This window comes from Salvia splendens, chromosome 5 (assembly GCF_004379255.2).
Source record: "Salvia splendens isolate huo1 chromosome 5, SspV2, whole genome shotgun sequence".
In the NCBI taxonomy this organism is placed as follows: Eukaryota; Viridiplantae; Streptophyta; class Magnoliopsida; order Lamiales; family Lamiaceae; genus Salvia; species Salvia splendens.
The window spans coordinates 30,552,558-30,696,736 of NC_056036.1; the positions used below are offsets into that span (position 1 = coordinate 30,552,558).

At 39.2% G+C, this 144,179-nt stretch overlaps 5 protein-coding genes, 2 long non-coding RNA genes and 1 pseudogene across 12 annotated transcripts; 1 reads left to right on the plus strand and 7 right to left on the minus strand.

Annotated features, from left to right (window-relative positions):
• Nucleotides 1-23,333: 23,333 nt before the first annotated feature.
• LOC121804086 lies at nucleotides 23,334-23,786 on the minus strand. The gene has a single exon (XM_042203631.1). The coding sequence runs from the start codon at nucleotides 23,784-23,786 to the stop codon at nucleotides 23,334-23,336; it is 453 nt and encodes a 150-aa protein (XP_042059565.1).
• Nucleotides 23,787-24,272: 486 nt separating this feature from the next.
• On the minus strand, nucleotides 24,273-25,945 carry LOC121804088. The gene is made up of 3 exons (XM_042203632.1): nucleotides 25,868-25,945; nucleotides 25,518-25,695; nucleotides 24,273-24,700 (listed from the first exon to the last, which is right to left on the minus strand). The coding sequence occupies exons 1-3, from the start codon at nucleotides 25,943-25,945 to the stop codon at nucleotides 24,273-24,275; spliced, it is 684 nt and encodes a 227-aa protein (XP_042059566.1).
• A 13,942-nt stretch (nucleotides 25,946-39,887) lies between these two features.
• LOC121803144 lies at nucleotides 39,888-40,977 on the minus strand. Its single transcript, XR_006050924.1, has 2 exons — nucleotides 40,353-40,977; nucleotides 39,888-40,274 (listed from the first exon to the last, which is right to left on the minus strand). It is a non-coding gene; the product is annotated as an uncharacterized LOC121803144 (long non-coding RNA).
• A 7,794-nt stretch (nucleotides 40,978-48,771) lies between these two features.
• On the minus strand, nucleotides 48,772-49,856 carry LOC121803184. The gene is made up of 2 exons (XR_006050931.1): nucleotides 49,237-49,856; nucleotides 48,772-49,158 (listed from the first exon to the last, which is right to left on the minus strand). It is a non-coding gene; the product is annotated as an uncharacterized LOC121803184 (long non-coding RNA).
• Nucleotides 49,857-52,002: 2,146 nt separating this feature from the next.
• Nucleotides 52,003-53,154, minus strand: LOC121804089. Its single transcript, XM_042203633.1, has one exon. The coding sequence runs from the start codon at nucleotides 53,152-53,154 to the stop codon at nucleotides 52,003-52,005; it is 1,152 nt and encodes a 383-aa protein (XP_042059567.1).
• Nucleotides 53,155-65,255: 12,101 nt separating this feature from the next.
• On the minus strand, nucleotides 65,256-72,309 carry LOC121805343 (upstream activation factor subunit UAF30-like). 5 transcript variants are annotated; one of them, XR_006051457.1, is made up of 9 exons: nucleotides 71,738-72,309; nucleotides 69,391-69,508; nucleotides 69,146-69,320; nucleotides 68,102-68,167; nucleotides 67,635-67,810; nucleotides 67,122-67,243; nucleotides 66,637-66,815; nucleotides 66,408-66,541; nucleotides 65,256-65,688 (listed from the first exon to the last, which is right to left on the minus strand). XR_006051457.1 is itself a non-coding variant. In XM_042205150.1 (7 exons), the coding sequence occupies exons 1-7, from the start codon at nucleotides 72,043-72,045 to the stop codon at nucleotides 66,740-66,742; spliced, it is 1,041 nt and encodes a 346-aa protein (XP_042061084.1). In that variant the 5' UTR covers nucleotides 72,046-72,309; the 3' UTR covers nucleotides 65,256-66,739. The 5 variants fall into 5 exon arrangements, 1 of the variants encoding a protein (XP_042061084.1); XR_006051458.1 differs by having other exon boundaries at nucleotides 65,256-66,019; XR_006051455.1 differs by having other exon boundaries at nucleotides 65,256-66,541.
• A 2,362-nt stretch (nucleotides 72,310-74,671) lies between these two features.
• LOC121805344 (probable inactive ATP-dependent zinc metalloprotease FTSHI 4, chloroplastic) lies at nucleotides 74,672-85,867 on the plus strand. 2 transcript variants are annotated; one of them, XM_042205151.1, is made up of 17 exons: nucleotides 74,672-75,027; nucleotides 75,609-75,930; nucleotides 76,384-76,762; nucleotides 79,131-79,389; nucleotides 79,643-79,774; nucleotides 80,993-81,067; nucleotides 81,147-81,272; nucleotides 81,356-81,465; nucleotides 81,540-81,618; nucleotides 81,711-81,848; nucleotides 81,965-82,076; nucleotides 82,825-82,988; nucleotides 83,071-83,176; nucleotides 83,293-83,369; nucleotides 83,967-84,110; nucleotides 84,208-84,373; nucleotides 85,318-85,867. In XM_042205151.1, exons 1-16 carry the CDS (start codon nucleotides 74,782-74,784, stop codon nucleotides 84,349-84,351), a joined length of 2,613 nt encoding a protein of 870 aa, XP_042061085.1. In that variant the 5' UTR covers nucleotides 74,672-74,781; the 3' UTR covers nucleotides 84,352-84,373; nucleotides 85,318-85,867. The 2 variants fall into 2 exon arrangements, with proteins under 2 accessions (XP_042061085.1, XP_042061086.1); XM_042205152.1 differs by having other exon boundaries at nucleotides 75,609-75,864.
• LOC121804090 lies at nucleotides 85,257-115,643 on the minus strand (annotated as a pseudogene).
• Between the last annotated feature and the right edge of the window lie 28,536 nt (nucleotides 115,644-144,179).

The following is a 144,179-nucleotide window of genomic DNA, read 5'->3' on the forward strand; positions in this document are numbered from 1 at the left end:
GAAGTATCATGGGAAGAATATCAAATGCCTACGATCTGATCGTGGAGGTGAATACCTCAGTGCCGAATTTTTGGACTACTTATCGGAAGTGGGACTTGAATCCCAACTGACTGCGCCGGGCACGCCCCAGCAGAACGGCGTGGCTGAAAGAAGGAACAAGACCTTATTAAACATGGTTCGATCGATGATGAGTTATGCACGTCTGCCTATTTCATTTTAGGGACATGCCTTGCTTTCTGCAAGTCACATTTTAGACAATTTAACATCAAAATCTGTACCTAAAACTCCATATGAGTTGTGGACCGGGCGTAAGCCCAATCTAGCACATCTCAAGGTTTGGGGTTGCCCGGCTCATGTGTTGGAAAAGGATCCAACTAAGCTAGGATCTAGGACGGAGGTATGTTTGTTTATAGGATACCCCAAAAGGACGAAAGGTTATGAATTCTTTAGTCTCCGAGATAAGAAAGTCATTGTGAGCACTCACGCGACATTCTTAGAGGAAGACTATGTAATGAATCATAAACCCAGCTGTGAAGTGGCTCTTGATGAGCTAACTTCTGTCACAAGTTCCATTAACCAAGAACAAGTACCAAGTGTACAAATAATTCCTGAAACTTCAACTTCTACTCAAAATATTGTAGTGCCGCGCCGCAGTGGGAGGGTCTCACATGAGCCCGACAGATACATTGGTTTGGGGGAATCTATGGATCACTCCTCGGACAGCAATGTATTAGATCCCTGGAACTTTGCGGAAGTGCTGGCAGATGTCGATCATTGCGAATGGGTGAAAGCAATGGATTCGAAACTACAATCTATGATAGACAAAGACGTCTACGATTTGTCCGTCCTACCCGAAGGCTGTACTGCAACAGATTATTTTTATCATAATGTTGTTATGTTTTACATTTAATGGTTGTTTATTGCATATTTAAATGTATAAGCAAACTTAACAAAGTCTAAGTCTTTGTTTTAGTAGACCGGTTGTGGGCGTCGTCCAATTTAAGGTAACACGGTCAGTTCTAAACAAAAGAAAAATAAGAATTTCACAACCTAGATAGGGCTAGACTACCTATCGCGAAAGGTTGCAATGTCAGTCCTATTATTTCTAAGCCTTATTGAAATAAGATGACGTTGGTGTGGTATAGCACTGAATGGATCTAACAGCAAGACGAGTCTTTATGTTATCTACTGAAAGACGAGGTCTTGATAATTAATTTCTTAATCAATGTACGTTAGCATTGAGCACACGACATTGAGTATCCACTACTTTGACTTACCAAAGGTGCGGGTTTTTCGTAACCCAACGATCCAGGTATATTGGGTAGTGGTGATCATTATCTAGCGATGCTAGGATTGCTATTATGTTGAAACGTGCGCGAGGAGAGTCTCGTTTGATAACATCCACAAGAGGAGCTCGAAACGAGGTTTAATTATTCGGAACCTAGCTAGTTGGAGTTTGATTACTCTATGAATAATAAATAAGAGTTTCTTGCTAAGTCCACTCTTGGAATTCGAAATATGTTAATTAATTAAGTCTATAGCAGACATTAATTAATTAATGGATGTTTCTATCTTAAGCGCGGGAAATAAAACAAATGCAATTAAAGGAAACTTGGAATACTTGTAATTTCGGATTTGGAAGGCAGTGCAATATTACTTCTGTAGTGGCTGCTCGTAATATTCCAATATATGCAATTAAATACAACATACTGTAGGAATTCAAGAGTTGAATTCAATCACCTTTTTCAATTTATCTCAACCACGGATCTTCTGATCTGGTCCCTTTTAACTCGAATTTGACCGTTGTGTGGGCAAAACTTGTTAAATCCTCAAAAGCTGGAGAAGAATTGAAGACATAAATCTCTACGGAAGAAGAACCCTAAAATCGATATTTTTCTCTGTACAGATTGTAGAGATTGAATTTTTACGGTAGAATTAATAAATCTGTCTTCTCTTTTTCTCCCTTTTATATTAAGTTAATTATTTTGGGCCAGACCAAGGATCTGTGGAGGATTGGATTGGGCCACAGTTCAGGCTTTCACTAATTAAATTAAAAGCAATTTAATTCAAGCCCAAACTTAAATATTATTATCATCCACTATAGATATAATATTGACTGACCGTCCAAACCGAAATTACGAGTATTCCGGGAATTCCTCTTTAATTAAATCATTTCCCGTGTTAAAGATATAAATATCCATTAATTAATATCAAGTCTGCTATCTGATTATTATTAATTAGTTTCTTTTTCCAAGAGTGGTCTAGTTTAGAAACATTATATATTATTCATGGAATAAATTCCAACTGGCCAGTTTTCTGAATAATAAAACATTTTCTAAACACCTCTTGAGGATATTATCGTACTGGCCTCTCCCATCACACAATTCATTGTAATAACAATACTAGCACCACTTAGACATTAATGATCATTACCCAATCTATAAGGATTCTTGGGCAACGAAATTCCCTCACCATTTGATAAGTCAAAGTAGTTTTCAATTAATATCGTATGCTCAATGTTATGTCAACAATGATTAAGAAACGACAATCACTGAAACCCTATCTTTCAGTAAATAGCCAAGAAAGACTTATCTCACTGTTTGATCCTTTCAGTGCTATACCACACTGACGTCGTTCATTTCCTTAGGTAAGGAAACTTTCGGACTAACGTCGCAACCTTTCACGATAGGTGGTCAAAGCCTATCTAGGTTCTGAAACAATTTTCCTTCTGCAAGAACCGACAAGTTACCTACTGTGAACGCTGCTCACAACTCGTCTACTATTCAGAAGACTTAGACTCATTTTGCTTAAACTATGTATTTAAATGGTAAACGCATTTCAACATCTCATAAATACATAAGCAATACATAAGCAAAATACATTGTAACAAAACATTCTTTCTCATAAAATGGTAACAAACTGCTCACACTTAAACCATACTTGCCCTTAAGTATGAAAGACAAAATAAAGAAATAAGGCATATTTCGTGCATGGTTATCACTTGACTGATTCTAAAAAAACAAACACAAACTTCTAGACCTAGACACAAAAAGACTTAGACAACAGACGCAAAAACACATAAGAGAAAATAATCAAAAACACATAAAATAAGCACAGGTGTATAAACCGGTTCATGTTCTAGTAATCGTCCCCACAAGCTTAAGGTCAATACAATCGTCTACAGTCTCAGATTCCTCCCCCTCCCTTCGTCTATCTAGTCAGTTTGTCAGTTCGTCATGAAAGCCTCTATTTTCTCTAATTGTTGGATTCACTCGGTTCAAGCATTTCTTAAATATGTTTTGTAAGGTTCATACTAACATCTCTCTCATCGATTCGTTGCAGGAAATTCCTAGGTACGCTAAGCTACTAAGGGAGGCCGTGATGTAAAAGATGAAGCTTACCAAAGCCGACCTCAAATGGCCTAACCATTGCAGCGCAATCATTCAAAGGGAGAAGGCCGTAAAGTGAAGGGATCCTGACCAGTTCATCATTAGGTGCTCAATTGGGCAAAGGAAAGGTAGACAAGGCTCTCTGCGATCTAGGAGCAAGCATCAATATCATGCCATTGAAGTACTATGAAAAGCTCAACATCGGACCACTTAAAACATCAGATGTGACCATAAGGTTGGCCGATAACATCGTAATCAAAACAATGGGCATGATCGAAGATGTGTTGGTAAAGGTAGACAATTTTATTTTCCCTGTCGACTTCATTATTCTTTATATGAAAGTAGATAAAAATATACCTCTAATCTTAGGCAGTGATTTTCTAACTACAAGCAAAGCTCTAATTGATGTAGGTAGGGGGAGATCACAATTAGTGATAACTATAGCAGATCCACCTACAAGATTGAGAGCGCGATGCTTAAGTATGAAGATGCGCAACGAGCTAAGATGGAGTATGAATGCAGGGTGGTCGTGATGACCGACACGTCAAAGCCTTATAGGCCACTAGAAGGAGAATATCTTTCTAACCCTTCTATTTTCATTGTTAACACTTTACCTCAAGCTCCTAAAAAGGGCAAGCCTAAACCTACTAAGGCTCATTCGCAGGAAAAACCAAAGAAGAAGAAAAAGAAGACTCAACCGCAAGTCGACCCCAAAATCTGTGTAATTAAGACCTTGAAAGGGAAATACAAATGGTGGAAGAAGTTGGGCACTAAATTGGTCCAATTCGCGGTGCTCAGCACTAGGGTCGTCGATTCGCCCACATAGTTGGGTCACTTCATGTCGAGCCAGCGACTTAAAACAATGGCACTTGTTGGGAAGCAACCCAACTTATTTTTCCTTTATTTTCGTTATTTTCGTTTTACCATAATTTCGTGCACTTTGCACATAAAAATAAAAAATAAATAAAATTAGTTTGGAGCGGCCGCTGCATAATTCACAGCGGTCGCTACCCATTTTACACGTGTGCAAGTACAGGGCGGGCTGCAGCGGTCGCTGTGCGGGCCGCAGTGGCCCGGAGAAGAGGCGTTGTTTCTGAACGCACTGCGGTCGCTGCACGGGAGGCAGTGAAGCGAAAACTGCCTATAAAGGCAGCAGTCGCCGTTTCTTTTCTTCACCTTTTCTCTCCATTCTTCCTTGCACAAGACCCCAATTCAAACTCATCATCAAATTCGCACACCCACACTCATATTCTTCCATTGCAACTCAATTTTCAAGCTTTCATCATTCAATTCACTCCAACACAAGGTATGAATCCAAACTTTAATTTCTCAGTTTAGTTTCAATTCTTTCATGGATTTTGCTCTCTATTGTTGAATTGTTAGGATGAAAAGTATGTTTTAGCATGGGGCATGAGTCTGGTGAAGTTTTTACTTGAGTTTCATGGTTAGATTTTTGCTTAGATGGTGAATTGTTGATTTTTATTGGTGAATTCCCTTTTATTCCTCATTGTTTATACGTTGCAATCATGATCACAGTACTGTGAGGCTATTATTAGTTCCATGAATTGCGATACATGTGTAGATTATAGAGATTGTTGGTTTGTGATATTCATGTTAATATGTCTCTGCATGGGGGATTAATTCACGTTCGGGGATGGATTGTTGTTGTTCTTATGTGTTGGTGATGAGGCTCGTTTCATGCATGTGTTATATGGTAAAGCTACATCAAATTTTGTAAATTAACAAACGATTTTGAGCTAGGTGTGTGTGAAAATCACCATATTCAGAAGAAGGAACAAATCAGTTGGGCGGATGAATGAATTAAGAAAAGAAGGCAAAAAAACTACGGCATTGAGTTGATCAAGTCAAGAATCAAATGGAGCCAGCAGGAGTTTCGCATTGGGAGATAGAGCTAAAGACCCGACCAACAAATGTGAAGGGCAGGAACGACATTTTAGAGAGGATGATACCCTAGGGATAAGAGCCCTACACCTCTGTATATAAAGGAAGCCCAACACAAGAAGAAGAGAGTCCCAGCCAGTGGTAAAATGGGGGTCTTACAAGCTTTCTTAGTTAGAATATCTTTATGAATTCAGCTCTTTTCTAGGGCTGAAATCGGAGCTCTTTTACTTCATCTTCTTGATTTCGTCGCACACATACACTTGGTCGTAGCTTAGTTTAGTTTAGTTGGCGTTTGGTGGTTGTTTCTATGTTTTTAATCGTTCAGTCTGTTATTCTACTCCGAGAAGGGGCGATGAAACAATTTACTGCTTTCGTAGTTTATTTTCAATTTAGCTTTTGATGTCATCGACCTTTTATTGTTTCATGCATGACGTTTCTGATTTGCTTTCGGATTCCTTTTTATGTTGCATATCTTAGCTCAAAAATATCTTGTTTGTTTTGATTTGGTCAGATCTGAAGTTTTGTGTTTGAGAGTTCTTAGGATGTTTAGATCTAGTAGTTTATGTTTCATTTCTGCATGAGTATGGGTTAGTTTTGTGTTTACGTAGCCGTAGCTTAGATCTTATGATTAGATTTAATTTTATGTGTTGTTATGATGTTTCATCTTCCGTAGCTTTTCAGATCTGTTCTTTACTTTGTTTCCCATGTTTATTTTGTGAAGAAGATGAAGTTGTTAAAAAGTTCTTACTTTATCGTATACTTTGCAGGGGACTTACAGTCCCCCGTTTATTCTGTTTGTCCATTTATGGAAAGTCCAGTCGAGTTGATCAAGTAGATTAATTGAGCTTTTAAGAGTTGATCAGTTTAGTTAGTTTAAGTTTCTCAAGTCTAGTAGTTTAACTTAACCCACCCCCTAGAAAGCGTGGCAGCAGCCATCCCCAAGTCGTGTCGTGCAAACAAATGTCAAATGCCTCATCTCTGTTGGATCGATCCTTACTTCCCTATACTAGTTAAATAGTATTGTGGGTTAAGGTTTTGAGAACACGCACTTTTTAGTTCTTCCATTCTTCTCACTCATCTGTATTTTGCAGGTAGCAGGCATATATAAGCTGGCTGGATCAGTTTGACAATCTAACTTGAGCAATCCACAACGATTCAACAAAAAGAGAAGAAAAGAACAAAGAAAGATTATATGTTTCCTTAGTTGGTTTTGTTTTACATGTTCACATGATACACTTTAGAACACATGTTTGATACAAGCATGCACATCTTTGTTGATTGTTGATATATTTGTAGTTGAGTGCAAGTTTGGGGGAAACCCTTGTTTGTCTATTGTTTGGTGCTTTTTTAAGAGTGTGATTTTCTTTTATAGGAAAATGACAACAAGAGGCATGCCCGAAAACTCGAAGAGCTATGAAGTTAACCTTCCGACCGATGACCACAAAGCTATGTGGAAGAGGGTCTCGGCTAGAGAAACGGTGACCTCACGGTATCCGCAGGAGCTTCCCCTCACTACCTTGGGGATCCTCGAAGACTTTTGGGCGTTTTACAACGTCGGAGATGGGAACGGTCTAATCCACATGTTCCAAGGGATATGGCCATCATATAGGAGACTCACGCTCGAATTTCTTAGCACGCTCAAGGTGCACAAAAACCGCCGTTCTTGCATCCCCGAGACGATAGACTTTCACCTTGGAAACCACCACCATACCTTCTCCATGAAGGATCTCTGCGAGGTTTTCCATTGCTACAACCTCAACCCCGTAGAAGAAGTGGAGTTTGACTACTCCAACATTTTGGGAGCCATGACCGTAGAAAGAGAGGACTGTTAGAGTTTGTATACTAGAAATCACCTTTCGAGTGATTGAACACTGTAAAAACTCTTATTTTATTTTCCAAGGAATAAAACAAATTATTTTTGTCATAATATTGTTATATTTTACATTTAATAGATGTTCATTGCATGTTTAAATTTATAAGTAACTTAACAAATTCTAAGTCTTTGTTTTAGTAGACCGGTTGTGGGCGCTATCCACTTTGAGGTAACACGGTCAGTTCTGGACAAAGAAAATAAGAATTTCATAACCCAGATAGGCCTAGACTACTTATCGTGAAAGGTTGCAATGTCAGTACGCATGTTTCTAAGCCTTACTGAAATAAGATGACATTGGTGTGGTAAGGCACTGAATTGGATCTAACAGCTAGACAAGTCTTTATGCTATCTACTAAAAGATGAGGGCTTGATAATTATTTATTTCTTAATCAATGTTCGTTAGCATTGAGCATACGGTATTGATTATGCACTACTTTGACTTACCTAATGGTGCGGGTTTTTCGCAACCCAGTAATCCTGGTATATTGGGTAGTGGTGATTAATATCTAGCGGTGCTAGGATTGCTATTATGTTGAATTGTGCGCGAGGTGAGTCTCGTTTTATAACGTCCTCAAGAGGAACTCGAACCAAGGCTTTATTATTCGGAACCTAGCTAGTTGGAGTTTGATTACTCTATGAATAAAAAATAAGCGTTTCTTGCTAAGTTCACTCTTGGAATTAATAAGATGTTAATTAATTAAGTCTATAGCAGACACTCATTAATTAATGGATGTTTCTATCTTAAGCGCGGGAAATGAATGACAAACAATGGAAACCCGGATTACTTATAATTTCGGATTTGGATGGGCAGTGCAATATTACTTCTGTAGTGACTGCTCGTAATATTTCAATATAAGCATATATTAAATTGTGTGTTCAATTTAATTAGTAAAAAGCTAATTGGGGGAGGCCATATTCAAAACCTTCCATAGATCCCTGACTGGGCCCAATATGTGACTTAATATAAATAGGAGAATAAAGGAGACAGAAAAATACACTTTATTTTCTTCAAAATTTTCGTCCCCCTCCTCTTCCTCATAGGGGACAATTTTTCTCCTCTGTGAGATAGGTTTTATGTCTTCTTTATTTAAGTCCTAGTATGTCACGACCGCCCTTACTAAGGATAGTAAAGACGGGGAAATCGCGAGTAGGGGAGGGACTAAGAAGTGGGGAAGAAAAGGGGGAACAATAAAAGACGACATTTAACACAAGGCTCGACTAAACTTCAAGAGAAAATATTTTAATGTATAGCATGGTTAAGCAGCGGATTAATGTCTCAAGGTAATTAATGTCATAAAATAGTATGAAAAAAATGGATGACTTTTAGAAAGAAAGCAATTTCAAACAATGCAGCAGAAATCAAGTATCTAGAGAGAGTCATGGGATGACGCCCATGTATGAAGGGTCGACTCAACATCAGCCGCAACATCATCGCTCAACCTGCACATAGGGAAAACATATGCAGGGCTGAGTACTTAAAATACTCAATGGGCTCATGCCCAAAACATTTGATAAAAGTTATGTCATCCATACCATAGTGAACTCAAGTTTTATATTTAGAAGAGAAATATCATCGAGTATCACAAAAACAGTTTCATTGTCTGGCTAGAAAAAATAATCTCCCCACTTTCTCAACAATCAATCATTCACATCCTCATACCATAGTGCGACGAAAGTGTGGCCACACTATTCGCCCACGAGACCGGCCAACTAGCAAGGACGGCTCACGATCCCACAAGTGTACACAACATGATAGGGTTTGCGGCCCTACTCAGACCCGAATTCGTTTAACACAACCCTATAGCCTAACGGAGCAAGCTCAAACGAACTAGGCATCAGGCAACAATCTCAACATCAAAACAATCATGGCATGACATAACACTTTAAACCACCCTTATAACACCGTATCATACTTTTGAAAGCGTAAAAGAGTTTAGTAAAAGAAAGCTTACCTCGCTTGCTTATACAACACAATTCACAACTTTAATGCAACCCTTGCTCTTTGTACCCACGTACGCACAACAACCCTTGTCAACACCATAACACAATCAGTTTTTCCATCAGCACATTTATCATGCATGTCTTATCGTTCCTTTCATCGTTTTCTTATATTGCCCATCCTAAATGTTCACCAACATAAACGAAATGAACACTCTAGCATACATCAACGTGCAACACATAACCACATCATAGGATACGTTCCTTATTCACACATGTATCATGTAATGCATTCAAAGTTTGTCAACAAAGCTTATTTCAACAAAACCAGAATATGGCAGAACAATGCAGGATTTTTGTAAATATCATTACAATTCCATCCGATCTCATATGAAGCTAAAATTTGGTCACCACACATTAGACACATAAAGGTTTGTCCAGTTAAAATTCCACACCCAAATCATATCTTTTGATCGGTCAAAACAAAAACGAAACTCACTGGACGAAACACAATTTCTGGCAGGACTGCGCAGTTAAATTGAAAAATTCGTCCTAAATTCGTCCGTCATCAATTGAAGCTGAAAGTTCGACACAACACAGAAGTCGTCTGAAACTTCATGGAGATAAAAATTCATGTCGAAATAAGATCGTTTGAATGGTCAAAAACGCATCGGAACCTACTGTCCGAACACAACACATAGTCATGCTTCAAAAACGAGATTACAACCATGCTTTCCTATTCGCACATAACATTCACAACGTTTCATCCACACACTCACACACACGTACATACACGCACACACACACAACCATTCATGTGCGATCATCCTTTCCAACCAATAAATTCTTAGATTTACAATTCTCCACTCACTATATGCATGAGGGGTTCAAGAATCATGGATTCAATGATAAGAAGAGGAAAGGTGGATAAAAAATTATACCTTTCTCTTGAAAACAATCGGTAGAAAAGACAATTGGTGCGATTCCTCAACGGATCTTAAGTTTCCAACTCCAAATCGAAGCAACAATGAAGGATTGATTTGGAGCACTTGAGAGAGAGAGGAGGAGAGGGGAGGAGAAAAACGTGTGGGATATGAGAGGAAGAGAGGGAGGCGTGTGGAGTGAATATTAGGGTTAGGGTTTTTTAAATTTATATTCTATAATTATTCCGACACTTAATTAAATAATTAAAATTGTGGAAAAATAAAATAGATGTCAATGAATAAGCTCCACAATTAAAAGAAATAGGCGTGTAGTGTGGGGGGAATTTTTCGAAAATTATGGTATTACTTGGAGAGAAATATACTCACAAAAATGGGTAAAATGATATTGAGCATCCTATAAATAAGGTAACAAAATAATTCAAGAATTCTCCAAGTAAAATAGGGAGTAGTCAAAGGAAATATTTAAATCCCCAACTTAAATAGGAATAGGATTTAAATTTGGTAATTTCTTGTGGACAAGGCTCCCATAAAAAGGTAACAATTAAATTAATCACACAAGGTAATTGAAAGGCATAAGGGGCGAATATTTATGACGTCTTAAAGAAGGAAAGAGTCAAATCCTAATTAAAATAGGATATGGAGAGATTTAATTGGATTTTTAATTCAAGAAAGGGAATAAGTAAGGTACCAATTAAATCCACAACTTAAATAGGAATTGGATTTTTAATTGGATTTTTAATTCAAGGGGTCGGAAATTATGTAGAATAACATAGGGATAATTTGGTTTGGATTTAATTTGGATAATTATCCCAAAACAATGAATTACATCCAAGAAAGAAAATACTATTTCAAATAATTGGGAGGGCTGAAAAAATATCAAATAAAATGGCTAGAAAAAAATATGCATGATCCCATTTAATTTAATTCACACATTGGAACATAATTCGTATTATTCCACATAACTCACAACAACTAATTCCACATAATTAACTCAATCACATAGAAAATCAATTTCCATAAAAAGAAATTCACATTCAACATCCACATTAATAAAAATAAAAGTTGCAAAATTTTCGGGGTGTTACATAGTATTCTGGTGAGATCAGTCCACCTTGATATCAGCATACAGTCCGGAAACCAATCAGAAGATCTGTGGTCTAGTACTCAAGATCTTCACATGGAGAAGGCGCGAGCTATCTTCAATTCTATGGAGAATCATCACGGTAAAATGGCTAATCCGTAGAAAAGCATGTTTTAGGTTTCAATTAAACTTGAAGCATGATTTAATTTGAGTTATGAGCATGATACATGTGATAATTGCGCGAATAGAATTTGTCTAAATAATCTTCTAAATACATCGTTTTCTTTATCTTATTTATTTGCTGCACGCTTCCGCTGCCAACCCCTTCAATTGGTATCAGAGCTAGTCTTTGGCTCTGATTATTTGGATTTAAATTTCACGAAATTCATGTATGCATGCGTTATTTGATTTCGAAGCATGTTCTTGTTTTTAGTTGTTATTATTTTATGCATGATGAACCTAAGAACTACCGAATCAAAGAACTTGAATTATTTGAATATTTGAGACGTGCGATCCGTCGGCGCTTGAACCTAGACGGATCGCGCTACGTTTATTCAAGATAGAGTTGTCAACATTGTGGGAGCAAGGGAGGTGATCACGTGGCGACACGAGAACGAGCCGGGGCTCGTGCGCTCCGCCGGTGAGACCGCCGGTCCCGGAGTGCTCCGGCAACTACAACCAATCAGTGAGAGCCTGCGAAAGTGATACGCTCAGATTTTGCTCTATTTTAAGGCCTTTATTTGGTCCGTTTTCAATGTCAAAATCACAATTCATGTCCATATTTTGCATATTTTATCTATTTTGTTATTTTGACGTGTTTTGTGAGAAATGTGCATATTTGAGCCTAATAAGACAGCAAAAAGTCAAAGTTGGATATCTGGAGCTTTCGAGACGCCTAGCGGTCTGCTGCAACCTATACAACGGCTGTTGGGGCCCAACGACCGCTGAGACAGTAACAGTCCGTTCCGGAGAAAGTTGTGCTAAAACGAAGAACACGCCCAGCGACCGCTGGGGAGTGCGCAGCGACCGCTCCAAAAGTTTCCGAAGCTACAAGATTATTCACAGCGACCGCTGGAACACAGTGTAGCGACAGCTATCCAAGAGAAAGAGGCTATGAATCAACGTGCAGCGACTGCTGGCCAAGGTGCAGGGGCCCGCTGCAAAAATGCGGCTCACAGAATTGACCTACTTTCTCTCCAAGATTTACCAAATTTAGCAACTTTTTACCTTATTTACTGCTGCTCGAATTTTCCTCTATATATATCCCCTCAAACCTCTTCATTAAGGATCCTCTTTTTTTCATTTATTTCTTGATCATAAATTTGAGAGTTCTTCATTGTGCAAGAGGTTGAAGAAGGAATCAAGAGAAGATTAAGGCTAGAAGGATTCAACCTTTGGGTTTTATTGCTTTAGTTCATATATTCACTTTGTTTTCCCTACAATCTATGTTTTTAACTTATTCAATCATGTGTAACTAAATTCATATGATTCTAGGGATGTGTTAGTAATAACTTTGGTTATACAATTCCATTTTCTATTTAATATCTATTTTGTTTTACTTCGTTTCTTCCCTAAGTTGTTGGATAATGCTTCACGTTTGAGTGACACATTCGGTGATGAATTAATATAACTAGCTATATAATCGTGAGAGGAGGTTGGCGAGTTAGGTCCACTTAGTAGACACTATAATTAGCTTCCCTTAAAACGACATTGTTAATTGAGAGTGAGGACTTTATAAGGGTCTTAGGAGCTTTTGAGAGTTACGGATCTAAGATTGACAACCCTAGTGTGAGTAATCTACACTTGTGCCACATGGGCAAAACTTATGTGACTCGTTCTATCGAAGTATAAACTATGTTAGGGTGTTGTAGTTGGAATTTGTATAACCATAACTGTGAACGCACATCCCTGGAATTCTCTTATCTCTCATATTTTACCTCTTTAATTACTCGAAATTAGTTGTTTACTTGCTTTCAAACTGTTTTTCGTTTTCAAAATTCCAAAACTTTCGGTTTTCCAAATAGTGAAAAAAGCTTAGTAGAGTATAGCGAGTATGTGATTGTTTTTCCCGTGATCGGTATTCGGTACTGACCTTTAGCTATACTATTCTTACTCCGTATACTTGCAGGTATTTATAGTTCTAATAAAAAGTGCATCAATTTTTTGGCGTCGTTGTCGGGGACTATATTCACTTTTTTGATTGATATCTTCAAACGGACGAATTTGCTACTTTGGATTTTAATTGCTTTCTGTTTGTAATTTTTAGTTTATTTTTGTTTCTATCTTTTTCAGGTAGTATATGCGAAAGCGTTCTGGGAATAACATCTTAGAGTCGCTCGATCTCGAACTTGACACGTAGGAAAATAAGAAGTGATCGAAACACAATGGAGGACGAAACTAGAGTTGAGTTGGAAAAGTTGCAGGCCTTAGTAAAGCAGTTGATGGATGAAAAGACTGCCCAAGAGGAGCAAGAAAAGAAAAACAGGGAGATAGTTCATGTTATGCATAAGTTTAATCACGGGAACATGATTACTTTTCCCAAAGCCCCTCGTGTGGATGCTAATAATTTTGAACTGTGAATACCCCTTATACAAAGGGTTGAGCTGCTCCTTTTGCAGGTAGGGCTACAGAAGATTCAAACGGCCACCTCTCGAAGTTTGTGGAGATTGCTAACACTCTGAAATTGAATGGTGTCGACAACGCCATTAGGATAAGACTCTTCCCCTTTTCGTTAATTGATTCTGCTAAATAATGGTTTGAGTGTCTACCTACAGAGCAAGTCTCCACGTGGAAAGGTATAGAGGAGTAAGTATTATCCATCGGGCACCATTCTGAAGTTGAAGAGTAAGATCTTCTAGTTCATTCATGGCCACGACGATCCTATTTACGAGGCTGTTGCTCGTTTCAAAGGCCTCCTCCGCAAGTGCCCCAACCACGGTTTCACCGTGGACCATAAGGTAGGCATACGATATAATGGTTTTAATGAACAAATCTGTGCTATGTTGGATTCAGGGGCCAACAGAGGATTTCTGCAGAAGAGTGGACCGGAAGCCATGGCGGTGATAGAAGAGTTTGCCACAAATAGCCGAGGGTGGTCAAAGGAAAGACATAGCTCGCGAAGGGTAGCAGCCTTCAACGATGCCGAGGATAGTTCTTTTGCTAAAGAATTGGCCGAGCTTAGAGTGCGGGATGATCAAATGGACACATTAAGAAGAGAGGATCCAGTTCCACCGACCTCTGTCATCGCGGTCACCAAACCCGACACTTCTCCCACTCCCACCGAGGATGTCAACTATGTACAACAAGGAGGTGGTCCCAATAGGCCTTACAATAACAACAATTATCGCCCTGGCCAGGGGAGCGGTAATTTCAATAATTATAATGGGAACCGTCCTCACCCCAACCTTTCCTATTCTAACAACAATTTCTTACAACCCCCTGCAGAATTTAATGTGAGCAAAGTTGGGGTAGTTAAGCCCATAAAGGAGGAAAAGTATGACCAAGAGATCATGAAGATTTTGGAAGTGCTAGTGCAAGATAGAAAGACCAATGACACTAAGATTGGAGTCGTTGAAGCAAGGTAGAACAACCTCGAGGCTGGAATTAACACCATTGCCACCGTCGTCACCAATATCAAGAATCAAATGGACCAAGTCCAACAAAAGATAGAGGAGGACAAGGCAAAGGCGGTAGCACGAGTAGCCGATATCAACAAAAAGTGGGTTGCAAAGCAGAAAGCGGACGAAGTCAGCACCTTCGGGATGAATTCTGGGGTCTGCCCAACGCCCAGCGGACCGTTGCACACGCTGTAGCGGGCCGCTACCAAACAATCAGAAGCACCCGCCAGCGATGGCCTCGTGCGGCACAATGGGATTGTACTCCCTTTCCCGCCAAAGAGGAAGTTTAAGCTTGAAGAGCAGTTTAAGCATTTCTTAAACATGTTTTTTAAAGTTCATACTAACATTCCTCTTGTCGACTCATTGCAGGAAATTCCTAGGTACGCTAAGTTACTAAGGGAGGCTGTGATGAAGAAGAAGAAGCTTACCAAAGCCGACCTTAAGTTGCGTCATCACTGCAGCGAGATCATTCAAAGGGTGGTGAAGGTCGTGAACCGAAGTGATCCCGGTCAGTTCATCATTAGGTGCTCAATTGGGCAAGGAAAGGTGGACAAGGCTCTCTGCGATCTAGGAGCAAGCATAAACATCATACCACTGAAGTACTATGAAAACCTCAACATCGGACCACTCCAAACATCGGATGTGATCATAAGGTTGGCTGATAACACCGCAATCAAGACAGTGGGCATGATCGAGGATGTGTTGGTAAATGTTAACGATTTTATTTTCCCTGCCGACTTCATTATTCTTGATATAAAAGTAGATAAAAATCTACCTCTAATCTTAGACATAGATTCTCCTACCACATGCAAAGCTCTTATTGATGTAGGTAGGGGCAAGATCACGATTAGTGACAACGTTAGCAAGTCCACCTACAAGATAGAGAGCACAATGCTTAAATATGAAGAGGCACAACGAGCTAAGATGGAGCATGAATGCAGGGTGCTCATGATGACCGACACGTCAAAGCCTTATAGACCACTAGAAGGGGAAGATCTTTCTAACCCTTCTATTTTCACACTTTACCTCAAGCTCCTAAAAAGGGCAAGCTTAAGCTTCCTTAGGCTCCTTCGCAGGAAAAACCAAAGAAGAAGAAAAAGAAGACTCAACCGCAAGTCAACCCTGAAATCTATGTAATCAAGACCTCGAAAGGGAAATACAAATGGTGGAAGAAGTTGGGCACTAAATTGGTCCAATTTGAGGTTTTCAGCACTAGGGTCGTCGATTCTACAACCTAGTTGGGTCACTTCTTGTCGTAGCGGCCGTTGTACAATCCACAGCGGTCGCTACCCTTTTTACACGTGTGCAGGAACAGGTCGGGCCCTAGGGCGGGCTGTAGCGGTCGCTGTGTGGGCCGCAGTGATCCGGAGAGACCCTCCATTTTCAGAAGACACACAGCGGTCGCTGCATAACGCGCAGCGATTGCTTACGCGGGAGTCAGTGACGCGATCTGCCTCTATAAATGTATGTTTTCTCATTCTATTCTTCATCTTTTCTCTCCATTCTTCCTTGCACACGACACTAACTCAAATTCAGCCCCTACATCAATCGTATACTTGAAACAGAAAGAGGTGAAGAACTCTTGGGATAATTCTATTGGTATTCTTGGCATGCTCAGATCCAAAAGCCAATCAAATCCAATTATCCTACTCCTTGTAGCTTCTCCAAGGCGGGTTAGTGCAGCTTCCTTCCAGACCTTGCCTTCTTGCTTCACTCTATTCTTGCTGCAAATTCTCTCATTGTTTGGGGGTCGTCGAAGGTGATCATTCTTCCTAGCAAATCGTTGTCCAGACGGTCATGCATCTTCTCAAATTGTACTCCGGCTATCTCCGGCCTCTGCTCGAACGTACTCCTCGCTCCATCATTTCTTCGCTTAGACCGACGCTCCATCCTAAATGCCTCATCTTCCTCACAATCTCTTTCCTCGGCCCTCTGTATTCCTTCTTGAATTACCAAGGTTGTTGAGGCCTGCCTTGGCTTCTTTTTCAATGGGGTAGCGATGACTTTCCCTTTCCTTTTTCGCTCCCTCTTTTCTCCCTCACTATCTTCCATCTCAGGAGGTGGGTCCGGCTGCCCAGAACTAGGTTGTGCGTCTATGGGTGTGAAGAAAACATTTTCCTCCTCTTCGGGTTTTTCATCAATTAAGTGCCTCCTTCTGCAACGTGGAGCTCCAACCGCACCCCTTACTGGACTATCCACATTCTATCTTGTTCTCTGTCTAGGGGCTTCCCTCAGTTGTTCTTCTTTAGACCTCTTCCTTGAGGCCTCTTCTCTGGCTGGCCTCCGCTTATAAGTGCGGACGGCAGCAGCTCTTGCTTCAGCAGCCTCATCACCGGGAGGCACCTTTGCGGTCTCGTTCTCCTCATCAGTCACAATCACCACCTCTCTACGATCTGGTGCAGTTGTGCTTGTTGCAATTCCCTCAGTAGGGTTCTCCTCTTCATTCTCTCGTACAACAATATCCAACTCCATTCTCTCAGCGTCAGACGTCGTTGTAGCCAGATTCCTTTCAACCTCCTCCACGGTATGCAATTGTTGTTCCGCTTCTAGAGTAACAATCCTCTTAACTCCATGTTCCTCAATGTTCACATCAGCATCCTCCACCTCTCCACCAGTAAGAATCGCCATCTCCTCGGCCATTTCTTCAATTGGGCTGACATTATGCAACTCATGCTCGACTTCTTCTCCTTGTTCCACTAATTTAACCAATCTTATCACCCATGTCTGTCATCGTCATTTAACTGCAGTGTTCCCTCATTACGACGGTCCGGGATATCGACGTCGTTGGTCGGTGGTGGAGAAGGTATGATTCCGATTTGTGTCAGGAGCAGAGTAGGATTCACATCAGGTTTAAGTGACAAGATCAACCTCTCCAAATTTTCCACGGATAGTGTGACGGTGGATTGCCGGCTACCTCCGGCGACTTGGGGTGTTGTATTTGTGGGAACCGCTCCCGACCCTTCAACTTCTTGGTGAATAGGTCTCAAGCTACTGATGCACTATTTTTTAGCACTACAACTACTTGCAAGTATACAAGGCAGAAATAGTATACCTAAAGGTCAATACCGGGATATTGAACTCACGGAATATAATTGCAACTGACTATCATATACTAAGCGTCATATACTATCTAGAGAAACAAGAGTTTTGGGTTTGAAACTAAACAAAAATATATAAATTAAAAGCATAAAACAAATAAAATAGAATCAAGCAAACAGAGGAATTTCAAGGATAATGATTTCACTAACTCTTTAGTTATTCTAATTAGTTATACGTTCAGGAAGGGTGAATATTATGAATTAAGTTATAGGGTATATATAGGCTTGAAAATAATGTAAACTTAGTAAGAAGTTTCTGCCAAGCAATAGGAAATATGGAATTATCGTGCCCCATAGGTTAAGGAAAAGATTTGGCTTCACAAGGTAATGTCTTATTTCTTTCTTTGAATTTCTGCCTAAAATTTTGCTCTTGACAGCTTTGCATGACTTTGGTATAATGGCCATAACTTTCTCCACAAAACTCCAATTGAGATTATAATGGTACCAACGCAAATCCCTTTCGAAGACGAAGAGAATGACATGTAGAATGCTCTAATAGAACTTTAGGATCGCCGTAAAATTGAGTTTAAATAGTGGTTGTCGTGCGCGAACATGCCCAGCTGGCGCTAGAGAGAGTCAGAACGTTTTGGAGTGATTTTCAGCGAAGCGTGCGCCAGCCGTCCGCTGGGTTGCCTTCTACTCCAGCTTCCAAACTTTGACGTTTTTATGCCCTTTTTAGTATTTTGCACAGTTCTCACAAAAAACATCAATATACCAAAATGGATAAAATATGCAAATAATGGATATGTAATGCAACGTTGACACTCAAAACGGACCACGAAATGACCTTAAAATAGTGCAAAATCTGAGTGTATCATACCCCCAAACTTGAATATTTGTTTGTCTTCAAACAAAGCAAGAAAGAAACATAAATAGACGCACGGATTGCATAAAGACTAGACGTCATAATTGCCTCAAATTATGGAAAAGATAGAATAAGCATGAATTAACGCAATCAAATCAAGCAAGTCTTATTAGTGCACTTTCATTACTAACTCGTGGAACACCTTGAATTCATGCACTCACATGTGGCAAACTTCCAAAGATGGGAAGTGTATTTATCTCTCACTCTCGAAGTGTGTGGCAATGTGTATAAGCACTCGAATCATGTATTATGCAAAGTTTACCATAGGTTTGCTCAAAGTCTAATCCCTTCTCTACTAGATGTGATTAAGCATCAAAAGTTTGAAATGTCTTTATTTTTGTTGTAATGTAGGCTCTTTGGTAGGTGAGGAATATTTAACTAAAAAGCGACTCGAAAAGTAAAAATATCCCAAGTAGAGTTAAAATGACTCTACTTTTCTAAAAACCTAAGACACTTCTAACAATTTATTTTTCTCTTCAACTCACTTTCCCATCCTTTCATTTTTCTTTCTTTTCTTCACAACCTTTCTTTCTTTTTCTTTTCTTTTCTTTTCTTTTTCATAAGCATCCTTTCTAAATCAAGGAATTGTCCCCATTTATTTAGCTTCCAAAGAATAGGCTAGGCTTAAAGGCTCAAAATTGGCTCCAAAGGGATAAAATTTGAGAGGGTCGAAAATTTTGGGTATAAAAGTAGCTAAGAAAAGATGGCCTAACATCCTCCTAAATCAACTTAAACACTATGTAAACTTAGGCAGAGTAGGAGCAAGTTCTAGAAACATATACAATCATGCAGATAAATCACACTAGAAATAATTAAAGCTCAAATCTCACAAGGTATAAGCATGATTCAAGGCGAACAAGCAATTCACTAATTATGCACCTTTTCACCAAACCATCATATCAAAACGTCAAGCCATACTTAATCAAAGATGAAAAGAACTTAATATCATTGGAAATGCTGTCTAATGTGTCCCTAAACATACGTGTTTCTAAGTGCTTCATTTTATGCTCATGACACAATTTACCTCGGGTTTTCAAAACAAATATAAAAACTAAAAACAAAAACCTAAAACCTAAACTCACGGTCCAACACTTCATCCCCCCAAACTTATTTACAATAAAGTGTCAAATAAGTTTGTAGAGTTGGTAGGGACGTGAGTAAACTACTAAAAAGAAAACATACCTTGAAAATTTTCGCGTAGTGGCTGGACGGGGCGAAAACTCGAAAAAATTAAAAAAATCATGTTGGAAACTTCAATTGGGCAGTGGTCGTTGGGAGTCCTCCAGTGGTCGCTACAACGAGTCAGATCGTTTCCAGTGAGTGCCCAACGGGCCGCTGCGGACTCTGCAGCGGTCGCTATGGAGAGTCTAGAACTTGCGATAATTTTTAATTGACACAAAACGAAAATTAAACACAAAAGAAACTTTTTAAAACTGGAAATAAATGGTTGTGTTGCCTCCCAACAAGCGCTTATATTTCGTCCTTGGCTTGACGTTCTTTGAAGTTCATCAATTATCCCCCATCGTGGGAATTCCGTTGGGATGCCTTTGTACCTACAAATTCGCAATGTGAGCATATAATGAAGAAAATTGTAGTAGGATACAACATAATATTTGGCAATCCCCAAACTCGAACCAAATCAAGGCGTAAAAATAATCATATGCAAAGCCAATTAATCTACCTAGATTCAAAAAATCATCCCTCATCAGGATCTTTATCCCTCAATAATTTGCAAGAATTTTCAACAATAGACCAAGATCATGCAAAACAATTTGAGCTCAAAAATATACACAAGTCATGCAAGTAAAATAGTCTCACAATGCTATGAACATGAACTATGCGTATCAACAATCAAGTCAACGGGGTATTCAAATTTCATCCACAACAAGAAGCTAATTCAAGCACACCCAATAATAATTAATTCCAATAAATCCAACTGACAAATTCACCAACAAATTATTAAAAGTATATCATTCTCCATCAAACTCCAATCTAAACTACCAAAATATATACCAACAACAAAGTAAACCAATGAAAGGATTCAAGATCAAAGCTCAGAAATTACAAGAAGAACGTACCCTGCGTTGGTTGACCATTGAGCACAAGAACAATTTGGTAGAATCCAAAGAATTTAATTGAGTGATGTGAATTTGGAGTGTGGGTGTGTGAATAATGTGGATAAATAGGATTTAAAGAGAGGGGGGAAGTGGATGCTAGGTTTAGAAAGAAGGAAGAAAGAAACATACCTTATATAGAATGTCGCGTCTGACTCGCCACAACGGTCGCTGATGGTATTCCAGCGGACCGCTAAGAATGGTTTGTTCTCATTATTCTTCTTTCGCTGCTCCAATTTTTTTTTGGGAAAACGAAAATAAATTAAGCAGGGAAAATTTTAATTTAATTTTTTTTAAAATAAAAATGAAAATAAACTAAACAATAAAAAATTATTTTTTTAAGAAAATCGAAAACAAAAATTAAAACCTACAAAAATTAGTAATATTGGAACACCTCCGTTGTTGCGCTCCTTTCTCTCCTTATGTACCTAAAAAAATCAAAAGAAAAAAAACTAAAATTAAATAATATTACACTCTAAATTAGTATTATCAGCTTTTCTACAATATTAGCTTAAAGCAAGAATATTCCCCGTCAACGACGCCAAAAAGTTGATGCACTATTTTTTAGCACTATAACTACTTGCAAGTATACAAGGCAGATATAGTATTGGTAAAGGTCAGTACCGGGATATCGAACTCAGGGAATATAATTGCAACTGGTTATCATATACTAAGCGTGATATACTATCTAGAGAAACAAGAGTTTTGGATTTGAAACTAAATATAAATAAATAAAGTAAAAGCATAAAACAAATTAGATAGAATCAAGCAAACAGAGAAATTTCAAGGATAATGATTTCACTAGCTCTTTAGTTATTCTAATTAGTTCTACATTCATCCGACGCAAGTTTTACCACGATTTCTCCCTATCACGCATCAATACTCATGTCACAATTATTGTATGAACATATAAGATAAACCAATCAAAGCTATCACCGATCAAAGATTGACAATAATCAAGGTAACGGCCAATTAGTCTAACAAAAGTTCAAAAAAAATCAAGTGGAACGAGTTCTAAACATTAAACATAAAAAGAACTACATAAAAATTAATTACTATCAAACCTCAAAATTCTATTGTTTAGTAACTCACAGACAGATGAACTAAAATAATAATTAAAGTACGAGACATGAAATAAACAAACAAAACCCAAGGTTGAATCTTGAAGTCTTCATGCTCCTCTTGCCTTGATTAAATCTCCAATAATGATGAATGAATTAGGTTAAGAAGTGGAGAGGGAGGAGCCTTGAAGGCTCCCCTTTTGGGGGCTATGAAGGGTGAATATTATGAATTAGGTTATGGGTATATATAGGCTTGAAAAGGATTTAAACTTGGTAAAAAGTCTCCTCCAAGCAATAGCAAATATGGAATATTCGTGCCCATAGGTTAAGGAAAAGATTTGGCTTCACAAGGTAGTGTCTTCTTTCCATTGAATTTCCGCCTAAAATTCTGTACTTGACAGCTTTGCGCGACATTGGTAGAATGGCCATAACTTTGTCCACAGAACTCCGATTGAGATGATCAAGGTACCAACGTGAAGCTCTTTCGAAAACGAACAAATTGTCATGTAGAACACCCTGATAGAACTTTAAGATGTCCAGTAAATTGAGTATAAATGGGGGATGTTGTGCGCGAACATGCCCAGCGGGTGCTGGCATGGGCCCAGCGGGCGCTGGAGAGAGTCAGAACGTTCTGGAGTGATTCTCAGCGAGTCAGAACTGGTGGAGAGAGTCAGAACCTTCTACTCCAGCTTCCATTGATGTTTTAATGCCCTTTTTTAACTCTGTTTTTCACATTTCTCACAAAACACGTCACAATACCAAATTAGATAAAATATGCAAATAATGGACATGTAATGCAACTTTGACACTCAAAACGGACCACAAAATAACCTTAAAATAGTGCAAAATCCGAGCGTATCAGCTACCAGTGGATTTGGGTGCGGAGGCATTCCCAGAAGCATTTGGCAACCTTCCTTCCGTTTTCTTTGGTGGATTTTAGTGGATTTAGGAGCTAGGGTTTGCTTTCGCTGAAGTCTGTAGAGAAAAATATTGGTGAGAACTTTGGGGAGTAGTTGGGGGAGTGCAGTACGGAGGTTTCAAATAACACTATTCTATTCGCGACCTTTCGGTTTCCCTCCTAAAATCTCCATTTATCCCCCCTTTTTCCGGACACGTGCTGGTCAGCTCTCTTTTGACACTTAGCGAAAAATAAAAAACTTTATCTAAAACTTGGGAATCCAGACCACCTGGACCTAGTATGATTTGAACTTTTGCAAAGAGCCACATTATGTAGCTTGATCCACTCAATCTGAATTCCTGAAAATAATTTTTTTTTGGTTTTAGAAACATTTTACTTTGTTTGGATTTTCATTTAAAATTTGAAAAAGGCACTATCACAATTATTTACAAGTACGTAAATATCCTTGAGATTCACTTGTTCGATTCATGATGCTACGTGCTTAATTCCACTGATCAAGTGGATCACTTAGAACATTTACCAGCTGATCAACTTAGGCGAGAACATCGGTTGTGCGCAGTGGAATTTCTTCCACTATGCGCACCTCCGAGTTTTCCCTAAAAGGTTTAACACGGTGACCATTTACCAAAAAAGGGGCAGAGTTTGGGTCACTTCCCTGAAGCTCCATTGCTCTATTCGCTCTTACGGCGACGACGGTGTATGGTCCCGTCCACTTGGATTTCGACTTTCCAGGCATCAATTTGAGTCTTGAGTGGAACAACAGCTCTTTCTGCCCGATTTGCAGCTCCTTCACCCATAGGTTCTTGTCTTGCCACAACTTAGTTTTCTCCTTATACCACATGGCTGCATCGAAAGATTCCAGTCTGAGTTCTTCCAACTCTTGCAGTTGGAGCTTCCTTTCCTCAGCACAAACTTGGGGTTGCATGTTCACTTCTTTAACTGCCCAGTAAGCTTTATGTTCGATACCCACATGAAGATGGCACATTTTTCCGAAAACCAATGTGACATGCCGATCGGAGTTATGTAAGCGGTGCCCGATAAGCCCATAAGGGATCGTCCAACCTCTTGCTCCAGTCCTTCCTTGAAGGGCTCACCGTTTTCTCTAGAATACTCTTGATCTCTTTGTTGGAAATCTCTGCTTGACCATTGCTTTGCGGATGATATGGGGTGGACAAACGGTGGTTAACCCCGTACTTCTTCATGAGAACTTCAATTGTGCGATTGCAAAAATGAGTACCTTGGTCTGAGATTATGGCTCTGGGCCTCCACCCATTTAGACATATAATTTACTGCGACCAGAATGTAAGAATTCCCATAGGATGAAGGAAAAGGGCCCATAAAATCCATCCCCCATACATCAAATATCTCACAACCACGAAGGGTACCTACGGCATCTCATCTTTAGCCGAAATTCCTCTTGTCAACTGACATCGACTACACCTCCTGCAGAATTCATAGGCGTCCTAACCGGTCAATAGAAGTCGTTGTCTAGAACCTTCCTAACTGTCTTTTTTGGACCGAAATGACCACCGTAGGCGAGAGAGTGACAATGAACCAATATGTCTTCCTGGTCCCACTCAGAGATGCACTTCCTAATGACTTGATCAACTCCCATTTCCCACAAATAAGGGTCATCCCAAAAGTAGTACTTGGCTTCACTCTTGATCTTCAGCCTTTGAGCTCTAGTCACCTCTGGTGTAGAAGGCAATTCTCCAGTTACCAAATAATGCGCCAGATCAGCGAACCACGGCTCAGCTTGCCTCTTGCTTACTTCATTCAAAACTGCCTCTGGATCAATTGAGTCGAGCACTTCCTTCAGACTGATCAAGACTGTCGATCCCTTGGCATTATACAAATGTTCTTCCGGAAAAGCGTCAGGAGCATCTTCTTTATCTTCCCCTTGATTTATTCTAACAGATGATCGGCAACTCTATTTTATGTCCCTGCTTTATCTTTTGCTTCCCAATTAAATTCTTGCAGAAGTAACATCCAACGGATCAGTCTGTGTTTAGACTCCTTTTTCGCCAACAAGTATTTATTGCTGCATGATCAGTATACACAATAACCTTGGACCCAAGTAAGTAAGGACGAAATTTTTCAAAGGAGTACACGATGGCCAGCATCTCCTTCTCTGTTGTATCATAGTTCTTTTTTTGGCTTGATTCAAAGTTTTAGAGGCATAGAAGATGACATAACTCCCACTGCGAAGTCACTGGCGTCGCACATAACCTCGAAGGGATGATTCCAATCGGGGGCTCTGATGATTGGGGCTGAGACAAGTCGATCCTTCAGAAGTTGGAAAACTCTCTAGCATGCTTCGTTAAAAAACAAACTCCACATCATTCTTGAGGAGATGGGTTAACGATTGAGCAATTTTTGCAAAGCCTCTGATAAACATCCTATAAAACCCAGCATGTCCCAGAAACGCCCGTATCTCTTTTTATTAGTGGAAAACGGCAGTTTGTTAATCACCTCCACCTTGGCTTTGTCGACTTGTATACCCTTCTCTGAGACAACATGGCCCAAGACAATCCCTTTAGGAACCATAAAGTGGCATTTCTCCAAATTTAATACCAAATTCTTTTCCTGACATCGTTGCAATACCAAATCCAGATTACCAAGGCAAGATTCAAAAGAATTTCCGTAGACGGTGAAGTCGTCCATGAAAATTTCGATGCATTGTTCCAACAGATCAGAGAAAATACTCATCATACACCTTTGAAAGTTCCTGGTGCATTGCACAAGCCAAACGACATTCTTCTATAAGCATATGTTCCAAAAAGGCAGGTGAAAGTTGTCTTCTCCTGATCTTCCGGATCCACATATATCTGGAAATACCCGCTATAGCCATCTAGGAAGCAAAAGTACTGCTTTCCTGCTAGCCTCTCAAGCATCTGGTCAATGAAGGGCAATGGAAAATGATTCTTCCGAGTAGCTTCGTTCAACTTTCGATAATCAATACACCTCCTCCACCATGTGACCAACCTCGTGTGTACCAACTCATTCTTGTAATTCTTCACTACTTGTATTCTAGACTTTTTTGGGCACCATGTGCACTAGACTAACCCACTTGCTATCTGGGATAGAGGATATGATTCCCAAGGGTAGCAGTTTAAGAACCTCCTTCAGAACTTCCTCTCTCATATTAGGATTCAACTTCCTCTATTGCTCTCGATGGGCCTTGGCACCCTCTTCAAGATGGATGTGGTGCATGCAGAGATCAGGACTGATGCCTTCCAGGTCCGACAAAGTCCATCCTATAGCTTTCTGGTTTCTTCTTAACAATTCCAGCAATTCACTCTCTTGCTTCCCAGTCAATCGGTTGTTGATGATTACTGGAAAGGTCTCTTCGTCTCCCAGATAAGCGTACTTCAAATCTGGGGGCAGTGTCTTCAACTCCTTCTTAGGTGAGATCGCCTCTTGAAATAGTGGGTTCTTTTCCATGTTCTTTGCTGCAAGTTCTCCAAAATCGGGTAACTTTTCAAGACTGCTTAGTTGGGCGAGGTCACTTGATCCAGTCGAACCTAGCTTCTGACAAAATGTAGCACCCCGAAAAATTTGCGACTTTTGTTTTTATTAATGCGGATGTTGAATGGGAATTTCTTTTATGGAAATTGATTTTCTATGTGATTGAGTTGATTATGTGGAATTAGTTGTTGTGAGGTATGTGGAATAATACGAATTATGTTCCAATGTGTGAATTAAATTAAATGGGATCATGCATATTTTTCACTAGCAATTTACTTTGATATTTTTCGGCCCTCCTAATTATTTGAAATATTATTTTCTTTCTTGGATTTAATTAATTGTTTTGGGATAAATATTCAAATTAAATCCAAACCCAATTATCCCTACTTTATTCTACATAATTTCCGACCCCTTGCCCATTTCTTGGTCTTTCGAAATCTCGTATTAATTAGGAGAATAAATTATTTTGTAGATTTAACTGGTACCTTATTTCCTTCCTTGAATTAAAAATCCAATTAAATCTCTCCATATCCTATTTTATTTAGGATTTGACTATTTCCTTCTTTAATACCTCATAAATTTTCGCCCCTTAACCCTTTCAATTCCCTTGTGGGATTAATTTAATTGTTACCTATTTTATAAGAGCCTTTTCCACAAGAAATTACCAAATTTAAATCCTATTCCAATTTAAGTTGGGGATTTAATATTTCCATTGACTATTCCCTATTTTACACGCCCCCTCCCCCTTTTCCTACTTGGAGAATTCTTGAATTATTTTGTTACCTTATTTATGGGATGCTCAATATCTTTTTACCCATTTTTGTGAGTATATTTCTCTCCAAGTAATACCATAATTTTCAAAAAAATTCCCCCCGCACTACACGCCTATTTCTTTTAATTGTGGAGCTTATTCATTGACCTCTATTTTATTCTTCCACAATTTTAATTGTTTAATTAAGTGTGAGAATAATTATTGACTATAAATTAAGAAAACCCTAACCCTAATCTTCAATCCACACGCCTCCCTCTCTTCCTCTCCTCTCCCACACGTTTTTCTCCTCCCCTCCCCTCTCTCTCAAGTTCTCCAAATCAATCTTTCATTGTTTCTTTGATTTGGAGTTGGAAACTCAAGATCCGTTGAGGAATCGCACCTATTGTCTTTTCTACCGATTGTTTTCAAGAGAAAGGTATAATTTTTTATCCACCTTTCCCCTTCTTATCATTGAATCCATGATTCTTGAACCCCTCATGCATATAATGAGTGGAGAATCGTAAATCTAAGAATTTATTGGTTGGGAAAGGATGGTTGCACAAGAATGGTTGTGTGTGTGTGCGTGTATGTACGTGTGTGTGAGTGTGTGGATGAAACGTTGTGAATGTTATGTGCGAATAGGAAAGCATGGTTGTAATCTCGTTTTTGAAGCATGACTATGTGTTGGAAGCATGAATATGTATGTGTGAATGTATGATAGACAAACTAGGGTTTGTGAATGTTGAGCATGAAAACTGTTGTGTTCGGACAGCAGGTTCCGACGTGTTTTTGACCAATCAAACAATCTTATTTCGACATAAATTTTTAACTGGATAAAGTTTCAGATGTCTTCTGTGTTGTATCAATCTTTCAGCATCAATTGATGACAAACCAATTTATAACGAATTTTTCAATTTAACTGCGCAGTCCTGCCAGAAATTGTGTTTCGTCCAGTGAGTTTCGTTTTTGTTTTGACTGATCAAAAGATATAATTTTGGTGTGGAATTTTAACTGGACAAACCTTTATGTGTCAACTGTGTGGTGACCAAAGTTTAGCATCATATGAGATCGGATGGAATTTTAATGAATTTTACAAAAATACAGCGCTGTTTTGCCAGATTCTGGTTTTGTTGAAATAAGTTTTGTTGACAAGCTTTGAATGCATTACATGATACATGTGTGAATAAGGAACGTATCCTATGATGTGGTTATGTGTTTCACGTTGATGTATGCAAGAGTTTTCGTTTCGTTTATGTTGGCGAACGTTTGGGATGAGTAATATAAGAAAAAGATGAAAGGAACGATAGGGCATGCATGATAAATGTGTTGATGGAAAAACTAATTGTGTTATGGTGTTGACAAGGGTTGTTGTGCGTACGTGGGTACAAAGAGCAAGGGTTGCATTAAAGTTGTGAATTGTGTTGTATAAGCAAGCGAGGTGGACTTTCTTTTACTAAACTCTTTTACGCTTTCAAAAGTATAATACGGTGTTATAAGGGTGGTTTAAAGTATTATGTCATGCCATGATTGTTTTGATGTTGAGATTGTTGCCTGATGCCTAGTTCGTTTGAGCTTGCTCCGTTAGGCTATAGGGCTGTGTTAAATGAATTCGGGTCTAAGTAGGGCCGCAAACCCTATCAGGCTGTGTACACTGGTGGGATCGTGAGCCGTCCTTGCTAGTCGACCGGTCTCGTGGGCAAATAGTGTGGCCACACTTTCGCCGCAATATGGTATGAGGATGTGAATGATTGATTGTTGAGAAAGTGGGGAGATTGTTTTGTCTGGCCAGACTATGAAACTGTTTTAGTGATACTCGATGATATCTCTCTTTTAAATGTAAAACTCGAGTTCACTATGGTATGGATGACATAACTTTTATCAAATGTTTTCGGCATGAGCCCATTGAGTATATTAAGTACTCAGCCCTGCATATGTTTTCCCTATGTGCAGGTTGAGCGATGATGTTGCGGCGGATGTTGAGTCGAGCCTTAAGATTTCCCGGATGCGTCGTGTCTTCATACATGGGCGCCATCCTATGACTCTCTCTAGATACTTGATTTCCGCTGCCTTGTTTGAAATTGTTTTCTTTCTAAATGTCTTTCGTTTTTTCCCATACTATGTTATGATATTAATTACCTTGAGACATTAATCTGCTGCTAAACTATTCGATCGACTAAAATATTTCTTTTGGAAGTTATTAAATTTTCATATTAAATGTTGTCCTTTATTGCTTCCCCCATTTCTTCCCCGCTTCTTAGTTCCTCCCCTAGTCGCGAGTTCCCCGTGTTTACTATCCTTAGTATGGTCGGTCGTGACAGAGTGGTATCAGAGCTTCGTTCTTTCTCTCTGGTCCGGGAGTCTTCTTTCAGTGTAAGTCTAGATTAGTACCCCTAGACTAGAAGTGTCATGAAGACTCAACATCCGAAGCATCACGCTCAACCAATAGAAAGTGAAGTATGTTTTAAGTTGCGGAAAGATTATGAAATCAATGTTGAGATGATGAGAATGTATTTGCACGAGTATGCATGTGTATGAAAGTTATTTGTGAATATTATAATGTGATGGTATTATTATGTTGTAACGTGAGCATGAATTACGTGATGTTATATATATGTTTTATGCATGAAAGTACTACAACGTAAGCATGTGAACATAGGAAGCCTTAATATGACCTTAAACTTGGTGATACGTGGCGAACTTTAGATCTATCACAAACAACGAGATAAAAGATATTAGAGAAACCTTCGTCTTCTAAGGAACATCTTCATTTTCGCGTAGATGGTACGAACAAAACAAACCGCACGTAAGAGCGCACAATATAATGTCAGAACGCGACAAGCATGGGACGAGTACCGCCGCTACCAAAGAGAGGAAGGAAAAGCTCGGGGAGAGTTTGTCGCCCGTTTCGAAACCCTATGGAAAGAGATCCAGGGGTATTATGAGACGGAATATGGTGGCATACGAAAGCTAGTTGGGTTAATGCCCGAGAGTTGGAAGGAATGGATGAAAGCGACGACTATTTTTTTCACTTGGTACAAACAGCGAAGTAACGAGATGGACAGTGACATGAACGGCTTCCTGAAGGCCGTGAAGTGTGCTCTAGTCGATTCTCGTTTTGAGCTACCACCGTCGGGGAATGAGGAGGAAGACGAGATAGTATGGGAGGACAAACACATGGTCAAGGTTGGACCTGTGGCAGGAGGTGAAGCCGGAGCACGAGTAAGAATGGTTCCGGGCTTCGAGGATGATTATGTTTGGGATACCATGGATGATGACGAAGACCTCCGTTTGCTTGACGAATATCACGAAGAGGAGGAGCCGGAAAAAGAAGAGGACCCGAAAGAAGAAGAGGACCCAGAAGAGGAAGATAATAACGATAGATAGTTCGATGTTTGTTTCTGTCTTATGTTGTTAGAAATGAGTAGAAGTAGTACCTCCCTTGTTTTTGATCTTGAACGAATGTTTTGTTTCCCTTTCCGAGCTTCTATAAAAGTTCCACGTTTTGTTTGATCTTGCGTACTTGTGGCTTTATATATGTGTACAAGTGAATGAATGCAAGGAAGTTATGTTTTGATAACAACGAATACTGACAACGATGCTAACTTGTGTTTTAGATCATAATGCCACCGAGACGTAGACGTGGCCCACGAGTAGGGGGCAATGAAGAGGAACGGTCCGAGGGAAGTGTTGGAATCAACCCCCGTCTCCACCACCACCCCTACCTCAACCTAAGGAAAAAGATTACGTCAAGACCTTCCGAAAGGAAAACCCCCCAAAGTTTGATGGACTGGGAGAGCCACGAAAGGCAGAGGCCTGGATACGCGACCTCGAGCGTATTTTTGATTTTATGGAGTGCACCTATAGGGAACGTCTGGCCTGCGTAACTTATCAATTGATCAGGCCTGCCGATTTTTGGTGGGAAACCAAACAAAGGACAATGGACCCCGCCCGCCGTGAGGCGTTGACATGGGACGAATTCAAGGAGGAGGTGTACAACAAATACATGCCCATGAGCTACAGACGGGCCAAGGTAGTAGAGTTCCACACCCTGAAACAGGGCAACATGACGGTGACGGAGTATGACCGTGCTCTTTGCGAGATGACCCGATATGCGCTCGAGTAGGTGGACACGGATGAGAAGATGGCCTCAAAGTTTCGTTCTGGCCATAGAACTGAAATAAGAGTTGCGGTGGCTAGCCGCAGAGGAATTTCCTACTTCGAGATTTTGAGTTGCGCCTTAAATGTGGAAGAGGCACTGCCAAAGGATGAGAAGATAGCGAATCCTACACCACCCGCACCCCACCCGAATTATCAAGACAAGAGATAGTGGGAAGGCAACCGAGCCCCTTATGACAACAAACGACACCATTCCACTTCCCACCAGCCACAGAACTATGGCGGACAAGTCGTGCCACAGCAGAGAGGGAACCAACAGAGGGCACCTTACTGCAACCGGTGCTCCAAGTTTCACGTTAGGGAGTGCAGAGTCGGAGGCATTTGATGCTTCGCTTGTTGTGGAAATGGACACATGTTTCGAGAGTGTCCGAATAATAACAAAGGGGGAATGAGGAACGGGCAAGGACAGAGGCCACCGCAACAACCACAACCGATTCGATAAGTGGCCAAACAACAGCGGAGGGCGTACGCACTAAAAGAGAATCAAGGGCAGGAGCAGCAAGCCAACAAGGGCAAAGATAACTTGGCAGGTATGGGCAAGCTCCAGCAACTACCTATTATCGTGTTGTTTGATACGGGTGCTTTGCACTCTTTTATCTCGATGTCATGTGTGAATGCCTTAGAACTCTCCACTGCTAAACTTGATTTGGGTTTGAGGGTGTCTTCACATGTTGGAGGCTTGATTGATATTGTGCAAACTTGCTCGAACGTAGAGTTTGTTTTAGGAGAGTTAGGAATAGTAGCTCGTCTTTTGCACGTCATGCGTTTGGAGAACGTCGACATAATTTTGGGAAAGGATTAGCTTGCCGAGAACCACGCGACGATCTACTACAAGGAGAGACAAATTTCTTTTCGAGCCCCTGGCAAAGAGCCGACTATCTTGTATGGGATTTCCATGAACCGACGAACCTCCATAATCTCCGCATTGCAAGCCACCACGATGATCAGAAAAGGGCGTCCGGCGTATCCTGTGTACTTAAATGGAGAGGAGAAGAAGGACTTGAAGGTCGAAGATGTGGCCGTATTACGAAACTTTCCCGACGTGTTCCCTAAAACTTTGCCTGGACCGCCGCCTGACAGGCAAGTGGAGTTTACCATCAACTTGGAACCTGGATCTGCGCCAGTATCGAAAGCACCATACCGAATGGCCCCTAAGGGGTTGGCAGAATTGAAGATTCAGTTGCAAGAACTACTAGATTTGGGCTTCATTAGACCTAGTGTGTCACCGTGGGGAGCGCCTGTTTTATTCGTGAAGAAAAAGGATGGGACGATGAGGATGTGCATTGACTATCGTGAGCTCAACAAGTTGACCTTGAAGAATAAGTACCATCTGCCAAGGATTGGTGATTTATTTGACCAACTTCGAGGAGCTGGCGTGTTTTCAAAAATGGACTTGAGGTCGGGATATCATCAACTAAATGTCCGACGAGAGGATGTGCCTAAGACTGCTTTTCGCACTTGTTATGGCCATTATGAGTTTGTCGTGATGCCTTTTGGACTGACTAACACCCCGGCAGTTTTCATGGACTTGATGAACCAAGTTTTCCACGAGTATCTCGACATATTTGTGCTTGTCTTCATCGATGATGTGTTGGTATACTCAAAGAACGAGGAGGAACATGGATGGCACCTGCGAACCGTGTTGGAAACATTGCGGAAGGAGAAGCTTTATGCAGTGTGAGTTTTGGTTGACTAGAGTGAACTTTCTTAGTCATATAGTGACGGCTGATGGAATTCAAGTGGACCAAGCAAAGGTCGAGGCTGTGCAAAATTGGAAATCGCCGAAAACGCCGAGTGAAATTCGCAGTTTCTTGGGATTGGCAGGGTACTACCGACGTTTCATCGAGGGATTCACTAAAATTGCAAGACAGATGACGCAACTGTTGAAGAAGGGAATCAAAGTAGTTTGGACGCCAGAATGCGTGGCGAGTTTCCAACAGTTGAAAGAGAAATTGACTACAGCACCTGTCTTAGCGGTGCCAGAAACCGACAAGGACTTCGCCGTCTACACTGACGCATCGAAAGTAGGACTTGGATGCGTGTTGATGCAAGATGGGAAGGTGATAGCGTATGCTTCCCGGCAATTGAGACCAAATGAACTAAACTTTCCGACACATGACTTGGAACTAGCAGCAGTAGTGCACGCACTAAAGATTTGGAGACATCATCTCTATGGAGTGAGATGTGAGATTTATACGGATCACAAGAATCTCAAGTACTTCTTCGAGCAGAAGGAGCTGAACATGCGACAACGACGTTGGCTGGAGATCGTGAAGGATTATGACTGCGGTATTCACTACCATCAGGGCAAGGCGAATGTGGTAGCCGATGCTTTGAGTAGGAAGAACCAACCGCAACTGGCTTCTCTTCTAACTTAAGAGGAAACGTTGATCCGTGAGTTCGATAGGATGCATTTGGAAATAGTGAAAGCGCCCGAGATAGTAGGAGGAAGAATAGCGACGCTAGTAATTGAGCCAGACTTAAGAACCAAGATCATAGAAGCTCAACGACGTGATGATAAGTTGGAAGAGACATGTGCGAAGGTGAGAATCGAGAAACAAGACCACTTTCGTGAGGAGACGGACAATGCTTTGACGTTCGATAAACGTTTGTGTGTACCAAACGATGAGGCGCTAAAAGATGAGATTTTGAGTGAAGCACACGACACGCCTTACACTGCTCACCCTGGAAGCACGAAGATGTATCGAGACTTGAAGCAACGTTTTTGGTGGAATGGAATGAAAGGGGCTGTAGCATCGTTTGTGGAACGATGTCTAGCATGTCAACAAGTGAAGGCCTTACACCAACGACCATATGGGAAATTGCAACCGCTCGAAATTCCCGAATAGAAGTCTGAGCATTTAGCCATGGACTTCGTGACGGGATTACCAAAGTCACAAAAGGGGAATACTGCGATTTGGGTGATCATCGATCGACTCACTAAAAGCGCGCACTTCTTACCTATTAGGATTACCTATGGTTCGGACAAGTTAGCTAAGCTCTACGTGAGTGAGATTGTACATTTGCATGGAGTGCCAAAGACCATTGTATCTGATTGCGATACGAAGTTCACATCGAAATTTTGGATGAGTTTGCAACGGGAGCTAGGCATGAAATTAAACTTTAGCACTGCTTATCACCCTCAATCTGACGGACTATCGGAAAGGATGATTCAAACACTTGAAGATATGCTGTGAGCCGTTGTCCTAGACCGAGGAGAAAGTTGGGAAACTGTTCTGCCATTGGTTGAATTTGCCTACAACAATAGCTATCAAGCGACGATCGATATGGCACCGTATGAAGCACTGTATGGTAGGAAATGTCGATCCCCACTCTATTGGGATGAGGTTGGTGAAAGAAGGTTGTTAGGACCCGACGCTATCAAGGAGATGACCGAAATTGTGCATCAAATTCGTACAAGGATCAAAGAACTCAAGATAGGCAGAAGTCGTACGCTGACGTGGGCCGAACGGAAATCAAATTCGATGTTGGTGACAAAGTCTTCTTGAAAGTATCCCCGACGAGAGGAGTTGTGAGGTTTGGAGTGAAGGGCAAATTGAAACCGCGTTTTGTAGGGCCGTACGAGATTATTGATGAAGTAAGTCCTGTAGCGTATCGTCTGGCGTTACCTCCTAGTTTTGGGAATGTGCAGAACGTGTTCCATGTGTCGCAGTTGCGCAAGTACGTGTTTGATCCCAAGCATGTGATTCATCAAAAAGAGGTTGTCATGACCCCCGATATGAGCTACGAGGAGAGGCCCGAAGTAATCCTAGATCGAAAGGTGCAAGAGTTGCGAAACAAGTCAATAGCATCCGTGAAGGTGTTGTGGAAACACCATGGTCCCAAGGAAGCCACATGGGAGTTAGAAGATAGGATGACAGTAAAGTACCCTGAATTATTTTTGTGAGACAACTAAATTTCGGGACGAAATTTCTGTTAAGAGGGGAAGGATGTAGCACCCCGAAAAATTTGCGACTTTTGTTTTTATTAATGTGGATGTTGAATAGGAATTTCTTTTATGGAAATTGATTTTCTATGTGACTGAGTTAATTATGTGGAATTAGTGGTTGTGAGTTATGTGGAATAATATGAATTATGTTCCAATGTGTGAATTAAATTAAATGGGATCATGCATATTTTTCTCTAACCATTTTATTTGATATTTTTCGGCCCTCCTAATTATTTGAAATAGTATTTTCTTTCTTAGATTTAATTAATTGTTTTGGGATAATTATCCAAATTAAATCCAAACCAAATTATCAATATGTTATTCTACATAATTTCCGAACCCTTGCCCATTTCTTGGTCTTTCGAAATCTCCTATTAATTAGGAGAATAAATTATTTTGTAGATTTAATTGGCACCTTACTTATTTCCTTCCTTGAATTAAAAATCTAATTAAATCTCTCCATGTCCTATTTTAATTAGGATTTGACTCTTTCCTTCTTTAAGACCTCATAAATTTTCGCCCCTTATGCCTTTCAATTACCTTGTGGGATTAATTTAATTGTTACCTATTTTATGGGAGCCTTTTCCTTGAGAAATTACCAAATTTAATTCTTATTCCTATTTAATTTGGGGATTTAAACATTCCCTTTGACTACACCCTATTTTACACGCCCCCCTCCCCCCTTCCTACTTGGAGAATTCTTGAATTATTTTGTTACCATATTTATGGGATGCTTAATATCTTTTTACCCATTTTTGTGAGTATATTTCTCTCCAAGTAATACCATAATTTTTTAAAAATTCCCCCACACTACACGTTTATTTATTTTAATTGTGGAGCTTATTCATTGACCTCTATTTTATTCTTCCACAGTTTTAATTATTTAATTAAGTGTGGGAATAATTATTGAATATAAATTAAGAAAACCCTAACCATAATCTTCACTCCACACACCTCCCTCACTTCCTCTCCTCTAGTACATGTTTTTCTCCTCCCCTCCCCTCCCCTCTCTCTCAAGTGCTCCAAATCAATCCTTCATTGTTGCTTCGATTTGGAGTTGGAAACTCAAGATCCGTTGAGGAATCGCAACAATTGTCTTTTCTACCGATTGTTTTAAAGAGAAAGGTATAATTTTTTATCCACCTTTCCCCTTCTTATCATTGAATCCATGATTCTTGAACCCCTCATGCATATAGTGAGTGAAGACTCGTAAATCTAAGAATTTATTGGATGGGAAGGATGGTTGCACATGAATGGTTGTGTGTGCGCGTGTATGTACGTGTGTGTGAGTGTGTGGATGAAACATTGTGAATGTTATGTGCACATAGGAAAGCATGGTTGTAATCTCGTTTTTGAAGCATGACTATGTGTGGGAAGCATGAATATTTATGTGTGAATGTATGATAAACAAACTAGGGTTTACGAATGTTGAGCATGAAAACTGTTGTGTTCAGACAGTAGGTTCTGATGAGTTTTTGACCAATAAACGATCTTATTTCGACATGAATTTTTAACTGGATGAGTTTCAGATGTCTTCTGTGTTGTGTCAAACTTTCTGCTTCAATTGATGATGGACGAATTTATAACGTATATTTCAATTTTACTGCACAGTCCTACCAGAAATTGTGTTTAGTCCAGTGAGTTTCATTTTTGTTTTGACTGATCAAAAGATATGATTTTGGTGTGGTATTTTAAATGGACAAACCTTTATGTGTCTACTATGTGGTGACCAAAGTTTAGCGTCATATGAGATCGGATGGAATTTTAATAATTTTTACAAAAATATTGCGATGTTGTGCCAGATTCTGGTTTTGTTGAAATAAGCTTTGTTGACAAGCTTTGAATTAGGGCTGGCAATTTTCGACACGACACGATAATCTGACACGAATCCGCACGAAATTATTAGGTTGGGGTCAAGTCTTATTGGATCTGTGTCCTTATCGGGTTGACCCATTAAGAACCCGATAATTTCGGGTTGGGTTCGGGTCGGATGCGGGTCGGATACGGGTAACCCATTAAGAAATAATATTATTATTTTTATTATTATTTAAAAAATATATATATTACTTTAATGTTTTAATTTTTTATAAATTAGGTTTAAATAGTATAAAATGAATTTTAATTGTGTAAATTAGGTTAAAAATTAAGGTTTAATCGTGTAATATCAGGTTTTAATCGTGTAATATCAGGTTCGGGTTGTTATCGTGTCGTGTCAACCCATATTATATAGTGTCGATAACGGGTTCGTGTCGGGTGCGGGTCGTGTTCGGATTTGAAGGTAGCAGGTCGGGTTCGTGTTCGGATTTACAGTTTCCTTAACAGGTCGGGTTCAGGTTAGGCCTTATTGGGTTAGGTCATTATCAGGTTGACCCGATAACGACCCAATCCGCACGATTTGCCAGCCCTACTTTGAATGCATTACATGATACATGTGTGAATAAGGAACGTATCCTATGATGTGGTTATGTGTTGCACGTTGATGTATACTAGAGTTTTCGTTTCGTTTATGTTGGTGAACGTTTGGGATGGACAATATAAGAAAACGATGAAAGGAACGATAGGGCATGCATGATAAATGTGTTGATGGAAAAACTAATCGTGTTATGGTGTTGACAAGGGTTGTTGTGCGTACGTAGGTACAAAGAGAAAGGGTTGCATTAAAGTTGTGAATTGTGTTGTATAAGCAAGCGAGGTGGGCTTTCTTTTACTAAACTCTTTTACGCTTTCAAAAGTATGATACAGTGTTATAAGGGTGGTTTAAAGTGTTATGTCATGCCATGATTATTTTGATGTTGAGATTGTTGCCTGATGCCTAGTTCGTTTGAGCTTGCTCCGTTAGGCTATAGGCCTGTGTTAAACGAATTCGGGTCTGAGTAGGGCCGCAAACCCTATCAGGCTGTGTACACTGGTGGGATCGTGAGCCGTCCTTGCTAGTCGGCCGGTCTCGCGGGCTAATAGTGTGGCCACACTTTCGTCGCACTATGGTATGAGGATGTGAATGATTGATTGTTGAGAAAGTGGGGAGATTGTTTTGTCTGGCCAGACTATGAAACTGTTTTTGTGATACTCGATGATATTTCTCTTCTAAATGTAAAACTCGAGTTCACTATGATATGGATGACATAACTTTTATCAAATGTTTTCGACATGAGCCCATTGAGTATATTAAGTACTCAACCCTGCATATGTTTTCCCTATGTGCAGGTTGAGCGATGATGTTGCGGCGGATGTTGAGTCGAGCCTTATGATTTCCCGGATGCGTCGTGTCTTCATACATGGGAGTCATCCTATGACTCTCTCTAGATACTTGATTTCCGCTGCCTTGTTTGAAATTGTTTTCTTTCTAAAAGTCTTCCGGTTTTTTTTCCATACTATGCTATGACATTAATTACCTTGAGACATTAATCCGCTGCTTAACTTTTCGATAGACTAAAATATTTCTTTTGGAAGTTAATTGAATTTTCATATTAAATGTTGTCCTTTATTGCTTCGCTCATTTCTTCTCTGCTTCTTAGTTCCTCTCCTAGTCGCGAGTTCCCCGCCTTTACTATTATTGCATCATTTATCTCTTCATCAACCAAGTTCTGTGTCATTAGTGTCTCACACCACTCGGTGACATCCTAATCAATGGAGTCTCTCAGTTCAGCAACTGCAAGTTGTTCCTGCAAAAGTCCAGTCTCAAAAATTCTTGGACTAATGGGTAAATTACATCCAGAGAATGCATATTTTTCAGTATCCAATGGTTTCTTCATAGCTTCATCGATATTAAAAGTTAATTTCTCCATGTGATAGGTCAAGCAAATTGTACCATCGCTTACATCAATTATAATTTTTGCAGTCTGCAAGAATGGCCTTCCCAATAATACTACGCTTGACTCACTAGCTTCAGACTCATTCATATGAATCATATGAAAATCTGCAGGGTAGAGGAAATCATGTACCCTCACTATAACATTTTCCAGTACTCCTTCAGGACTAATGCATGATCTATCTGCGAGCTGGATGACCACCTTTGTATCCACTAGGCTGATTCCAGTCAATCTCTTGTAAACTGTGAAAGATAGCACATTAATAGAAGCCCCCGGATCATACATAGCATGCTCAATTTTAACATCTCTAGTAATGATGGGTAGAGTGAACATCCCGTGATCCGTCCTCTTTAAAGGAAGTCTATTCTTCTAGATTAATGCCGATACACTTTCTCCAATCACAATCTTCCCATCAGCCTTAGCTTTTCCAGCTGTGAAATCTTTGATAAACCTACTGAACGAGGGTAGTTTTAGTGCTTGTAGAAAAGGCAGGTTGATCTCAAGCTTGCCAAAAATGTAACACCCGTACCTTAAATAAGAAATTAATGTTATGTAACGAAATAATTGATAAAATTATTCTGAGATGCTGTGCTTCTCGATAAATGTGATATGGAAAAAAATTATGGTTTATGTGTTAAATGTTAAAAGGAGCGTGCTTAATTGTTTAATTTTGAACGTTGGGAGACATGTTGGAGGTCTCGTTGAAAGAATGACGATGAAATTGCTATTCTTGGCAAGACAAATGAATTTATGTGGAAAGGAATATACGTTTATGGAAGATGACGCATGAAAATCGAGGAACGGTCGAAGAAAATATATTTGGAACAACACCAAATATAAATGATGCCGTTAAACGTACTTTAATTTTTGGTTGTGAAGAACGAGATAACAAAATTAAATAAAGACCCGTGAATTTTAAGTATCGAAGGAAAATACGAAAATATAAAGTATGAATTTTATGTTGGGCTTTGCAAATTTAATTAGAGTCCAATTGTCTATCTACAAAATAGCTTGGACCCTAACTTTTCAAAAAGTTTAACTAAATAATAATATTTTCAATATGGGCTTACAATAACTTGAGCCCAACAACACATAAATTATGTTGAGCCCAATTTTTCCTCCAAACAAATGGGAACAAGCCCCACATTTTTTTCTTTCCTCCCCTTCTTCCCTCTCGGCCGACCACCCCAACCATGGAGACTTTCCACTTTTCATCTTCTCCAACTCTTTCACCTTCCCTCTTCCACCATCAATGCTTCCATCCAAGAGTCACCCCAAAGCCACTACTTTAGCCTTTCAAACTCTCCTCCTCACATTACACTACACAAGAGAAAAAGAGAGAGTGAGAGAGGGAGCCGAGAGGAAAACGAGAAAGGGAGCAAGAGGAGGATTTTTCACCATTCTTGTCCATTCACCACCAAGACCAACCAATTTGGAGGTATACTCCCTTCTCAATCCCAAAGCATGAGTAGATAGTTGCTATGCATATATGTTGTTCATATTTTCACTTCCATAACCAATTCAACAAGTTAACAATCAACAATCGAAACTAATCGAACATTCGCCGTATGTAATCAAAAGCCCGAAAGAACTTAACTTTGTTTTGAGAACGTAATTGCGGGTTGAATCGGGGTAGTTCGGAGTGTTGGCGGGGAAGGGAAGTCGCCGGCAGTGGAGGGAGGTTGCTGGACGAGTTGTGGCGGCAGCAGCGCCCCGGCGGCTGGCCCTCCCACTACGACGAGCCGCGGTGTCGCCCTTTTCCCGGTGACAGCAGCGTCCTTCCGTCGAGGAGGCAGCAGCGGCAACAGCGCGAACCAGCGGCGATGGCTGCTCGGAACAGCGATGACAGCGACGGTGATGGCTGCTCGGTGCAGCTGCTGTGTCGTGACAGAGGGCGGCTAACCAGCGGCGAATAGAGGACGGGGATGGCATGAGAAGGAATAGGCGACGGGTTAGGGATTTCTCCAAGTTTGAGGGATTTCTCTTTTGTGAAGAAAGGAGAGAGAGAAGAAGATAGAGAGATAATGAGAAAGAGGAGAGTGAGGCGTGGAGTAGGGGGAGTTAAGTTTTGGGCCTTTTGTTTTTTTTAGTCTTGGGCCTTGGGTTGTTTTAAAGAAATTGGACTTTTAAAGGATTTGGGCCTTATATTTTATTTGGAAGTATAAGGTGAGGAACATAATTAAGTCTTGGGCCGATAATTTAATCGTAAGGAATTATTTATTTTATTCCCGGAATAATTTTTACCCCAAGCCCGAAATAATAAAATTTCAAATAGGAATAGTTGCGATAAAATTTATTATGCGCTTAATTAATTCTTGAAATTTATTCCGACATCGTGGAGGAAAATTATGAGGAGTCAACGAAGGAGTTATAAGCGTAAATGGCCGACCGGCGCCGCAAGCGACACCTGGGGCGGCCGCCGAATAACCAAAAATGCACGAAAACAGAGAAAAAGAATTAAAAGATGTTAATTAAAGTGCATGCATTCTTAATATCGTCGTTACCGAGAATTTATATGAATTTTATGTATTTTCCGTAAAGGTGGTTCGCACGCACGCTAAAAGTCGGAACGAGGAATTTTACGGAAATCCAAAGCTTTTGAGGTGGGCTTTACTACCTAAATTCTTTTATTTTGAAATGATATGTTTATGGTGAAATAAGGGTGGTTTAAAATAGTATGTCATGCCGTTTTTATGTTTTGAATTGCCCATCTGATTGTCTACTGGGATAATATCCTACTAGACTTTGATAGTTAACGAATTCGGGTCTGACTAGAGAGTGAGTCCCTACTCGGACTAGTGCACTGATAGGGATCGTGAGCCGTCCCCTAGGTCGGCCGGTCCAGTGATCGAGATTGTGGCCACAGTCTCGTTTCACATGATGGTTCAGATATGGTATATGATGGAGGATGATGTTAGTCCGCGCGGACACTTTTTAAAGAAATGAATTTTAGTGTTTCTCGGCCTTTGAAAGAAAAACCCGGGATTTACTCGATGATGGCTTGACATATCTTAACGATGAATGTTTTCGGGCATGAGTTCACTGGGTGCATCAAGTACTCAGCCCCTGCATATGTTTTTTCTCTATGTGCAGGTTGAGCGAGGTCGGGAGGCGGAGGATGTTGAGTGATGATTCAAGAACTGGTCCGGTTACTATTATGTCTTCATACATAGTAGTAGCTAAACTCTCATTTTGCTTCCGCTACTCAACGTTTTAAGAATTTCTTTGATTTCCATTGGATTGTCAAACTATGTCGTTCATGTTATGTACTTTCGAGAATTTGAAACTTTGAATTGATAATGAAATTTCGCCTTTTGATCTACATGTTGTACCCCCTTGATTGTTTTCCCCCTTCTTCCCCGCTTCTTAATTCCCCCACTAGTCGCGATCCACCGTGCTTTCTATCCTTAGGAAGTGCGGCCGTGACAGAATGGTATCAGAGCAATCTTTCCTTCCGCTCTGGACCGAGAGTCATTTATTCAATCTAGTCTAGACTCGTTTCGCTAGACTAAAAGAGTATTCGCTTAACACTCAACACTCCGTCTCACCGCGCTCAACGCGAAAGAAGGCAAAAGTTTGAAACGAAGTATATTAGAAGTGATAGAACGAACGGGGCGCAGAAGGGCGCGATTTCCAAAGAATGATGAGGTGACGAGGCAAGGATAACCTTGTGAAACGCGATTGTGATAGATTGAAGGATAGACGAAGTTGCAAAAGTACCACGTTTATAAAAGACGAAACATCTATCCTTAGATGATAAAAAAAAAAAAGAATTGTTACAACTTTTCCTTTTGGAAATCGACAGGTATGCACGGTAGTACGTATGACGTTCTTTACGCGTTTTATCTTTTCTACCTTGCTTTGTTTCTTGTTCTGCGACTGGTTGCTAAGGGGACTCACTTTTATGTAGATGGCGATCATGATCCACGCACCGTTAAGGGGAAGGTACGTCGAGAATGGATTGAGGGCGGTGGAAATGTATCGCGGGTTCGAGAGGGACGAGAGGGCCCCTTTGATATCCTATGTCGCCGATTACTTGACATTATGGCGGGATGCTCATGGCTGTGGAGTGAGGCACTATGAGGGAATCAAGAGATTGATTGATGGACTACCGGCACCTTGGAATAGGTGGGCCGACGAGGCTTCACGGTCATACGTCTGGCATAAGCTTCCCGACTACAGCATGCAAGGGGACATGCATGGTTTTGTGAAGGTTCTCTTGGAAGCACTGGTTGATGCTCGTAATGGACCACCCCCTATGCTCCTCCTAGGAAGGAGGCGCCCTCATCGAGTCGCAGTCCCTACAGCGGGGGTCGGTATGAGAGTGAGACGCCGTAGCCAAACTTCCCCAAGAGGAGAAGGCTTGGGATGCGCACCTCCGCACCTCCCGCGATTGAAGTTCTTGTGGTCGATAAGCATATCGACGTCGCTACTTATGTGCGGGAGAATGATGAGGAAGAAGAGGAAGATCCTCTCAAGGATGAGGAAGACCCCGAAGAAGAGCCCTTGAAAGGGAGGTTGAGGTTGACAGCGAGGAAGGGGCGAATTACGAGAGAGCTCCCGAGGAGTAGTGTTTCTTTACCGTTTGTTAGCTTTTGAACGTTTTGTTTTGACGAACTATGTAATAGTTTCTTTTGACGTTTGTTTTCTTTCCTTGTTTCAAAGACCTTGTGGAAACACGCACTTGCTGGTTTAAAGTTAATAAAGTTTCCCGTTGTTTTATCGTTGTGTTCGTTTTACTTTGTTGTGTTCGTTTGGGAAAGTTGGTGTTATAGCCTTTGGAAAAGTTGTGTGGTGTGGTGTGGTGTGGTGATGGTAAAAGTTGGACTTTAGTACTAACGCATGTGTTGAACAGAATGCCTCCCCGACGTGCAGCCGTTCACCACAAGAATGAAGCAAGCAACGAGACCCAAAGCAGTGTGGGTCCTGAAGGACAACCACCACCACCAGCTTCACCACCGCCACAGCCGGAACGGAACATCGAGAAAGAGTTCCGAAAGGAACGTCCTCCCGTGTTTGACGGAATGGGAGATCCAACCAAGGCCGAGACCTGGATTCGGGCCATAGAACGCATCTTTAAGTTCTTAAGGTGCACCGACCAGGAGCGCCTCTCGTGCGTGACTTACTAGCTCACCGGGTCCGCAGAGTTTTGGTGGGAGACTAAGCAGCGGACAATGACACAAGAACGGTTAGACACCCTGACGTGGGAAGACTTTAAGGAGGAACTGTATGACAAGTACATTCCAAGGAGCTATCGCAAGGCTAAGGAGGCCAAGTTCTACAACTTGAAACAGGGGCGGATGACTGTGACAGAATATGACCGTGCCCTATGTGACATGTCCCGGTACGCACCGGAGCAGGTAAACACAGATGAGAAGATGGCGGAAAAGTTTTGTGCCGGTCTGAGGCACGAAATCAGGATGGCTTTGGCATGCCGTGGAAGACTCTCGTATGCCGAGTCATTATCCCGTGCACTAGATGTGGAGGAAGCGATGCCACGGGAAAAGACAGTTACACCCACTACTCCGACACCGCCGACCCCACAGCAAAATTTCTGGGACAAGAGGAAATGGGACGGGAACCGCGCACCCTTTGACAACAAGAGGTTCCAGAGTACCCCAAACTCTTCCCAGGGAAAAGGAAAGCAAGCTGCTCCATTCCAAGGTGGAGATTTCCGCCAGAGAGCACCGCTTTGTGCCAAATGTCAGAGGAACCACATGGGAGAATGTAGAGTCGGGACCAACGTGTGCTACAAGTGTGGTGGGGTTGGACACATAGCCAAAGAGTGCCCGAGCAACAACAATACTGGAGGTGGGGGAACGCCGAACGGACCTCGAGGGAATCCTACACCACCTCAGCAGCAGCAGCAGCGTCGCCAACCATACCCAACTCAAGCTAAGGCCTATGCCTTGGGACGCAAGCAAGCTAAAGCCCCACAGGGGGAGCCAAAACAAGAAAATCTGGCAGGTATGGGAACACTGCTTGACATGCCTGTTGTTGTTCTGTTTGATATGGGTGCGTCGCACTCCTTTATATCGCACTCTTGCGTGACTGCTTTAAGACTGCCTGTTGTTGAACTTGAACGTAAGATGAATGTGAACTCACCGGTAGGAGGCCTTGTAGAAATTTCACAATCTTGCTCGAACATAGAACTCATGGTGGGAGAACTTAGCTTAGTGGCTCACAACTTGCATGCTATGCCGATGGATAACGTCGACATTATTCTGGGGATGGACTGGCTAGCTGAAAACAATGCCATTATCCGATGCCAAGAGAGGCAAATTTCGTTACAAACCCCGGGGAAGGAGCCCTCTACCTTCCACGGAATTTCGATGAATCAGCGAACTTGTGTGATATCGGCACTACAAGCAACTACGATGATTAGAAAGGGGCGTCCTGCCTATCTTGTTTATCTACAAGGACATGACAACAAAGAGAGGAAAGTTGACGATGTGGCAGTGGTACATGAGTTTCCCGACGTATTTCCCGATGCGTTGCCAGGCCCTCCGCCTGATCGACAGTTGGAGTTTACTATCGATCTGGAACCAGGAGCCGCACCAGTGTCGAAAGCACCCTATAGGATGGCGCCGAAGGAGTTGGAAGAACTCAAAATCCAGATACAAGAATTACTGGACTTGGGTTTTATCCGACCGAGTGTGTCGCCATGGGGAGCACCAGTGCTGTTTGTGAAGAAGAAAGACGGGACACTGAGAATGTGCATAGACTACCGGGAATTGAACAAGTTGACTCTCAAGAACAAGTATCCTCTGCCGAGAATAGACGACCTGTTCGATCAACTCAGGGGAGCAGGAGTATTTTCGAAGATGGATTTAAGGTCGGGATATCATCAGTTGAGGGTACGAAGGGAGGACATACCCAAGACGACATTCCGAACAAGGTACGGGCATTATGAGTTTGTAGTAATGCCTTTTGGACTGACAAATGCGCCGGCAGTATTTATGGATTTAATGAATCGAGTATTCCATCCATACTTGGACAAGTTCGTCCTGGTGTTCATAGATGATGTACTGGTTTACTCGAAGAATGAAAAGGAACATGAGGAGCACCTAAGGATCACGTTGGAAACACTCAGAACGGAAAAGTTGTACGCCAAGTTCAGTAAGTGTGAATTCTGGCTAAAGGAAGTGAATTTTCTGGAGCATACTGTGACGGCCGAAGGGATTCGAGTTGACCCTGCAAAGGTGGAGGCCGTACAACAGTGGAAGGCACCGAAGACCCCAAACGAGATCCGGAGTTTCCTTGGACTGGCAGGATACTACCGGAGATTTATTGAAGGATTTTCTAAAATCGCAAGGCCAATGACTCAACAACTGAAGAAGGGGACCAAGGTCAATTGGACACTGGAGTGTGAAACTAGTTTCCAATTGTTGAAGGAGAAGTTGACCACTGCACCTATTCTAGCCGTGCCGGAACCGGGAGTAGACTATGTGGTTTACACCGATGCGTCGAAGGTTGGACTGGGTTGTGTTTTGATGCAGAATGGTAAGGTGATTGCCTATGCTTCGCGGCAGTTGAGGCCACACGAGTTGAACTACCCTACTCATGACTTAGAACTAGCGGCTGTTGTGCACGCATTGAAGATTTGGAGGCACCATCTCTATGGAGTTCGGTGTGAGATTTTTACAGATCACAAGAGTCTGAAATACTTCTTTGAACAGAAAGACCTGAACATGAGGCAACGCAGATGGCTCGAACTAGTCAAGGATTATGACTGTGGCATTAACTATCACCCGGGCAAAGCAAACGTAGTGGCGGATGCTTTGAGCCGGAAAGCTCAACCGCAGTTGGCTACTTTTCTCACTCAAGAAGCTGAGTTGATTCGCGATTTTAGCAAGATGCGGTTGGAGGTAGTGAGAGCTCCGGAGACAGTGAAGGGAAAGATTGCCACCTTGGTAATTGCATCCGATCTACGGACAAGGATAATAGAAGGGCAGCGAAATGATGAAAATCTAGAGAAAGTTCGACTGAAGGTGAGGAAGGGCGAACAAGAAAAGTTTAGAGAAGAAGCTGATAATGCTCTCACCTACGAGGGGAGACTGTGTGTGCCAAGTGACGAAGGACTCCGAAATGAAATCTTGAGCGAGGCACACGAGACTCCATACACCGCTCATCCTGGAAGTACAAAAATGTATCAGGACTTGAAGGGATCGTTCTGGTGGGATGCAATGAAGAGGGACATAGCTTCGTTTGTGGAAAGATGTTTGGCGTGTCAACAAGTAAAAGCTTTACATCAACGACCCTATAGAAAGTTGCAACCGCTGGAGATACCAGAATGGAAATGGGAACATATCGCCATGGACTTTGTGACGGGATTACCAAAGACCCGGCAAGGGAATACAGCCATTTGGGTAATCATAGACCGCCTCACCAAGAGTGCGCATTTTATACCCATCCCTATAACACATGGATCCGACAAGCTAGCTCGGATTTATGTGAAAGAAATCATTCGGCTACATGGAGTGCCAGTGACAATCACGTCGGACCGAGACACCAGATTCACTTCAAGATTTTGGATAAGTTTGCAACGATAGCTCGGTACACGACTAAATTTTAGTACTGCTTTCCATCCACAAACCGATGGACAGTCCGAGAGAACGATTCAAACTCTCGAGGACATGTTGAGAGCCGTGGTTCTTGACAGAGGAGAAAATTGGGAAGTTGTACTACCGTTGATCGAGTTCGCCTACAATAACAGTTTTCAGGCGACGATAAATATGGCCCCATATGAAGCATTGTATGGAAGGAAATGTAGATCACCACTCTACTGGGATGAGGTTGGTGAGAGAAGAATACTCGGGCCAGATTCAGTAGAAGAAATGATTGAAATTGTGCGACAAATTCGTCAGAGGATAAAAGAAGCTCAAGACCGACAGAAGTCGTATGCTGATGTCCGGCGTACAGATTTACAGTTCAATACGGAAGATAAGGTGTTCTTGAAAGTATTTTCGTCGAAGGGGATAACGAGGCTTGGTGTAAAGGGGAGTTGAAGCCACGATACGTAGGGCCTTATGAAATCCTTGAGAAGGTGGGACCCGTAGCGTAAAGGTTGGCACTACCACCAAGTTTTGGGACTGTGCACAATGTTTTCCATGTGTCTCAATTACGAAAGTATATGTTCGATTCCAAACACGTGGTGCATCAAGAGGAAATGATATTGAATCCCGACTTGAGTTATGAGGAAAAGCCCGAAGCTATTCTGGACAGGAAAGTGCAGGAATTGAGGAATAAATCGATCGCGTCCGTGAAAGTACTTTGGAAACATCATGGTCATGAGGAGACCACTTGGGAACTCGAGGATAAAATGAAAGAGAAATACCCGGAGCTTTTCGTTACGAATGAGTAAATTTCGGGACGAAATTTCTGTTAAGGTGGGTAGAATGTAACACCCGTACCTTAAATAAGAAATTAATGTTATGTAACGAAATAATTGATAAAATTATTCCGAGATGCTGTGCTTCTCGATAAATGTGATATGGAAAAAAATTATGGTTTATGTGTTAAATGTGAAAAGGAGCGTGCTTAATTGTTTAATTTTGAACGTTGGGAGACATGTTGGAGGTCTCGTTGAAAGAATGACGATGAAATTGCTATTCTTGGCAAGACAAATGAATTTATGTGGAAAGGAATATACGTTTATGGAAGATGACGCATGAAAATCGAGGAACGGTCGAAGAAAATATATTTGGAACAACACCAAATATAAATGATGCCGTTAAACGTACTTTAATTTTTGGTTGTGAAGAACGAGATAACAAAATTAAATAAAGACCCGTGAATTTTAAGTATAGAAGGAAAATACGAAAATATAAAGTATGAATTTTATGTTGGGCTTTGCAAATTTAATTAGAGTCCAATTGTCTATCTACAAAATAGCTTGGACCCTAACTTTTCAAAAAGTTTAACTAAATAATAATATTTTCAATATGGGCTTACAATAACTTGAGCCCAACAACACATAAATTATGTTGAGCCCAATTTTTCCTCCAAACAAATGGGAACAAGCCCCACATTTTTTTCTTTCCTCCCCTTTTTCCCTCTCGGCCGACCACCCCAACCATGGAGACTTTCCACTTTTCATCTTCTCCAACTCTTTCACCTTCCCTCTTCCACCATCAATGCTTCCATCCAAGAGTCACCCCAAAGCCACTACTTTAGCCTTTCAAACTCTCCTCCTCACATTACACTACACAAGAGAAAAAGAGAGAGTGAGAGAGGGAGCCGAGAGGAAACCGAGAAAGGGAGCAAGAGGAGGATTTTTCACCATTCTTGTCCATTCACCACCAAGACCAACCAATTTGGAGGTATACTCCCTTCTCAATCCCAAAGCATGAGTAGATAGTTGCTATGCATATATGTTGTTCATATTTTCACTTCCATAACCAATTCAACAAGTTAACAATCAACAATCGAAACTAATCGAACATTCGCCGTATGTAATCAAAAGCCCGAAAGAACTTAACTTTGTTTTGAGAACGTAATTACGGGTTGAATCGGGGTAGTTCGGAGTGTTGGCGGGGAAGGGAAGTCGCCGGCAGTGGAGGGAGGTTGCTGGACGAGTTGTGGCGGCAGCAGCGCCCCGGCGGCTGGCCCTCCCACTACGACGAGCCGCGGCATCGCCCTTTTCCCGGTGATAGCAGCGTCCTTCCGTCGAGGAGGCAGCAGCGGCAACAGCGCGAACCAGCGGTGATGGCTGCTCGGAACAGCGATGACAGCGACGGTGATGGCTGCTCGGTGCAGCTGCTGCGTCGTGACAGAGGGCGGCTAACCAGCGGCGAATAGAGGACGGGGATGGCATGAGAAGGAATAGGCGACGGGTTAGGGATTTCTCCAAGTTTGAGGGATTTCTCTTTTGTGAAGAAAGGAGAGAGAGAAGAAGATAGAGAGATAGTGAGAAAGAGGAGAGTGAGGCGTGGAGTAGGGGGAGTTAAGTTTTGGGCCTTTTGTTTTTTTTAGTCTTGGGCCTTGGGTTGTTTTAAAGAAATTGGACTTTTAAAGGATTTGGGCCTTATATTTTATTTGGAAGTATAAGGTGAGGAACATAATTAAGTCTTGGGCCGATAATTTAATCGTAAGGAATTATTTATTTTATTCCCGGAATAATTTTTACTCCAAGCCCGAAATAATAAAATTTCAAAGAGGAATAGTTGCGATAAAATTTATTATGCGCTTAATTAATTCTTGAAATTTATTCCGACATCGTGGAGGAAAATTATGAGGAGTCAACGAAGGAGTTATAAGCGTAAATGGCCGACCGGCGCCGCAAGCGACGCCTTGGGCGGCCGCTGAATAACCGAAAATGCACGAAAACCGAGAAAAAGAATTAAAAGATGTTAATTAAAGTGCATGCATTCTTAATATCGTCGTTACCGAGAATTTATATGAATTTTATGTATTTTCCGTAAAGGTGGTTCGCACGCAGGCTAAAAGTCGGAACGAGGAATTTTACGGAAATCCAAAGCTTTTGAGGTGGGCTTTACTACCTAAATTCTTTTATTTTGAAATGATATGTTTATGGTGAAATAAGGGTGGTTTAAAATAGTATGTCATGCCGTTTTTATGTTTTGAATTGCCCATCTGATTGTCTACTGGGATAATATCCCACTAGACTTTGATAGTTAACGAATTCGGGTCTGACTAGGGAGTGAGTCCCTACTTGGACTAGTGCACTGATAGGGATCGTGAGCCGTCCCCTAGGTCGGCCGGTCCAGTGATCGAGATTGTGGCCACAGTCTCGTTTCACATGATGGTTCAGATATGGTATATGATGGAGGATGATGTTAGTCCGCGCGGACACTTTTTAAAGAAATGAATTTTAGTGTTTCTCGGCCTTTGAAAGAAAAACTCGGGATTCACTCGATGATGGCTTGACATATCTTAACGATGAATGTTTTCTCGCATGAGTTCACTGGGTGCATCAAGTACTCAGCCCCTGCATATGTTTTCTCTATGTGCAGGTTGAGCGAGGTCGGGAGGCGGAGGATGTTGAGTGATGATTCAAGAACTGGTCCGGTTACTATTATGTCTTCATACATAGTAGTAGCTAAACTCTCATTTTGCTTCCGCTACTCAACGTTTTAAGAATTTCTTTTATTTCCATTGGATTGTCAAACTATGTCGTTCATGTTATGTACTTTCGAGAATTTGAAACTTTGAATTGATAATGGAATTTCGCCTTTTGATCTACATGTTGTACCCCCTTGATTGTTTTCCCCCTTTTTCCCCGCTTCTTAATTCCCCCACTAGTCGCGATCCACCGTGCTTTCTATCCTTAGGAAGTGCGGCCGTGACAAAAAATCTCCATGAAATCGGTTGGATCCTCCTTCTGCATCTTGACCTCCCCCCTGTACGGATAAGGTTTCATGCACTTCACTACATTGCTTGACCCTTCATCTTGGGTCTTCCCTCTCATGTTTCTTTACTTCCTCAATCAACTTTGGTTCTTGATCAAGAGGTAGTGGTTCAGCCAACTGAAGAAACGGCCTTCTCACCTCCATTAAAAGAGTACCCTCACTTTTCTCTCTTCCATTTTCCTCCTTTGTTCTGCCCAAGGGTTCGACATTCTCCTTTCCTGATCGCAGAGTAATTTTACTGATATTAGCTCTGTTAGGCATTTTGACAGTAGCAGGAATCCGACCAGCATGTCCACGTATATCATTCAACGTTGTGGCCATCTGTGAGAGTTGTTTAGTCAGCATATCCATAGCCTCTTTCTGTTGTTGTTAGGCTTCCTGTATCCTATGCACCAGATCATTATTGGCTTGCATATTTCCCTGGATGTGTTGCTGAGAATTCATCTAATCCCCTACTAAATCATCTATGTGCTTAGGTAGTTTGGAATTTGGCTGGCTGGGATTGCCTCCCGGTGGATTGTTGGACATTGACCTCTGTCCATGGTGGAAGTTACCATGTGGCCCTTGATTTCCATGTTGTTGTGGATGGGTGTTCTGATTGTTGTTTTGGTATCCTCTCTGATGTGGTGGAATGTAGGATACAATTTGATTATTTGATTATTTTGATTCCGGTTTGGCTAATTAGGTTGGTTCCCTTGTCCCCTGTTTTTATTCCAGTTGTTCTGTCCATCATGGTTACAGTTTTGCCACTGGGGCTGCCCTTCTGACTGTTGTGGATAATTGATGGCTGGTGGTTGCTGATAACTCACCGCTGGTGGTTGTTGGTAGGTGATCGCCGATGGTGGTTTTTGGGCTGTGTTCGGATCCGACCACCTGAAATTGGGGTGATCCCTCCATGGAGCATCCTTAATTTTCCAAGGATTCCAGTTACTGTTCTGATTCCAATTCCCAACCGCATTCACATGTGCTTGAAAATCTTGTTCCCTTGGAGGTCTATAACTCGAATACACCTTCTCCTGACTCGATACAGTCTTCACTTTCTCCGCATGAGCAGATGGGTTGTTTTTCTCCATGGCAGTCAGTATCGCCTTCTCCAACCTATCCATTCGAACATCCATCATGTCTTCAGTCATTCCTACAGTTGTATTTGTTGCTACTCGTCTCACTATTAGGGCCCTGGGCGAGTCATAAGCCTTCTTGGCGTTAACCAGCCTATCAAGCACCCTTTTCGCTTCACTCACCTTCAACTTTGAGAAATCACCACCACTCAAGGAATTCATCAGATCCTTGCTCTCGGGTGTCATTCCTTCATAAAAGTTATTAAAGATTTTTGCCTCCACCATGTGGTTGTTTGGGTAAGCATCCAACGTCCCCTTAAACCTACTCCAGTACTGATTCAGAGTTTCATCGCAATCCTGATGAGCTCCTTGTATCTTCTTCTTCAGAGCATTGGTCCTCGTGGAAGGAAAAAAGTAATCCAAAAACTGGGATCTGAAATCAGCCCACGTCCTGATGGAATTTGGAAGCAACCTCATAAACCAAGTATCTGCTTCTCCTTTTAACGTGAAAGGGATGACCCTGAGTCTGTAGTCGTCCTCATTTGATCCATTTGGACGTTTCTGAATTCCACAGATTTTGCAGAAATCATATAGGAAGTCATATGGGCTCTCGATTTTCCTTCCATAGTAGTGAGGCATAATGGCTAGTATGTTGTTCTTCACATCTATATTCTCTTGCCCTGGAGTCACCACTATGGCCTGAGCTGGCTCACCAGGCAAGTGAGCGTTGAGAGAACCGATCTCAGGATCGTCATCCACTAGTGCAACCATTCTGATTGGTCTTTCCTCTACAATAGTCTCCTCCTTTGGCTCAACAAACGGGGGATTGATCCTCCTCTCCTTCAGAACTTATATTTGATGGTCCGCTTGTATTCAACCCAGATCTGGTGGTAACAGGATTCGCTGCTTCTCTGATTCTCCAATTAGACTCTATATCCCTCCAGTTAGCTACGTTGTTCCAAAGTTCAAAATTTTGGCCACGGTACATAAACTGAAAATGAAAATAAAGGAAATGAAAATATGTACAGCAAGTATCTCAAACACATGCACATATAACGCCATCCATCCCCGGCAACGACGCCATTTGCAAAACTTGCCTAAATCTCAGAGTTCACATGCAAATTAAGAACATGTAGGATTTGCGCACTTGATCAAGTTAAATAGTCAATAGATCAAGAAGACTACCTATTGGTCGTTGGGTATGCAAACGGACAGACTCGGGATTTTCAAGACCTTAACCCACAATACTATAGGCTAGCAAAGGGAAGTAAGGATCGAATCCCTCAGGGACAGAGGCGAGTTAAGTTGTGTTTGAGACATTGAGAGGTTTTTGGCTGCGGTCACGCTTTCCAGTGGATTAAGTTTGAGACTAAATAACTAAACTGGTCAACTTACTAAACTAACAGATCAACTAGACTAGACAAACACAAAACCGAATCCAAAGTTGAGAAGCTGAGCTGTCCAGATTTTGGGGAAGAAGATGAATGAAAATGGGCCTTAACTTATTATATTTATTGGGCTGTTTTTATTGAATATTATTCCTTTTCACAATTTTGATCTCTTCGTTAAATTTACATTTTTTTTCCTTCTCATTTTATTTTATTTTTTAATAATGAGAAGGACACTTTTCACCGAATAGTTCAAATTTTAATTATTAAAGAATATAAAATTTGCACACCCTATAGTTTCAATCTCCATAACAATTTTGAAATTTCATATATAAAATATTTAAGTACAACATTATAATTAGTTTGCACTCAACCTACATCGATCTAATCATCAATTTCATAGATTTTGCAATTAGAATTATTTTGTTGGTATTTTAAAAAACATAAAATCAAATTAAAACATATATAAATAAATACATATCTTAACTTAACTTTTTATTCTAATATAGATATATTAATTTTTATTCCAATATTCCTTTTATAAATATAGTTTGATTGTAATACATATCTTAACTTAAACTTGTTTACTACGTGACCACTTATTTTCGGATTTCAAATAAAATATTAGTTCTTCTAAATTTGATCGCATATTTTTATTTTTTTAAAAAAATTGAACGAAACAACAAATCGAACTATATATAGTAGTACAATTTTTTTTATTATTATTAGTATTATTTTACATGTTTTAAATAATATTATTTTTTTATTGAATTTTAGTACTGGCTAATTTGTATTTCTTCTTTCCGTCCCTGTATATTAAAACATGAAAAAAAGAAAACTACCCTAAACTAGAATGGTTATCTTAAAATTTGCAAGCATCATTTTAAAGAGGCCAAAAAATTCAAACAAATGTAATTAAATGAAAAGACGTATAGCAGCATAAATCTGCTATGGATGAAGACGTAGGCCGCTCAAAGCAAAGCAATTAAGTGGGAAGATTATTGTGATTAATGCATTCATATTTTACCATATTTATTGTATTCTTTCTTAGTTATCCTTTTGTTTTAAAAATGGATCAACTGGCCCGACGGCAAACCGGAAGATTGTCGGGTCCGTTCACTCTTAGAAACCGCTTTAGATGAATAAAATATAAATACTCCCTCCATCCCATAAAAATATGGGCAATGAGATATGGCACGAGAATTAAGACAAAATTGGTAAGAGAGAAGAGGTGAATGGTATGGTAAAGTAAGAGATATAAGGAGAATGGTAGTTAAAGTGGTGTTAGTGGATAGTGGATCCTACATTATTAAATTGATACTCCCACTTAAAGCGTTTCCTTAGTGGATAGTGGAACCTACATTATTAAATTGATACTCCCACTTGAGGCGTTTCTTTTCGGCATGGGATTTAAGAAAGTTGTGTTTATTGAGTTAAATAAAGTAGAGGAGGGAATAAAGCAAGAGAAAGAAGAGAGAGTAAAGTAAAAGAAAGAATAAAGTAGGTGAGATTAGATGTTTTGTTTTTACAAAAATGAGCCCGATTTCAGGATTTACGGATATATGAACTGAACGTTTGTGAAAATTCTTGAAAAATCAACCGAATGATGGTGAAATTCATCGATTCAAAGTGTCTATTCACAAAAAATTGGAACTTTTAAAACCTACCTTCTTGTCGAATGGAAAAAGACCGTCGCGCGCGAAGGGATTGAGGCTTCAACTCCGAAACGACGGCGGAATGTTGATTTGACGGCGGAAATCGAAGCTAGGGTTTAGGAATGGTTGGGAATGAGGGGAGACGATTGAGGATTTTGGGTTGAAGAGGGATGCGATTGGAGAGAGAGAGAGAGAGAGAGAGTATTTGGAAGGTCACTCAAAATCCCGCTTAATTACGTGTGTGATTTATTGTATTTTTACATTTATAACCCTATAATGTACATACTACAACTAATAATGTAAAACGGTTCCCTATAATAAAGCCTCATCATAACCGTCGAATATCTTAATCCAATGGTTGATATTAAGTTAGAACTTAACACTAAGGGGGCAATAGGACCTTAATACTCCCCTATATATACCTTATGTGGGCTCCTTATGTGAGCACCACTCTCGTTTGCCACATATTTAGCATTGTTCGTTTCGATTTATCTATTTAGTTTGATTCTAATACATTCAAAAATGTTATTGCAATTTTTAATTTCACAAAATTCATAAAAATCAAAGCTCGATTTGCTCGTTTTCTCTATAATTTCAAATAAATTAATAAAATAATAAATCAAGCTTTGATTTTTATGAATTTTGTGAAATTAAAAATTGCAATAACATTTTTTAATGTTTTAGAATCAAACTAAATAGATAAAACGAAACGAACAACGCTAAATATGCGTCAAACGAGAGTGGTGCTCACATAAGGAGCCCACATAAGGTATGTAGCATATCATTCCTATATATATATATTGTGTTTCATTTGTGTACAATGGGTGTCTGTGTGCGTGTGTATAGTGTGTGTTTGTGCATGTGCAATGTGTATAGTGTGTGCGTGCTATATGTATGTGTATTGTGTGCAATGTATGTTTGTATATGTGTGTGTATAGTGTTCTTGTGCATGCAGTGTATGTATTGTGTGAGGGTGTGTGTGCAATGTGTTTCTGCAATGTGAGTGTTATGTGTGTATTGTGTATGTTGTGTATGTGTGCGCCCGTGCAAAGTGTGTCTGTGCAGATTAGTGCGTGTATTGTTTGTACGTGTGTGTGTGTGTGTTGCATGGGCGGAGCTACATGAGGCAATGGTGGGGCAAATGCCCTCCTAAAAAATTATATCTATGTTGTTTTTCTTTAAATTTATAAATATATTTAAAATTTCCTTTCAAATGCCCCTTCTCAATAATTCTAAAATTGTTGATAATATAATTTTGCCCCTCCTCACATCAATTCCTGGCTCCGCCTCTGGTGTGTTGTGTGTTTGAAATTGCTATTTTCAAACAAAAATCTAGAATTTTCATACTCCCTCCGTCCCTGAAAATTTGTCACCTATTTCCTTTTTCGTCTGTCCCTAAAAATTTGTCACCTTTCACTTTTACCATTTTTGGTAATGGACCCTACATTCACACTCACATTTTATTATAAAACTAATATATAAAAGTAGGACTCACATGCCACCAACTTTTTCAACTCACTTTCTATTACATTTATTAAAACCCGTGCCGGGTCACATGGTGACGAATTTTGGGGGACGGAGGGAGTATTTCTTTTGTTCCCATCACGACAAAAGAGAATACTTGTATAATATTTTACAAAGATAATTATGTGATTGCAAATATACAAAGTCTAAGATATGAAATTGACTTTGAATATTGATATTATTTAACATCTCATGAAGTCCTCAAAAAGCTTAGATTGGTAACACTATATTTACCATTTTATTGCCCAAACATGGTGGTTTGTTTTTTATGCAAAAATTCAAGCATTTCCACCACCTTATAGCATTCCATGGCTTATGATTTATGAACATCATCAGCCTCTATGCTACCGCGAGTAATTGGACCGGAGTGCGCAAGCATTACCGATGCATCATTGATCCCACTTGGGAGTTTTTTTAGATGGAGCCTATATTTCTGAAATTAAGAGAAAAAATATATGTCATGGAATCATATGACGTCCTTTAATAAGTCTAATTATCACTTTAAATCTCAAACTATATTCGTAGTATCAGTTGTATCTTGAATTATCAAAAATATTATTTTAACCATGAATTTTCGATTTTGTTTTGTTGTGCCCTTGACCAATTTTTAGCTTCGAAAAGTTGACACAGATCCTAGGATAGCCAAATAATGTCTTTTTAGCCTGACTATAACAGATCACCAAAACTAATCTGTGCAGAATTCGTGGTAAAATTTGATTCCTGAACATAATAGTTTTGGCGATTTGTTTTTGAAAGGGAAAAAACATTATCATTTTTGACATGTTTATTTAAAAAATGTTAAATACATGAGGCTTCCCTGCTATCCAAAAGAACTTTTTAGAGCCGAAAAATGGACTTAATTTGGGCATCAAAACAAAATCAATACATTATGGTTCAAAGTATGGTTAATTGCAACATAAGTACACGAACTATACACTAATTCTAGTTTTTAAAATCTATTTTCTTTTGATTAAAGAAGATATATGGACTCTTATTATACTCCATGCATTCCTAAAAAAATAGACAACATTTGAAATGACACGGATTTTAATGCATAATTGATTAAAAAAAGAGAGATAGAAAGAAAAAGTAATTGAAGAATTGTTAAAGGAGAATGGGATCCACTTTATTTGAGAGAAAAAGTTTCCTTACATAGAAGTGGCCAATTTTTAAAGGACATCTCAAAAAGACAAATGTGATCTATTTTTAAGGGATGGAGGGAGTATGTAATTTTGACATGAATATAATTTTCATTATTTTAAATAATTCAATTCTCCAAAATATGATAAAAAATTTGAATGTACTATTGAGAAGGTATCAATGATATCTTTCTAAGGGTACCTTCTATAGAATCAAAGTTTGGGCAAAAAAAAATAAAAATAAAGACAGTTTCTTAACAAGAATTTTGACTTTTTTTTTAACACTTTCTTGACATAACATATAGTTATAAAATATTACTACTAGAAACAAAAATTGAATGTAGTTCGTGTATTTATGGACTATTAACCCAATATTTTTGATAGTTCAAATATAACCAATAATACGAAAATAATTGAAATTTAAAATAATATTTACCCGTTAATAATAACAACAAATGACCTGCAGATGGCTCTTCACTTCATCGTTGGTGAGACCGTCAACTTTCAATAGTTCCCTTATCTGCTTGGGTGTGGCAACTGTAAGATTTTAATTGCACGAGTATTTTGCATTAAAACGCGTGCCGTTCTCAATTTTAGATGACAAGTAGGGCGAAATATTGACGACTGAAATCTGATTTTTGGTAATTATAACTAGGTGTAGCTTTACGGCTGAAATATAAGTACCATTGGGGCCTCCAAGGCGGCGGAGGGCATCGACGAATTCTCTATGCATGTGAGGAGACCAGCTACGCCTCTTCTTCTTTTGTTTGGAGAGAAGGAGACTTTTACCGCCCAAATCAACGGTTTCCACCGGAACCGGTAATGATACTTCTTCTACTCTCTTCCCTTCATTCATGCCCAATTCTCTCTTCAAAGAAAAACAATCAATCTAAATACACAAACGAAAATATAATGTTTATACTTTAAATAAGCCCAACTTGCAAAAAATGTGACTTCTGTTCTACTTAATTAATTGACATAATCCAACAATGAAATAATAAGTAATATTCGTCAGATTCTTATGTGAAAGGATTAATCATATTTACCCTTGAAAAAATAATTAAACTTTGGAAAGAGATGATTTATGTACGATTGTTGAAAATATTTTACAGCAAATTGGGGATTCAAAACATGATTAATTATTAAAAAAAAAGTCATTTTGATTCGAAAATGTTTCACTTAAAAATAAAGTCAGTGTACTAAGTTGAGAACATTTTAAATAAAAAAACATAAATGGAGATAGGATGTACTGATTCGAAGGAAAATGTTTGGTTTCCGTTATGAAACTGGACAGGAGCATTCCAAAGACGAACGCGGCTCATCCATGTTTTCTTGAGGTGTTGATCTGACGATTCTACCCTTCCTCCGTCACTTTCTACTGTTATCAATTCCTCCCTTCCTTCTTCTTTCTTCTTCCTCACTGTCTCGATCGCTGTCAAATTCTCAAGTAAATTTTTAAAACAAAAAGCCAGTCAAACGTTGTATATAGACTATAAAAATATATTTTATTTTCCAAATCAAAAAATTTATTATCCATTTTTATGTGTTAAAAGAACATTTTTCATAATTACATGATAAAAGATAAAAATTAACAAAAAGGAATTATCTCACTTAGGTGGAGAGAAAGTTGCAGGTACACGCACAGCGATGCATCATCAAGATTTAGTAGTGTTGTCTTTCAAAGCTACTAATACAAAACACAAAGACATACAAAGAGATATAGATTTTCAACTTAGTCATTTATTTGGAGGAATAAATTTTATCATGTGCAAAATGAATATTGGGTGAAAATTCATTTATTACATTTTTTTATGTGTTTAAAATAAATTTCTTAGTTACTTGAATAATTTTAAAAAAATCAATTATCTCAATTAGGTGGAGAGAAGAATTTGCAAATGCACACATAAAGATGCAACATTAAAATTTAAAAGCATTATTTACGACATCCTGAAATAGAAAAGATACGCAATAAAGAAAGACACACACATGTAGATACTCAAATTAGTCATTTATTTGGAGGTATAATTTTCATCAAATGCAAAGTGTAACTGAGTGGAAATTCATTTATTACCCCCTTTTTATATGTTAAAAGAAAATTTTCTTAAATACACAATAAAAATAATTCAACAAAAAAGAATTATCTCAATTAGGTGGAAAGAAAATGTTACAAGTGCACATACAAAGATGCAACATTAAGGTTTAATAGCGTTGTCTATGATAACTGCTAATAGAGAGAAGATACAAAACACAGATATATACATTCAACTTAGTCATTTATTTGGAGGTATAGATTTTATCATGTACGAAATGAATATTAGGTGAAATTTCATTTATTACACATTTTTTATATTTTCAAAAAGCAATTTCTTAGTTACATGAATAATTTAATAAAATGGTTAGGTGGAGAGAAAAATTTGTAAGTGCACACACAAAGATGCGGCATCAAAATTTAATAGCATTATTTATGACAAACCCTTGTCACAGAAAAGATACGCAACACAGAAAGACACACACAGAGATAGACATTCAAAATAGTCATTTGTTTGTAGGTATAATTTTATCAAGTGCCAAGTGAATAAAAATTAATTTATCACCCCCATTTTATATGTTAAAAGAACAATTTCTTAAACACACAATAAAAATAATTTGACAAAAAGGAATTATTTCAACTAGATGCAGAGAAAATTTTGCAAGAGCACACACAGAGATGCGATATCAAGATCTAATAGCGTTATCTGTGACAAACCCTTGACGCATAAAAGATACACAACACAGAGATGCAACATCAAGATTTAATTACGTTGTCGATGCAAAATCATTGACACGGAGATCGAACAGAGAGAAAATTACCATCTTGCAAGAGTTTCATGCAGTAAGGAAGCTCACGTTTGAAAGCATCAACCTTTCTTAGTTCTTCTTCCAACAATTGGATGTGGAAATCCAACTTGGACGATTTTATCGACCAATCATCAATCCTTGACACTTGACTCAGAACATCTGAAATTGATTTGGGGACAAAATCTAGATTCAGATGCTTAGAATTATCACCCATGTTTTTGTTCAAAGCCATAGGAAATTCTATATCAATTCAGCCAATTATTTGTTTTCCCTTTTTCACTTATCGGACAGATACAATTGCATCAAATAATCCCTTATATATTCACTTAGTGTATTAATTGCATTGGAATAAAAAGGTCATTTCTAGTTCACAAAAAGAAAAAAAGGAGAGAGAGAGAAAAAGAAAATGAGTTATATTTTGAAAATTCACACATTCATTTCGTCGCATAATTTAGTGCATAACTTTGTAATCTGGTAAAGTTCTTAGTACTAAGTAGTCCAATTCGAGTGGTTACTAATCTAGGAATATTTTTACTTTAATAATAATGAATATATTTCGCATTTTGTATTGTAAAATTTCGAGAAAATTAGTTGATACGGCCTGTAAATGTGGAGAAGACTATATTTTCGACTAAAAAAGGGTAAGCTTGATTTAATATTATCGGTTATTTGTATTAATGAAATTAGGTTTGATATTAAGGTTATCGGATTCTTTGTAATTTTATGCTAATTCTAAACTAAAACCGGTTTCATATGATGAGTACACAACCAAAGTAAAAAATAATAAAATTATCGTTCATGCTATTTTTTTTTATGTTGGGTTGACCAATATTTACAATTTAAAACCATTATAAGGACTAACTTTAAAACAGGACTAATTAATTAGTGAATTATATTTACCCTGTATTTTTAAAATTACAAAAGCAAATAGAGAATGATATTTACTAGACTAAAAGTTGCACTAATTGCAAGTTGTTGCTAAGGCATAAAGGTTTACCTAAAACACAAAAAAATAGCGACTTCGGAATTAATTATATTTAAAAAATAAGAAATAAATGAGTTGACTCTAATTTTACTAATGGCCGTGTGAGCTGTAAAATGACTTAAATTGTTTACCTTTGATATTTAATTGTAGTGATTCACTATATATGTGGTAAATCTCAAGGGATAGAATCAGATTTATTCATATTAAAAGTTTTCCTACCAAAATAAATGGTATGGTAAAATAAACAAATTGAGAAATAAATATGAGAGTTGCACCCTATACTCTTAACAGTTTCATAGTAAAAAATAAATGGTAGGAATCAATGATATTTTGTTGCTATACATCACAAGTATCTCTACAACACAATCACTTATTGAATTCAAGTTGCCTAGCATTGTTCATACGCAAAAAATTATTCATATTATATTAATATTTCTATCCGATGATCATAGTCGCACTCTTTAATATATATGCCTAGTTTAATTAATTCACACTTAGAAAAACTAGTGCAGTTGACTCAATTCAAATTGTGAAAATGTACTTTAAAATAGAACGGGCCACACAAAGATATATGGCATCATTTTTTTAGTTCAGTTTATCTATTTTATGATTCATATTATAGTCGGTTAAATATTGAATTTGATCTGTCTTTTATTAATAGGCTTGAATCCTTTATAGAGGATGAAAAACATGCTTATTGATTAATTGAAACCTAAGTAAGCATGCTATGCATTTATGCAGAGAATTGGATACTTTAATAATTTTTCAAAATATCAAAGATGGCTTACTCCTTCTCTATATGATAATCTTCAATACTAGAATACGGGTCTTCTAACTGTATCCCAAACTTGTATCTTGATCTTAGAATGAGCTAAGCTTATCAAAATGTATAGGACTCAAAAAGAGAATGAGATAGAATCCCACAAGGTGTGGGAGATGAAATTTTCAAAATCCCTACACGGGGACCAAAATTTGAGGCTGAGCTCTCGAGGACATTATTAAACCACTCACTGGGGCCTGATTCAACATAATATGAATCATAGCGCCGCTAGATACTGATCACCATTACCCAAAATATTAGGATTCATGGATTGCAAAAAATCCGCACATTTTGAGATATCAAAGTAATGCATAATCAATATCGTATGCTCAAAGATAAATATATTGATTAAGAAATGTTGATAATCGAGATCTTCGTTTTTCAGTAGAATAGCAATAAAGACACGTTTCTCTTAGATCCGTTCGGTGCTATACCACACTAGTGTCATCTTATTTTGTTAAGGCTTGGAAATATTCGGATTGTCACTTTAACCTTTCGCGATATGTAATCAAGGCCAATCTAGGTTGTGAAATACTCCCTCCGTCTCAACTAAATTGAGTCGTATTCCTTTTCGGGATATCTCAACTATGTTGAGTCATTTTTTTGACAAAAAATAAAATATTCAATCACTCTTACTTTATTCCATCATCACCTACTTTACTCTCTCTTTATATTTCCTATTTTATTCCTCTCACCTACTTTTCAACACAAATTTTTAATCTCAGTGCCCAAAAGTTTTGACTCAACTTAGTTGGAACGGAGAGTGTATGTTTTTTCATTTTTTAAGAGCTGTGTATGTTACCTTAACGTGAGTGTTGCCCACAACCAGTCTACTTAAACAGAAGAGTATGACTTATTTTGTTTCTTATACATTTAAATATGTAAAACAACCATTAAATGTAAAAACATAACACATGACAAAAATAATCTATTTTATTCCTTGTAAAATAAACGAAGAGTTTTTACAATATATAAGCACTCGAAAAATGTTTTACATTATAGTACTCCCTCCGACCAAAGGTAGTTGAGTCGTATTCCTTTTTGGGTTGTCCCAGGGTAGTTGAGTCATTTCTCTTTTTGGCAAAAACATTATCCACTCTCATACTTTACTCTCTCTTCATCTTTCTTACTTTATTCTCTCTCTTACTCTACTCTCTCCAATTTAATCTTTAACACATCAATTTCTTAAATCCCGTGCCCAAAATAAATGCCCCAACTACCTTGGGACGGAGGGAGTACAAAACTCTAACACTCGGCAGGTTACAAACCTTGTCTCGATGGGCCACTGGGTTTGTTCTCGAATCTGTCATGTTCCGAAGCGGGAGCTAAGATTGGCTTAGCGGACCGGTGATTGCTCTCAGTCTCTTTCAGCATGCGCTAGGCAGGTCACTAACCTTGTTTCAGCGGGCCATTTGGCTTGTTCCCGAATCTAGCATGTTTAGAAGCGGGTCGCTGAGATTGGCTCAGTGGACCGCTAACCTTGGTCAATCCCTCCAAATCGATACTTTGTCATTTCTCCACTTTTTTCTAATCTCTTAACTATCAAAAGTCAACAAACACATCAAAATACCAATGTAAACCATTTATGCAATATAAAACCATATTTCACAGTTATACATTCAAATAGAATATAGAATCCTTATATCAGGTCCAAAAATCGTACATTCCATCATCATAAGTTTCACCAATATTTTATCCTTTTTTAATTTTTTTATTTTATGATAATTTGTGTTAGAATAATAAAAACTCAAATCAATTGGAGATAGTCTAAATAGTGATTAAATGGTTTCGCAGTGCTTAAGTCTAGCACACTAGTCCTTGTGGATACGATAATATTCACTTGTTAGCTATTATTGCTTGTGCTAAATAATAAACTCGAGTCACTAGACAACCAATAATTTGGAGACTATACCATGACGTGCGGCGGTGATGGCCACTCGTGTGACGTGCTAGTGCTCGGGCATTGGCCTATTTCTCAAAAACTATAAAATAGTATATTTTTATTTATAAAAAAATAATCTTCAATTATAAAAATCAGTTTTCACGAATACAAATTAATACTAAAATTTCACATTAACCCATACTTAAAGTCGACTATATGAAATTATACTTTGTGGGATTTTTCTATGATCACACATTAGAAAGGTCGACTATATGAAATTCTATAATCACACATTAGAAAAGTTTTTATAAGATGTTTCCCCACGACTAACCCATACTTAAAGTCGACTATATGAAATTATACTTTGTGGGATTTTTCTATGATCACACATTAGAAAGGTCGACTATATGAAATTCTATAATCACACATTAGAAAAGTTTTTATAAGATGTTTCCCCACGACGTTTATGTGTTTATTCGATATATGACGAAACTTAGATAAATTTTGAAATGCATTCAGAAAGCTTTTTATAGCTAGTCTTCCCACTCCATTTGCTCGTGTATTTGTTGTGGAATGTGGCTTTGCACTTGAGGTAAAAAGAATCTTTAAAAAAAGACAACGCTGATACAGGCAAAATAATCTTACCAATTTTTCAATGCGTAAAAATGCTGCCATAAATATCATTTGATTGGAAATATAGTTCAAGTACATGTTTCTGTTATTGCACAATTGGACTGCCCCTTTTTTTGTTGTTTGTCCAATGCCAAACCACTTCACCATTTTGCTACAACTATATAAAAAATGCAACTGCTATATAATCTAGCTTGGCATGATAAACAAGTGATGCATATATTGCTCTGCAGTCCCTATACTTACACTTGCAACAGGAGGAGAAGAAGAAGAAGACACGTCGATTCTCAACAAAGAATATTCCCATCTTGGGGAAAGGAGAAACATAATTTCAAGCATAATAGAGATGGATAGTCCTCAAAATCTCATCTTAACGGCAGAGCATTTTGTGAAAGCCACCACCATTTTGTGTTTTCGTGGATTCTTTAACTTGGGAACCGTAACCTGTGATTATTCACGATCCAGAGTCCAGACAAGACGATAAGTTCGGAAACAAAAATTGAATCCCCAAAAAAACACAAAACAAACAGATTCCACAACACTTGTATTTTTCAAACAAAATCTGCACATAAATATCCCATGTTGATTCCCTGTGCATCTGTGGAAAAGCCACATCTTTTCCACTTTGCATCTGCTTCTTGTCAAGTTTAAACATCATAGAAAACAAGATTCCAGCTTATTCAAGGTAACAAAATCCTGTGACAATTTATTTTCTTCATGCAGAGAGCGAGGGGCCACAAGATGCTCACCAAGTTCAATGTTCTATTTTGCAGCTCTAAAAAAGGAGAAGGTCCATTAGTGAAGACCTAGAAAAGCACAGTTAAAATCCAAGACTATGAACTCTTATCTCAACTTCAAAATCAAGCAGATAATTTCTCATAAAAGTATGCAAATTATTTAGAGAACCTATGTGTGACGTACAACCTGACAAATAATTTAAAAAATCAAGAAGGTGACAAAACGGCAGTGGAGCAGAGAAGGCAAAGATTTTATTAACATAAATAAGGCAAAGTTTTGTAACTCCAAGATGTAAAATATGTTCATCTTCCATGGAAAGTAGGATTGCCGGCATATACAGCTGTTGGGCCGCAGATTCTATGAACTATTTAGGGGCTAGGTGCCATATGCTCTCAACAGGTGAAGTTAGGAGAGTGTGAACTTACTAACGTAGTAACGTGTAGATTACTAAACTTTGGAGGAAGGCACCGCAGGCCGATTCATAAGGAGATACCCAATGGTATACCTATGCTGAATAGGCTTGCACCAATACGTGGAAGCCCCATCAATAATCAAGTGACTGCAAAAACAATATTATTACCTATACAAAGCATAAGAAAATTTCATGTAATGAATATCCATATGAAACATCAAAATAAAACAAAAAACGCAAACCTTCCAATTTTTTTCTCATAGCAAAAGTGAAGAATACTCCTTTCATGCCTCAAAACTAGATAGTACACTTGATTAAAGTGATCTTTTTTTCACCATGTGTAACCTACAAAACACTGATCGATTCAGTGTCTTCAATCCCCCACCCCAGTCCTTTTGAGCCAGTTAATGGAGCCTTGACCCTTTCCAGAATCAGCAAAGAAAATGTTTGTATAAATATGATACCCAGTATGTATCATACACACCATGCTATAGCTTAATGAATTAGCATCATAGAATAAGCGACAGAAGTTGGAACTTGATTTGCAATTTAGATTTTTTTTTTCTTTTCCATGCATCCGCTGAAGCGGTTATAGCGTCTCCAAGCCATTCTCATATGGTAAAAATTACAAAAAGAAAAATTAGCCTCGAGAGTAGCTCCATTTGAACATATAAATACGTACTAATGCTACTTGAGGCTCATCAGAAACACTATATGAGCAACTCACTGTTCAGTCTTTATGAAATGAGCAGTTAGGTGTTTCGAAACTGTAAATCCACAGAAGGTATCAAGATTAAAAAGTTCTTTCAGCTTCTCATCGCATAGTATTTGTCTTTTGTCCGATGGATCCTTCAAGGAAAAAAAACAAAGAGCGGAGCGAGCAAAGTTAAGCTTTTGTATGATACTTTTAACAAACAATAAAATAAATACTAGAAATACAAAAAGATATTGCCCAATATTATCACTTTCAGGTACAGTAAAAATTAATTTATTTTCATTGCCCAATATTATCCCATTTTTGACCGGTGCGGTTTTAAGTAATTCTATGACTTTATAAATGGAAGTGGTAGAAAAAGCTAGTGGAATGTGGGTCCTACTTTTATATATTGATTTTATAATAAAATGTGAGGGAAGTGAGTTAGTGGAATGTGGGGTCCATTTGCCAAAAATAGTAAAAGTGAAATGAGACTTCTAATGGGGACAGGAGGGAATATTATGTTAGGTCGTAGTCATATTGTACCTGCAGGTTGTTGAGCTTGATGTAATCCCAGATCCTCTTAACAACATCAGAACGAGGAAGTGCACTTTCTCCAGTGCCAAGGAACTTCACTAATGCATCAGATAGTTTAATAGGAGCAAGAAAGGCCGAATTCCCACCTCTCTGCCGCTTCCCTTTTCTCTTTGGCTCATCTTCAACTGATACAAGCAGAACGACAAGGGGCTATTCATAGGGTTGCAGAAATTACAGATAGAAGTGTAGTTTTATTAGCCACTGCATTAGCTATTATGACCAAGAAGCATGCTTGGAACAAATACCCCACTGTTTCTTCCTTCATCTGTGATTCTATTTTTCTACTGCTTTTTCATATAATCTCATTCTAGCCATGATGTCAAGAATTTCATATAATCACTCATTCTAAAAGCCTTTTCAATTATTTTCCATTAACAGTATGTGGATTAAATAAGAACTCAATGAACAAAACACACCTTCATCTTTTGCTTTCTTCTTCTGCTTCACCTTGGGTGCAGAATCAACTGATGCTGCTACTGAGGCTGCAGAGTGTTTTTTTTAAGCAAATGCAAGAAAGCTAACAGTAGTTATGCAATTCAGAGCAATCAGCACACATCTGTCTTTAAAATGAATCATCGGCGGGAAGACAAAGGTTTCTATATTAAAGAACTAAAATGGAGCATTTGTTGCTGCCATATATAAAAGCCAACACAAACAGCAAATGACTAAAGCATTGTTTCAAAACATGACATTCTAAATAAAGTCAGAACCAGAATACAAAAGTCTGGTTGCAACCATTGATAAGCTCATATATTTTCACTCATTGCATTCTGTCTTTAGTTATAAATTACCTACTTTTATTAAGTTCTTAATAACAGATATGGACTCACTAGCCCAACTGCAGGTCCTTTCGCATCAGACGAATACATACAAATTCTTATTAACTAGTTTCATAACGAATGTCAGAGCAAGATTATAGAGAGGAATTTCATATCCCACAGGAAGATTAATGCCATCTCTTAATTAAAAGCCAAAGTGCCAAACTACTCATAAACCAGGAACTCTTTAATCTCTAATACTACCAACTATTCCAATCCCTTCCAATCTAATTTTACACAGAGATTGTAGCAACACTAATCCAAAAATACAAGCCATGAAAACAATCTTTGCTTGCAAAATCTTATGTCTATTAATACTCCACAATTATAAAATATAAGTATATACCTGAAGCAAACTATTAACATAATAAGAATTATTATCAATGTTGATTCTTATCTTTAAAGGTCTCCTTCTTCAATGCTTGTATAAGTGCATAGCAGTACCCTATCAGGATTCAGGAAAATACTTGGAACATCATCTAGGCTGTTATTATTAAATAAAATAAGATAATTTCTTTAGAGAAAATTCTACGACCAAGTACAACAAACTCTAGCAGTATTGGACATGAGGAAAGTGATCCAAACACAATCAATGTTCAAGACATGTACATGTTCAGCGTACTAAGATGCCAGATATCATACCACCATCAGAATCCAAGGGCCATATATGCTTTGTCAGGGCCTTGTTCATCTGAAACATATCTATGGTATCTACACCAAAAAGCTTGTTCAATGTATCATCGCAGATTATACTCTTCCTATTGGAAGGATCTTGCAAATTATTCTCTTTAATGTGCACCCAAAGTTGCTTGACAACCTGGATATCAGTATACGGGTGTATTATACCAGACAGTAAAGGAATATACACCAAATTAAATCCTACATACCTCAGTTCGAGCCAATTCTGGTACCCCGGTGAATTTCTGAAGCTCTGGGGAAAGGCTGCATAGCTTCGTAAACCCTCCACCTCTCTTTTTGACCTCCTCGTTGTCCTTTGTCCTAGATCTAATAAAATGGTATTATGTAAGCTTATTATAATTTATAAGGCAAAGTAAAATGCAAAATGAGACAAAATGGCTGTATCTGCTCCAATGTAATAAAAAATCTGCCTTGGTGCCAGTGGTTTTCTTGGTAAATGCCACTGCCCATGTAGCATGGCAGTTTTTGATGGTGGCAAATGGCGGCCACCATACACATGGTGTCATGGCGGATATGGCATCCATTTTTTCTCATCAACCCAATAACCCACAATCCGATCCATTTAATGACCCAGTTACCTGATACCCCAACCCATGTGCCCATAATTTATTTTAAATAGGGTTTTGCAATTTTTTCAGCCTCCACTTTCACCCTACCACTCTCTGAAACCCTTCCTCCATTGCCTGCTTCCACAGCGCCACCTCACTTTGCACCGACATATCTCTGCAATTATTTTCTTTTATTTTATATTTGTAGTATTTCATAAATATTTTGTGATACTCCCTCCATCCGTCATTTAAAGACTTGCTTTGACTCAGCACGAGTTTTAAGAAATTATTTGACTTTATAAAGGAAATGAGTAAAAAAGTTAGTGGAAGGCGGGTCTCATTTCTATATGCTCCCTCCGTCAGCAGAAAATAGTCTCATCTTTCCATTTTGGTGTGTCCACATAAAATAGTCCCATCCAAAAATGAAAAGTTTCTCTCAAGTTATTAACACTATTCTATCTACCTTTTCTCTTTCTCTCTCATACTTTACCCTCCTTTTTTCTTATTCTCTCTCTTACTTTTCAAATTCCTTATTAAAACCCGTGCCACCGTACCGTCCACTCATGGGACTATTTTTCGTGGACGGAGGGAATATTAATTTTATAGTTGAATGTGAGTCTAATGAGTTAATGGAATATTGGTTCCACTTACTAAAAATGGAGATAAAAGGTATACATGTCGTTAAATGGCGCTGAAATGACTAAACGTGCCAGTTTTGGCGGACGGAGGGAGTATCTTGTACTGTGTTATTCAGTAATTGTATATGCTATAGTTGCTATTTGATTTTATTTTTTTTTTGTAATAGTTTATGAAATACTTACTGATTTTAAAATTTGTATGCTATATTTTAAATTTGTAATACAAACGGTTAGCATTCAGTTTGTATCCAACATTCCAACGCCCATTCTCACCCTACAGTTTGTATGAAATATTTGATTTTCCATGTTTCTGTACATGTTTCTCATGCTATTTAAATCACATTTAATGTATAGCCATATAACTTTAAATTAATTATTATAAATTTCAATTATTAGACATATTATGAAATGATTTATACCTTTATGTTTTAACTGTTGTTATAAGATTTCAGAACACCACCAGTTTTGCGAGTTCATCAACTCAGTGAGCTTATTAGTGAAGGGCCAGGCTGCATCTCGGTGGCCAGCTCATCAGATTATGGGTATTTATTTTTTAGTCTTCAAGTTTATTGAGGTGATGAAAAACTGAGCACCATTAGGATTCGGAACAGTTTTCCTACTAGTTTGTTTCCATTCTTGTCTTTTGTTTAATGTAAGCATCCGTTACATGTGTTCTTAGCCCTGACTCTACAAGAACTTCAATGGGATACATTTGTCTCTGCTTAGGTTCATAATTTTCAGGACAGGCTAGGGACGGATAGAGTATCCTATCTATAAATAAGTTTTAATGAGCTTTATCATCGCATCATAAACCAATGGTATTGATAAAAGGAGCAATGGCAAATTAATAGAGGTTGCCCTGCTCCTTGCTTATTGTAAAAAGGAAATGGTTTACACCAAAAGTTTTATCATCAGAGAAAGACAAACGATGAGAACCTATCAAAGGAACATTTCTCTGATGACAGCTTTCGCTGCTGCGAAATGGGCTAGTATACTTGACTTGACAAAATAAAACTATAAATCCAAACTAAGATGAGTACTGGTTCAATAAAGAACACAGACAAATTAAACACAAATTCAGATTCAGTAAAATAATTTAACCTAAAAGGAGAAGGTGTGGTAAGTTATTGAAAAAGGAACACAGAAATTCACACACAGACTGCAGAGCATGCATCTTGAAATGGATGAACAATAATTATCCGCACAATAAACTAATTTTTAAATCAACTAAAAAAGTAGTTACAGATATTAACTCGAGAGCCCCAAAATGGATAAACAACAAAATACGCAGCAAGTCATTAATTACCAACAAGACAAAAAAACCAGAGCTCAGAAGTTGAAAAACCAACCCTTTCTTAACGGTGCCAGAATTTTTAGAGACTTTTTTAACGGTGCCAGAATTTGACGATTCTTCTACCTCATCCTCTTCCTCTTCCTCTGCTTCCGGCGATCCTTCATCACCAATTCTGTCATCATTTTGAAATGGTCCCTGCATGATTATATCGACCTGCTCCCTAATAAAAGCCTTCCTATCAGACAAATCGATGCCTAATTCCTCCTCAAGGCGGCGGCGGAGGGTGGTGTTAGTGGTGGTGGAGAGGTCGGACTTGCTGAGGGCATCGCGCAACCGCTCGATCAGCTCCGAATCCGATATCATCTCGTCGGAATTCGTGCGGTTGCCTTTTCGGTAATGTTTAGGTTTGAAATTGAATAGAAACAGATATAGGTTTCTTCAAACGCAGGTTTTGGATTTGGAAATGGGAGGGATAATTCAGTAATTTCGTCAGGTTAAACGTTTTCGAATCTAAAACCCAATTTAATTGAGCAATCCAAATTTTCACGACTCAGCCACCGCCGTCGACGAACCTCCACTACAACGCTCACTTTCAACTTTCACAACCAGTATTATTCGAATTGAAATACTGTATTTCCTAAAATGTCAAATATTTGCGGTTTGTTTTTAATATGCTATCAAGTTTTTTCTACTTTTGCCAGACAGTAATTTATACTCCCTCCGTCAGGAAGATGACCCCTTCCTTGGGCGGCATCAGTTTTTATGTGTTTTTATTTTATGTGTTAAGTGGAAAGAGAGTGAATAAAATAGAGATATTGCTTTCATTTTTAGTAATGGATTATTTTGATTGTGACAAATCAAAAAGAAAAGTGAGTCATTTTTAGTGGGACGAGTATCAGATCATCAAACAATTTGATAAAAGTATTTACTTTAGATTTTATTGTTTTCATTTTGATTTTATTTTTATTTATAGAAATAGTGGACGGGATCTATGTACATAAAACATATTTTCTCACACTTTTCATCGTATTTATTAAATCCATGCCAAACTCCAATAGATTCCTAAAAAATTCCTAATGACCGGACAAAGGAAATAACAGCAACTAAGAAAAAAGTGGGATAAGTATGAAATTAGGGATCAATTCAACATAATCTAATGAACTAACTTGATTAGCCACTAAAATTAGAGGGTTAGAAACCGGGCAAGTCCGTTGAGCTAGTGGGTTAAGCAGGTCAGCCCGTTGGACTCCACAAAAATAATATTTTTAGCTTATTTTTCATATTTTATGTGTCGACCTTTTCATTTGAATCATTCCTCTACATTTTTTTATTTTTATTTTTAAAAATACATGTCCTTATGTAAAAGATTAACAAAAATTTATACTTTTTCAAAAAACAAAAATACGAATTTTCTATATAAATAAATACATAAAAACTAATAATAATATATTGAATTATTACAAATTTGAAACTCCATCCGCCCCACAAAAAATGACTCACTTCCATTTTTAGTTTTTTCATTTTAAGATGATCTATTACTAAAAATAGAAACTCTCTTATCTCTACCTGTCTTTCTCTTACTTTATTATTTCCACCTAGCACACACAAAATAAAACTGCATAAAATCCAGTGCCAAGAAATAAGTCTTCTTCCGTAGGACGAAGGGAGTACTTTTTCTTATATCCACATTATATATTGATGTATACTTGGTTTTTGCATGTGTTTAGAGACCAGATAATTGCTCGATTTATGGCATATTTTGCCAAGAAATGGCATGATTATAACTGGTTCTCTACTCCCTCCGTTGATATTAGAATCTAACCAATGGGGTAGGGGCACTCGAGAAAGTGTTTATTCTATAGTAGCGGCTTCCTAATAATCCTAGAGATACATAAAGCTAAAGCTTTATACTCAATTCGTTTGTTATTATGAGTCCCATTTGAGTTTGACACGAGTGTTAAGAAATTTAGACAAAAGTGATGAGAAAAGATAGTGGAATGTGAGACCCATTTTTATATATTAGTATTATAATAGAATGTCAGTGGAATGAGTTAGTGTTAAGTGGAGTCTACCTACCATTTATAGTAAAAGTGAATCGGGACTCCTAATGGCGGACGGACTAAATTGATACTCCCTCCTCCATCCCAACTAAGTTGAGTCAAAACTTTTTGGCACGAAGATTAAGAAATTGTGTTGAAATGTACGAGAGATGAATAAAATAGAAGAGATGGAGATAGAGTAAAATAGGTGATAGAATAAAGTAAGACTGATTGAATATTTTGTTTTTAAAGAGTGATTGGATATTTTGTTTTTAGTTAAAAAATGAAATGACTCAACTTAGTTGGGACATCCCAAAAAAGAATATAGTTGGGACGGAGGGAACATAAAACCAGAACTCCTAATGATCGGGGGGAGTAAATCAATACTAAGTCATTGTAGTTGAATTATAAAACTCTACATTTTTCTCCATATTTTTTGAACATCAAATAGCAAAAAATTATAATACGAGGTACTCAAGTAACTAATTATTCTCAGTGGATACGATACTATTACTTGTCATTACTATAATAATCCCATAATTGCGGGATAATTCATTGCTAAAACAAAACTGAGTCATATACTGTAATTATTATAGTATATAAATTCATCATGAGCTCTCAAGTTTTTGTTTTGAGGTAGGCGAACCCTGAAATGCCAAGATCTGGAACAAAATCTTGAAATTTAAGACAAAGTGAACACGTCCTAATTATACTGTGTGTCTCATTATCCACTAATAGTACTTTAATTGTCATTTTAATCTTCTTTCTTATTTTATCAATTGTACATTAATTCGTGTATCATTTCAGATGCCCATTTTTTTAATAGGACGGATGGATAATTTCTCAAAAATATAAATAAATATAAAAATAAATTAATTGACACATGTGAATGACTTGTCTATATATTTATCGATTTTCAATTATTCTTCAATTCAGATATGAGAGGCGAGGCGAGGCCGTCAATAAACAAAAGTAGAAAACTTCGAAAAAGAGAAAAAAGAGAGAAAAAGGGTAAATGCGTTAGCTGTTGTTGTTTGCGTCGCGCATTTTCCACTGGAAAATGCAAAATATGAACCTTTGCGGCGCTTTGAACTCATCACTGGATAGTTCTGCGCCAAAACCCTCGTGTATTTCTCCTTCTTCAAATCGATTACTTATTCGAAATGATAGACGGCCGAATTTCCTGTTTCTTGGGCGGTTCCAATATGCTACAACACTCAGAATTAGTATTTGCAAAGCTTCTTCCTCAAACTCGAGCTCCAATCCGCCACAATTGGAAAACGACTCCTCCCAACAGCTATTCGAGGTGGGTGGGGGTGTTTCATCCTCGTTTTAGACCCAATTTTAATTTGTGCTTGTGATTAAAAGTAAATCACATTGGTAATTGTCTTTTTCCTGCTGTTATCCATTTTGAAATTGGCTACTCAAAATTGCATATATTGCTTCCGTTTAAGAATAGTTTTGCTTTTAGAGGTTATGCTTTAGTTTTATTGCTACATAAGCAAAGTAGCCTTTTGGAGATTGCTTAAATATTGAACTTTTGAGTTTGAAAGATATATTTGAGGGTTTACCGAGGATGAATTATGGTGTTGAGGTACTTCTATGAATGGATTAATATCTTTTGATATGTGTTGCTGTGTCTCTCGTTCATATTAGTTTGATTGTCTATGGCTTATGTAGTTGTATGGTGTTTCAGAGTTTACTTATCCTGAGTCTTAGTAAAACCGTTTATTTCCAAGTATAACAAGTGTATGGGGGCTACTGACTTCCTAGTTCAATTTTTTTTCTTCTTCGAACTATTGATGTGATAACGTGGTTGAAGAGCACTATGCACAATATTAGGCATGAATCGTGTTATTGGCTGATGACTTGTCTCATCATTCTCAGAGTTTGAAGGAAGTGGAGAAAGAACGTATGAACAAATTGGAAGAATTTGAAAGGAAGGCGAATGTCCAATTGGAGAGGCAGCTCATGATGACATCAGAGTGGAGCAGGGCACTTTTGACAATGAAGGGAAAACTGAAAGGGACGGAGTGGGACCCTGTGACTTCTCATTCCATAGACTTCAGTGACTTCAAGAGACTTCTTGATTCGAACAATGTTCGATTCATGGAGTACTCTAATTATGGGCAGACAGTCTCAGGTTTTCCTGCATCATGGATTTTGCTATGCCAACCCAATATTTTTTCATTTGCTGGAGTGGACAATGGTGCACTTTAAATTGTATTATGTCAGAATAGTACTACTAGGGTGTATCAAATTTTGGTGATGGTAAAACTGTATGAAGTCAGCCATAGTTTGAATTTTGTTGACAAGTTATTGCTATGCTTGGGTGATGCTATGCTACATGAATTGTAAATCTACAAAAAATTAGGATAAGTTCTTGCTCCAACATTTGGAATTAATGAAGGATTATTGGCTTTACCTTATATAACAAAACTTTTACTGTTAATTCATAATCTCTGTTTTGCTTGTAAATAATCTTAATTCACCTCCTCATCAAGATATTCTGCTTTTATAACCTATTATATCAAATATAGTTGCCTATTGTTCTGGTCTATGTTAGAAATTTCTAAATTATAGGATATTATAAGACAATAGGAGATTCAATAAAAGGTGATTGTCTTCTTATGATTTTTCTGTTTTCTATGTTTGAATGCAGTGATTCTACCTTACAAAAAGGAAGGGAAAACTGAAAGCTCAGTAGATGACATAAAAAAGGATATTGTTTTTCGGCGCCATGTTGTTGAACGTATGCCAATCGACTGCTGGAATGATGTTTGGAGAAAGTTGCATCAGCAGCTTGTTAATGTTGATGTCCTTGATGTGAACAATGTTCCTGCCGAAGTCTATTCTAGTGTTGCCACTGCAGTTGTGTGGGGAATGAGGCTAGCTCTTGCTGTTGGTCTGTATGTCTGGATTGATACTATGATGAGACCGATATATGCAAAGTTAATACCTTGTGATCTTGGCTCTCCTCCTAAAAAAACAACATTGCAGCCACTCAAGCGGGAGGCACTTGGCTCATTGGGGAAGAGTCGGTTAGTAGAGTTTCTGTTTTTTAACCATCTATTTCCCCAGTTTTTGTCGTCAAATTCTTCCTTAATATCAGAATGGATTAAATACTTTTTGGCTTCTAATTTTATGCTGGTGCCAATAATCTGAGAAGTGTGGCCAACTAAAATTTTTAGTTTGGACATTTTGGAAGTGGATAAGTTTGCAAATATTGTAACTGTTCAAGACTCCCAAAAGAGTTACCCTGAATCCCTAGAGGTGTCATACTTAAGATAAAGCAATGGCACTACCTTCTTGCCTCAAAGTGGCACCTCACCATGACGAACATCTCATGGTTATTATGCCTTGTTGTTCATTGGTTGTCCTTGTGATGTCATTAAAAGACTAGCATATATTCTTTACAAAACCTAGAACATAGATCCTGGATCCCATAAGTTTAACTCCTTGGACATCAACATGATCTCCATATTTGATGGCGTGTACATGATTTCATTCATTGACCATTTGATGTAGATTCTGCAAAATTCAAGGCTCATATAGTTTCATTTGTTCTCTTCATGTAAATGGGTGTGTTTTTCTAGGGGTTGAGGAGAACTTTGAATTTTCGAATTAAGAAGTTTGAGTTTAATAATTCTTCTTAAATAGTAAGACTTTGCTCCTTTTTCTACAATTGAGGAAAATGATTTCTGTTGTAGATGGCAAAGCATATCTGAACACTGTGTTACTCCCTCCGTCCCGGCTAAGATGACACATTTCTTAGTCAGCACGAGATTTTAGGTGGTGTTGGTTAATGTGGTTAATTGGAGAGAGAAAGAGTGGGTGTAAGTAACTAATAATTAAATGGAGTGGGAAAGAGGGTTGAATATTTAATTGAAGAGAGAAAAAAGTGGTTGAATGTATTCATTGGAGAGAAAAAGTTACCAAAAAATAGAAATGTGTCATCTTGGTTGGGACAAACTAAAAAGGAAAGTGTGTCATCATAGTTGAGACCGAGTGAGTATTATATTAAGTGTTTATGAAAATTATGAAATGATGATGGATAATTGGATTTGTAAAATATTTAATGTTCAAGTTTGTATTTAATTATTTAATACTCCCTCCGTCCCAACTAAGTTGAGTCGTATTCCTTTTTGGGATGTCTCAACTAAGTTGAGTCATTTCCTTTTTTGACAAAAAACAAAACATCCAATCACTCTTACTTTATTTCATCATCTACTTTACTCTCTCTTTATCTTTCCAACTTTATTTCTCTCTCATACTTTTCAACACAATTTCTTAATCTCTATGCCCAAAAGTTTTGACTCAACTTAGTTGTGACGGAGGGAGTATATTCTAGTATTTCCATATGTTAATTTACATCACATACTTTAATGTTTGCAACAAAAAATATACATATATATATCAATGTCAAATGTCACACTATTATATAAACTAGATTACAATATATGATATAATAAATATGTTGCATTGTCACATTATGTTTTGTGTTTATTTATATAAACTGCAATATATTAAGTGAATTTTTGATTCTGGGGGTGCACAGTTAAATTCTGATTAGAGGGAGAGGTAATACCACATGGGAGATAGGAGACAGATTCAATATAATTCATGATGAATCCACTACTGAAATGATGGAGGACTGGGAGGGAGGAAAGTGATACCGAACGACCATGGCTTGTCTACAAGCGTAGAAGTCGAAGGGTTGCTGACTAGGGGAAACTGAAGATGAAAGGAGGGAGATGTTACCCCAATAATAAAGTGAAGCTGTCAGTTACTTATGACTACAATAATACGATAATAATGGAGAAGATGAGTCCAGGAGTTACTCTCTTAACAATATAGTATATATAATCTATGGATGTTAGAAGAAGGATATAGAAAAGTTATCTGGTATTGAACGGCTTGCCGTGGGCCTTCTTTGAGGGAGAGTTGCATATGTCATCTTTGCTTTCCCATTCACAATTATATTGTATATATCAGTTCCCAAACATCTTCTACTCATCATCGCCTCTTACCTCTAACAGAAAGGGAAGGATTTTTACTTCTGCATTCTGATTACACAACATGATTTTGGATCCGCTAATAAACATACTCTAGATTATTGGGTGGACTTTGTTCTTTTCCTTGTAATTTACTCTGTTATCACTCAAATAGGAATTGATAAGGATTGAGGATTCTTTCAGGTAAGTTTAAGTACATTGAATAGAACTTATTTTAAATAAAAGGATTCTTGATTGTCAATTTTATGATGTACAAATGTAAGATTTGCATGTTTTAATAACGCTATTATTGATAATGTGATTCATTGAGATTTTTTGGTGGATGAGCAATATAATTTGATTTCTTGCATTATTTAATAGATATGTATTCATATTTATTTTATCACCATTCCAGGGCAAAATTCATATCAGCCGAAGAAAAAACAGGTGTTACATTTGATGACTTTGCTGGCCAAGAATATATCAAGAGAGAGCTACAAGAGATAGTAAGAATACTGAAAAATGACGAGGAATTCCAAGATAAAGGTATCTATTGTCCAAAAGGTGTGCTCCTTCATGGACCTCCTGGTACTGGTAAAACACTTCTTGCAAAAGCCATAGCTGGTGAGGCAGGCCTTCCATTTTTTGCATCTAATGGTACAGATTTTGTTGAGGTGAGGTCAAATAAAAGTCAATGGTTCAATATTGCAAATTGTGCTTCTGAATAGATTCTTAAAAAATGTGGATATACATTGGAACCATTGCCCCTATGGTGTCCTGATTGATTGTCATCACTGTTGAACGTTTGTATTCTCATGTGAATTGATCAGAAAAAGATTAGTTGCAACCTATGATTCTATACTATTTATGAGAGATAGTGTTCTAAGATTTTCGGATCCAACTAAATCAACTTCTTTTTATATTCAGATGTTTGTTGGCGTGGCTGCTTCTCGTGTGAAGGATCTTTTTGCTAGTGCCAGATCATTTTCCCCTTCCATAATTTTTATTGATGAGATAGATGCAATTGGCAGCAAACGTGGAGGACCTGATATTGGAGGGGTATTGAAGTTCTCTTATACTCTATGCAAATAAATGTTGCTTGCTTCTCAATCTGAAGATGCTAGTGGCTCACATATCTATATTTACTTATTTATTTATAATTTTTAATGATGTTTAAATATCAGAAGATAAGACATTCAAATTTCAGAAGATAGGACATTCAATAAGGTTGCCTGTTTCTTTAATCTTCATGGCTCTGAAATATGGAAAGTTCATTAAATTGTTGATTTTAATTGATTGTACTAATTCTTTATGCATTATTGTATTGTCAGATCTGTTACTTGAAAGATATCTGTAGTAAGAGTAAGTGAGTGACTGCATTTGTTAAGAATTTTCAAGATGACATACTGTGCGTCTGCTGTTTTATGTTATCCCAAACCTAGTCCTCACCGGGATTTCTTCTTTCTAAATGCTACTCCCTCCGTCCATGAAATATTGTCCAAGTTTGACTTGGCACGGATTTTAAGAAATGTGAAGAAAAAATGAGTTGAAAAAGTTAGTGGAATGAGGGTCCCACATTTATATACTCCCTCCGTTCCATAGAAATAGGCCATATTTCCTTTTTCGTCCGTCCCATAAAAATAGTCCATATCCATATATGGGAACCATTTTCTCCTTCTCTTTTACTTTATTATTTATGGGGCCCCACTATCCACTAGAGAATTTCAACTACTTTTCCTCCTCTCTTACTTACCAATTATGCATTAAAACTCGTGCCCATGCCAAATGGCCTATTTCTATGGGACGGAGGGAGTATTAGTTTTATAATAGAATGTGATTTTAAAGAGTTAGTGGAAAGTGGGGTCCATTTACCAAAAATAGTAAAAAAGCAAAATAGACAACTTTTTACGGACTTACTAAAATGGAAAAACTGGACAATATTTCACGGACGGAGGGAGTATAATACAATTAATATTTCAAATTGAGAATATAAATTAGTACTCCCTATGTCCCATAAAAGTTGAGTCACTTCATTTTTTGCACTCGTTTTGAAAAAATCGTAATAAATAGTTAGAATGGATAAATTGTAAAATAAAATTGAGAATAACGTAGATAAAAGTCTTGTCTGCATTATTTTCAAATTTACTTTATTATTTATCCACTTTAACTATTTATTACGATTTTTTCAAAACGAGTGCACAAAATGAAGTGACTCAACTTTTATGGGACAAAGGAAGTATGCACCATTCACTCTCTTTCATCTCTTTGCTTCATTAGGGTGGTGCAGAAAGGGAACAAGGACTGCTTCAAATACTGACAGAAATGGATGGTTTTAAAGAATCAACGTCACAGGTATGCACTGATTAAAATTACACTATTTCCAGTGCTAATTAATCTTCTCCGAAGTTGACTTTAGAAGATCATATATCAGGTATTAATTATTGGTGCAACAAATAGACTGGACATTCTTGATCCTGCTCTTCTGAGAAAAGGGCGCTTTGACAAGATAATCCGTGTTGGATTACCTTCAAAAGATGGAAGATTTGCCATTTTGAGGGTATGCACTGTTTTTCTAAGGACATGTTTTATTAGAGCAAGTTTTAATGTCAATGAAAAGAAGTTCTAATGTAAACATAATAGGTGCATGCTCGAAATAAATATTTTCGTTCGGAGGAAGAGAAGGAGACTCTACTTCAGGAAATTGCAGATCTTACAGAAGATTTTACTGGAGCTGAATTGCAAAATATACTGTAAAAAATTACTTTCCTCTTATTTAAATCTAATATTCCTTCATGGGGAGTGGCTGAAGGATCATCAATTACAGGAATGAAGCTGGGATTTTGACTGCTAGAAAGGACTTGGATTACATCGGATGGGAAGAACTTCTTGAGGCCTTGAAGCGAGTAAGTTCTAGAAATGTTTTTAACTTGCTCGTGCTTCTTGACTTGGTTTTAGTACAAAGCATGCTCATGTCAAAATCAATCAAATCTTTCAGCAAAAAGGCACTTTTGAGACGGGTCAGGAAGACAGTACCGATGTCCCTGAAGAGCTAAAACTGAGATTGGCATATAGAGAGGCAGCTGTTGCTGTTCTTGCATGTTGCATTCCAGATCCCTACCATCCTTTTGCTGATGTATGATATATCTCATTGTGTTCTTTCTTCATGCCACTTTCTTTCTAAATTATCTTGCGAAAGAACTAACAGAAAGATCATCTGGTTTTGTTTTAATATATTCTTTATATTTCCAGACCGATATTAATTCCATACAGAGTCAGCCAAATATGCGTTATGAAGAGACATCAGGCAGGGTATTTCTGCGAAAGGCAGATTATGTGGATGCTATAATACGCGCATGTGCTCGTAAGTTCCACTAGGACATGTCCGAGATCGATTGTTAAAAATTATCTGTACTTTTATTTTTTTCTCTTCGACAATCCTACTATCATGTTTATATGCCTTGGTAATTGTGTTAATCAGTATCTAGTGAATGCTAGTAATTCAAAGTTTTGTCAATTCGATATTTTGCACCATACTATGCATTTTGAAGCAGTGTTGCAACTGAAAAACACTATTATCTATGTTTAGTTTTGGCATGTAACCATGTAGGTGAAAATAAAATGGACGATTGTCATTGGTTACATCATATTAGTTGGATTAACGGAGAAGTACTAATTTTCTGATTGTATTCTGCTGGATGAATGTAAACTTTTTAGGGGTGAAAGGCTGCTCTTCCCTAGGATGGAAATTCTATTTCCTTATGACTTTCTTTTGAAATTTACTTTACTACTATATTAATAGCTTCTTATAAATTGATTTATTAAGGTGTTCTAAACTATGCTTTCTGCTTGAACGAACAAGCTGTCTCGGTGATGCATCATTCACTGTTCCAGAATTAGAAATGAATAGATCTATGGATCTATAGCTTACAAAGACATTTTTTCTAGTTGCCTCAAAAGTGATCTTGTCTTACTTTGGCGAGATTGATAACATTTTGTCAGAGATCTCTCTCTTCATCTTTGCAAATAATTTTGTGTCAAATCTAGACATCTGTATAAGGTTTATAGAATATTAACCTATTCGACGTGGTACTGATTATTCATATGTGCAGCCAGAGTAATTGAAGAAGAGGTATTTGGAATTGATAATTTATGCTGGATTTCTGCAAAAGCCACATTAGAAGCTTCCAGACGTGCTGAGTTCTTGATTTTGCAAACTGGAATGACGGCTTTTGGGAAAGCCTTCTACAGATATCAACATGATCTTGTGCCTAATGTGAGGAAGTGGTGCCGCCTGCTTCTAAATTGGGAGTTTTTTTTATTTCCATTTTCTGATGCTTTATAATTATCGTGTGCAGCTGGCTGCTAAACTTGAAGCACTTAGAGAAGAATACCTCCGTTTCGCTGTTGAGAAATGCTCAACTGCGTTAAGAGAAAACCGTCCTGCCGTGGAGAAGATAACAGGCCGGTTTCTCTTAATAGTATTTAATTATTTTAGTTTGTGCTTAAATATTGCTTAATTTGCTATTATCTTTTGCTGCTTCATGCTGATTCTGACCATTCGCTTTTACTTCAAGCAGATGTCCTACTTGAGAAGGGAGAGATAAAAGCCGATGAAATTTGGAAAATTTACAGCAATTCACCTCGATTGCCTCAGGTGTGTTCTCAGCATATGCTTCAATACAAGTTTTCTTGAAATCTGTATCCCTAACCAAGCAAAACTTTTGAAAAGTAAATAAATTGGCCAACACAATCACTTAAGTGCTAGTGCTACATCTGGCCCCTTTTGTATGAACTAGAAAGAAAAATAAGCCCATGTTACTTTTTAAGGCCTCTAAAATCCCCTCTGTGATTTGGAACAGGTTGAATGATAGTTTCAGTTTCCAGTAATATCTGTCATCTACATAAACTGTCTCAAAATTTTTATGCAATTGTCTTTTGTTATTCTTTTGTTTGTTTAAGTTTATCTAGGGTAGTTGGTTTATTTAGTTCCACTAGGAATTAGAGAGGTGGCTTTTGTTTGGTTATTTCCAATCTGTTCTTTTGTCATTCGATATTTATCCCATCACATTTCTCATTCTACCAAGCCCTAAAATTTTGCACTTTTCCCTCAAAGATCTGTTCCCTTTAGAGGTTTGTGACTAAATTCTTGAGGGATACTTCCTGTTATTGAAGACTACACTTGGTCATCTGTCACCTGTCACCAATCTTCTTCTTCACGATTTTATATAAATTGATGTTTTCATGTTCCCAGCCTGCTGTGAGGCAATTGGATGAATATGGAGCCCTTATACATGCCGGACGGTGGGGAGTTCATGGTGTATCACTTCCAGGGAGGGTAACTTTTGCTCCTGGAAACGTGGGATTCTCAACTTTTGGTGCACCTCGTCCCCTGGAGGTAATGACAAATTATACTTCTTTTCTCTTCTTTTCCTTGGAGAGAAAAAAATTCGATTGCCCCTTGTTACTTTCCTCATATCTCGCTTATTATGCAGACTCAAATCATTAGTGATGAGACATGGAAGTTAGTAGATGGAATTTGGGATGAAAGGGTTGATGAAATAAGGAATGAAGCCTCTATAGAAATTGAAGAAGAGAGAGAGAGGCCAGAGCTTTTGATGGCCAGCCACTTCCTATAAGACTAAAATTCATTATTGTCAGGTAAGTTTATTTTATTCTTTAACTTTTATCAATTGCTAATTTTCAAAAATCATAAGATGACCAGCATAAACTGTAAGTAATAATGTTGGTCATATAATGCTTTAAATTGCAAGACTTCCTATGTGTCTTCACCTAGATTCGTTGTTTTGTATTCGCAAATTTTCTTATGTGGTTTTTGGCTACTTTTGGAGGAGATATCTTTGGTGAAGAAGATGGTTGATCCTGCTTGACCTTTTGCAGATGTTTGATTGAGTTTAGAATTAGGGAATTTTGGAAAATACAGCTTAGATGAGAAAACTAAAATTATGTGATGAAGAAGCATAAATTTCGTTAAGCAAGAGTTTAATTGATCATTGTTTTGTAGATATGACATGAAGGATCAAAATTCAAAACTATATATCGTGCTCATTAAATGATCAAATTACAAATTTTCGAGGGAAGGGGACTAATTTATTTTAATTATTAAAAATTTCCCTTAAATACGTATGTCACTCAATGCTCACTCTCCTGAAAACAAGGTTTAGGCTATTAATCCAAAACACATTTCTTCCCACGTACTTTACTCTCTGTTACTGTATTCTCTCTTCATCCAGTCATTAAAGGTCCGACTCTACCCCGAATCATCCTGGGCCAGACTTCAACCCGAGTCCCCGACCCAAGCCACTTGAACTTTGAGATCACATATTAGTTTAATATAGTCCGTTTTGGACCAAGCCTTTACGTATTTGCTTTTGTGTCACTATCAAAATGTCTCAAACTAATTGGAGTTACAATAACTTGGTATATTGCTTCCAACTTCCTTCATTCTCCAATGTAGTATACGTTTGCAAATTGCAAGCCAACAATATAAGACTTCATTAATTATAGTATAAGACAAGGAAAATCAAGGTTTTCTAATAAATGAAAAACATAGACTAACTGAGTAAATCACCTTTTTGATGAAGGATCTCATGGCAAGCGAGCGGTGCTCTTCAAGATTGAGTAAAGTGTGGGGGTAGGAGCTGGCACAGGCGCAACCTCCGCGGGCTTGAATGCCGAAGAGGTCATTGAGAAGCTTGGCGACGAAAGAGCCATTGAGAGGCTTGCCTCTGCTCTTGCTTGGGGATGAAGTATGTATGAGGAAAGATAAGATGGCTTGGCTCTTCACATGAGTGTTGCCTAATATCACAATATTGGGATTGCGAATCAATCGTTGCACTGCTTTCTCAGTGTGTGTCTTCTCCACCATCACTATGGCTTTATAACCTATGAATTCCTTGATCCAGAAAGCTAAGCCAGCTCTTACTTTTTGGATGTTTTGTGGAGTTCCGGCGTCTTCTCTTTCTTCTATATCGTCTAGGTATAGGGTGTCCTGAATTACAAAAATGCATGCTATAATTATTTTGCCAAGGTGATTAAATTATTAATTAATAGGCTACTACCCACTTTATAGTTTATATGTGTATTTATACTAGTACTGTCACTTACTAATTAATAAAAATAAATTGCGTCCTACCTACAAAAAGAATGGTTAACTGCGCAATAAATGATACAGTGACACATTTCAGTTCAAAAATTTCAATCTTGAGTGATATTAGGATCTATTACTATTATAAAAATAATACATTCAAATTTCTATAATAGGGAAAATAGCTAAATAAATCATGATTTTTTTTTGTCAAATTCTGGTTTGTTCATACTTTTCAAAATTGGAATGATAAATCACCAAATTTCAGAATTTTGCAATCATTTCAATACGTCTTCCGATGAAACCCGCGATGTGACAATCAAATTTATCTACATTGAAACAATGATAACGCATAACGATGTCGTGTGATTTAACCAGAAACAATGATGGGATATTTGCAAAATCTGATTGCCACATCATCGAGGGATTCATCAGAATATCCATGTATAAAATAATTGCAAAATTTTGGAACTTGCTCATTATGATTCTAGTTTTGAAAAGTATAGAACAAAGTCTACCTCCGCCTGCCATTAAAAGTCATATTTTTACTTTTTCGTCAGTCCGTCAATAAATGTCTCATTTCACTTTTACCATATTTGGTAAGTGGACTCTACATTCCACTAACTCATTTCACTTTCATTTTATTATAAAACCAAAATATAAAAGTAGGCCCCACATTTCACCAACCTTTCTAAAACCCGTGCCGGTCAAATATGAGACATTTAATGGCGGACGGAGGGAGGATTTTTTATTGTTTTATTAAAAGATTTATCCTTCATAATAAAAATTATAAAATAGTGAAACTAATACTTCCTACGTCCAAGAAAAATAATCTCATAATTCTATTTTCATTCATCCAAAAAAAACCTGTATCGTCCATCCAAATTATTTCAGTGGGAGTAATATATTGTGGATGCATCTACAAAATCATAATTGAATATTTTGTAGAAAGATGAGAAAATAGTTACCTGTTCACCCAAATTATTGACAAAATCAATAGTTCCACCTCCGCAAGTAGATGGAGGTGATGAACCGAGACGATAAAGAATCTTGCTCATCAATAGTATCCCCGGTGTACCTGGACCACCCAAAAACTTATGTGGGCTCAAGAATATTGCATCGTATCCATCTGTTTTGCTCGATCTCATCTCAATCTTTGTATACAGCCCACTACATCAAACATACATAATTCATAAAATAAAGTAAATATAGAGTAACAACAATCTAGTGGTAGAGTGATTAATGTATGATGCCAAAGATCTCAGGATCGAATCCACCTTTAAAATTTATGTTCCATAAAAAAGTTCGTTAGGATGAATTATTGACCTGGCAGCAAAGTCGAAACACGCAAACGCTCCGTATTGGTGGAGGAGGCGGGCGATGGTGCGGGTGTCGGTAACGATTCCCGTGACATTGCTACAAGCGGAGAAGGAGCCGAGCATTTTGCGATTTTGATCCTTCTAGAGACTAAGGTTGTTGGTCAGAGACTCCATGTCGATGTGTCTGGAAGGACTTGGAAAGAGACGAAAACACGATTAGAATGCGGATCAAGTTATATGGAATGATAACCGAATCGGTCGGATCAGTTAGCAAATGTCGTTGCCACTTAATCAATGCAGTCTTGCTCTCGCTCTTTCTTCCTTACCAAAGTAATTTGTAAACTCCCAATTTTTCACAACTTTAACTGTAAAGCGGCAAGTTCAGGATCGATCCCACAGAGAAGTTGGTGTGTTGAGTGTGTGAGTAGTGAACAGGGGGGGTTGGCTGCTGCCACGCTTTAACTTGGGAGTTTTTAACTACAGTTTTTTACTCTAGGCAGAATTAAACTAGCTAGCTTGATCAACGAAGATTTAACTACTGGGTTAAGTAAATTGCAGGTAACAGCGGAAAAGTAAATGCGAGGATGAAAACGAAATAACTTTGATTAAACTAAACTGAGAGCAATACAGAGCGAAATTAAAACTAAGCTAATACTTTGGAAAATAAGAAAGCAAATAAAACCGAGAAGAATCTCGGCGGGTAATTTAGGAATACGCCGACAGAAAACAAGTATTCTGCAGCGCTTCTTTAATTCCCCTTTCTAACTACGCATTACTTTATCTAAGCTAAGCTATTCTAGAGAACTGGACTAAGCTAAGCTAGACGGAAAGTAAAGGATCTCCCTTCTTGTGATGGCACACCCTCTATTTATAAGCTCGATTCGGCCTCCAGCTGGATAACGATTCTGACAGGGAATATTCGCTCATGCTGAGAATGAGCGACTCATTGATTGCTACGTGCCTTTCTTCTAGAATGACGACGCTTTTGAGTAACAGATTCATGACTCAGGTCCGTCCTTGCGTCTCATAAGCTAGCACGTGTCCCCTTCTAGAACGTTGTCCTTGATAACAGAATGGTGCGCCACATCCAGCTCATTTCCTCACGTGTTCTTCTTCTAGAAGCCAGCGGTCCCCGCCTAACTGCTTGATCACTCCCCTGATTCTTGGCCTTTTATCGCCTTTTGTACTTGCTTGATCAGTTTGGCATTGCTGCCTTGGTCAAGTGGCATTCCTGCACATTTAACACTTGTTTTGTGCGATAAACCGATCAAGCAGCGTACATTTTACCCTTAAACCGATGCATGAAATGAGCCTTATCAAACTGCTCACACTTAAAACATACTTGTCCTCAAGTATAAAGAAAAAAAGAAAAGAAAATAAATAAGGCAAATTTCAGGCATTGTTTACTTATTTCACAGGTAAAAGAAAAAACGAAAACAAGACTTCAAGATAAAAAACACGTATTCACATGTATGCATTAGACCGAATAATTTTCCAACAATCATACCCGAGGTCGAGGTCAATCCATTTGCCAGTAGCTTGTGTTCCTTCTCTTTCGCTTTTGCTTGATCAAGGTGTCAGCTTGTCAAGATTGCTCAATTTAAAAACCACTGTTGGATTCACTCAGTCACTCATTTCTCACCAGAGATGTTAGGACTTGTTCACTCGGTGTTGCCATAAATTTAATACTTTGAATCGGACTGCACAAGATAGTTCCTTAAGGTCTTTGTTTTGGGTTGTAACGGGGCTCAAGGGTAGTAACGTATTAGGGTAGGGTCTTAGGGGTTCTAAGTTTAAAATAAAATTTGTAAATTAAAAAGAAAAATCACATGAGTCAAAAAGCCAAAGATTTGATTAAACTCGCTGGATCAGATTTGGGATATTTATTTCTTCCTCTGCTTGATGCTCCTTCTTGGTCAAATATCGACCTTTAGCCTTATAACTTCCGGCTTATTTCCTGACTTTTGATTTTCTGGGTCAGGTTACAACTATTTCCTGCCCTCTTTTTCTCAAACCTTTTCTTCATTTCTTTTTATATGATCAACCCGATTGTCTAACTTGATCAACCCGGCTACCCTTCATTTCGACCATTCTATCGCTATCCCCTTTTGTTTCCCTTGACAAAATTCATCTCTTTGACCCTCTTTCCTCATGTGATATGAAACTTTGAATTTACTTTTAAGGCTTCAAGGAACGGGTAAGAGTGTATGGGCTCAACGTGGTTAACTAAGGGGTGCCTTGATTAGTGAGGCGGGTTTGTGGAACAAAGGAAGAAAATGGCTCAAAAGGCTAAGTCCTAGTGCCTTTAGTCCTTACTACTTGTGCAATTGTCATCTCAATATTAAAAGTCAGCCTCTCATAAAATTTCCTTTTGTAAAAATAGTAGAAGGTGTTCTACTTTTGGCTTATAACTCACATATAGAGAGGCTTCACATTTGGTTTAGAAATTGAGCGTTTCCATCATACTTGCGTCGTTCAAATTGATCAAGTTTTTGCAATCAAGTTTTTACACGTGAGCATACTGAATCATTTTTCTAACTCTTCCAAAAAGTAATCAAGTCTTCCAATTATCCAATTTCATGCATATTGCCTATTTTATTACTAACTGGAATTTGTTATTTTTGTAAAGATTTTTAGCATGTATGATTCTATTGTAACTAACCCGTCCCCCCTCCCCACTGCATATGAACTCGTCCTCGAGGGACTGGATGCAGTGGAAAAAAGGGTTAGGCACAGGCAACGGCACAACAACAAACAAGGGAAACTTCTCACACTTAGTCCAGATACTGGGCTAAGTGTGAGGCAGTGCCAGCGATCAACACATGCTAACTAACACAGAAAAACGAAAACAAAACAGATATAGGCAGACTAACAACATAGAAAAAGGGCATGCATACTTCTCACTCTTAGACCCAACACATGTATAAGTGTGATGCGGAATAGAGTAAAAGTTATACATACCTCAAACAAAATAAAACTAAAATTGTTTTGAAATTAACATCAGCTGAGATAGGGGGTGTACTTAGGGCTTCCTGGGGGGTTGACTTGGGGAAGCTGAAGGTAGCCTTGGAGGATGTAGGACACTGAGGTGGAGGAGAGCTTGTAGAGGGAAATGGTGGTTGCATAGCTAAGGTCAGTTGGCGAAGAGCCTGCAGAACCCTGGATTGAGCGACCAGTTGTGCGTATGAATTTTCCAATAGCTGCATCAACATTTGCTCTATGCGGAGCCTCCATTCATTGTTAGCGCGTGCAGCCTCCTCTGGTTCTGGTATAAATGTTAGCTCCAACCTCTGCCTTGGCTGCCTGTCGGGACTCACCGGCCGATCCGTCTTCATCCTCCTTTTTTCGCGTCTGGCCTCCTCAAGCTCTGTCTGCCTTGCTCCTTGTTGCTCTGCCTGCTTCTCCTTCCGAACCTTCGAGATAAAACAGAGTCTTCCGTCACGCAGCCTTTCAAGTACCTGAATTCTTACAAAGAAATCAGTGTTAAACAGTTCTGGTTTTGGGAAGCGACTGGGGAGCTCTACACCTGCTTGGAATTCTAGGACCCAATTCCGCCTTAGGTAGGCTCCGAGAAGGTGGCAAAAGTTGAGGTGGCGGGCAAGGCGAATGGCAATCTGACTTATCGAGTACGCAATCCAGTAGCCCAGATGCACCCTCCTTTGCTCCTTCATGCACCACATAAAATAAAGCTCGGCCAGAGTGGTGATTGACAGTGTGTTGTGGTGGCCAAGGAGATTGCATGCTAGGTAGGCTTGAGCAAGACGGAGGGTTGGATCGGCAATGTGGTCCCCTCTGTACTCAGAAGCTTTAAACTCGGGGGCACGTCTGTTGCACAAGGCCTGCTAGACTGCCTGCTGATCAAAGTCCGACCTCCTCTAAGGAAGGCCAATGTCGCGCCCGAACCATTTTCCACTAGCGACCTGGGCTTCTTTATGCAGCCCCATTCGCACAAAGAACTCGTTCAGGGTCATCTTCTGTTTGCGCCCGAACACCCGGAAAGAAATACTCTTTGCCTCCAAGTTCGTACTTCCGGTAAACCGGAAGGATGTGAAGAACTCTTTCGCCAGGTCTGCGGGCACAAAGGTATCCTCGATCTCCAGCAACCATTCAAAACTAATCCCAGTAATATACTGGGTAAATTTTTCCTCAACCCGGATCGTCTCCAGGGATGGCTGGTGAAGTCTCCTGTCTGCCTTCAGCTTCTTCGTGTCCGTCACCCTCTGTTGGACCTCCTCATTCCACTTGTGGTTTTCAAATTCCAGCATCTGCCGGAGGAGGTCTGTGGTCAACACCACAGTTTGTTTTGTATATTCGGCAGCGGAGGGTGATGCTGGCCTTCCCTGTTGCCTGCGGGATGTTCGGGCCCACTGGAGTTCCCTATCCTCAGTGTCACTGCCCCCATCTCCTTCTCTTGAAGGGGCAGGTTGATCAGCAATAACAATGCCCCGAGTAATGGGGCACATCTTCTTCGAATGAGGAGGAACAGTCTCCTTCCCTTTCCTTTTCTTCCCAGCCTCCTGGCAGCTGGTCTCAACAGCCCTCTTTTCTTTCTCGGCCTCTCCAGCTTCCTGGTTTATCGCCCCAGCGGCTCCTAAGTTCTCCGGTTCATCTGGCGTATTCAACAGTTGTCGTGCAATACGACGCCTTTCCTCTTGCCCTTCTTATGCCCTCTGCATGCTGGCCATTCTGGCCTCCACCCCCTCCACCAGCCTATTGACGTCTCCCTTGCGTGCCCGACAGTGCAGCAGCTCCTCCTCCTCCTCCGGAACCGATTCATCCTCTGCCTGAGGAATGAAGTTCCATTCCGCTCCCCTTCGTTGTAATATTTCTCTGGGAGGAGGCAGAAGGTTCTCCATAGAATCGTCTTCAATGTTTACAACCTCAATCGGTTGTGTCGGCCCTCGGAAGGTAGGGGAGTTGGATCCTCCGCCACTGGGTGGTGTCGGAATGCTGGGAGCAGCCGTGCCTTCTGCATGTGGCGGCTGCTCAGACGGTGCTCCTTCGACCGGGGCGGTGGCGAGTAACTCCTCTTTCTCGTCTTCAGAATCATCCCCACCGTATGGTACCAAGGGAATGGAGGTTGTAGGTTCAGGGATACGAAGGGAGGCTTGTGTTTGGAGAGATGGAGGGTTTGGTGTGTTGGAGTTTGTGGCTCGGTCCCTTGACAAGGAAACTCCCAGTCGTGCTTTCAGGGTTGCATAAGCAGTGGCGGGATCCAAATCGGAGGGCAGACTCTGGAGGATTTTAGTCAAGCGCCGTTGAGCTTCTTCGTCCACCTCGGGTAAGTGGAGCTTTAGCTGGTGTATGTGGGCTAGGGTTGTCTATTTGGGCTTGAGAGGAGGCCTTTTGGTTACCACTATCGGCACGAGTACTGGAAGATGAAGATGAAGTTGGGAGTTGTTCGAGCAACATATTTACCGATAATGTGGGTAGGTCGTGTGGGAGGAGATGATGTTTTTGGAAGGAGGGTTTTGAACTTGGGAGGATCCATGGGGAGAGTAAAAAGGAATGAATCGTAGATGGCTTGGGTAAAAGTGGTCTGCAGATTTGAAATCTGCCTTTATAATAATATCGCGACTGTTGAGATTCTTTACTGTTGAGATCCTTGTGGCTCTTCGCGTACAGATGCGCCTTTTCAGAGTGCCAGCTGGCTTAGCTTCTCTGATACGTTTCGTCCCTCTCTCCAAGGTGTCCTTCCACTGTGACGGTTGGTGCTCCCTGACACCTTTTCAGTGACTGCGCACGTCCTTTCATCACCTGTCCTGCTCAACTCAATCACTGTACCACCAATTAAATTCGAATTGTTATGATCAAGTGGAGAATTAGTTCTTGATAAAAATCAATTGGCTCCACTTGATCAGTTTCCTTCCTTTCTTCCGACTTTTAATTAAGAAAATAGAACTAACATATTAAAGACTATTTACACTAACTACTAAGGACCTGACCGGGTTCCCCTAGGATGTCACTTGATCAGTTTAATAGATAAGTACTTTGTCGCTTGATCAAGCAGACTACCCATGAGTACCCGATCATCCCTGTTACCTGATCACTGGAGAGAGATAGGCATGAGTAGTGGAATGTTGTCCACCACAAATGCCTCCATTCCTTCTCTGTATGGCTTTACCATATGACCATTCACCATGAAGGACGGAGAATCTGGATTGCTTCCTTGATGTTCGATTGCTCCATTCTTTCGAAGGGCGATAATGGTATAAGGCCCTATCCACCTTGATATGAGCTTTCCTGGCATCAATTTCAGTCTGGACTGGAACAGCAGTACCCTCTGGCCCACCTTGAGTTCCTTCTTACAAAGGTTCTTATCGTGCCACATCTTGGTCCTTTCCTTATACCACATGGCAGAGTCATATGCATCAAGACGGAGCTCTTCAAGCTCTTGTAGCTGCATTCTCCTCTCTGCAGCTCCAGCATCGGTGTTCATATTCATTTCTTTGACTGCCCAGTAAGCTTGATGTTCCACCCCTACAGGTAAATGGCACATTTTCCCAAATACCAATCGGTACGGGGACATTCCGATAGGCGTTTTGAATGTTGTCCTGTAGGCCCAGAGTGCGTCCTCGAGTCGGCAGCACCAGTCCTTCCTGGTGGGATTGACTGTTTTTTCTAGAATTGCCTTGATTTCTCTATTCGAAACCTCAGCCTGTCCATTGGATTGTGGGTGGTAAGGTGTGGATAGGCGGTGGTGGACTCCATACTTTCGCATCAAAGCTTCGATAATTCTGCTGACGAAATGAGTTCCTTGGTCAGAGATAATAGCCCGTGGCACCCCGTATCGGGTAAATATGTTTGATTTCTCTTGTAGATATCCCTCCAGTAACCTGGCATCGAGGGCACCTTTTGCATAACTCGTAAGCATCTTTATGTATGGACGGCCAGTAAAAACCACTATCAAGTATTTTCCTTGCTGTCTTCTTTGGTCCAAAGTGGCCACCGCAAGCTAGTGTGTGGCAGTGGATAATTACATCTTCATGCTCCCATTCGGGTATACAGCGTCGGATTACTTGATCTACCCCCATTTTCCATAGGTAAGGATCGTCCCAATAGAAGTATCGGGAATCGCTCTTAAGCTTCAACTTTTGTGCCCTTGTAATCTCATCACCCACGGGCAGCTCTCATGTTACCAAGTAGTTGGCCATGTCCGCAAACCATGGCTCTTTCCGCGTGTGTTGCTCCTTGTTTCCTTGCTCGGCTTGATCAACCTCTTCCACTTGGTTGACCCACTGACATTCAGACGTTGTATTGACCAGATATAGGTGTTCCTCAGGGAAGGCGTCTGAAATGGCTTCACCGTTATCGTCTTGCAAAATTCGGCTTAGGTGATCAGCCACCTTGTTCTCGCATCCCTTTTTATCCACTGCTTCCCAATCAAACTCCTGTAAGAGAAGTCTGATCAATCGCGGCTTCGATTCCTTCTTCGTCAAGAGGTATTTGATGGCCGCATGGTCCGTATACACTATCACTTTAGACCCTAGCAAGTAAGGTCTGAACTTCTCGAATGCGAAAACCACCGATAGCATTTCCTTCTCGGTCACGTCATAGCTCCTTTGTGCCTGATTCAGAGTTTTGGAAGCGTAGAAAATGACGTAACTCTTTCCTTCGATTTTCTGACCTAATACTGCCCCCACAGCATAGTCACTAGCATCGCACATCACCTCAAAGGGCTGATTCCAGTCGGAGGCACGTATTATTGGAGAGCTTATCAATCGGTCTTTCAGAAATTGGAACGCGGTTTTGCAGACATCTGAGAATTCAAACTCTACATCGTTCTAGAGAAGTCTCGTAAGAGGCTGGGCTATTTTCGTGAAATCTTTGATGAATCTTCTATAGAAGCCAGCATGCCCCAAAAAGGCTCTGATCTCCTTCTGGTTGGTGGGGTATGGGAGTTTTGCAATGACCGCTACTTTTGCTGGGTCGACGTCGATTCCCCTGCTTGACACTACATGTCCCAAGACTATCCCTTCAGTAACCATAAAATGACATTTCTTAAAGTTCAGAACTAAGTCCTTCTGGCGGCATCTTTCTAATACCCTGTTTAGGTTATGCAGCCCTTGATCGAAATCATCCCCATAGACAGTAAAGTCGTCCATGAAGATCTCAATGCAGTCTTCCAACAGGTTTGAGAAAATGCTCATCATGCATCTCTGGAAGGTGCCCGGGGCATTACAGAGGCCAAAGGGCATCCTCCTGTAAGCGTAAGTACCAAAGGGGCAGGTGAACGTCGTCTTCTTGGTCATCTGGATTTACGGCGATATGGAAATAACCACTATAACCATCCAGGAAGCTGAAGTACTGCTTCCCTACCAATTTCTCCAACATTTGATCAATGAACGACAGAGGGAAGTGATCCTTCTTCGTAGCTTGATTCAGCTTCCTTTAATCTATGCACATTCTCCACCCAGTAACTGGCCTTGTCGGGATTAATTAGTTTTTTTCATTTTTTACCACCTGAATCCCTCCTTTCTTAGGCACCATGTGTACTGGGCTGACCCAGTTGCTGTCGGGAATGGAATAGATAATACCGATTGAAACCAATTTGACAATTTCTTTCAGCAACTCTTCCCTCATGTTGGGGTTGAGTTTCTGTTGTTGGTCGCGGTGTGGCTTGGCTCCTTCCTCCAGTCGTATGTGATGCATACATAAGTCTAGGCTGATGCCCACCAAATTTGTCAGCTTCCAGCCAATAGCCTTCTGATTTCTTCTTAATACTTCCAACAATCTGTCTTCATGTCCTTGGGTCAAGTGGTTGTTGATGATAACGGGCATTGTTTCGCCCTCACCTAGGTAGGCATACTTTAGATGTGCTGGAAGGGGTTTCAATTCCTTTGCGGGCTTTGGCTCTTCATTAGGCAGAGGGTTCTCTGCTGCTTCTTGTTCCAATGGCTTGCCTTGATCAAGCCTAGACACTTGAGTTGTCCCACTTGACCCAGCTGGCCTCAGGCGCTCGCAAAATTCCGATATTGCCTTCACAATGGCCTGGTCGTCCATCTCTCCGACTTTCATGGTATTGTACCACTCTTCTACTTCTTTTTCGACCTCCTTATCTGCAGCGGAGTCAGTGAACTATCTCTTTAAGAATTCTTCCTCCAAATACTCCTGTACCAAGGGCTCAGTCACATCTATGGAGTATAAGTTTTTGCCGTCAGTTGGTTTTTTCATGGCTTCATCGACATTGAACGTATACTGCTCTCTTTTGAAATCCAGGCTTATCGTCCCATTTCAGACGTCTATAATAGTGCTGGCTGTCGACAGGAATGGTCGTCCTAGTAGGACTCCACTCGATTCCTTTATTGCGGGTTCCGTCATCTTGATCACAAAAAAATCAGCTGGGTATAGAAAGTTATTCACCTTAACAATCACATCTTCCAGAATTCCTTCGGGGTGAATACACGATCTGTCGGCCAATTGTATCATTAGGTCAGTGTTGACGAGCTTGGTCGCTCCTAACTTCTGATAGATGGAGTATGGCAGAACGTTGATTGATGCCCCTAAGTCGCACATAGTGTGCTCCACCTGGATGTCTCAGATAGAAATAGGGAGTGTGAACATTCCAGGATCAGTTTTCTTGGAGGGGAGGTCGCTTCTCTGGATTACGGCAAAGACGTTCTCATCTGTAATTAGTCTCCCTTCATCATTGACCTTCCCTGCCAGGTAGTCTTTAATGAACTTGCTGATCGGGGGCATTTTTAACGCCGTCAAGAGCGATACCTTTATATCCACGTCCTTGAACATACTTGCCACATCGATTGTGGCATCTCTTTTCCTTGTCGCCATTCCACGGTACGGATAAGGCTTAACCCTTTCAGTTTCCTCCTCCTGATCTTCTTCCGAGGCTCCACCTCCCACCTTTTCCTTGCCATTTTCTTATACTTGATCCATTCTACTGGATTCTCCCTCTTCTTCACGGTTGTGTCCAGAACCAGTTGCTGGAGCTATCGCAGGATGGCTGGGGCCTTGGTAGACTTTCCCCGACCTCAGGGATATTTCACTAATATTCTCACGACCAGGTGGTTGCGTAGTGACTTCATTTCCCTTTAATTCGCCCAGCGACACTGGAACTTGAGAGAGTTGTTTCGTCAGCATCTCTAACGCCGCCCGCTGCTTTTTTCTGAGCCTCCAAGATTTCCCGCATCGCATCATTTGGATGGTGCGGCACCAACATATCTCCGTGGCCTTCGTTGGGGTGTCGGTTGTATCTTTGATTTGGCGGTCCCCCACTATAGTTGGGCTGCGGGTAGTCAGATTGCCCGTAGTGTTATTGCTGATATCGCGGCTGGTTGTACTGTTGATTTCTAGGGTGTTGATTTCCTCGTAGGTGTGGTGGAATGTACATAACCATCTAGTTGTTCGGCTGTCTTCCCTGGTTGCTAAACTGAGGGCCTTGCTGTCTGTACCCCCAGTTTCCCTCCATTTGTCTGCTTGACCAGTCGGGCTGTCCTCCACTGGACCAGTTCCCTTGAGGTCCTCTTGACCATCCTGCCTAACCGCCCTGCAATTTGTTCCCTCCAGTGTTCGGCCTCTCCTGGATCCGAGCAGGCTAGTTGGGCTGCCCCTCAGTGAGTTGTAAGGGTTGCGTTGGGGGTGGTTGGCTTTGATTCTGATCAGTCCACCTAAAGTTTGGGTGGCCCCTCCACGGAGCATCTATCTGCTTCCCTTGGATCCAGTTCCCATTCGCGTTCCAATGACCTACGGCATTTACTTGGGCTTGCGGCTCTACCTCAGGGGGGAATTCACAGTAATAATAATGATGTTCTTCTGGTGGGGACGGTTACGATACATATTGTGTCTCCTTTGGTGCAGGTGGTGGTGGCAGTCTTGCTTTCCCTACTGCCTCCAGCAGTTTCTTCTCCATTTGCTCAAATCGAGCCTCCAACTTTTCGTCATTGCGCGCCTCTGCTACATGCACTGCCCCTCTTCTATACTGGCCTCGAGATGTCTCGTACGACCGCTTAGCCTTGATCAGCCTCTCCAGTATATTTTTGGCTTGGCTAAACAGGGTTTTCGAGAAATCCCCTTGAGCTGCGAGGTTGAGGTCGTTCTTGCTATCCACAGTGAGTCCACTGTAGAAAACAGAGTAAATTTCCTTCTCTTTCATCTTGTGGTTGGGGCATGCTTGAAGCAAACCTTGGAACCTGTCCCAGTATTGACCGAGGGGCTCATCGTACTCCTGTCTGGATTCGGTAATCTCTCATTTGAGGGCACTTGTCTTTGATGCTGGAAAGAAGCGGTCAAGGAATATCATGCGGAATTCGGCCCAGGTCCTGATGGATCCTTCTGGCAGCCTTGACAGCCAGACACCCGCATCGCCCTTTAAAACGAATGGAATAGCTTTGAGCCTGTAATCTTCGGATGTGGATCCAGCCGGCACGGGCTGAATATCACAGTATCGGCAGAACTCCTCCAGAAATGCATACGGACACTCTTTTGAAAGACCGTAAAAGTGGGACAAAACAGCTAGTACTCCTGATTTGATCGCGATGGTCCGCATCCCAGGAGTAGCGGCAATGGCATGTGTGGGTTCCTTTTCATCATGAGCGTGCAGAGATCCGATACCGGAGTCGTCAACGACAAGGGCCATCTCTGCTGGTGGTGGTTGTGTATTCTGTTCAGCGGCTGCTGCGGCTTCTAATGCTGCTCTGTAACGAGTGGTGACAACGCTGGCTTCCTGGACTCTCCAATGAGCATTAGTCTCTCTGTATAGAAAGGGATGATTCTAGTGTCCACCGCGTTGGTACCTTCTCATCAACAGTGAAAATCAAAATGAGAAAACAAGAAAATAAGACTATATACACCTACGCACTACGCACAAACATAAAGTAACACCATGCTTCCCCGGCAACGGCGCCATTTTGGAAGGACTTGGAAAGAGATGAAAACGCGATTAAAATGCAGATCAAGTTATATGGAATGATAACCGAACCTGTCAGATCAGTTAGCAAATGTCGTTACCACTTAATCAATACAGTCTTGCTCTCGCTCTTTCTTCCTTACCAAAGTAATTTGTAAACTCCCAATTTTGCACAACTTTAACAGTAAAGCGGCAAGTTCGGGGTTGATCCCACAGAGAAGTTGGTGTGTTGAGTGTGTGAGTAGTGAACAGGGGGGGTTGGCTGCTGCCACACTTTAACTTGGGAGTTTTTAACTACAGTTTTCTACTCTAGGCAGAATTAAACTAGCTAGCTTGATCAACGGAGATTTAACTACTGGTCAAGTAAATTGCAGGTAACAGCGGAAAAGTAAATGCGAGGATGAAAATGAAATAAATTTGATTAAACTAAACTGAGAGCAATACAGCGTGAAATTAAAACTAAGCTAATACTTCGGAAAATAAGAAAGCAAGTAAAACCGAGAAGAATCTTGGCGGGTAATTTAGGAATACGCCGACAGAAAACAAGTATTATGCAGCGCTTCTTTAATTCCCCTTTCTAACTATGCATTACTTTATCTAAGCTAAGTTATTCTAGAGAACTGGACTAAGCTAAACTAAGCAAAAGTAGACAGAAAGTAAAGTAGACAGGGAATATTCGCTCATGCTGAGAATGAGCGACTCATTGATTGCTACGTGCCTTTCTTCTAGAATGACGACGCTTTTGAGTAACAGATTCATGACTCAGGTCCGTCCTTGCATCTCATAAGCTAGCACGTGTCCTCTTCTAGAACGTTGTCCTTGATAACAGAATGGTGCGCCACATCCAGCTCATTTCCTCATGTGTTCTTCTTCTAGAAGCCAGCTGTCCCCGCCTAACTGCTTGATCACTCCCCTGATTCTTGGCCTTTTATCGCCTTTTGTACTTGCTTGATCAGTTTGGCCTTGCTGCCTTGGTCAAGTGGCATTCCTGCACATTTAACACTTGTTTTGCGCGATAAACCGATCAAGCAGCGTACATTTTACCCTTAAACCAATGCATGAAATGAGCCTTATCAGTGTCCAAGGTGGTCGAGGCTGATCTCCGCCACCTCGGCGATGTTTTGCCGCCAGGAGAGAAGGTTGGAGTGGTGCTCATAGGGCCCCATGAAAACCACCCATCTCTCTTTGTCGCGTAAGACTTTTAAAATGCTTTCCCTTAGAATGGAAGGAACAACAATTCCCATGACTTCTTTGAGGCGTTTGATCGCGGTCGTGGAGCCCGACCCGCATAATTATATGGCGTCGTCTTCACCGCCTCCTAAGCATCTCTTCACGTAGCTTTTCGCGTTGTGCACCATCTATGTGGTGTGGTATCCGACATGGCTGTCGCTTATGTGAATGTTGCCTAATCGTAAAAATAACTCATATTTATTTATGATCGGTTGATGTTCCACTTTCCACTAATAATATGTTAACAACCTTTATTTTTATACTTTATCAATTTTGTACTAAAACTCGTTTGATCCACTGTACTAATATAAAGTAAATTTTTATGGATGTATGTAACATTATCTATTATTTTCCTTTTGTTTTACTTCGATATTTGGTATAATTTTATCATATCATATTAATATAGTAATATTATCTCTGATATAAAGGAATTCCACCATAGATTTTAAAGTGTCCTATATTTACAATTTTGCACAACTAGTTACTTTATATATCAATAAGATAACAATTCAAAATTATCTTCTCCCACTATTGAATTTACAAATTTGTATAAGTAGTTACTATCTATCACTAAGATAATAATTTAAAATTATGTACTCTAACTTTGTGTTAGAGAACCCTAATTATCTACCCTAATCTTTTATTTGCAATTGATAAGGCTAATTTAATGCATAGGTCTAGGGGATAAATTCGTGAATTTGCTGGGTCTAACACATGTCTTAAGCCAGGTGTATAGAAGAAATTCGCCAGGTCAAGGAAAAGAAGGAGGCAATCACACGCCCGAGGAAACTGGCGAATAAGTGAACATTGTGAAAGAAATTGCAAGACGGAGTAAATCTCAGAACTGAAGGGTAGAATGGAGATTTCTACGAAGGTTCTAGAAGATTATGTCCGTGTCTATAAAAGGAAGGATGCATGCATTCTGGAGGGATCTTCGAAGGTGGAGACCTCACTAACAGTCTGCAGCTAGTTCACTTTTCTATACACTTGGGTTCTTCGAGGGAAATTCAGGGGGTTTCGCACTTGGGTTCGCTTTCTGCTTTCTCGTATTTTCAAGCTGTGGTGTAACACCGTCCTTTGAGGGCGAAGAAACAAGTTCCCATTTAATTTCTCGCATTTTGTGGTTTCCACCGAGCTTCGCTGTTCGAAGATCGGCATTCTGTTTTATCGACTATTCCCGTGTTTTATGCAAGTTTAATTTTCTGTTATGTCAATAATGTTGATTTCTTTTTTTGCCGTTGTGATTTTCTGGAGTTTGAGCTAGCTTACTTGTTTTGGATGCGTTTCACAATTGTTTACGGAAACTGAGCAGAGTAATGGCTGGATCGGAGTGATCGGAGTTTGTTGGTGAATGAATCGGAGGTTTGAATTTGGTTTTGTAGCTTGATTGTGGAAACGTTTAAATTCGGAGTTGATCGGAGTAGATCTGTTAGATCAGAAGTTATGGAGTGGAATCTAGTTGTTGTTGGTTTCAGATTGCTTGAATCCGAAGTGGATTAAGCGTTCGACGTGAGATCTTAGCAGAGTTGGTTTATTTTGATGCCTAGTCTTCGAGTTTTCATTTCGCTTCGTCTAGTATATGTAGATCTGCGTTATTTTCGGCTTGTCGTAAGTTTCCGACGACCAAACTTTTACATTCTGTTAGAATCTAGGTATGTGCTCTGTTTACTCCATCTTCGTGTTTAAATCCGTTGAAAAAAAGCATGTCGTTGTTAGTTATTTTCTCAGTCAGTTATTTGCAGTTTTTCTGCCGTACTCGCTATTTCTGGGTCAAGGTCCCCACTGTTAGTTGTTTCCTGTCTAGCTAAATTAGGTAGTCGTTTACACGGTCTAGGAAGTGAATTTAATATATCGAAGTCTTGATGATGTTTGGTCTCAACATGTTTACAACTTTCTAGGTCTAGTGTTTACATTTCCTGCCTAGGTCTAGTAGTAGTTATATCTCAACCCTGTTTACGTGGCAGCAGCCGCCTTTGTCAAGAGTCTCTAAATACTTTCTTACGTATCCATCTTCGTGGGATCGACCCCTACTTCTCTATACTAATCCATGGTATTCGGGTTGAGGGATCTTTGAAGGGGAGGTTAGTGTGTACAACGACAGAGTATTCCGTGTTCCCTTGAGTTCCTAGACCAAGTGATCTAGTGGATTCATAGGTCTTGGTATCTCGACCCAGCGTAGCACATCACATTTTTACTGAAAACACACTCGCTTCTATACATTACTTCCTGCACTTCAAATGGCGCCGTTGCCGGGGATGGATGGCGTATTTTGTGATTGTTTTTAGAGGTTTTTGGCGTACATAGTTTTGATTTTTTTTTTCTTTTATTTTCAATTTATGAGCAGAGGCTCGCGGACTGGATTCTGGAGTAACTCATCTAGGTGGAGGGACGATATATTTATTTAGCAGATCAAATATACAACATCTACGGTCACCACCAGATCAGGGTTGTCTACAGGAGATCCATTTCCGTTCGATTCGGAAAGTGAAGAGGATTGGAGTTCATCCGGAAGGGAGGATCCCAAGTCATCACCAGAGTCGGAAACAGAGTCAGAAACAGAGAAAGTAGTCATGGCGCAAGTAGTAGAACCAGATCCAGAGATCGGTTCGTTAACCGCCCATTTAGATGGATAACCAGCTCAAGCTATAGTGATGAATCCAGGCCAGAGGACTATTGAGATCAAGACAAATGTACTCGGCATCTTGCCAACGTTCTTTGGGCATAGAAATGAGTGTCCGTATGAGTTTTTAAATGAATTCAGTAAGTTGTGTGGTATTCAGAAGAGGCTGAATGATGCAACAGAGGAGGATTATCGCCTACGTGCAATTCCGTTTGCCTTGAAGGTGGAACCAACACGTGGTTATTGAGGTTGCCCTCGGATTCTATCCGCACATGGAGGGATTTCAAGTTAGAATTCTTAGATTATTTCTTCCCATCCAACAAGACGAATGCACTGAAAAAAGAAATATTAGAGTGTAAGCAGGATTACGACGAATCTTTGAGTCAGTATTGGTCGAGATTCAAGGGGTTGTTGGATGCATGCCCGAATAACCGAATGATAGAGGCAGAGACCTACTCTCTGTTTTACGAAGGGGCGACTACTGAGTCGAAGGACTTAATGAATTCCTCGAGTGGGGGGAATTTCACAAGAAAGAGGGGAAGTGAAGCAAGAGAAATCCTGGGGAAGTTGATCAACGCTAAGAAGGCGTACGATAACCCTAGGAATGCAGTGAGGAGAGGATCGGTGAATGCCATAAGAGAGCAAGAAGATGATAAAGTAGAAGCAAGGATTGACAGGCTCGAGAAGGCTCTTTTGAACGCGATTGAAAAGACAATTCCACTAGCTTCACAAGGAAAGGAGAAATCTCCTGGTCCAGGAGATAATCAAATTCAGCAATATTACGGGACCTAGGAAGGAGATTATCAGACCCAAGTCAATACAATGGGAAGTTGGAATCCCGAAGGGAGCTGGAATTCAGGAAAACAGAGAGATGCACCCTGGAGGAACCTTCCAAATTTCAGATGGACCGACAACGAACAGAACCAGCCAGCACCACAACAGAATCAGCAGTTTGCACCTCAGCCCGAGAGAGAAGGTAACTGGTCAGGAAGGAACCAAGAGAGGCAGGGCAACTGGATCAATCGGAACCAAGGAGACCACTTGAGCTGGGGAAACAGAAATCAGAATAATCAAGGGAACTCTTATGTACCACCGCACCAAAGGAATTTTCAAAACAATTACCAGGGTCCAGGAAATCAGTACAACAACTCTTCAGGAGGTCAAGGAAACGCTCGTCAGAATCAAGTGAGTGGACCGACTCTGAGTATAGGGCCAGGGCCCAGTCAGCCACCAAAGCCACCAAAGAGTATTGATGATATGGTGCACGACCTCGTCAGTTCTCAGCAACATATGCAAAACAACCTGCAATCGAACAATGACGTAGTGCACAAGCTTCAAAACGCTCAGCAGGAGCAAAAGGCAGCAATGGATATGCTAGCAAAGCAATTATCCCAGATAGCCACCTCTTTGAGTGATATGAGGGGGAATGAAGGAAAGATTCCCGCCTCAGTAAGGCCACCTGATAGAGCGAATATAAGTCAGATTACCTTGAGATCCGGGAAAGGATATGAGGGGCCAGTGGTAAAAACGAAGGAAGCGACAGATCCCAAGGAAGGCAACAGGAACTTGGAGGGCGATAATTCCTTGCTCAAGGATGACCTTAAGGCACGAGACTTGGATAGATCCTTGCCTAGGTCAACTGAACCATTCTTTCTCAATTCAGAGCCGGAGTTGGAGAACGAGGCAGTAGGGGAGGAAACTGGAGAGTTCTCGGCCGAAAGTTCTACAGGAGCAGGGAAGCGACTGAAGCCTTTCCCAAGCCGGGGGGAAGCCAAGAAGAAGAAGGAAGAGCCGGTAGATTTCATGGATATTTTTGGGAAGCTGGAGATTAATCTACCATTCTTACGGGCTTTGAAATTGCCGGTGTTTAGCAAGTTCATCAAGGAATTTATAGCTGGGAAGGCTAGACAGTGGAAAAATTTTGATAGGCGAGAACGTCTCCGCAGTGATTCAAAAGCGGAGGATGCCTTCGAATGCAATGATCCAGGTATGTTTACTTTGCCCATCTCTATTGGTCTTGTAAAAATCGAGCATGCTATGTGTGACTTGGGTGCATCCATAAATGTGTTACCACTGTCTATATACAAGAAGTTAGTAGGGGTAGGCATGGTGGACACAAAAGTTGTGATCCAATTGGCAGACAGGTCATGCATTTATCCTGAAGGAGTGCTTGAAAACGTGATAGTGAAGGTACATGACTTCTTGTACCCAGCTGATTTTCATGTGATTAAAATGAGTGATAGTGAGTCTGCAGAGTCTGGCGGAGTATTTTTAGGGAGACCTTTCCTACGTACCGCTAAGACTATCATTGATGTCTTTGATGGCACCATCTGCCTTGATTACAATGGGGAGAAATATACATTAAGCATCGATGAGGCGATGAAGAAACCTCTTGACGTTGAAAATTTGCATGCTATTGATGTTATTAACCCCTTGGTCCAGGAGTATCTTGAGACCGAATTAATGCAGGTACAGATCGAGAATTCCGAGATGAGTCAGGCTATTGATAGAGAAGTAGCCAGTTGGTGTGAAGCCATAAAGACGAGTGAGTTATCAGATGAAGAACTAGCTGAAGCGATTCTGGAATTCTGCACGAACCCGGAGCTAGCTAGATCAAGGAGGACACCTTATGTGGCGAGCATGGAAAATTCTACTGAGTCTACGAAGGGAATAACAACTGAGTCGGCAGAGAAAAATCCCTTACCCCAGGAAAAGAATGTCCCCAAGAAAGAGTTGAAAACACTTCCACCTGGGCTCAAGTATGCGTATCTAGAGGAGAATAAAAATTTCCCGGTGATTATTAACAGCAGCTTGACCGAGGGACAAGAAGAGGAATTGTTGAAGGTAATTCGGAGGAACAAGAAGGCTATTGGGTGGACACTATCTGACTTGGTAGGAATCAGTCCAGATCTGTGCATGCATCATATTAGGCTAGAAGAAGAGCAAAAGCCTGTAGGGACCCGCAACGCAAGTTGAATCCAAACATGAGGGAAGAGGTGCTGAAGGAAGTATTAAAGCTACTATCCCTATGAATCATTTATTCCATACCAGACAGTGAATGGGTTAGTCCAGTACATATGGTACCAAAGAAGTCGGGAATACAGGTGGTCAAGAACGATAAGAATGAGTTGGTCCCCACTCGACTTGTTACTGGGTGGAGGATGTGTATTGACTACCGGAAGCTGAACGAGGCTACTAAGAAGGATCACTTCCCGTTACCTTTCATTGACCAGATGTTGGAGATGTTGGCGGGCAAGCAATATTTCTATTTCCTGGACGGATATAGTGGGTATTTTCAAATCTGCGTGGATCCCGAGGACTGGGAGAAGACAACTTTCACGTGTCCCTTTGGAACGTATGCTTACAAAAGAATGCCGTTTGGTCTGTGCAATGCGCCAGGCACTTTTCAGCGGTGTATGATGAGTATCTTCTCGGACCTCCTGGAGGATTGCATCGAGATTTTTATGGACGACTTCACTGTGTACGGGAATTCATTTGACTCATGTTTGGCAAGTTTAGATATAGTGCTGAGGAGGTGCCAGGAAAAGCATTTGGTTTTGAATTTCAACAAATGCCACTTTATGGTCCCTGAGGGAATTGTCCTAGGGCATGAGGTATCAGAAAGAGGCATACAGGTAGATCAAACAAAAATCAATGTTATTGTTAGGTTTAGTATACTGAAAAGCATGTTTCGAGCAAATTCGCACGAATAGGAATCTTGCTTGTATACGGAAAAACTCTACAATCCACTTTTAACCCGATTCAGTATTATTCGAGCAGTTTGCATGAATAGAATCAGTATATTATTACATTATGTTTACTTGTGCGTTTATAAGATGTTTTATAAACATTTAAATGCATAAGAAGTAAACAAAGCATAAGTCTTTTGCTTAGTAGACTGGTCGTGGGCTGCGCTCACTTTAAGGTACTACAGTCGGTTCTAAGCAATGCTTTGCAAAAGAAAAAGAAGAATTTCACAACCTAGATAGGCTTTGGCTACCTATTGTGAAAGGTTGCAATGTCAGTCCGATTATTTCTAAGCCTTATTGAAATAAGATGACGTTGATGTGGTATAGCACTTAATGGATCTAACAGCAAGACGTGTCTTTATGCTATCTACTGAAAGACGAGGTCTTGATAAATATTTATTTCTTAATCAATGTACGTTAGCATTGAGCATACGATATTGAGTACCTACTACTTTGACTTACCAAAGGTGCGAGTTTTTCGTCACCCAACGATCCAGGTATATTGGGTAGTGGTGATCATTATCTAGCGGTGCTAGGATTGCTATTATGTTGAATCGTGCGGGAGGCGAGTCTCGTTTGATAATGTCCTCAAGAGGAGCTTGAACAAGATTTTATTATTCGGAAACTGGCCAGTTGGAATTTAATTATTCCATGAATAATAAATAAGTGTTTCTTGCTAAGTCCACTCTTGGAATTAATAAGATGTTAATTAATTAAGTCCATAGCAGACTTTAATTTATTAATGGACATTTCTATCTTAAGTGCGAGAAATAAATAATAATAAACAAAATAGAAACCCGGATTACTTGTAATTTCGGATTTGGATGGGGAGGTCAATATTACGTCTGTAGTGGCTGCTCGTAATAGTCCAATATAAGCTTGTATTAAATTGTGGGTTCAATTTAATTAGTAAAAAGCTAATTGGGGGAGCCCATATCCAAAACCTTCCATAGATCCGTGACTGGGCCCAATATAAACTTAATATAAATAGGAGAATAAAAGAGACAGAATCATTATTCAAAATATGAGAAAATTTCATCCCTCTCTAATTGGAGAGGGGGGACGAAAATTTCAGGATTTTCTCCTCCGTGAGATTTTCAGCTCCTCCTCTATGAGAAAGTTCTGTCTTCTTTATTCGAGTCCTAGTGTTTCGTTAAGATCAGCCCACCCTGATGTCGGAATACAGTTCGGGATACCAGTCAGAAGATCCGTGGTCTAGTATTGAAGATCATCGTGGAGAAGGCGCGAGCAATCGACGATTCTTTGGAGAATCAAATCGGTAACTCTAAACCGTAGAATTCATGTTTAGGATTTATATTCTATGAGTATGAATTATTTGCGTTATAGCATGCAATTCTGTGTTAACATGTGAATAGATTAATTCCATAATCGGTCAAATAGATCCTACGTCTGATTTATTTGTTTGTACAAGTCTTCCGCTGTGCAAGGGGCTCCAAAACCCCAACAATTGGTATCAGAGCCAATTTTTGGCTATGATAATGTGGATTAATTTCATGTTATATGAATTGCTTGAATGCATATAAAGTTCGAATATTGAGAACATGAAAATTCGTTCTCGGAATATTCTCCTAGTGCTGATTCGTTTCAAACGTGTTTTGTTGTGCTTTGATTCTTTTAAGATTGCATAACAACAAATGAATCATGACAAAAGAATTACATGAAGTTTACGTGATGTTTATTTGATGAGTACATCTTGTAATTATTTAATTCATGTCGTGCAAATCTCAATTCAATATCATGATTCCTTTTAGTTTTCTTTATCCTTACGTGAATTGGTGTTGGAATTACAGATTATTCACGTTGACTTGATTAAAGAACTAAATCTAACGAATCAAACTTGGAGCTTTTTATGGGATATTGTTGTGTGTTGGAGGCTGCAACTTGCAGCGCCGACAGCTACGGAAAAGCAACGCAGTCCGTTGTGGCAGCAGCAGCGTCGGAGTTCTCCGCTGGGCTTCAAGAGGCAGGCTGCGTCGGCAGGCCAAGCCTACAGGCTGGGCAGTTTGCGCTACGCGGCACAGCAGGTGCAGTCACGACAGCCCGAACGCTGCAGCGAGAGCAGCGACGCAGCTGCACGATTGCAGCGGCGATCTGCAAGCGCGATGGCAGCGGAGTTACGGGCAGCAGCGGCTGGAGCGACGTCGACGCAGTAGCGTCGGAGACGTCAGGCTCGAGAAGCTCGCGAGACGAGTGGGAGCCCTTCGCGGGCAGTTTCCCGGACTCGAGTTAGACGACGCAAGATTAGGGTTCACCCTATGCGCGCCGCTCGCACGGGTTCCACCCGCGCGACGTCGCATCGACTCGTCTCGTGACTTCACCTTCCAAATTTGATTAGAGTTTCTAAATCCTTGGTTTCAATTTTGAAAATAATTCAAGATAAATATGAGAATAAGATTTGAATATATCTTTTGTGGATTTTATATATTATATACGATTTGATTTTGTATCAAATCATGGATTAACTAGATTCTTTCCTTATTTAATGGATGTATATGGATTTTATTCCTATATAAATCCTAGTTATATTTGGAAAATAATAATCTAATTTTATCTATATCCTATGGATTTATATGGATTTATTCCGAGACAAATCCTAGTTGGATTTAGATAATGATAATATTATTTTATTCTTATCCTATGAATTTATATGAATTTATTCATAGATAAATTCTAGATGGATTTGGATAGTGATAATATAATATTTTATTCTTATCTTATAGATTTATATGGATTTGTTCCTAGATAAATCTTAGATAGATTTGAATAATTATAATATAATATTATCTAATTCTATGGATTTATATGGATTTACTCCAAGAATAAATCCTAGATGGATTATGATTAATATTAATATTAATTTATTTTATCCTATAGATTTGAATAGACAAATCTTAGATGGATTAAAATAAGCGTTAATCCAAGTTATCCTTATCTTTTGGATTTATATCCTAGATATATTAGGATAAAGATAATATATAAGAAAATCCGTATTTAATTGGATTTAGATAAACTTATTTATCTAAGAAATCCTAAGTTATGTATGATATATTCTAGATATCTATTCTAAACAGAATTAAGATTTGTATAAATCTTGGTTGGTTGGATTTTATTTATCGTATGGATTATGATGGAATCGTTTCTATCTAGTAATGTCCTAAAACGATTTAAATAATGATGATCCTAGATCAACGTTATCTTGAATTGAAGGATTTGATTTATCAAAATATAATCTAGAATGATCCTGAATGGATTTAGATAGTTAACACTATCTTGATAAATTCTAAATGAATTTGGATAATTAATATCCAAGATAAACATTAAATAATTGTCATTAATTATCCAGTGTGTTTAAATGTCATGCATTAAATGGATTTATCTGTTTATTTGGTGTTTATCATTGTAAGTGGATTATCTGTTTTATCTGCTTGTGTGATAATTATGCAAAAACCATATAAAATATCTAAGCGATAATTACAACAAGTGCGTTGTATATGGTCTCCATCAATTGGTCTGCAATTTATGAAGCTTTTTTCTAATATTATCGCCACCTGCACTGTGGGGACAATAATCCTAAGAAATAGCGAGTTCATAAGGCGGACTTCTCAAATATAGATAGTATGAACTAGAATGTGGTTTTCAATATTATCGCCACCTGCACTGTGGGGACAATAATCCTAAGAAACTGTGAGATTCAAAAGTTCACACATAATTTATGAGATAGCTTGATCTTGTTAGCAGCACATGAGCATTGTTATGAGAGTGTGTTGTAGATGAGACTCTGTAATGCTAAATTCGATGGTCGTGCTTAGGCAACATTTGGCGGCCATGCCGTGCTGCGGTCTCTGGACTATTCGTCGGTGTTGTGACAAGTAAAATTGTAAGATTTTAATGCGTATTGACTTCCTCTGGAGGGTACAAAATTTTAATTTTACAGTTGCAAAATACGTAATTGTTTTGTGGTTATTTGCGATTATGTATTGAGCATATGTGATAATAAGTTTATTTGCCAAATCTTCATTATGTCATTCATATTTTGTCTGCAATCTTAATGGAATAAACTCGAATGCCAAAATTATGTAGACTGGAAATGCAAATGGATGAGATTCTCATCGCTAAAACTGAGAGTTTATACTCAATAATTCATGTCCTCCATTTCCTCGACATAATTCCACGAAGATTGTTCGAGAATGTTTTTTGCATGAACTTGACAAGTTCTTTAAGGAATAAGGTCAAGCTATTTTCTTTTAAGTAGCACGGCAAGTCTTGGTTAGTGACGATGAAAGATGGATATCAATAGAATCTGTCAAGATGATTCGATTGGAATATCCTAAAGGGACAAAATATTTTGAGGAATCTTTTGATCACTCAAATCGTTTCTGACTCAAGTCATCGCTTGGAGTAATAAGAAATGACTAAAAGAATGGTTTAACCGAAAAATAGAAAACCTTCAGAATATTAGTCGTTATATTACTATTAGAGGAAAGTAATATGATTGATGACAAATTCATCAAGGCAGCAGTTTTCCTAAGTCCTAGTTCATTTGAACAAAAGACTAGATGTGGAAATGGAAGAGTCTGATTAGTCATCAAAGTTTGTTTAAAGCGAGTGAAGATGCTTTGTAAGTTGGATTGACCTCTTTTAAAGAATGACAATGACTTACATGAAAATGCAACTTCTAAGTAAGAGATCTTGATCCAGTTAGGCTTTTGTTGCAGTGAGAGCTTATAATGCTCAATTATTGTTTTATGGTTGATGATTAAGGCTTCATAGTATTGAAACAATATAAGTGCAACAAGATTGAGTATGAAATAACACATCAACTTCTTAAACAATGAATGATAAAGTATTTATGGCTCTTAGTCTTAAGGCCAAGAAAATACTTAGCTATTGTTCAAACTGATCTAGACTATCAAGATTTTAACAATTTGTTTGTTAAATAGCTTGAAAGTCGAGAATGTCTATTCAATGCACTATGGGTTAGAATCATTTGATTCAGAATAATTATAGAAGTGCAACGTAGAAAGACTAGCAAGTCTCAATGGTTTACACCAATAAGAAGACGAGCAAAGCTTTATGATCAGTAGTGGGAGTCTAATCTCCATTAACGAATCCAAGCATTCTTTCAAAGAATGGGATAGTTATGTAAGAAGGAATCGAAGTCTTTCTAAGACAAGTTTGATCAAGTGATGAGTTGTACTCATGAAAATCTTATCATTGATGGGATAAGCGTTAGATATAACGAGATACACCTTAAAGAAAGTCTAGCACATCTCAAGGTGTAATGTTGTTCCAACGCATGTTGGAAAGGTATCCAAGTAATTGGAGTTGAGTACTGAGGTATGTTTTAAGGTTATCCCAAATGATGTATGATTATAAGTTCTGTAATCTTCAAAGATATAATTCTTGTATGGAAATCAAGAATGGAACTAAAAGCCTAACAGCGTGATAACTCTCAGGACATAGAGAGATATCGGATTTTCCATATTACCAAAGAGTCATACCATTAGAAACTTTTGCACTAATAAAATCAACTTCAACACCTAAGATTGTTAGAACCATGTTGTAGTGGGAGCGTTCCCAGGAACATGACAAGTTCATGGGTCTAAGGGTATCGAAAGACTCGGTCTTAGATTAACTTGAACATAATCCCTTTAACTACAATGTATAATTGATCATTTGGATATTCATCCTTGGAAATGTGATAGATTCCAAACTACAATCTTAGATAGACAACATGTTTTACAAGACTTGCAATACTACCTACAGGCTGTGTCAGTCAGTGGGAGCTAGTACATTTGCAAGTGTAAATGTGGATCTCAAATGGCTAGACAATGACAATGGGCTTGGAGTATATAGTACTCTCTCCGTCCCACAATAGAAGTCACATTTGGTGTGGGCACGAGTTTTATGAAATGTAAAAAATAGCCGGTTGGAAAAGTTAGTAGAATATGAGGTCCATTTTTTTATATTGATTTTATAATAAAATGTGAGTGAAATGAGTTAGTAGAATATAAACCTACTTACCATTTATGGTAAAAGTGAAATGTGACTCTTATTGTGGGACGAACTAAAATGACAAAGTGTAACTCTTATTGTAAGATGGAGGAAGTAACATTTTTACTTAGCTAGGAATATAAAAACATTTGAGAATATAACTGATTCAAAAAATATTAATTAGATTATTTTTTAATTTTAAATATAAATAAAACAATACTCCTTTCGTCTCAATTTAGCAGTCTAGGTTTATTATTTTTGAGTGTCCCACTTTAAGTGTCCTGGTTGAAATTTCCATAAATAGTAATAGACCCCGTATTTCATAAATTATTGGTGGACGGTAACAAAATATACTACTCCATATTAATAACTCATATCATCATTCCCTTAATAATTTGGCTGATCTAGTCATAGCTTCAAGTAATTGTTTAATACGGAGTACTAATTTATAGAATATTGTTTTTTCTCTTATAATATGATGATTTGTTGACCAGTTGTAATTTATCTAAACTGAAAATGAATTCAGGAGTAATATATTTTGTTTAAATGATTTAATTGAAATTACTAATTGCAATGAGTTAGAAATTAGTTCCTTTTTGAAAATATAAATACGTAGATAAATGTTAAAATATAAAAAAATATCATAATTTGTGAGTACTATGTATATGGCATACAAAAACGATTTATTCTATTTTTACTTTGTATTAACAATTTTTTTTCTTATTGACACATAATGATAGACAAATGTAGATCCATAGCCAATGAACTTTATTTTTCTTTAATTTAGATAGCTTATTTATTTTAACAATATACTTTATTTATATAAAATAACAATAGTACGTAAAAAGTTATAGAGCAATTAACCACAACAAAAATGAAGTAGATCCTTTACAACAACACTGCATGTTGATTTGTTGACTCACTTTTAATTTTAGAATTTCAATATCAGCTTCTCGATTTGTTTATTATTTCGTTCTCTTCTTCTCCTAAATGTCTTCACGATTTTATTTGCTTGTCTCTGTAGATTGCCAGCATCTGGAATTTCCATGTCTTATTGTTTTTCAATTCACATTCAATTTAATTTTAGGATATTTCACTACAAAAAATGCGGTCATTTGCTAGCACCCTCGTGCTAGCAACAACTCAAAATCATGCTAGCAAAAAGCTTGCAATCGTGCTCGCAACAGCTCAAAATCGTGCTAGCAAAAAAGCTTGCAATCATGCTCGCAACTGCTCATTTTGCTAGCACACTTCGAGCACCATGTGTGCTAGCTATGACGCTCGTCGCAAACTTGTGTGGACATTTGCGAGCAAAAGTTCATTTTCTAGCACATTTGTGCTAGACATAAGGCGAAGTCCGGCCTAGCTCCATTGTGCTAGCAAATTTGCGAGTGCCTCCATTGTGCTAGCAAAGTTGCGAGTGCCTCCGTTGTGCTAGAAAATTTGCAGAGCGCCTTCATTGTGCTAGCAAATTTGCGGACCTGCACTTGGAATTTTGACTTGTTTGTGCTAGCAATCAGTATTTTATTATAAATTCTAATATTATTTTTTTTACAAATTATTACCTGGATAATTTATTAAATAAAACATAATGAAATGAAATAAAAAATGACAAAAACTCAGAAGTTACATAAAAGTAATAATATTGTTTTACACTTTTAGTTTATAAGACTAAACCTATTTTTGACTTCTCATTTGGTTAACTTGTTCACTAAGGTACATCTTTCTCTCAAAATCCGAGCGCAACTCCTCATTTTGTCTCACTAACTCAGCATGTGACGCCGCATTTTGCCTTTCCATCTCAGCGACCAACTCCTCATGTTTCTTCTCCAAGTCCTCGTGCGACACCTCGATAGTGACTTGCTCTCGCATTGTTTGTACCTGTCGCTGGACCTTTTCCGCACTATCTTCTTTGGCAGACAAACTCAACTCAGAATATGTGCTGCCAAATAAATGCAATGGATGAGTGAACTTTAGTTATACTATCTCAAGGCTCTCCATTGAAAAATGATAATATGTGCACATCGAGCTATCAAATACTAGTGGAAAAACTGTGTTACCAAGTATAAGACACAGATGGACCCCGATGCCCAGGAAATTGTACAAAGAAGTGCATCCTGGAAAGTTACTGGAGCATAAGTTAAAATCACATTCATTTTCTTAATGCTACCCCAGCCAGATACAAACTAAGAAAGTGATACATTATCATAAGTATTAAAAACATTTTAATTAAATTAATATCCAAAACTGAGTTTGATCACACCATAAATTTCTTTTGAGCAGCAATCTACCTCATTGAATCTAATTAACATCTCCTCTAATTTTAAAAACCTTACGATTTTCAACAGAAACTAGTTTTCGACACCAAACGATAAATATAGGAAAAAGAATAAACACAAAACTCAACAACCTGCAGGGCCTTATATAGCAATTAGCTGTACTTACAATTAATACAGTTAAGTAGGTTTCAAATTTTAGATGCAATCTTAAATCAGAAACGCATTGCAAAAATTTGCAGAAATCAAGCACAAAAACATCAATCCACATCAAACTACCGACACTTTGAATCAGGACGACGAATTGCTACCCAACCGAAAACGGCGAAGCAAAATTAGCAACAGAATTGGAACAATGAACTCAGATTAGAAACTAAAAAGCCACAAAATGGAATTTGGAAATTGCGGAGCAAAAGAAAGAGGAGTTTGCGAAACAAAAACAGCAGAAAAAGGAAGAGCTCTGGCAACATAGACGTCCCCAAACCGAACCGAACCGGAACCGACGGCGACGGTTCGAACCGTGCCCGGAACCGCCGGTTTCCCCTGGCCGGTTCAGGTTCCAATTGTGCGCAAACCGTAATCGGCGGTTTTGAACCGCCGGTTTCTCTCTCTACAGAATAAAAACCTCTCTCTAAGGTCTACACCTACTGCCTTCCATTAATCAGATCTCCATTGTTCCAGTTCAATCTCATATCCACTGCATTGCTTACGGCCGGTGAGTGCGTCAGATTCATGCTCTAAATGCTTTCGATTTTTGGAATGATGAGCAGCTAATTGAGGACTTTTTTTTACACCACAGTTGCTTTGTTTTCTGTGCTGCTAGACGTCCCCACGGTTCGAGAACCGGAGGTTCACGGATCGGAATCGCCTGTTCTGGTTCAAGATTTTCTTGAACCTCAACCGGCCCGTCCTAGCTTGGACGGTTCCGGTTCCTGAAACGTGAACCAGCGGTTCACGTCAAGGTCCGGAACCGCCGGTTCCTGTCCGGTTTCGGGCCGGTTCGACGGTTCATGTTTATTTATTTTATTTTTTTTTGTTAAAATTGTAATTCAAGTAAAAAATGTAAATATACTTGCATAAATAAAATTAGAATAATGCAATATACAAATGCAATTTTATTGATACAAATTTCAACTATATAACAAATTACAAATTACAATTAAAATTTATAAATTACAAAAGACTTAAAGTCTTGATTACAATTTACAAATTACATATTCGAAACAAATGGGATAAAAAAGAAATAAAGGAAAAGGACTTGAGCTCAACTTAAATTTAAAATTTAAGTTGAGATGCCTACGTATCCCCAATGCTCAATTGCATTTTGGAATCAAAGTCCATGTAGTTCTCTTACCTTGCTTACCTATTTGGCTTGATCGGAGGAATTGGCCTACTCTTCGTCGGGGAAGTAGTCTTCGTCGGGTTATACTACTTGATTGCCCCAATCCGGTTCTTGGTCTCTAATTTCAGCGGAGCACCAATCATCAAGTAACATGGTGGCTTCCATGTTTTGCCTGGTGAGTCTACTTCTTCTGTCTTCCAAGACGTTGCCTCCAACACTAAAGGCGGACTCGACGGCTACAGTGGAAGCCGGAACCGAAAAGATCTCCTTGGCCATTGATGCAAGGATGGGAAAATCTTTCTCCTGTGATCCCCACTAATCTAGGATGTCGATTTGTTGGGGAACGGGACCTCCTTCTTCACCATTGAAAGAAAAGTGTGAGTCAAAATATAAATCTAACCCACTTGCCGAATTTGCCGTCCTTCCTCCGCTGCTGTAGCCGTATAGGACCTCCTTCTTTGCAGGGTTGAGAGGTGGGGAGGTTTATTTGTGTTGTTGTCACCGTCCTCGTCATTCGATTGCAAACCTCGGAGTGATTCAAGATCAATAGAAGTCAAATTGTTGTAATTAAATTCTAAAATTTTTAAAGTACCAACTAGGCTCCATTTTGGATCCAAAACTTTTGCAAGCAAAAAAACCGTTGGGATCTCATTGAAATACTTAAGTCATTTTTCAATCATATAATATAAAACACACATTAATTCAGGATTATTTACGGAATTTTTTATTGCAGTTTTAAAACCAAGTGACATGAAATGTTCTAAAACACTAAAGGATGTGCAATAATACACACTCGATAACTCAACGGTGACATTTCTAAAACATTTGAATAATTTAAATAAACTCATGCTTTGATTCCAACAAGAAGAGTTAGATATAAATCATATACAGGGAAAGTTCTATCAAAATCAACCAAATATTCTATATAATCTAATGTAGAATGCAACATATCATATGTAGAGTTCCATCTAGTAGACACATCTAAATTAAAAGTTGTGTACCTTATTTTCTTCGAATGACAATACTTCTTCCACGCCTTGCCAATATGAGGCTTCCAGTGGATCAATGATACAGCTGTTGTAATAGGTTGAATATGTCTTTGCCATAAAGACAAAGCATCTTGTACACATAAATTTAAAATACGACATATACATCTTTGGTGAAAATACTTACCACTTATCACCGGGGAGCAAACCGCAATTAATTCGGGTATACTTGCAGTGTTAGCGGTTGCGTTATCAAAACCAACCGAAAATATTTTGATGCATAAATCATAATAATTCAAAACTTGAATGATTAAAGATGCAATTGCTTATGCGGTGAATGGTGAAGGAAATTGTCTAAAACCAATTAAACGTTTATTTAAAGTCCAACTATTATCTATAAAATGACATGAAATTCCCATGTAAGAATTTATATGGTAAGAATCCGTCCACACATTAGAGCAAATATTAACTTTATGTTCCAAGGTAGATAAAAATTTTCCTACTTCTCTTTTTTATCAAAAAACTACCGGTTGTTAGATCTTTAAGCAGTTGAGGGGAGAATTCTTTTTGTAGCAACATTAAATGCGGTTTGCATAGTAACTTCATATTTTTGTCATTAAAAAAATTAAACGGCAAATGCTTCATTGCCGCCCATCTTACCATAGCATCGGTAACATTTTTGAGAACATATTTAAATAGAGTCGTACCTGTTTGAGACGATGAGCCGGCATGGAAGTTTATTTGGCTTTGGGACTTAATATGCCCATATTCCACAGGATGTTTTACCTTCAAATGGCGATGGAGAGTACCATATCCCCCACCGGTTCCAAATGGATAGACTTTCACGCAATAGTTACAATATGCTTTGAACTCATTTGTTTCTATGGTAGTGGTCGGATCATTAGGATTTGAAATTACCACCGGGACCTTCTTGTAATGTTTGGTGAAAATATCGGATTTCAACTTTGGAGGCATCTTCTTCTTTTATCGTCCTGAAGGAGGAGAAACATCGGCCTCCTCATCATTTTCACCAACTTGGCCGGCTCTAGAAGGGGGGAATTGATGCGATCCATCATCGCCTTCGTCCGATGATAGATTCACATCGTATTCGAAATGCGAAGCCGAATGTGAATGCCCCCTTCTTGGCGGTTCGGATCGACTTTTCAAAAATTTAAATTTTTGAAATTTTTTTATTTAATTTAATCACTTTCCCCTATAAATACCCCCTTTCTCTTCATTTCTACTCACCTCATTCTTGTGTTAACAAGTCTTTCTCTTCTCAATCTCAATTTCTCTATTCTCTATCCTCATTCTCTCTAATTGCTCAAGTTGTTTACGTTATTTGCGCTCTTAATTTACTCACATTGTTTACGTTATCATATTCACACAATCACACTACTCTCTATTCTACACTTTCAATTTCCATAAATATCAAGTCTTCATCTCGTCGTCTTGGTGATCGGGGCGAGAGAATTGCCCAAGATCAAAGTGATACTCGTCGTCGACGTGCCCCTACTAGAGCACAAGTTACGGAGGAGGTAGGAAGGCGAGCCGCTCTTCGAGCGCAAGTAAGTTCTTATATGTTTTTGTTTTTTTAAATTCATTTTTATTAAATTCATAATTTCATTTTTTAACATCTATGTGTCTATGTGTTTTATTTTATTAGTATTTTTACTTAATTGTATAATTTTCGTAGGAGGAAGAAGATCGAAATGCAGCCTTGTTACTTGCCCTCGCCGACCAAGAAGGGGGCATTCACATTCGGCTTCGCATTTCGAATACGATGTGAATCTATCATCAGACGAAGGCGATTAAGGATCGCATCAATTCCCCCCTTCTAGCGCCAGCCAACTTGGCGAAAATGATGAGGAGGCTGATGTTCCTCCTCCATCTGGACGACAAAAGAAGAAGATGCCTCCAAAGTTGAAATCCGATATTTTCACCAAACATTACAAGAAGGTCCCGGTGGTAATTTCAAATCCTAATGATCCGACCACTACCATAGAGACAAATGAGTTCAAAGCATATTGTAACTATTGCGACAAAAGTCTATCCATTTGGAACCGGTGGGGGATATGGTACTCTCCATCGCCATTTGAAGGTAAAACATCCCGTGGAATATGGGCATACTAAGTCTCAAGGAAAAATAAACTTCCCTGCTGGCTCATCGTCTCAAACAGGTACGCCTCTATTTAAATATGATCTAAAAAATGTTACCGATGCTATGGTAAGATGAGCGACAATGAAGCATTTGCCGTTTAATTTTTTTAATGACAAAAATATGAAGTTACTATGCAAACCGCATTTAATGTTGCTACAAAAAGAATTCCCCCCTCAACTGCTCAAAGATCTAACAACCGGCAGTTTTTTGATAAAAAAAAGAGAAGTAGGAAAAATTTTATCTACCTTGGGACACAAAGTTAATATTTGCTCTGATGTGTGGACGGATTCTTACCATAGAAATTCTTACATGAGAATTTCATGTCAATTTATAGATAATAGTTGGACTTTAAATAAACGTTTAATTGGTTTTAGCCAATTTCCTTCACCACACTCCGCATAAGCAATTGCATCTTTAATTATTCAAGTTTTGAATGATTATGATTTATGCAACAAAATATTTTCGGTTAGTTTTGATAACGCAACCGCTAACACTGCAAGTATACCCGGATTAATTGTGGCTTGCTCCCCGGTGATAAGTGGTAAGTATTTTCACCAAAGATGTATACGACATATTTTAAATTTATGTGTACAAGATGCTTTGTCTTTATGGCAAAGACATATTCAACCTATTACAACAGCTGTATCCTTGATCCACTGGAAGCCTCATATTGGCAAGGCGTGGAAGAAGTATTGCCATTCGAAGAAAATAAGGTACACAACTTTTAATTTAGATGTATCTACTAGATGGAACTCTACATATGATATGTTGCATTCTACATTAGATCATATAGAATATTTGGTTGATTTTTTATAGAACTTTCCTTGTAGATGATTTATATCTAACCTCTTCTTGTTGGGATCAAAACATGAGTTTATTTAAATTATTCAAAGGTTTCAGAAATGTCACCGTTGAGTTATCGGGTGTGTATTATTGCACATCCATTCGTGTTTTAGAACATTGCATATATATATCACTTGGTTTTAAAACTGGAATGAAAAATTCCATAAATAATCCTGAATAATGTGTGTTTTATATTATATGATTGAAAAATGACTAAAGTATTTCAATGAGATCCCAACGGTTTTTTTGCTTGCAAAAGTGTTGGATCTAAAATGGAGACTAGTTGGTACTTTAAAAATTTTAGAATTTTATTACAACAATTTGGCTTCTATTGGTCTTGAACCACTCCGAGCTTTGCAATCGAATGACGAGGACGACGACAACTGATAAGACTCGTTTCATGCATTGGTTTTTGGTGATATTACATGTTTTTTTGGGGAGATAATGCGCAAATTTGAGATTAAGTGTGCATATATTTGCTGGGTCAAGTAGATGCTGCAAATTGACCGAGCAGATGCAAAATGAGCAGAAAAGGAGTAAAAAGTGTCAAAAATCCGCTAGGTCAAAGAGAATTATCAGGAGAGCAAGTGCGTAAAAAATCTGCCGGACCTAGGAACGCACACAAATTACCCGGGGCGGGGAAAATGGAGCAGGAAAAAATGAAGAAAGGAGCAAATTTAACAAATCCTATTTTAAGGGTAAAAACGTCAAATCATGAAGAGCATACCCTAGGGATTCGAGCTTGAAGCCTCCCTATATATAGGGACCAACATGAATGAAGAAGGGAGCGCTTAACGCTATGGTAGTTAGGTAGGAAGTTCTCGGTAGCGCTTAACGCTACCATTCTCGTAGTTTAGGTAGGAAACTCTCATAGGCACTTAACGCCACCGCTTTCTTAGCTTAGTTTAGTTGCTGATTTATTAGCTTAGTTCAATGATTTCGACTGTGGAATTGACGACTCCGCCTTTGGATCTCGACCTATTTATGGTTTTATGAAGCTTTGGTGTTTATTTTCATGTTGATGATGCTAATTACTCACGTTTCTTGGATGCTTTTCGCAATTGGTGGCTTAAATGTTTAGATCCATGATGTTTACATGATTTCTAGTAGTTTAGAGGTTGAGATCTAGTTATTCACGTGCTCGATTTCTAAGATCTGTTAGTTTAGGTGATGCATGCAAGGTTAATGTGTGTTTATTCAACTTTCTGCTTGATCCAGGAGAGTAGATCTGGCAGTTCTAGCTTGAATTTCGTGTTTACGTTTCGTTTTCGATATTGGAAGTTATGGATCTGAATCTGGGTTGGTGGATCTGAAGTTCTCTGTTTCTATTCTGCATGATTATGGCTGTTTACTGTTCGATCTCGCATCTGCTAGACCCAGTAGCGTAGATCTGTTAGTTTAGGCTTTAATTCCATGTTTAAATTTAGATCTGAGATTGCTCTGTTTTCATGGTGTTTAATGCTCTATCTTGTTCTGTATTTCCCGTTGGATTCATGAAGAAGATGAAGTTTGCTGGTAGTTAGAATCAGATCTGCTTTAGTTTGTTAGTTGCAGCTTTCTTGTCAGTAGCTATTTAGGGAAATCTGTTCTGTTTCTTTTCTTACGCTCTGCTGTCTGGCTGTTTTAAGAAACTTATTTGCTTGACCCAGGACATTTGGTGAATGATCTAAAGTTAATTTTCAGTTTCAAATCATGATTGCAATTACATTTGAAGCACCTTCAGTTCTCTGGATCCAGTAGATAGAATAGATTAGGTTTAAATTCTCAGGTCTAGTACTTAAAACTCAGCCATTAATGAATGCGTGGCAGCAGCCGATCACTTTTCCGATTGTGTCGTAGAAACAATCTCGAGTAGGTCCCTAGTCTATGTGGTTCGACCCGCTCTTGCCGCTTATACTTTGTAATATTTGTTGCAATAGTAGGAAAATCATAAATCTTGTCGAAAGGGGGAACATGTGCATACGACACACGTGCAAATATCCTCTCTTCAACAACAACAACATAAACCTAGCCCAACCATTCCAAATAAACCTCCCCCACCTCTCGACCCTGCAAAGAAGTTTTGAGTTCGACTTGCGGACTCTCTTTCACGATTACGAAGTCAAGTACAATAGTACCCACCAAGTGAGACCTAGACCCTCCCGTCAAACACATAACTTCGGCTTCTTCCAAGTTGATGACCCCGACGCCCAATCCCAATTAGCGGACCTATACAGCTACAGCAGTGGAGGAAGGACGGCAAATTCGGCAAGTGGGTTAGATTTATATTTTGACTCACACTTTTCTTTCGATGATGAAGAATGAGGTCCCGTTCCCTAACAAATCGACGTCCTAGATTGGTGGGGATCACACGAGAAAGATTTTCCCATTCTTGCATCAATGGCCAAGGAGATCTTTTTAGTCCCGGCTTCCACTGTCGCCGTCGAGTCCGCCTTTAGTGTTGGAGGCAACGTCTTGGACGACAGAAGAAGTAGACTCACCGGGCAAAATATGGAAGCCACCATGTTACTTGATGATTGGTGCTCCGCCGAAATTAGAGACCAAGAACCGGATTGAGACAATTAAGTAGTACAACCCGACCAAGACTACTTCCCCGACGAAGAGTATGCCAATTCCTCCGATCAAGCCAAATAGGTAAGCAAGGTAAGAGAACTACGTGGACTTTGATTCCAAAATGCAATTGAGTATTAAGGATACGTAGGCATTTCAACTTAAATTTTAAATTTAAGTTGAGCTCAAGTCCTTTTCCTTTATTTCTTTTTTCTCTCATTTGTTTCGAATATGTAATTTGTAAATTGTAATCAAGACTTTAAGTCTTTTGTAATTTATAAATTTGAAGTTGTAATTTGTAAATTTTAAGCTGTAATTTGTAATTTTAGAGTTGTAATTTGTAATGTAGTTGAAATTTGTATCATTAAAATTGCATTTGTACATCACATTATTCTAATTTTATTTATGCAAGTATATTTACATTTTTTACTTGAATTACGATTTTAACAAAAATAAATAAATAAATAAACATGAACCGCCGAACCGGCCCGGAACCGGACAAGAACCGGCTGTTCCGGACCTTGACGTGAACCGCCGGTTCACGGTTCAGGAACCAGAACCGTCCAAGCTAGGACGGGCCGGCTCAAGTTCAAGAAAATCTTGAACCGGAATCGGCGGTTCCAAACCGAGAACCGCCGGTTCCCAAACTTTGGTGACGTTTAGCAACACAGAAAACAAAGAACTGTGGTGAAAAAAAAGTCCGCAATTAGCTGATCATCATTCCGAAGAAGAAAAATCGAAAGCATTTAGAGCATGAATCTCACGCACTCACCGGCAGTAAGCAATGCAGTGGATATGAGATTGAAGTGGAACAATGGAGATCTGATTAATGGAAGGCAGTACGTGTAGACCTTAGAGAGAGGTTTTTATTCTGTAGAGAGAGAAAGCGAATTAAAAAATCAATGTAACAAATATATCTACATGAATCATCGTAGATTGGCTAGATAGCCGATTAGAAATATGGGCTATTATTTGGCGGATGAGATATACCCTATGTGTCCCGTCTTTGTGAAGACGATCAGATGGCCAACAGAAGAAAATAAGATCAATTTTGCGGGGTCGTCAGGAGGCAGCGCACAAGGATGTAGAGCGGGCATTTGGTGTGCTCCAGACTCGATGGGCGGCAGTGAAGGGTCCATCACGGCTGTGGTATATTGACAGTATCGCTGATATCATGTACGTATGTATTATTATGCACAACATGATTATCGAAGATGAATGTCCAGCACTGACCGATTGGGTCAATGATGATGTTGATACTGTCGGTCCAAGCCACGGCGTGACCACTGCCAATGTACGTATGGGGATACCCCATGAAGAGGCCGATCGAGTCCGTGCATTTGCCGACATGTCGCACACATCGACCCCAACGGATGCGCAGTTCACGCCGAGCGGTTTTGATGATTTTGCGTTGTCGGATTTGGGGTTTGATAGTCTCGGAGTTCCGGAAACTCCCGTTTAAACGGGGGGAGCAGTGCAGGGTAGTGGCGCCCAAAAGAAGAAGGGCAAGGGAAAGAAGGTCGGGGAGTCGTCGCAGCCGGGTGGGGATGACCCCACGGTACGGAGAAGGTGGACGGACGAGGAGAACGTTGCGCTGTCAAAGGCGTGGGTGAGTGTTTGCGACGATTCTCTTGTTTCTGCTATCTTGAAGGTGGTCGGGGAGTCGTCGCAGCCGGGTGGGGATGACCCCGGGTTGTATAAGGACTTCACCTACTGGAACTGCTATCTTGTGCTGAACGACTCCGAGAAATTATGAGTAGGTGTCGACGCTGGCTGGCCGAAGAAGCAACGATTGAACTATACCGGGAATTTCAGCGGCAACAGCGGTGGTTTCCACGACCTCCCCGAGACGGACCAGGTGCTCCCCAACCCTCGTTCGTTCGGCCGCCGACCTCGCCCCGCTGGGCAAAAGCTGGCGCAACGGGAGGCGAGGGGGGTCACCGGGGGTTCCCAGGAGGTCCAGTCGGCATCCCCCTTTGACCGCCAGTCTACAGAGGATCTCAAGTACTTCGCGCGTCAACAAACGCGCCAGATGATGGTGACGACGTCGACGGAACCCCAGGAGAAGAGATTTCTCTTCACATTGCTCGAGAGCATGAATGACAATCTGCGTGGAGGCGGCAACGGCGGTGGCAGCGGAGGCGGCGGTGGCGACGGCGACGACGGAGGCGAGGGAGCCGGCGAGTGATTTTTTTTAAGTAATGTACTTTTTGCGATTTTTAATGTAATTTTTTTATTAATGTACTTTTTAAAAATTTTTGTACTTTTTTAATTTAATGTATTTTTTTTTAAAAATTAAAATAGTATTATTAATGTTTCTCGTATATGTCTCGTAAATTAAATTCCGTATATTGTGTTATTAGTGATGTGGCTATTGATGTGGCTGGACTATTTATGATATTGCTGGGCTATAACCACTGTGGATGCTCTAAATTTCCATATTTTCACAGGCTTTTCGGCCGTCATCAAACTTTTGAGGCTTGTCAATCACAGATTTATTACCACAAAAACTTGGCTAAAGCTGAATAATATTGGCTTCACATGGTTCTTAATATTTTAACATATGATTTGGTAACAAATATCATCACGTTGGGCGGGAAAAATGGATTGGCCAAACTGTGGCTTTATATATTTATAGATTATAGATTTATAGATTATAGATTATAGATTTTGGAACAGAATGAGTTTAATTTGGAGCTTGAGCTCCATTCATAGTCAAAATCAATAAATTTTGGGCGTCTGGGATATGAATTAATTGTATAATGATGAACTATGAATCTCTACATAGGTGTTGCTTGTTATAACATAAAAAATTATTATTTCCTGATATATGTTGACTCGTACATTAATTAGCTATGAGGTTACGAATTTCACAAGCATGATTATTAATTTTTAGCTCAAGAGTACATGAAATCACAAGGAGATTGGGCATATCATAGATGTACAGCCCTAACAATATATCATTAGAATTTGTTGACTTATGACATACCTTATGACCAATGATAGAAAATTTTAAGAGGGCTTGACAAATTTAAAAGTTTCAGACTATCTATGCCAAGTTAAATAAATTTATTTTTAAGTTCATATGAATGTGACGAGGGTGAATAGAATGGAGAAGCTCAATTTAAATTATGTTTTCGCACAACATATATCAAATTTGTAACACTTCAACTTTTTCAATCTTTTTATATGTTCTTGAAAGGACCGTCGTTTGTGCACTTGAAATTTTTTCGACCTTCTTTCTTTTTGTCGAGAGAAGAATTTTACCTTTTTGGGCAAAACAATTATTCTTTCCTAGCCCAATTTGAAACCCAATTGTTATGAGCCCAAAACACATTTTATTTCTTTCTTTTGAGCCCAATTTTGGAGAAGCTCAATCAAGAATTTAAATGCATGGGATTTTCTTCCACTCAAATCTGATACAAAGAAATCTGCCACGATCTGCACTATCTGAAAAATAGGAACCAAGTTAGTTTTAGCAAAACCCTAGCAACAATCTATATATTTTTACGTTCCACACATCCGATTTTCGAGAGAAGAAACCGAGAGATGAGGGGAGAAAAAGAGTGAGGCAGCGACGGAATTAAAATAATTCACGAAGTTAGGAGCGTGACGGCTCCCGTTTAACCGAACGCAGCGGCGGTGAGAAACCGGTGAGAGCATGAGGCGATATTTTGGAGAGGCGCGAGTTCTGGGGTAATAATTTGGATTTAGGACTGTTTCTTGAATTGGGAGAAGAAGAGCGATCGATGTTGAGGAACAATGGAGATGACGAGAGTTTGAGAGAGAAATATGAGGGTGCTTGTTGGTGAAAGATTTAGAGAGATACGCGAGGGGCTGATTTCGGCGAGCAGCGAGGGCGCTGTAGTGACGCAGCAGCTGGAGATGACCGCGTGAAACCACGCGATGGAGACAGACGGGGTCGGAGGCTTCAACTACACCGTGACAGCAACGACGCTACGTTCTGACCGGCATAGAGGCTGTGAGCTGAGGAAGGGAGATGGCGATGTGTGACGGTAGAAAGAGAGAAAGAGGAGACGAATAAGGGACAGCAGCGGCGCTCTTGGTGAACAACCGAGGCTGGATAAACCGGGCAGGCAGCTCGGGAGATGACAGCAACAGCGAATGGCGGACAGCGGCTGCTCGGCTGATCGGCGATGACGAAAGCCGAGCTGGAGTGACGGAGATAGATGAGAGACCGAGAGGCCGAAGGAATCATCAGCCTTGGTAGAGCTGAGCGACGGAGACGGCGGGAGAGAAGGCAAATGGAATTGGATGACAGAAGAAGGAACTGGACATTTTTCAAATGCCATTTTTGGAATTTACGTAATGAGAAAAAAGAGAGATAAGTATGGCCCCTTTTACTATTTAATATATTTGTCCATAACATATGATTTCAAGCAATATTGATAAATAATAGTATGGGATGGAGTTATATTTACAGATGTCAATGAGTTAATTAGGAGACGTAGGCCGCTTGTTTATTTGAGTTGGACTGAAATTTGAATACAAGGGTGACGAGAGCTCGGACGGAGTTAATAGAAGGATGAATACAATGTGCTAATATCACAGATATTTTAGAAAGGGTAAGATTTAAACATGCATATGTTGTTGAAATTAAATTATTTTCTTAAAGTCTAATTTTTGCATATTATGTTCTTTTAAAAAGGGTGATTTTTGCATGCCATTTGAGAACGGAAAAGATTGACAAGTGAAGGATTTAAGAGAACGAGGTTGACTTTCCTTTTAAATAAGGGCTATGCTCTAAGTATATTTTTATGTGAAAGTGATATGAATATTTGTCATGCCGTGTTTTATTTTATCTATTGAACCTATCTGATGTGGTTTTTGTCATCTATGGATAATCGAATTCGGGTCTGACTAGGGAGTCCCTAGTCAGACCCGAATTCGATTATCCATAGATGACAAAAACCACATCAGATAGGTTCAATAGATAAAATAAAACACGGCATGACAAATATTTGCAAGCTAAAGCATGTTTATATTTATATAATTTTTTATTTTAAAATGAATAATACATATTTGCAAGCTGAAGCATGTTTATATTTTATTAATGAAGCTAGTGCAGTAGTGCTACTTAAATATTAATATAATATTTATTTATTTTATTATTAAAAATAATATTAAATTAAATATTTAATATTTAAATATAAGTTCCGCCCCGCCATTTTCGGGTCCTGGATCCGCCACTGCTAGGGAGTGAGTCCCTACTCAGGCTAGTGTATACCTATAGGAGATCGTGAGCTATGTTTCGAGTTGACTGGTCTAGTGACTTGGAATGTGGTCACATTCTTTGTCATCAATGGTTCAGATATGGTAGACAACTATGGGAAAACGACTGCGCAGTCACGAATTTTACGATGGAAATGAATTTAGTGTCTCGGACATTTTCAAAGTTAAAACCCCGAGGTCACTAAATGGTGTCATGATAAATTTCTTTTTATAAAATGTTTTTGGCATGAGTCCACTGAGTGCATCAAGTACTCAACCATGCACATGTTTTAAAAATGTGCAGGTTCAACGGCGACGAGCGCGGGGGGTGTTGAGCAGAGCTGGTGAAGAATTGTGTTTGCTTTTAAATGTTCCGAATATATTATGTCTTCATACATAATATTATTCTTCTCTCGAATGTTTCCACTGAATGTTTTTTCCTTTGAGTTCATGTATTGTTGAGATATAATCTCTTTGAGTTGTCAATTGTTGAGATAATACTCTGATTTTTATTCGAGCTATCCCATTTATTTCGAGCTATGATCGAGTTTTGTTGTTTCCCCCTTTCTTTCTCACTTCTTTAATCCTCTCTTGGTAGCGATTCACCGTGTTTTCTATCCTTAGAAAATGCGGTCGTGACACAATCAAAGATAATTTTATAAGGATTCAACGAGATCTCACTTGCATATGTTACGATGTCAAGATTTGAAATTTTTTTTGAAAATTTTCAATTTTTTTCTTACAGCAACAAATGTCAACATAGTATATAAAATATGTCAATATAATACATGTAGAATGTCAATATAAGCAATGTGTTAACATTCTCAAAGCATTGTGTTGACATTCTCAAAGCATTGGGTTGATATTTTCGAAATACTATATTGACATTTTCATTCAAAACCCTAATTTGGTAGTTTTTTTTATCTTTTTCGATTTAATTAATAAAAATAAAAATTACATATGGCAAATTTTAGACCACAAGATTTCTAAAATCTTATAGTCTTAAATTAGTTGTAGTTGACAATTAAATGATGAGTTAGCAATTGATCACTCCCCATACATTATATATATCCCTACAGGGTTGTGATGACTAATTAGCAATCCCAAATTACGATCAATTCTTAGCCATTAAATTAGGAGATTTAGTGGTTGAAATTATGACAAGTGGATTATAGGAATGTATTCAGGTCATTACACTAAATATTACTTAAACACAAAACTAATTTCAAGTCCTTGATCTTTTTCATCTAATGGACGGTTTTTATGCCATGTGTAATTAATAAAAATATTTAAAAAAATCGAAAAGGTTGCTTTAGGGAGATGAAAATTGCACAGTTATTTACTCCCTTAATTATCTCATAGGGATGTCAATCGGGCCAACCCGTTTGGGTTCGGGCCAACCCGTTCGGGTTGTCGGGCCATTCGGGTACGGGCTATTCGGGTTATGATTTTTTCGGGTTATAAAAGTTCGACCCTAACCCTTCGGATTTCGGGCTAACCCATCGGGTTATTCGGGCCAATGCGTATTTTTAATTCTTTTAATATTTTCAAAAAATAATATGTATTTTAAATTTTCTTTAATTATATACATATTTTTAATTAATCATTCAACAATGAAATACATATTTTTAATTTTCTTTAATATTTAAAAAAAGATTAAGTTATTTAAATTTAAATAACTTATTCATTACATAATTATTTATAAAATATCTATCAATAGTATGTTTATGTATTTAAAACATAAATAAACACTTTGTTTCAAAATTCAAACATAAATCAATTCGTAGAAAATTAAATAAAATTTGCATAACGTGAAAGGTGCATCGTAGATGTAACAAAAATATTTTGAATTGTTAAAGAGTGAATTATCAAGATGCTAGCTAATTGGAGTAACTCTAAGTTTTCTTGAATTATGATTGGTCAAATTTAATTTATTCCAGCTATAAATAAGTCAAATAATAATTTATCTTTGTTTTAAGAATCATCAAAGTACGCATAATTCAATGACGAAGCGGCGTCAAAACACTTTGCACTATTATATTGGAAATATAATAAAAGAAAACTTTTATATACGAGTATTTATGAATCCATAAACCACATGGTGATTTTTTTCGTGATCTTATATAGTCGGTTGACGTATTTGGATTTTGCATGGTTTTAGAGGGTTGTCTTGGATGATTTTGATTATATTTCTATATTTTGGTATGTTTACATGTTTGTTGAGAAATGATAGAAAATTGATTAGAAAATGTACACAAAATATGTGGATGTGTAGCAGCCTTGTTTGAGTCAATGTTTCTCGCGATTTTGAAGTCTGATAAACCTCTAATACATATCATTCTCTTCGTCTTCGAAAGAGCTTCGCGTGGATATATTGCACGCCTCAATCGGAGCTTTGTAGAGAAAGTTATGACCGTTACAAAAACTACTCGCTGTGCAGAAGCCTTCAACCCGACGGGCCGACCCGTAACCCGAACGGGTCAGCCCGCCTAACCCGACAACCCGAACGGGTCAGCCCGAATGGCCCGATTTTAAATTCGGGCTGCGAAATTACAACCCTAACCCTGTATTTTTATCGGGTTATTCGGGCCGGCCCGCGGGTTCGGGTTACATTGACATCCCTATTATCTCACTCCTAATTTAACGCATACCATGACGTTATTTCCTTAATTATTTATCATCTAAAAAGATATACTATATCAATTAAAATTATGCAAAGACATCTATTAAGATTAGTTGTATACCTTCAATTAATCTCATCAAACTGCATTCTCAAATCAATACATCATTGTCGGAATTCTCAAATATGTCCGAAGGTTAATTACATTTTTATATGAGGTGTTAAACTAATTAAAATTTTGGTGGGAGTTGAATACATACCCTTTGGGTTTGGCAGTCCATGGGGCTAAGGTATAGTACCACCATATTCATTGAATTTCGTTTTTGTATGTGTGTTTTGAATTTCATACAGCAGATAATGTACGAAAATTGGCCTTTAATGTACATGCGTCTTACTAAATGATGTAACTGTGTACGAACTTAATATTTGGTGGGAGTTGAATCCATACCCTTTGGGTTTAGCAATCCATGGGGCTAGGTTGTAGTAACCACTCACAAAATGAAACCATCACAAGGGTAAGAAGTTTGAATCATTCCGCATAGGGTTTAGCAATCCATGGGGCTAGGGTATAGTACCACCATACTCACAAAATGAAACCATCACAAGGGTAGGGAGTTTGAATCATTTCGCATAGGGTTTAGCAATCCATGGGGCTAGAGTATAGTACCACCATATGCATTGAATTTAATTTTTGTATGTGTGTTTTTAATTCATACACTAGATAATGTACGAAAATTGGCCTTTAATGTACATGCGTCTTACTAAATGATGTAACTGTGTACAGATTTAATGTTTGGTGGGAGTTAAATCCATACCCTTTGTGTTTAGCAATCCATATGGGGTTCCCTTGTACTTTCCAATATATCTCATGTCGGTCAGCTCTAACAGGTGACAACACATCTTCGGGAAACTTAGGGAGAAACGCAGGCTCTAGTGATTATGGCACCATAGGAGCACAAGTTATGGTACCCAACCTTGCTCCCAAGTAGTCCGTGTGTCTATTTAGGTCAGTATAAAAATCTCGGTCCGCATGGTGGAGAGTTTGCATGTCCTCAGATATCGTCTCTCTGGAGGGGGATGTGGTGTCTTAGGAGAGTTCTTAGTGGGAGGTGATGGTGTGAACTTGGCCTCTTCATTCCTTGGGATTTCGGTCTGGTGATACTCAACCTCCATTGGTTCCTCCTCATCCTCCTTCGGCTCCTCATTCCTCTTCGCCCTCTTCAGGCTCCTCTTCCTCCACTTCGCCTTCACTCTCGTGGTAAAACTCCTCTTAATAATTGAATCAACAAGAATAACCACAAGTAAATATTTTATAATTAAATTTGGTTTCATTCGATGTCATTGGTAATTGAATAATCAAAATTCATTTTTCCAATAATGCAAGCATTATAAAACGATATTGATGTTCCAAAACAATAATTGATAATCTAGGAATAAAATTTAAAACCAATAATCCAATGTGACATCAAAAACAATATCCAAAATATCAAAAACCCAAAATTCAACAATTGTAAATATAAGCAAAACTAAACTCACACTGTTCAAAAACAGAAAGTGCTCTCAAAACGGTCTAACTTGAATATAGTTCTTCCCTCGCAAATCGGGAAAAAAAACTTTTCCTTTTCAATACAAAGGTCATAGTTTTTCCCTTGAACACTCTGCCATGTTAGACTCGCGTCCTAGGTCAGAAGAGTTATTCGCTACATAACCATTCTTTTTCCTTATCTCAACCTGAGCACTCGTAAGATTGTCATAATTGAAATTAATTTGTCACTAAACAAAATTTCATTTCAGACTTCATTATAGCTTTCTGGAAGACCATCAAGGATCATGATATGACGGGTTTCTAGGTCAATTCCCCCCCGGCATGAGAAGTTCATGAAAATAGCCATGCATGACGAGGACGTAATTGCCTACGTCTTGGCCATCTTTCAATACCTTATTCCTCAAACACTTCACCACATGTCCAAGTCTAGTCTTGGAGGACACTTCTTCAAACCACTTAGGTTTGTTGATCAACGACCTAATGGGTTCGTCAAACCTCTCAAGGACATTGCCAATCATGGCCAACAGAAACCCCTTGAGATGACAATCTGCGGTATGCCATCGAGCATGCAATTCCTTGTCCTCATTAGGTAGATGATATGTACAAAGGACGATTCTCATTGAGAATCAGCTTCAAATCATTGACCAAGAGGTTAATATCGAGTTTACTTTTCCATTCCTTATACAATTCAGAATCATACTTCCTTGAACTAAGTATTGCATAATAAATATCCCAAGTTGTGATCACATTTCGTTCAAGCTAAGAACAAACACCAATAATATAAACATGTAAAATATCATGGAATTGCAAATAACCACAAAATAATTCATACATTTTACATCCACAAAAATCAAGCACAAACAGTCTTCAACTAGGAAGCTATGTCATATTCATGCAAGAAAATTATTAGGTTTACTGGCCACAATATCGACAGATAGTCCATAGACCAAAAATATGGCACGGCTGACTAATATTGCTAAAGCGTTTTAACCATAAAATTAAGCACTAAGGATTCCTTACTTATACGTGAACTCCTCTAAAGGAAGGTCGAACAGGACAAGCATCTCCTCCTATAGCTCTCTCCAAGCATTATTAAAATACAAGTCCTTATAATTTCGTAGCAATATTGCTCTGGTAAAGGCCAGCCACGATATTACTGAAAAACTAATTTTACGATTTTAATAACTTTTACTCCCTCCGTCCCACTTTAGGAGTCTTGGTTTACCAGTTTTAGGTGTCCCACTTTAGGAGTCACGGTTGAAAGATTCCATAAATGTTAATAGGTTCCACATTCCACTAACCTTTTTCCACTCACATTTTATTATAAAACTAATATATAAAAGTAGGACCCACATTCCACTATCTCTTTTCACCAACTTTCCTTTACATTTCTTAAAACCCGTGCCGAACTCCTATGGGACTCCTAAAGTGGGAGGAGGGAGTATTTAGAGAAATCTAAACATACAAACTGGTAATGTTCATCCCGTAAAGACATGCCAGTCACTACTTCGTACTTAGATCAATTTTATGGAGGCCATATACAAACATGTTGTAATTATCGCTTTATATTTTGGAGTTTGGAGTTTGTGGTTTTACAGTTCAATTATCACTTAAGCAGATCAGGCAGACATCCACATTCAAAGGATATAGGCTATGGATGCAAGTTTCTAAGGCATTGAAAGCACATCAACCATATCATACAAGTACATAGGCGATGCTTAAGTTAAACTAGATTTTAACAAGTAAAATCACAACTCAAACAATTAAATATCCATCAATCATCATAAATCATGTAAACACACTTACGAGTAGTTCACATAACCATAAAGACGAAACTTGATTATTTAATTAAGCATATAATATAAATAGAATTAAAATTCTACTTTCACATAAACAAGATTATCTAGACCAATGGTCTAATCTTAAATAATCATACATTATTAATTAAAATAATGTATCTTGATTATTAATACCTTTTAATATACTTAAGATTTACTTAGATAAGAAATAATCTATCATTATTTTAAAATTAATGTCTAGGTGTATATCATAAAAGATTAGCTAAGTATTTAATTTAATAAGATAATGCCCACATGAATATATAAATCCACATTTATCCAAATTAAGACTAAATCCATTTAAAAACACCAATTAAATTCGAGAATTAAAATTCTCATAGTTTTCATAAAATCACATGATAAGAAGAATTTTATTACATCTTTAATTTATAATGACGTTCTCTAGATGAAATAAAATCCATCTTCGTCAAAGATTAGAGACAAAATTCAACTTAAACAAATAATTAAGGATTTTAATAGCAAATTAATGCTATATGAATTTCTCATACCTTTAATTTAAAGTTGACGTTCTTCAGATGAAACAAATTCACCTTTCATCAAAATTAAAGATAAAATTCAAATTTTAATCTAGGAATTGAATTCCAATTGAAATCCAATTAATTATTTCAAATTTTAATAATTGAGGATTTTAGTAGCATGTCAGTACCAAATGAATTTCTCACATCTTTAAATTAAATTGATGTTCTCTAGATGAAATAAAGTTCACCTTCATCAAATTAAAGACAAAATTCAAATTTTAATCTTGGAATTGAATTCCAATTAAATCCATCCAATTATTAATATGTAATTTTTGAAAATTTTAAGGCCTTTAACTAATTGAAAAACTTAAGTCTTTTACCAATGTATATTTCAAGGAAATAAATCCACAATCCACCAATTAAAATAAAGATTGATAAGACTTGTTTCATGCATAGTTTTACTGGTGGTTGATTGAAGTTTTCATTTTTTCGAAACTAAGTACTCAGAGTTCACATGCAAATTAAAACATGCAGAGTTGCTCAACTTGATCAAGTTAGACAATAGATGGTTCAAGCTGGCTGACAACTACTGGTCGCTGGGTATGCAAACGGAGAGACTTAAGACCTTCAAGACCTTAACCCACAATACTATGATTTAGTAAAGGGAGGTAAGGGTCAAATCCCACAAAGATGGAGGCGAGTGGAGTTGGGTTTGAGACATTTGGGAGGTTTGGCTGCGGCCACGCTTTTTAGTGGGTTAAGTTTAAACTAAGGAAAATGGAACTGATCAACTAACTAAACTAAACTGATCAAGCTAGACTAGACAGGCATTAAAACTAAGGAGTAGATGACTTGATCAACTAAGCTAAAAAACGGAAGGATAAAAGTGACATGGGACCACTGACACAAAATAAACGCATTACCTAAAAGCTGTAAACATAAAAAAAGGTGACAGAGGCTGCAATCCTAACAAACCGCTACCTTCCTCTTTGCTAAGCAGCTAAATAAAACAAAGAAAGCAGATCTAAACAAAGCAACAAACATAAAAACAGAAATAATATAAAACAAACACAAATACATATGAAATCGACGTAACGAAAAGCAGATTTAAAGTATCTAACCTATTCTCATGCAAGTTGACGAACTAAAATGTAAACCTACCTAAGAGAAAACATAAACAAGGCAGAACTAAACGAAACGAAAGCAATCAAAACAAAGAACATCTGATCCAACACAACTTGAACTAAAAACTCCATTTCATAAACAATCTTCGGTAAACGTAACTAAAACAAAATTCCAAACAAGGATTTAAAGAGCGATCAACGATGGAAAGGTAACTAGAGTAGCAACTAGAAGAAAAACATTAAAAACAACTAAGTTACGGAAAAGATAAACTAAAAACATAATATAAATTGTTTTAACCCCTCGGGGTGCAACAAAAACTCCAACTACGAAGATTTCTACTCAGATCCAGGTCCCTCCTTCCTTGACGAGGAAGAAGAGATGAAAATAGAGGTGGAAACGACTCCTGCTGCTGCTAACTTCTTACTCCATGCTATGAAAAATAAGGTGAAAATGAGGTGACTGAAGGTGATGATGGTGTTGAAATCTCTCCTTGTGTGCACTCTCTCCATATTTATAGGATGATGTTGGGCCCAAATCCCTAGGGTAAGCCCATCTTGTCTTGACATTTATGCCTTTAAGATGACAACTTTTCTTCTCACTCCTCTGACTCATCTCTTCATGTGGTAAACTCAACTTGATCAACTTGTCGGCTGAGGAGGTGATAAGGCTCATTTCATGCATCGGTTTTGGGGGTAAAACATATACTACTTGATCGGTTTATCGCGCAAACAAGTGTTAAAATGTGCAGAAATGCTACTTGTCCAAGGCAGCAAGGCCGAACTGATCAAGCACGTACAAAAGGCGAAAAAGGCCAAAAATCAGGGGAGTTGATCAAGGGGCGAGGTCAAGCAGTTAAAGTGGGGACTGCTGGTTTCTAGAAGGAAAATGTGAGGAAATGAGCTGGATGCGGCGCACCATTCTGTTACCCAGGACGACGTTCTAGAAGGGGACACGTGCCAGCTTGTGAAGACGCCAGGACGAACCGATCAGAAATTTGTTATCCAAAAGCGTCGTTATTCTAGAAGAAAGAGCACGTAGCAATCAATGAGTCGCTCATCCTCTGCATGAGCGAATATTCCCTGTCAAGATCGTTATCCAGCTGGAGGCTGAATCGAGCTTATAAATAGAGGCTGCGCCACCACAAGAAAGTATCGGAGACTTTACTTTCCGCCTAGTTTAGCTTCGTTTAGCTTAGTTCAGCTCTCTAGCTTAGTTTAGCTTAGTTCTGCTCTCTTAGCTTAGTTTAGTTCAGATCTCTAGTTTAGCTTAGATAGCGTAGTTAAAAGGGCGACCGAAGGGAGCGCTGTAGAATAACCATTTTTGTCGGTGTAACTTAAGTTTCCCGCTGAGATTCTTCTCAGTTTACTGCTTTCTTTATTTTCGAAGTGTTAGCTTAGATTATTTTCACGCTGTAATCGTATCTTAGTTTAATCGAAGTTATTCTCTCTTTTAAATCGCGCATTTACTTTTCTGTTATTACCTGCAATTTACTTGACCCAGTGTTTAAATTTCCGTTGATCAAGCTAGCTAGTTTGAATTCTGCCTAGATAAAACCGTAGTTAAAACTCCCAAGTTAAAGCGTGGCAGCAGCCAACCCCCCTGTTCACTACTCACACACTCGACACACCAACTTCTCTATGGGATCGACCCCGAACTTGCCGCTTTACTATTAAAGTAGTGCGAAATCGGGAGTTATAAATATTATCTTTGGCGCGTTTCGGTTCGAAGATTGATTCGATTAAGTGGCAACGACAATTTGCTAACTGGTCCAACCGATTCAGTTATCCTCCATATAACTTGATCCAATCTTAATCCGCGCATTTCCGAGCCCGCCAAAATGGCGCCGTTGCCGGGGAAGCATGGTGTTACTTTATGTTTGTGTGTAGTGCGTAGGAGTAAATAGTTTATTTCTTTCTTTTCTTATTTGTTTTTCCTGCTGTTGATGAGAAGGTACCACCAAGGCGATTACTGGAATTATCCTTTGATATATAGAAGAACTAACAATCGTTGGAGAGTCCAGGAAGCCGGCGTAGTTACCACTCGTTACAGAGCAGCTTTTGAGGCAGCAGCAGCAGCTGAGCAAAACCCACTAACACCACCACCAAAGCAAACAGAAGCAGAGATGGTCGTTGTCATCGACGACTCGGGAATCGGCTCTTTGCACGCTCATGATGAGAAGGAGCCCACACATGCCATTGCAGCCACTCCTGCGATGCGGACCATCGCTATCAAATCAAGAGTGCTGGCCGTCTTGACCCACTTCTACAGTCTCTTGAAGGAATGTCCGTATGCCTTTCTGGAGGAGTTCTGCCGATTCTGCGATATTCAGCCCGTCCTGGCTGGATCCACGTCTGAAGATTACAGGCTCAAGGCTATCCCCTTCGTTTTGAAAGGGGACGCAGGAGTATGGCTGTCAAGGCTACCAGAGGGATCCATCAGGACTTGGGCGGAATTCCGCATGATATTCCTCGACCGTTTCTTCCCCGCATCAAAGACAAGTGCCCTGAAAAGAGAGATTACAGAGGCCAGACAAGAGTACGACGAGCCTCTCGACCAGTACTGGGACAGATTTCAAGGGCTGCTTCAAGCATGCCCCAACCACAAGCTGGTAGAAAAGGAGATCTACTCGATCTTCTACGGCGGACTCACGGTGGACAGCAAGAACGACCTCAACCTCGCAGCTCAAGGGGATTTCTCAAAAACCCCTTTTATCCAAGCTAAGAATATTCTGGAGAGGCTAATCAAGGCCAAGCGGTCGTATGAGACAACTCGAGGGCAGTAAAGACGAGGGGCAGTGCACGCAGCAGAGGCGCGGAATGATGAAAAACTAGAAGCTCGATTTGAGCAAATAGAGAAAAGGCTGCTGGAGGCAGTGGAGAAAGCCAGACCACCACCACCAACTGCACCCAAAGAAACGCAGTATGTGCCGCAACCACCGCCGCCAGAGGAACATCATTACTACTACTACTACGAGTTTCCCCCTGAGGTTGAGCAAGTGAATGCCGCAGGCCACTGGAATGCAAATGGCAACTGGATCCAGTGGAAGCAGAGAGATGCTCCATGGAGGGATCACCCAAACTTCAGATGGACCGATCAAAATCAGAACCAACCACAACTACCCCCTCCACAGCAGACGCACTCCTCTGACGGGCAGTCCAACTGGCCGTCCCGAATCATGGATAGACCAAACACTGGAGGAAACAGAGTGCAAGGGGGTCAGGCAGGTTTGTCAAGTGCCCCTCTAGGGAACTGGTCAAGCGGAGGACAATCCAATTGGTCAAGCCGACAAAAGGAAGGAGACTGGGGAGGATACCAACACCAAATCCCCCAGTATAGCAACCAGGGAAGACAGTCAAGTAACAAAATGGTGAGTTATGTTCCACAGTACTTCCAAGGGAACCAACAAAACCACCAGTTCCAGAGCCAACCAGAGCAGTATGGATCGTCCGGTTTCTATCAGCAAGGTTATGGAGGAGGCCGATTTAATCAGAGAAATAACATGCAGCAAAATGAAAATCCAGGGGATATGACGATTCCACATCAGCCCAATGATGCGGTGCGTGAAATACAGGAAACCCAGAGGGAACAGAGGGCTGCATTAGAGATGCTTACCAAATAGTTATCTCAAGTCGCCATATCGTTGGGCGAGCTGAGACGTAATGAAGGAAAGATTTCGGCTACAGTGCAACCACCAGCAGGGCGGGAAAACGTCAACACGGTGTCCCTGAAATCAGAAGGAGTTTATCAAAGCTCAACTACAAGTTTTCCGACACCCAGGATCAGTCATAATGCAAACTCTAAATCCGTCACCTCTGATCAAGTCACAACGGAGGAAGAATCTAACATCCGAAAACAGGTTGCTGAAAAGAGAAGGAGGATCGAAGCAGAAGAATTGACCAATATGGTCCGACCTGGTGATCTTCCCCCCAAGAGAACTGACCCAGAAGTATTTACGCTCCCAATCTCCGTCAGAAACGTCCAAATAGAGCATGCAATGTGCGACCTAGGGGCCTCCATCAATATTATGCCATACTCTATATTCAAGAAGCTGGGGAATGCTAAGCTCGTCGAAACTAATATGGAAATACAGTTAGCAGACGGATCTTGCATTTACCCCGAGGGAGTTCTGGAAGATGAGGTCGTCAAGGTAAACAGATTCATGTATCCCGCGGATTTCTTTGTTATAAAGATGACGGAACCAGGAGCGGAGGAGTCTATTGGAATCCTCTTGGGGAGACCTTTCTTATCCACCGCCAACACGGTCATTGACGTTCAACGGGGGACAATTAATTTGGAGTTTAAAGGAGAGCGGCTTACAGTCGAAATTAATAAAGCTGCAAAACGGTTGCAGGACAGAGAAAGCATACAAACTGTAGACGCCATTGGCCCTCGGAGACAGAAGCATCCGATGGAGGAGTCCTTCAAGGAGCCACCATCTGTCTCCACTAAGAGTAAACTGATCAGGAGAGAGGCAGAAGATTGGCTTGAAGCGACATTTACTGGAGCAAGGGATGATCAAGCCGTTGGGGGCGCAATTATGGAATTTTGCCAGCCATCGCGACCCACCGAGGCAGGAGAGGGTACCCAACCGAGAAGGGTCGAAAAACCTCCAGACCGAACCGCCCCACTAAAAGGAATGCTGAAAAGGGATCTCTCGCTTACAAGGCAACTACTCCCCCAACATCACTCCCAGCTGATGCCTAAGAAGCAAAGTTCAACTTGGTCGGACCTTCGAGCAGTCACGGCAAAACATCCATACCCCATTGACCAAGAGGAGGTCAGAGCATCGTTAAGACGCGCTGGAGCCCGTAGAAGACTCATAAAGGATTTCGCCGCAAGAGCACAGGTCCTGACGAAGTCACCCCGGAGCAACGTTAAATATCCTGATGTCTGCGAGACCGCGTTCCCGTTTCTAAGAGATCGATTCAGGAGTTATTATATGATGCGCGGTCCTGACTGGAATCACTCTTTTGAAGTGATGTGTGAAGCTGGTGACCATGCAATCATAACAGTACTGAGTCAGAGAATCCGAGGGAAGAGTCATGTGGTCCTCTACGCGTCAAAAACATTGGGTCAGGTGCAAAGAAACTATGATGCGACCAAAAAAGAAATGCTGGCAGTAGTTTTTGCATTTGCACCTTCTTGGTTTGAAGGTGCTGGTGTATACTAATCGTGCGGCCATCAAGTACCTACCGTCAAGGGAGAATTCAAACCCGCAATTGATCAGATGGTTACTCTTCCTACAGGAATTTGAGTGGGAGGCAGCTGATAGGAACAAATGTGAAAATACAGAGGCGAATCACCAGCGCCGAGCTCTGCAGGAAGAAAGAAAGGGGGGCCTTTCAGACAGAATCCCTGAAAAGCACTTGTATTTGATCAAGTCCAAGTCTGAGAAACAACGGGTCTACCAAAAAGGGAGGACTGATCAAGGAAGACAGAATAGCTGGGAACGACTTGAATCCAAGAAGGCAAGGCTCGCAAGTAGCAACAGATTGAAGGAAGAAGGGTTACCCGGAAAGGACAAAAGGGAGGCCTTTGTAGTGGACTACATGTCACTACCAACGCCTAGCTCGCGCCAGTAAACAGGTAAAATGAGTGATCGAGTATTCATGGATAGTCTGCTTGATCAATCGATAATGTCTAAATTTCTTAATCTGATCAAGTGACATTTCAAGAAAACTCGGTTTGCCCCTTGTTAGTGTAAATAGTCTTTAGTAGGTTTAGTTTTATTTAAATCAAAAGTCGGAAGTAAAAGCAAGAAACTGATCGAGTAGGATTATGTGAGATGTCATGGCCCACGTGATCAGTGCAAGTTGAGTTCAATTAGTGGTGCAGGGATTGAGATGATTAAAAACAAGAGATAATAAGAAGTGTGCAGTAATTAGAGGAGTGTCAGGCGGCGCCGACTGCTGAAATGAAAGGACACCCTGAAGAGAGAGGAACGAAGCGTGTCGGGGAAGCTTTGCCACATGGCATTCTAAAAAGGCGCATTGGTATGCGAAAGGTCGCAGAGACTTCGATAGGAAGGAATCTCAACAGTCGGAGCTCAAGCATAAAAGGGATCTTTCGGATCTCACTTTCCATCAGCTACCTCTTTACTATCCTTATCTAATTCTCTCCAATACAAATCACATGCAAACATAATCAGAAGAGATGAAGGACAATCAACTCGAAGTTTCCAGTACCTCCTCGTTTTTTTTAAGAGCCGACATCAACAGTGATAATCAGAGATCCTTGTTACCGCCCAACCCACCAACAACCAGAACCCCTTCATTACCTCCTAGGGTCATCGGCCCACTCCTAGTTATGAGCCCGACTGACATAAGGCGTGTGGGTTTCTTACTCAGAAGTTTCCCCACCGGCGCTGACCCCGTGGAAAGACACATCGCCGTCAAGGTTCGCCAAACAATTTCTCGACCAAACGACTTCTCTACGCCGCCACCAACGGAGGGTATGCTTGCTCAGAACACCAAGTCACTACCCAGTGGCAAGGACCTTATGCACCTTCACGAAGGGGTGCCTCTTCCTAGTAATCCCCTATGGCAACGGAAGGAGACAGAATGTAACCTTTCTTTGACTATAGAGGTTTACTCCGTCCCGAAAAGGACGCGTCACCAGACTCTGAACCAACTCCTTCTTGAAGCTGAGGGTTCAAGGCAGCAGGTGGATGAGAAGAGACAAGTAGACCGAGGGACCATGCCAGCCGCAGAAGCAAGCAAGACTGTGGGAGGCAGCCAAATTAGAGCAGAGGAAGGAAGTGTTCTTCCTCCTCCGAAGAAGGACCACCATACCAATCAAGGTGTGAAAGTCCACTAACGTCGCCAGCATAAGTCTTCCCCTCCCAAGGAGAAAAAGAATAAAAATTCCAAAGAGGAGGAGCTCCAATAAACGTAAGAACCATGGAGGCAATAAGGAAGGCCTGTGAAATGGAGGCTATAAGGAAGGCGTGCAACATCTCCTGATCCAACCATCCAGAAGGCAACAATATCACCCTCAACTATGTTTCTTTGTGCAAATTGCGTTTTGACTCCACTCTCACACTTAGTTCTAAGTCGAGACTAAGTGTGAGAAGTTTATGGAAAATTGTTTTTAGTTTTGCTTAAGTGTTTTGTGTTTCTTAGCATGTTTTGATTATTGGCACCGCCTCACACTTAGCCCAATGCTTGGTCTAAGTGTGAGAAATTTCCCTTGTTTGTTTTTGTGCAAATTGCATGTACCTAACCCTTCTTTTCACTGCATCCAGCCCCTCGAGGACAACTCATATGCAGTGGGGATGGGGGACGGGTTAGTTACAAAAAATTCATACATGCTAAATTTTTTCAAAAATAACAAATTTTAGATAGCAATAAGATAGGAAATATGCATGAAATCGGATAAATGAAAGACTTGATTACTTCGTGGAAGAGTTAGAGAAAGGATTCAGTACGCTCACATGTAAAAGTTAATTGCAAAAACTTGATCAATTTGAATGATGCAAGTATGATGGAATCACTCAATTTCTAAACCAACTGTGAAGCCTCTCTATATGTGAGTTATAAGCCAAAAGTAGAACACTTTCTACTACTCTTTGCAAAAGAAAAATTACGAGAGGCTAACTTTTAATATTGAGATGAAAATTGCACAAGTAGTGAGGACTAAAGGCATTAGGATTTAACCAGTTGAGCCGTTTTTCTTCCTTCGTTCCACGAACCCGCCTCATTACTAAAGGCACCCCTTAGTTAGCTACTTTGAGCCCATACACTCTTACCCATTCTTTGAAACCTTAAAACCAAAAATTTTCGTATCACATGAAGGAAGAGGGTTAAGGAGATGAAATTTATCAAGGGGAACATAAGGGGATAGCAATAGAATAAAAATTAAAAGGTAGCCGGGTCGATCAAGTTAGACAATCAGGTTGATCATATAAAAAAATTGAGAAAAGGTTTAAGAAAAGAAAGGGGAAGGAAATAGTTGCAACCTGACCCAGGAAAAAAATAAAATAAAGCCGAAAGCTATAAGGCTAAGGGTCAACATTGACCGAGAAGGAGCATCAAGTGGAAGAAGAAATAAACACCCCAAATTTGATCCAGCAAGTTTAGTCAAATCTTTGGCTTTTTGACTCATGTGATTTTCTTTTTTAAACTTAGAACCCCTAGGACCCTACCCTAACAAGTTACTACCCCTGAGCCCTGTTACAACCCGAAACAAAGACCTTAAGGAACTATCTTGTGCAGTCCGATTCAAAGTATTAAATTTGTAGCAACACCGAGTGAACAGTCCTAACATCTCTGGTGAGAAATGAGTGACTGAGTGAATCCAACAGTGGTTTTTAAATTGAGCAATCTTGACAAGCTGACTCCTTGATCAAGCAGAAGCGAAAAAGCAAAAACATAAGCTACTGGTTAATGGTATGACCTCGACCTCGGGTATGATTGTTGGAAAATTATTTGGTCCAATGCATACATGTGAATACGTGTTTTTAGTTCTTGTTCTTCTTTCTTTTGCTTGTGAAATAAGTAAACCATGCCTGAAATTTGCCTTATCTTTTTCTCTTTCTTTTTCTTTCTCTTTATACTTGAGGACAAG

What these genes read in the sequence shown, in the direction of transcription:
- LOC121805343 (XM_042205150.1), bottom strand. Translation starts at nt 72,045, where the DNA reads ATGATATCGGATTCGGAGCTGATCGAGCGGTTGCGCGATGCCCTCAGC. An exon ending in TCAAGCTCAACAACCTGCAG is followed by an intron (nt 67,244 to 67,634) that starts GTACAATATGAC and finishes TTTTCCTTGAAG; the next exon opens with GATCCATCGGACAAAAGACA. An exon ending in CATTTCATAAAGACTGAACA is followed by an intron (nt 66,816 to 67,121) that starts GTGAGTTGCTCA and finishes GATTCTGGAAAG; the next exon opens with GGTCAAGGCTCCATTAACTG.
- LOC121804088 (XM_042203632.1), bottom strand. Translation starts at nt 25,945, where the DNA reads ATGAGAGAGGAAGTTCTGAAGGAGGTTCTTAAACTGCTACCCTTGGGA. An exon ending in CTATCCCAGATAGCAAGTGG is followed by an intron (nt 25,696 to 25,867) that starts GTTAGTCTAGTG and finishes TTCATTGACCAG; the next exon opens with ATGCTTGAGAGGCTAGCAGG. An exon ending in TGCACCAGGAACTTTCAAAG is followed by an intron (nt 24,701 to 25,517) that starts GTGTATGATGAG and finishes GAATAAATCAAG; the next exon opens with GGGAAGATAAAGAAGATGCT.
- LOC121805344 (XM_042205151.1), top strand. Translation starts at nt 74,782, where the DNA reads ATGCAAAATATGAACCTTTGCGGCGCTTTGAACTCATCACTGGATAGT. An exon ending in GGCTCATTGGGGAAGAGTCG is followed by an intron (nt 76,763 to 79,130) that starts GTTAGTAGAGTT and finishes TCACCATTCCAG; the next exon opens with GGCAAAATTCATATCAGCCG. An exon ending in GAGGACCTGATATTGGAGGG is followed by an intron (nt 79,775 to 80,992) that starts GTATTGAAGTTC and finishes TTGCTTCATTAG; the next exon opens with GGTGGTGCAGAAAGGGAACA.
- LOC121804086 (XM_042203631.1), bottom strand. Translation starts at nt 23,786, where the DNA reads ATGTGCCATCTTCATGTGGGTATCGAACATAAAGCTTACTGGGCAGTT.
- LOC121804089 (XM_042203633.1), bottom strand. Translation starts at nt 53,154, where the DNA reads ATGGTTGCACTAGTGGATGACGATCCTGAGATCGGTTCTCTCAACGCT.